Genomic DNA, 117,171 nt, shown 5'->3' with positions numbered 1-117,171 from the left:
TATTATTGGACACTAGTGGAAGATGTGACATTAGGGAGATCCAATAATGTGTTAAGAGCAGAGGCTGGCATCCAAAACCCGAACTGGTTAGGGCCAGGCCGTGGTAACCCAGAGACTGAACAGAAAGATATGCTCTCCCTATCTTTAGTGGCTGTAGGGTGTACTACTATAAACATGCTACTTCAGCAAAAAAGTAAAATGTAATATTCTGCCTTATAATTTACTATTAAATATCAGTGTTCTAAATCGCAAGGCAGACAGCTGGGGTCCTGAACTCATTACAGCACACCAAGAAATGCAGGCCTCAGGCAAAGTGTTTTTAATGTGGCAGTGAATATGCAACACTTTGGCCCAGCCTTCAAAGGAAAGGAAAAGTTAGGTGGAATTGAGTGGCTTTCTCCTTTCAGGAGGGATGCCTGTGAAGGATACATCCTATTAAGGAGGCCAAGAAAAGAAAACTACTATCTTCAGTTTTGGTCAACAGAGGAAAAAATGTAAGTCAATAATAAAAAGATCAAGCAGATAAAAAGCTTAACCCTTTGGTCAGAGCTCTCCTTAAAACCTGTGGATCAGATTGTACAGCATGTACTGTATTTACTTACCTTCTACTCCATATTTTGCCCTTGAAAGTTGTTGGTGGTGCTAATTGCTTTTACAAACAATGTTGATTATTTTTTTTTGTGCCCTGTCATTGTACCATGAAATATAACTGCTCTCAGCATAGGTTAAAAAAGAAAAAAGTGTTAAGCAAAAAAGGACAGAGTATGTCTTGTAAAAATAGTGAGTTTAGGAACATGATGGGTAGATACTTCAGATTAGGAAGGCATTGTGCCTCCTTCTGCCCTGCATTTGTAGCATGGCCCTATACTTTTACTGATGTCTTGAGATGGTTGTTACGTGCCATAATGCAAGATGTGGTCCAGCCTCTTGTTCTTCATAGTCATTATAGGACCCCTTATATTGAAACTTAAGAGCAAGGTAGAAGGGAGACAAGATGGAAGGAGGGATGGGGATCCCAGGCTATCATATCTGGGGAGGTTTAATGAGTTTTGGATAAGTTGAGTGGGAACTTGGGGGAATGGGACTGTGGCTATGATAGAAGGTTCTTGCTTTAGAAATTGAGGGAAGTGTTCAGGGATGTGTTAGAAGGGTCTGTGGTTCTTGTGGTGGAAATAGTAGTAACTGGAGATACTGGTTTGAAAAAGTCTCAAATGTCACATACTAGGGACACCTGAAACACTTGTGTGAGCTCCATACAGATGCCTGTGGCTTTGTTGCTTTTTCTAATCAATTAAAAAGGAACAGGAAATCTTGGCTTCTTGCTGTGTTTCAATTAGTCTCAGCTTCTTGCCATACTTCATTTAACAGCCGTCTGTCCTGCTCGTCAGAGGTGCCTGGCTGTGTGTGACTGCATGTGCTAGGCACGTGTTGTTGGCACAGTGTTACATCTCCTGGCCCCAGTCTCCCCAGTTTTTCAGTGTCCTGGTATCTATAATGTTCACTTGCATTATCAAGGTTTTAAGAACTGGATGTTTCTTGTTCTCCCTCCTTTCTCTGCTAGTAGCCCAATTATTTCACCGCTGTTCCTTGGACACTGATTTCACTTGGGAATTGTTGATAAAAAATATAGTCTCTCTATGGTCATGAGTTTGAATGCAATTTTACTAAATCGTCCCCAATTTCTATAAAACGGAAGCAGTCTTTTCCACTGTTGGTCCAAAGCCAACAGGGATGGCAGTTGCTGATGTATCAGAGCAAATTAGTAATGCCATGTGATGTTACGGTTTTTCCCTCCTAAAATTTGTTAAAACAGGACTTTTAAAACTTATCTGTGAGATGCAGCTGTGTCTAAGGTGGAGGGTGACAGCTGTTCAGCAGTGTGCAGTCACAGCGTATCTGAGTCCATGAGGTAGGTAGAATGCAGCTCCTGTTAATGGACCAATGTACCAAGCCTGTTCCGTGCCTTTCACAGCCATCTGATGCACGGGAGGCACTCTGTGAGAACTAGAGCATGTGCTGCAGGTTTGCATCTTGGAACCACTGCTCTTGGCAAACCTGATGGAAAAAGCCATCTCTCCAGGGGAAATGGAGCTAAGAAAAAGGGCACTGAACAGCCACAAGCTGAGCAGGGCTCAGGCAGTGTTTCCTGTAAGCTGCAGTTTACACAAGTCACCTATGTGGCTGCACAACAAAGGCATAGCAGGGCTGGGGGAAAGGGAGGAAAAACCTGTCAACTTCAGCATTCCTGATGAATCAAATGAGGACCAACAGTGAGACGTTACGGCTTGATGCTGCCCCTCCCACAGTTCTGCATACATTCCCATTTCCCCAAAGGATGGTTTTGTTGTGCCTTTCCTCCTGTCACTAAAACCATCCTCAGAAGGGAGCTCTAAACAAGAATGCACTCTGGGCCAATCCACAGGTTGGAGTGTGGCTGTGTTTCTTGGTTGTTTTTTTTTCTCCTCTACATTTATCACACAGCTCTCTTCTGTGCTTGTTTAGGCTTGGAAGCAGAGTCTGTCTCCTCTTACTTGTAATAGCTAAGGCATGGTGATTCTCCTGTGGGAAAACAGGCTGTTTCTCCTTGTGGGAAGATAGCTTGGATATAACCAATGTCTTAACCCACAGGCTTGGTGCCTCAGTTTCTGTTTGTATGCTTTATGTAGCTGGGCTGTGTTGTGCTGGTGTATCTGCTCTGGATCAAACTTTTCACCTCCAAAGCTATGCTAGGTGTGGCTCTGGCAGGAGAGAGTTGTTGTGGGGCCATTGTTAGAAACCTGTATGTGGACAAGTCTTGCTTTTCTCTAGTTTTGCGTGCAGGAGATTCATAATACTGACATGATGTCATAACCCTGAAGGTGAACTGAACTGGCAGGAATATCGTGCTGACAGTGCAGAACACCTCTGTTCCATGGGAACACTTGTGTGACGGAGGCCAGGCAGAGCCACTATGCATCACTTGTGCTTACAGTCATGGGAACCGTCCAGGGCTGCTCTGCCCTGCCTGGTGTGAGCTGGCAGGCGTGAGACCTGGAACATGTTAGCAAGTTATGTACTGTCTCCCTGTGGATTTGGGAAATCCCTCTGTGCTGTTTGATTCCCAGCAGAGGGCTAGAGAGCAAGACTGAAGTTTAGGAGCAATATAATGGATTTCTGCCTTGATGCACCTGGGGAGGTGAAACTGATGAGTCAGGCTGTGAACAATGTAGTTTACTGATCCCGGTTCTGCCTAGCTCTGCCTGCTGGGCCTGTATTATACTGTGTTGGATCCTGAATGTTAGATTGTTTGCAGAAAGGTGCCCAACTGAGATTCCAATGATGCTGTTGTGGCACTTCTGGAAAGCAGCACAATACAGACAGAAATTTAATCTTGGCTCCTTACACATGGTAAAATCTTTGCTAAGTTGAGACTATTAATGGCTGTGAGTCTGATGGTGGGTTTGAAGATGGTTTCACATCTGAAATTGGCTCGTTTCCCTGCAAAGCACCTAGGACACTTAAGAACTTCATTGAGGTTTTAATCTTCATTCTTTTTGCACAGTTTTTAAAATGGTGCCACAGTCAGACATTTAAAAAGTGCTCAAATGCCTAACCAGTTAAGCTGTATTTTCACTTCAGTACCTCCTGCATGTCCACCTCGGAGCAGATCAATAAAGCTGAGATTTTATATAAATAATCAGTAAAGCTGAAGATCTACCTTCAAGACAGAAATTGCTGACTCTTTGTTTTTGTTTTTTTTTTCTTCTCTAACACTTCAGATAAGCTCTGGATTTAGCTAGACATTCATAATCTCTTAAAAACTCAATGCTTTTATTCAAAAGCAGTACCTCTGCAAACAATGACTGAAAAGCTTTGCTCTATAGAGTCCCTCAAGCTTTTGCAGCCAGAGATTTTGCTTCTAGCAGCTGAGGAGTCCAAGATGACACTCCTAAATATAACGTAACTAGAAAGTGAAGTTTCTTTGAAAGAGCATTGTAACATTAGTTGATCCACAGCGTGGGCTTGTTCAGATTTCTGGTTTGGGAGAAGACTTGTCCAATAGATATGATAGGAATATCTGTTTGTTTGCTGCCTTCATCTTCTCTCAAGGCTCCTCTACAAAGTTGTGTGGATCATTTTGAGAGTTGCAGAAATAACATAACCCTGTTTCCTCACCACCTATTTCTTCAGGTCTAGGAATGCGTAAGTATCAACTCCCTTTTACTACACTGAGGACATCTGAAAAGATCTGTGTGCTTTCTCAGTGTTACTAGAGTTTCTGCTCTTTATCCATCTGCTTGCCTAAAATTTGTTGGAGCTGAGTGTCTCTGAGCTCTCTACAGATCTGTCAAATTTAGTTAAAGTTGTATGGATTCAAAAGTTACTTGGCAGGAGATGAAGGGATAGACCCTCCTCTTCCTCCCCCCCATATGCATGAACACACTGACTGCATAGGAAGCTGGCTAAAAATAACCTAGTTTGTTGCCGCAATGTGAATGCCTTTTAGAAAAAGGCAGGACTGCTTCAAAATTTACCTGGAAGGGGTACAACAGCTCAAATGTTTGGTTGGAGCTGCTGAACCAATACCTTGAGAATCCTCTTTCCAAACAAACACATCCCAGATAAATACAAGACACATATATGATACTGTGCCAGTGGCACTTGGTGACAGACTTGAGTTAGCTTTTAGATCTGCAAGTGAAGAACCATAACGCAGTTGAGCAGAGACAATGAAACCTGCTCAGATAGTGGGCAAATCCTGAGCAGTATCACATTGAGACCCATGCTCCCAGCTTGACTGCTAGTGGTACCTGACCAAATTAATGTTAGCATTCCTGTAGGTTACCATGTCCTCTGAGGTTGCTCTTGCTTTTTTGATAACAGACATTTCTGCCTACTTGAAATAAAGGAGATTCTGCCCTTGCTGGTGGATATTCCTTGAGTGGTATAAAGTCATCAGATAAATTATTAGCTGCAGATTACTCTGCTGCCTTTACTGTCCTGCCTGTCTCTCTGGATGACTTAATGCTTGAAAAGTGCTAATTTGTATCAACGCAAATATCACCCTGATTTGCATAGTAGCAAAACAACATTGTGCTGAGTTGGGAAACAGAAATGCATTCCTGTGTGGAATGAACAATTTTTTCGAAGGTCTGCAGATCTTTAGTATTAGCCACACATCAGAATTATGTATCTGATTACCATGAAGGGTGTGAGATACAGAGGTGTTTCATATCAAATCTGTAAGACCTGCCCAATATATCAGTTACATATCCAGTCAGCGCATAAAAGGAGGTCTTTTTCTTACGCTTGTGGAAAAGGCTGCTTATTGCATTTGCAAGTGTTACCTGTCCACTGAGGTCTGTTACCATGCTGGGGGACCAGGGATGCAGACGACCTGCATTCATGAGCTTTCCGTGACCTTTCTGAGTTTTCCCAGAATCGGGTATCGCACAGAGGTAACTTCATTTAAATCTTAAATGCCATGGGGAAACCTGTGTAGAAAGAGGAGGACCAGGCTGTAGCAAGTACAGTAGCTCATCACACTGGAGAGATGTGCTACAGAGATCTGTGCTAGTACATTCATCTAAACGCTGACATGACTCAGCTTGGGCCTGTTGGCCGGACAGTCTGCCAGAGAGCTCCTAGTAGATAGCAAGCAGCTGAAACACCCCCAGTCTGAAAGAACTAATCTGAGAGAGGTTTCTACCCCTCAGTGGGTTTCGAGAGGGTTAATGATGACCTTCAGTGAACTCAGATGTTTTAGGAATTTTTGGAAACTGAAAAAACGCTGAACTGTGTTTGAAAACCTTCATTAAAATAAAAAGTTTCACAGTTAACCTGCCAGTCTCATGTTCTTTTATTTGATCTATTTCCAAATTTCCAGCATTTGAAATGCTGGTTTGAAGTTTTCAGATGAAGCAGCAGTCAATGCCCAATGTCACAGCAACTTTACAGGGCCACAGAATAATAGACAGTTACTGTGACTTGTGAGTTTATAGCTTAGAGACACAGATGTGAACCGGCAAAGTCTTTATTTTAAAGTGTTACAAGGAGACTTTATAGGAAGCTTTTAATGACCAGACGAGGAGTTTTATTGGACAATAAGGGAGCAGGAGGTAAATGTTACTTGCATTCTTGCCACAAAAGAGAAGTTGTAATAGCCTAAAACCTCTCCCCATAATTGTTGAGTCAGCTTCTGCCATCTGAAACATTTAAACAACATATGGGTATTGGAAGCAAAAATGCCCAGGTCTTTAGTCTGTTTATCTACTAAACTAGGGCAGCAGAGATACTCTGCTATGTGTTAGCTGTTTTAATCTTGCGCTCACCCTCCCACATAGGCCTGACAGCATCAGAAGCCAGGAGCTACTCGAGTTTTTCTGGCATGTGATAGACTTGATTTGCTTTGTGTAGCTTCCTCATATTCAGCTGTTTATTCTCCACATGCTGAAAAAATGTCAAAAGTACACCACTACCAAATCATCTCTCTTCTCAGGGATCATTTTAAAGTGGTAATAAAAACTGAGATTAGAGATGTCTCTAGCTGGAATAGAGTGCTGCTTCCTAAATCTTTTTTTGGTGAAGTTTCTCCTGGGAGTTTTGATTTTAGAAGAGATTAAGTATTTAAGAGAGAGAGACCTGGAATATGATGTAGGGCAGTTAACCATGCAGCAGCAGCAGGGGAATGGCTGGTATGCATCCAGTTTCCAGGTCCACAACAGAGGGCTTTCAGTCCGCAAACCCTATACTGTGCTGGTGGAGTACAGTCGTTAATAAAAGGCAGCTCCTTTTTATAAATACAGCAGCAAGTGAAAGGCAATTGTATATTGATGAGACTGAGAGGACAAGCCCAAGAGGTTTACTTTCAGTTCAAGTTCACATGCTCATTAGCCAAGCTTGGAGTGATCTGTCCCTTTGCTGGAGGAGTGAAGGACTTCCCAGGACAGTGACTTTACACACCAACCAAGCATAAACAGATAGCTGTGTCCAAGTGCACTAGCTAAATCTCCAGCCATAAAGCGCACATTTAAGGTTTGCGCTGCAGAGTGGTTGTTACCTCAGGAGCTTTTGTCCATCTCTAGGAATATTGTCTACAGGTGCAGAAGGCACATTTATGTACTGCAGCGTTGCCGTAATTGTATGCCAAAACTCTAGGCTGCTAGGCTTGATGAAAGCTAGCACGTTGGAATCAGGGCTTTAAAAAGGCCTGAAAACAAGGAAAACACAAAAATTTGTATCTTTGAAGAAAGAATCTAGATCAGAGCCTAGAGGAAAACTGTTTTACTACGAGGAGGCCAAAACCAATCTCTAGTGGCTGGGGTTGGCCTGTCTCTGCATCTGTCTGCCCTGTGCCAGATAATACTGTAGTAATGGGCATAGCATGGACCAAAAACCTGCCAATTGCCCTTCTGAAAAAGTCTTTTATATTGACATTCCCCCTTCTGTTACCTAGCAATACAGAAGGAGTAAATGAGGAAAAGAAAAAAAAAAATGCTCCAGGAGATCAGCAGCTCTATGGAGAAAATGTTGCTGAGCTTGCCAGACAGCTTTAAAGCATGGTGGGCTTTTTTTTTGTGTGTGTGTGTGTTTTGCTTTAAATAACGAAGTTGCACTAAAGCAGCCAGAACTGCTGATGAACTTGGGCTATGGAACTCGCTTTACCACAGTGTGTGGCTGATCCTAGGGAAATTCTAACTCCTGGCTAGGTAGACTTGTGCTGCAACTCTTAAGCCAGCTGCTTCTCAGACCTGTTCAATACTGATTCAAGCCCCAGTGATCACTGGAAGGCAGAGTTATTAATTAAAGGTGTGCAGAGCATTCTGTGGGGCTGGAAGACATGTCACCACAGTGGTGGTTTTATTATATGAATTCATAACTAGCTTTGGATTTCCTTCCAGAGCCAGAGCATATTAGAATGTTAACAAGGAGGTGCCACTCCCTCAAATCAGGGAAAGGGGTTAAGTTAAGTGGTGGTGGGTGGTGGCTGGAACTGTGGATACCTATAAAACAAGCAGGTAATAGCTGAACTAGACATTCAGATTTCTGGTTCAGCCAATAAGGGCAACCAGCGATATTTAGGGCTTGCCACAAAAGGGCGTTTATTGAGCAGAGGTATCCAGAATAATTACTTTGAATTCCTGTGGATTCATATTCTCAGGAAGACCTATATCCATGGCATTATTCTGGAACAGCTACTCTACTTTATGTTCACTTTGCGTCTTATTCTGGAGCCGTTTCGACAGGCAGGCAGAAATCGTAGGGATTCTTGCTTGCTGCACTAGGATTGCACTGGGCATACCCCCACTACATCCTTCTGCTCAGAAACATCTTGGGGGGAACTAGAAACAAAACAGACTTCACGCTTCTTTAGATTTTGTACAAGGCTTCTTTTATTATAAATAAAACAGCATGAGAAGATTTATATAAATTCAACAGTGTCCTGCTATAAAAGCAGCGGTTTGAGTACAGTATTGTTAATCAAGGAAGACCTTACGTCTGGAGGGTTTTGGTGTTACTGCCCATCTCAGCTTCATTGCCAAGATTGATCTTCATACTACAGTTTTGCTACTGAGCTAACACACCACACACACACACACCCCCCCAATCCTAAAAAATAACAAGTAATAAATAAAGCTATTTACTATGTAGGATCCTATGAGAGCTAACCCCTCAATACCAGCAGCTAAGCTGTTACAGGTGGGTAAAGTCTCATTTCTTCACCACAAAGAAAACATTGCAAAGGCTTTGCATTAAAAACATCTGGTGAACAAGCACCAAACCTTGCTGCTTGAATATTGGATACAAGTTTTGGATCCTTTTGCTAAAATACATCTTTATATCCACATAAGACCTGTATACAGAGCAACTCAGAGGGGAAGAAGCCATATTCTGTGGCTGCCACATACTAAAGCGTAAACTCCCAACAGCTCCCCTTAGAAGACATTCAGCTCCTGAACAGCAATAATAAGCTTAGATCAAGACTTTTCCTAAAGGCAAACGGCTCGTGAGGCTATGCTGTAGATCAGTGGCTGCTATCAAGCCATCACTAATTTTATTGCTGTGACAGAGCCTATAATGAAACATTAAAACCACAAATGGAAGGTGGAGGGAGTGGTTGGAAACCAGCAAAAGGCAACAGGAGTTCATCTGTTAGTTAGCAAATAGCAAGAAAAGCACTGAGACACAAGAAAGAGGTCCAGGACAGGCTATTTACTCTTCCCTAGGATCTCTCATGGACATACAGACATTACCAAAGAGATGCTGTTTGTTACTCACATATCATATGCTGTTTGGTTTTAAAAGAACATTATTCTATTAAAAGAACCACAAAATCCCACTTCCACCCCCACGCTTTAAAGCTGCTTCCCGTGAATGCCCAGCCAGACTTCAATCAAGGCACAACTAAATGTGGGTGGCACTAGAAAGTCTTAGGACATTTTTACTGGCTGACAGCTGATGGAGCTGAACCGTTTTATAAACCTTTTTAATGAAATATGAGTGTGGCCTTTTACTGCTAGGTCTAGTACTCGGTGGGCAAAGATTCAATACAGAGAGACAACACAGTCCAAGGAATGACGTGCTTCACATCATGGCCTCCTAGTACCACTGTGGAGGTCTGATCCAGAGAAATGCAGTGTACCCACATCTCCTCTGATGGGACACGTATATACCTCTGGTATATATACTGGTATATGGCTTACAAAGATCTCTGCCTTGAGGCTTACTGGAGCACAGCTTACAATCACAGAGCACTTCTCCCCCCGAGACAGGTACGAGGGGGTTCCCTCACAGCCTAAATGCACAGAACAGACCTCTTAAAAGGTGCTCAGGGCAAAATGAGCATATTGCATGCAGGAAAACTGAACCAAGCGATTTGCTTTCAGGGAAATCAAATCCATAAATTCCTTGGTTCAGCTCCAACTTGGGTTCAACTAAACCCCATGGGAACACTTCAGGGTCAGTTTGGGCTTAAGAGAAAACAGGCACAGATACAGAAAATGAAGAAAAAAAGATTTAATCCACTTATCAGTTTAGGTTCCCTTTGAGTCTGAGCAGCAGTGCTTGGAGCTGTGTGAAGACGAGTTTAGGCATGTTTACAAGCCCGTAGGACTGGCGTTACAAAGCTTTGTTCTGACATTTTAACAGGGGAGTTACCTTATTTTGCTCAACAGCCCTTTCTTCTCATCCTCCCGCTGTTCAACCTTATATAGAAGTTATTTTTCAACCCTGAATGTCATTTCCTGAGCGACCTGGGTCACAAATTCGTTTCTGTTCTTTGGACAGTCTAAATTTAGACTCCTGACAGGAAATGGCAGAGAAATCTTTATTTCTTTCTGGCTGGGCTGGGAACACGTTTAGAAGAAACTCCAACCACAACTGCTTCAGCATGACCTGCCTGCCACCAGCCCATGCAAAGCTGGATCTGCCACAGGCACCGTACAGTGAACCTGGGCAGGTAAAAATGGTAGATTGCTTGGGTTTGCTAACAGCTTCCACAGCTTCCAATGTAGCCTCCAGGCTCCAGTATTCACCCACTCTCCCTGTACCTCTGCTTGTCACTACCTGCTTGTTGTGTCCCCTGAGATTGCTCCTGTTCTTTCCTGCTGGGGAAGGCTGGCTTGGTTGGACTAATGAAAGCCAAGGGCTTACAGGTTAGTGTTGTTAGCGTTAGCAATTAGTCCTGCCCTGTTGTTCTGCCAGCCCTGGCAGTCTCCCAGGGGCTCATCGCCAAGGGTGCTGAAGCAAGCACTGATGATCCGAGAGTCGTTGCTACTGGCATTACCCACCAGCCTCTTCTCTCCCATTTTGCTTCCTACCCCTTACATTCTGCTCAGATATATTACTTAACCACCCTATAGTATTGATAATAAAAGCCAAGGAGAACAGCAATTTGAGCAGGGAGTTCCCTGTCCTCACCTCTGCTTTCTTACAGAACACGTGTGGAAACGGGAGTTACAGCTTTCTCTGCCTTTGTGCATGGAACGTCCCTCGCTGGTGAAGGAACAGACAAGAGCAGGCATCAAGGAGGTAGTGAAATGGTTTTTACCAGGAAAAGGGAGGAAAGGACACGTCTGTGGAAAGTTTGCTTATCAACAAGCTCGATTATAAGCCTCATGCTCTATGTGTCCCCAGTAGTGATACAGAATTAAATCTTCTCTCTGATGCGTGTGATAGAGAGGACTGATAAAAAGGGACCTGTGGAGTGACGGTAACACCCCTGATGGGTCTTACCACCCAGAACTGTTTACCCTCTTGTAAACAGAATTCAGAGAAGCCCTAGTGTAAAACACAGCAGGAAACCCTAGTGTAAGAAAATGGTAAGACTTAAGGCCCCTTAGCACTGAAAGCCAGGATTCCAGGACCAGCACAAAGCAGATCTGCACTGAGGCCCTGGTTTGGATCCTGCATGAAGCACATGAAAGAGGGTGAGGAGCTACTGAGCCTTTTCCTCCAGCAAAGCCACCTCGCCAGGGCTGGGCAGCCCACTGGCACAGCACTGACATGCTGCTTCCTGAGGGAGTTCAGGCATCTCCCTTTCTGCACCGGGTTTTTTAGCACATGCCTTGAGATTCTCTCCTGGCTTGAAAGCCTGCAGAAGCGGTCATTTCCCCATGGCATTCCTGGCTCAGCAAATGACAGTCTGCTAGCAGCAGCGCATCAGAGCCTCATCAGAGCAGCGGTCTTTAAAAGGATTGAGGAGACCCTATATGGAGGCAAACAGGTAGCTTTTGCCTGGGTATCTGGGGGCAGAAAGGATGTGACACAAACTACAAGGCAGCTGCAGAGCCAGTGCTGCCAAGCTCTGCTGCATGTGCACCACTTTCATTCCCTCCCCTGAATTCAGAGCCATCCTGCTGGCCTCGGCCTCATTAAAAACATGCTGGGAGAGTCACACTCTCATTTGGAGGGTGATTGTTCCCTCCTGCTACCAGAGTGCTGAGATTGAATTTATTACAGGATAATTTTGGAGAACTGCTTCTTCTATGAAAGCAAAACCTGCAGCAGTTCTTTCTCTCTTGGCTGTTCACAGCCTTGCTGCCCTGAGGTAAAGAAAACAAACAAATAAACCAAAACGCCAGAATAATGGTGTTTCTCTCTTTTATCTAAGGTAAAAAAAGTTTCCTGTCCATTTATCCATGGAAAATGGCCAGGAATATAACCTGCTAGCCGTGTTACCATGAAGAAAACAGAAGACTCAAATGAAATGGTCTGAAGACAGAGACCCTGCTGCCTGCTCTGCTACATCCTCCCCAGGGAAAAATGTGCAGGGGTGTTTCTGAAGGACAGGACAAGCTCCAAGTCCTATTAAGAAGGTTTTTTTAAATAACCACAGTTCCCTTTTGATTAAAGAGCTGTGGTTGATTTAGGATCTCCATCTAGTCCAGATCTTGCGCATGGTCCTCCTCCTCCTCACATCAGCGTCCAGTCTTATGCCACACTTCCCACTGGTGGCAGAGCCCCTGCAAGCACGCAGGATCCTGTCTCCGATTCCTCCACCCTTTTCTTATCTCCCCCTTCCAAAGGAAATGAAGTATTTGGCTACCACCACCACTTCCACTGCAGGCAGCTGAATGAATTACTCACATCTGTTGCTTACCACCACTGTAGCATGACTGATGCACAATAGAAAAATATATTCTTAGCTGTGTAAAATCCAGGCAGCACACCAGTGGGGCAGAAACTTTTATACCATGTCTTCCAGTTTTTCCCTATCTTCCCCCCATCCCCTCTCCTTTGCTGCAGAAACCATGGCCCAGGGCTGGTTCAGCTGCAGACAAGAAGCTGGTACTGGCAAAGTCAGTTCTCTCCAGGAGGCTTTGGAAAGCTGCCGTCTGTACTTGTGCTTAGAGGAACAAGTGTTTTCCTGCTGGCTTTGGTTAAAGGGATTCCTTATGGATTCCATTGGTTTGTGCAAGGGGAATGTGCATTGTGTACTCATTTATCAGTGCAGACGTGTTCCTGAGCATCTCGTGGAACGTGTCCACTGTCTTCCTGTAAATGTCCCTGTGTAGCACAAAGGGACGGAAAAGGTTGAGAGGCTCAGCCCTCTGGAATATGATGGGGAAGCCCAGCTCTGCTGGTACCTTCCCATTGCCAATGAAGAAGTGATAGAGCTTCTTTTCATGCAAACATTTCTCCAGGAATTTCAGCATGTCCTGTAGACGGGCCTCCAGCTTCTCTGGGACCCAGTCCTGACTGGGACGTGCCTGCAGGAGATGCAGCATCACTGTCTTCAGGTGGTAGTTGGTAAGCCCGCTTGGACCTGTGAGGCTGCACTGCTTCCCATGGAGGAAGGAGAGGATCTGCAGGCAGCTGACATGGCAGGCGTTGACAGGCAGTGTTTTGGAGACCAGCTGGATGAACCTCCTCTCATACACTGCGAAGGTGAGAAACCAGTGAGTGCTGGAGGAGAGGTCTGTTGCCAGGCCACTTCGAGGGAAATGAGAGATGAAGTAAACATCAGAGTTCTCATACTGCACCACAGGCGTGAGATTGAAGGCAATCGATTTCCCTGATCTAAATTTTATCTTCAGGGCTCCTGGTGAGTCCAGGAGGCTGAAAGAAAGGTCAAATTCATACTTGTGGGAGATTCTGTTCCAGGCCTTGGTGACTGCAATCTGGAACCACTTCATGACTTGGTCAGCATCCAGATATTGTGTATTTTTGAAACACAAGAGGTCTTCCATCTCACTGCTGAGCCTGGTAGTATTGGCTTGGCTATGGAGGAGGCACAGCATATCTTCCCCTAGTTTAGTCTTGTCACAGATGCAACCTGTCACATCCTCATCTGCCCTGCATACCTTGATAGTGCCATAACCTTGCTCATCGGGGGGAAAAGAATCACCAGAGCACCAGGTCTGGGACTGAAAACAGTATGGCTCTGGCGGGGCAAAAGGCACTATCAGATCACAGACAAAAGGTTTACGCACCCTCCAATTTTCATACATGCTCCCCACACCCATGCAGTCCTCCACTTCCATGTCAGCATCTCGGTTGCAAACACTCCTCAAGGCCTCCAGCAAGTCATCTGCAAAGCCTTCCACCATCTCCCGCATCCTGGCCATGTCTCCAGTGGTACCCAAGATGCGCTTCTCATAGAAGCTGGCCAAGATGGCCTTGTCAGGGAAGGCCACTCCTTTAAATGCTTTCCCCAGGACAGCCATGTCATCCTCTTCTCCTCCTGTGTCCTGCCAATTCCCTTCCTGGAAATCCTGCCTCCAGAGCTCAATCAGCAGGAAGATGACCATGGAAAGGGCAGTCCACATATCCCATTGGACTTTTCCCTCTTTGCTTTCCTCTACTATCTCTTCAGCCTTTTCCAGAGCCTTATGTGTGGCTTCCTGCTCTGCAATTTCCCGCTCTAAGCGCAACTTCTCCAGCCGAAGGCTCTCCTCCCGCTCCTTCATCTTCTGGATGATTTCTTCTGCATTCTCAGGGATGGTGCCATTCTCTTTAGGGAAGAGGAGCGGGTGGTTGACGATAGCTGTAATCACCACTAGGCACACCCGGAAGATTCCCATGGGCATGGCAGTTCCTTCCCTGGAAGAGAAAGAGAGGTAGAATGACCCACAATGCAGAGCATACTCCCTCAAGAAGATAAAGAAACTCTCCACTTGAATAAAAGTTTTGGCATCCCTTCCAGCCTGAAAAAACTGCTTGAGACTTGAAGCTTCTAAGCGCATGCCTGTTTCTGCAAGTTATCAACCAAGCTTCCCAAAGAGACTTTTATCAGCAGATGGTGAGGATAAAAGAGTCCTCTTAGCAAATTAACTTTGAAGAACAGAACCGTGAAGGCACTTGCTACTGTTAACCCACTGTGATGCTGTTGGGGCAGTGTGGGAGGGCACATCCTTCCTCCCTCCTTTAAAGTTCTCAGGACAGAAAGGGAAAGAAGCAGGCAGGACCTCCCCAGGCATAAAAAAGTAGGACTGGGAATGAGCACTACTTTCTCTCAACGTAAAGGCTAATGTTGCAGATGTGGCAATGGCATAGGCAGGGCTGTCCTGGCCACCTTCCCTGTTAAGCATGTCTGGGGACCCACACAGCCTGCTTGGATCCTCACTGCCAGTGCTGGTTATGTGCACCTAGGTGGGAACAAGCCTGCACGGTTTTCTGCTTCTAACCAGGCATTACAGGCAAAGCTCTTCCTGCCTTTCAGCACCATCAGGATCAGGCTGTGGCAAACCTTCCTGGCCTCCGGGATGCCTCATGACTGCAATCCCTGGAAAAAGGGCAGAGACAGGAAGATTGCTAAACTGGAAAGGGTTTCATTTAGCCCACTGGTTTTAAAAGCATCAGGTTGTTTATTTTTGGTGCTTACTTCACTATTAATCTGTGGAAGACATTAGTAAACACTATAGCTTTGATCTAACTTGTGCCCCAAACACCTCCAGCAGCTGTGCTTGCAGCTAGCTCGCTCCTATTTGAAGTGACCTCAACGTGGCTGAGAAACACCCCAGGCCTTGGTGTCACGGTGCTTGAGTCCCACATGTCACCCCTTGCACAGGCCCGTGGCATCACCAAGACTGCTATGGTGTTTTGGAGTTGCTTCCTGTGGTTATTGCTCTGCTGCTCGGACCTCGCACATAAGGAAGCCTTCCATGCCATGGGGCTCATGATGAAAGAATTTAATTCCCAGCTTTCCAGGACACAGTCCCATTAGTGGGGCATCTGCTTGGCTTTCACAAGTCCTCCCAGTGGGCTTGGCCAGAGGGAGCTCAGGCTAAAACCTGGGATGTTTCCTCCCAGGTGGCATTTCTGTTTCGGGGGGGCTGGCATTGCTATCAAGATCCCAAGCGCCTGCTCAGGGCAAGACAATGACGTTGTCACCCACTGCTGTGACAGCAAGCTCACCAGTCCCTCTTTCCCCACCTGCCCCTCAGTCCTCTGACAGAGAGACCAGAAGGACAAGATGGAGAAGCAGGGGTATGTATTCTTCCAGCTGGGACATTTCAATGCAGCTGCTTTAATGCCTCAAGAGTGTGTTTCAGAAAGAAGGGTTTCTGTTACAGGAATAAAGCCCATCAATAAAATACCTAATCAGTCAGACCAGAATACTAATCTCATTCCTAACAAACCAATTCATCCTGCTGTGGGAATGAGACTGTTTTACAGAAAGCCAAGAGATGGTGAGGCACCATGTGTGCACCAGGAGCTGAGGGCTGTAATTCCCTCCCCTGCAACAGCTCCTTCCTGGCCTGAACACAGCGTGTTTTGGTGCCACGGCAATCCTGCTGTCCCAGCATCTGGGCAAGAAGAAGGACATCTCTGGCAATCTCATTTATGCCTCCACAGGGCATGCAATAAAAACAGATCCATCCCAGTGGGCCTTGTTATCATTACTGCACAACGAACTGCTGGTTTTCAATTGCAAGAACTTAGATTTCCTCAGTGTGAGCACTTACTGTACATGGGAACTATATCCTTCGGCATGCAGTTAATTCTGCTGACTAGAGGGCTGGGACTGGAATAACAAGAGAAGGGAACAGGATTGAGATGCGCTGTCCGAGCAGCACAGGACTCGGGATAATGCTACATGCCCCTCCCTGTGTAACTTTTACCAACTACCCATTTTAGATCCCATGTACATGCATTGATGAATGCCCTTACGCAGACATTGCTCTGGAGATGGTTTGCGAGCCTTTCTTGTCCTTTTCACATTTACATTAACTCTTTAATTCATTAGGCAATGAATTAAAGCTGAATTAATGCCCAAAACTGGGTGTCTCAGTTATTCTGTGAGGTCCATGCCTGGCTACATTTAAAAATAAACTGGGGTCGCCCTGCATTGCAAAGGGCTTTATCAGTTTGCCGGGGCAGGGCAGGAAGCACCGGCAAGTTCCTTTCCTTAGTGCTACGCTCTTGCAGACCACGTGTGCTTTCCACGCTTAAAAATAACATGGCCAGGGGCCAGGTGCCTCCTCTTGCAGTCTTGACCAGGACGACACCGCTGCTCTGCCCTGCTAGACCTCTATCCCTGTGGACGAAATGTTTTACTGTTAATAGATTACTTCTTAGATGCATAAGGCTGAAAGAAGTCAGCTTCCTTAGGATCTCCTTGTACCCTTCAAGACACTCTCTTGCCCAGCTGCCCATGGGCACACCACTGCCAGAGGCTACCTGCCCCAAAGCTTTGCTAGCAGAAGGGGTTAGGCCAGACATCCCCAAGTTCATCACCGGGTGGCTCAGCTGAATTCATTCCGGGTCACTCTGGCAGTCTAGGCTACCCCTGATTTTGCAGGAGTAGGTTAGGAAGCACGCACACAACCTCTTCCCCCAGCAAACCATACAGGCATCAACCTCTGGGAGAATCAGGATGAAAACTGGAAGTGGCATCTTCAGGTCACATCAATTCTCAAGACGCATGTCTGTTTTCAGCCTGAAAAGAGGAAGTTCTCCTGGTCAAAACTGCCCTTTTGCTACTGTAGCTGTTCACACCAGAAAATTAAGCCAAACGTTAACCTCAGTTAAGGATTAAGGTTAATGGTGCTCAGTGACCAAGGTCAGTGGAGCCTGGCCTTGACAGCAGCAGGGGTGACACAGGCTGAGTGTTCCCACATCTCATCGGCCACAAATTTCCTGGCTAATATGGGAAGACTAAATAATACAGGTGAAACCAGCAGCACTGCCTGCTACAGCAGTCCAGCTTTCCATAACAAAGGCTGCTCTTTTCCCTTGCTTTTAACTTCAGCCCAAGCAACTTAAGCCTGATAAAAATATTTACACCTGCTCCGGCTGAGACGGCTTTTGTGTGGAGAAGGAGAGAGTCCAAATGTTTCCAAGCTGCAGACAAAGCGAAACATCATTGTTTCATCCACACATCAAATTTAGCAGCATTTCAAGTATGGGGGGGAAAAAAGCATTCACGAGTTTTTAAACAGCAGGTCTTCAACCTTTTCAAAATGTATGGCCCTGCCAGTTTTGGCCATTTGAAGTACAGACAACATCCACACTTGGTAACAGGCTTACATCTAACCACCTTCTGCAGACCCTCTTGCAGCAGTCCCAGGGCTCCAAAGGCCCCCCTGAGGGAGGATGCCAATGGGGTCCTCACCACATCACGGTCAGGTCACCTCCCTGTTCCACGGGTGAGACAGCAGACACCCCACCTCTTGTGCTCCCATGGGCACAAAGGAGGGAAAGGAACAGTGACACTGAGGAAAGCTGCTTGGGGAGGGGAGGAGGGCCAGGGCCAGACACTACATGGAGCCCCACTACTGCAATGTAAAGCTCTGCCTCTGCCCAGCATGGGATGCTGCTTGTTCAAACCTGCCTCTGGCACCAGAATTAGTTTCCTTCTGGGCTCTTGTGTGGCGCTTACTGCTTTGGTGACTGTGTGCTGCACCGATTGTAAGGTTAACAACCACTCTGAACGACCCTGGGAAGTGAGGGGGCAGGCACCATCCCACTCTCCAGCTGGGGAACAAGGGCTCCGAGAGATAAAAGCAGCTGACTGCTCTGCTGCCCGATCAGAAACAACAATCAGCTCATGCTGCAACATTTGGTATTGTTCAAAGGCTTGGTATTGTTCAAAGTACCTGCAGCCCTCCACCCTCAGTTCCCAGGTGGGTTAGGTCATTCTTTCAAGCCTGAAGGATCCTGATCAGCCCCACAGCAGGTCCTGGATGAGGTGGAGAGCCCCAAGAGGGGAGGGGGAAAGATGACACTGTTATCACGCAGCTCAGGTTGGTGCCACGAAGCCACATGCAGGAGTCGTCCAGCTGTCACACTAGCTGATGTGAAATCTCTTTGCTGCACAATTCAGTAATGTTGGATTCACCTGCTTGCCTGGAGCACGGTTACAGGTAGAGTGTTGCAAGGAAGGGGAAGCACGGGGACTTTGAGAGCTGGCTGAAATCCCCCTGCATAGACATCATAAAAATCAAGGGGTGAGTATGCCCAGAGAGGCTTGCCCCAAAACTGCCGCTGGAAAAGACTCTTCTCCTCTGCCACATTTGGGCAGTGCCAGCCATGCCAAAGGCTGCAGAGGAAAAGGGCTGGATCTCTGAAAATGGCCCATCAAGTGTGACCTGACCCATCACCCATATGCAGACCCTTGGCACTGGTGCAAAGGCAGAGCTGCAGCTCCTCACCAGCACAAAGGCAGCCCCCTAAGCCACAACACTGGTGTTGAGTTCTTCAAGCCAGCATCTGCTGTGCCTGCATCTCTGCAGTAACTGTCTCAACGTCACCTGTGCCACCTGGGTTGCTGCACAAGTGGCCTTGAAGTAAATCATTTGCAGAGACAATTGCAAGAAAATATGAAAATAGCCATTGTACTGTTTCCTGAACATAGTCAGCTGTGAAGATGAATGCAGTGCATGCTACTGCAAGCAGATTTACTTAGTGATGTTTCATGTGGCGTGGGGATAGAGCTTGGCTCTACCTTCAGCTTCTGCCTTGATGACCGCCTCACCTGGGAGCATCACAGAGCCCATGTGGTGTTCATGCTGGCTGACCTGCGACAGCCGCTGCCCTTTGGCAGTGTGTCACCTCCCGCTTCCTACCAGCCACCAGTGCATAAGCAGCCAAGTCCCTCACAGAGCCGATGATGCTCAGAGCCGAAACAATGTCCCATCCTTTCCAGCTAAAATGCGCTCAGCTTCTGATGTCCCCAAGCCTCTCTCACACCCTCTTCCACAGCAGCTTCAGACCCTTTTGTCTCCTGCTGAATCTGGAAGAGGAAGAGATTTAAATGGCAGCTTGCAACTTGCCTCTGTAGGCTGCTCATGTGCTTAGTCTAAGCCCAGATAACTCTCCATCTTCTTTGAAGACATTTCCCTTTCATTAATGGTCCCTTTCTTCCCTCAAGAGTTCCTCATACAGCTGTATTTTTTCCACCTTTTTACTCCCTCAAATTTTGAATCGTGGGAAGCAAAATATGCTCTGGCTGGTGTTCAGCAATAAACCAGATAGAAGTGAGCTGAAGCTTTGATTCTTAAATTAGAAAACCCCAAGTCAAGTCACTGAATGTGGTTCAGTAATGCACTGGAACACGCCAAGACACCATTTACAACACACTCGATTGCTTCCTGCAATTTGGCTGATACAGAAGGCAGTGAATAGGTGGCTGCCCCATTGTGTTTTGCTTTGGTAGGCTGCAAGAAAAGAGGCAATCTGAAGAGATGATAGAAACTACAGCTGTCTGAGAGCTATTTTCATTGAAAGCTGCCAAGTTTTTGAAACTAGAATTTTCATAGGAACATATACGACTTCTGAGACTTTTTGCTAAGGAGGTCTGGAAGGGACTCTGCTGCATGTTTTGACCAGAGGGATTAATGGCCCAAAAGAGCCACTAACCTGCACTTGGGACTTTCTTACTGGGAAGTTGTGAGTGTCAAGCCCAGGGGTTTCAGGCCCAGCCCAGCTGTACTCCCTCTTGGCTGAGCTTCTGGGAGCGTCCCCTTGCTGTAACAGAAAACAAACTGCCTACAGGCCCTGGAGTATATAGTCTGAAAATGCTTCTGCTGAATTTATGAAGATCTAGGCAAGACAAAAAGTTTGCTGAAAGCCCTTTGTAATGCACTATGTCCTTCTCCAATTTGCAAATACCATTGCCACCTCTGCAGGTATTGAGAGGTATGCCTGGCCGCAGCAGAAAGAAATTATGTTACCTCTTGATGGGGACTACAAGATCTGAATTGTAAGAAACAGACATAATGAAAGAGAAATGGGGACTGCAGAGATGCCCGTCAGTATTATTGTTCCTGCCAAAAACTTGGAAAGATGCACTTTAGTCAACTGCATACCATGGTGCTGTTTTTCCACCATCTCCTCAGCAACACTTACAGAACAGCTGAAAGACCTTTTCTGGCTCAGGACAGATGTTGATGGCAGTTTTCCTTCCAGGTGCTACATTTAAAGTCTCAGGAGTAGACATATGCTGGATGGATGTTCACCAGAGAGCAATACCCTGGTGAAGATATCAGACTGGTATCTGCCATTAGTTGCTGGGGATTCGTTGTTTAAATTTTGCCTCTTGCACTGAGAAGAATGATAAAAACTTCAGGTTTTAATTTTATATGCACATATTTAAAAACCAGAGCACACGTCTATGCCTTTACAGTCTGATCTCTTAGTTAGGATGACAGAAACTTCTGTTGAAGGCTCTCCTCCGAATCTGGGAGGGAGTAACAGTACTGTAAGCTTTGGTCTCCTTCCCAGCCCCAGAGGTTGCTGCCCTCATCGCTTGGCTGCTTTCAGGTCAATTCTCTGCTCTTCAGGTTTGACCTGGGCTTTCACAGGACATGAGGAACTGGTTCACTCAAACCTGTTTTGTTCTTGAGACCATTTTTACTGAAGAATTATTTCCTGGGGTGGGCACAGGGGAGAAGTCCTGTTTTGGTGAAGAATTTCAGACCAGAAACAAGTGAGTTTTCCTCCCAGGTCAGCACCACATTTGTTGGAGCCTGCAGGTTATCCAGGACCCTGGTGTGATGGATGCTGCCAGCTCCTAGGAGACATCATGCTCAAGCACTGCATCTCCAAGCATGAGCTTCCATGTTCACCTGAGTCTGCAAGGTGGGGCTGGCGAGGCCCTGGACCCTCGGCAGGGCTGGAGGGCCCGTACAGCCGAGGTCAATGCTCCGGGCCCATGTACTGAAACACACCCCAGGGTGACTAAGGGTTTATCGCGCCAGTCTACCCTTCCCTCTCCACTACGTACGCGTTTGTGCATGTGGCCCTGCCCAGCTTTCACCTCGCACAGGCAGCAAGAGCCCAGACACTCAGATGAGGATCCCCCGCTGTTTTTTACCTTCCAGGACTAAGCCCCCACTGCTGCAGTGAGCACATGTCCCCAGACCTGTACAGAGCCACAAAACCCTCTCACTTTCTGCTCCACCGTCAGCTATGCCAGCATCCAGCACAGCCCACCTAGAGATCACACAGCATGGGGCAGCCAGGAGAGGCTCCTGCTCTCCCATCCCCTGAGCACAGAGCCAGCTGTAGCACACACAGCCCAGCCAGGAAAATTAGCAGCCACAAAAACGCTGCACAGAGCCTGAGCGGCACCAACTTGTGCTGTTCTTTCACCCTCTATGAAATAAGCTTGCCTACAGGATGCTGGTGTGATGAGCTACTGACTAGGGCAGAACAGTGCCAGCCACAGCAGCTACAATTCATGCTCTGACTTGTCTTTTGAGCATTAAATTAGGGCTACAGACAAAGTACCAAATTCCAGTTGCCAGCACAGTCACAGTTGGTTCAGCACAGACTGGCGGGATCGGGCTTTGGCTCTGGCTCTCTACCAAAGCCACCAGTGGAAAGGAGCAAACGCACCAACACACGAGGTGCAGAGGTCTGGATGTTGAGGCTGGTACCACAACCATCTTTAAACCCAGAACAAGCCAGCTGGCCTGTTCGGACTACAAAAGACAGGTACGGCAGGGCAACCGCCTTTCAGAACATGCCTGGAAGCTCCACCCCAGATCAGCTGCTTGGCCACAGGACAGCAGTTGGACAAGGCCACTCGCCTGATAACTATTGTTTTGCCGTGTGATTGAGAACATGCTAGCCTTTTGTAACATCCGTGGACATCCTGTCCCAGTCCTGCTGCAGTGCCAACAGGGTCAGTCGCACAGCCCGAGTCGGACATCCTGCCCAACAGGTCTGCTGCGGACTGTCGGAAGCAATATTTTCCTCCTGGGGTCACCAGATCAGGTATTTCCAAGGAAATGCTGATGCTCATCCTGTGTACAGGACCAGGCAGCCCTCCCTTCCCACGGATAGGCAGATTCAGGGTGGATAAGCATGTGAGCAGCACTGACGTTGCTCAGACAGAGGCAGATGCTACTGTGCAGCCCCAGACCCAAGCAAGGAGTGATTTCGCATCTCTCCAAGCAGAGGATTGCTTGACTTGCCCTGGGAAGGACAGGGAGTGTCTCTCATGTCTTCCAGTCATTCCCTATCTTTGCCATCAGGAAGCTTTTTCTCATGCTTCTGACTCCCTTGCTGCAGTTTGAACCCCTAACTTTCCAGTGACCACCGTGGGTAAAAGTAGGACAGATTCTTTTTTTTCTTCTTGCAGTAGCACTCAAGATGTTCAGGGGCCCTGCCCTTCTGCCTCACCTTTCACAGTACATAGAAGCATTTGTAAGATGTTGCCATAAAATCCCACGGCCCCCGTTCCCCCAAAGCCTAGACAGTACAAAGTCTTCTTTCTGGCTCAAAATTAGGTATTTGCCTTCTAGGGCTCTTTTCCAAAAGCCAAAGGAGACGTAGCACCTGTTAGATACTCAGTTTCATCAGGAAGTGGGGGATTTACCTGGTTATTTCTAAGTCACTATTTCTCAGTGCATACAGGTACCACACCATTAACCAGAAGGTGATTCTGGCCCCCGCTTCTGCCCTAGGAGTCAGCAGCCACCGCCAAAGGCAGCTATAATAACTACTAAATCAACACAGAACCACATCACGCTCCCAAAGGACTCACTGTAAGGATGGACCCAAGACAGCATACCCATGGAGACCAAGAGACAATGCTAACCATAGGAGCAGTGCGTTACTCAGCACCCTGCCCACTGCCTGAATGTGGGTTTTTTGCTTTTTGACTGTGCAAGCCAGCTCTGCTTTTGTCGGCAAGCAGCACGTGGGCAGCCTATGCGGTGCCTTGGGTTCCCCCTGCTACAGCCAAGAAGGGGTTTCACAAATTGGAACACAGTGTCTGGCTGCAGGGGAGGTAGTGAGGGGAAAGGTAGGAAGTGTGCATGTGGCTCCCACCCACGTACTGAGCTGTTGTGGTAGGATCCCAGCCAGGAACAGCTTCGCTTTTTAAGCCAAATAAATTTTGTCTGTTAATTGTGAGAAAACAATTGAGGTAGACCGAACTTTTGTGGTATGGATTTTTTTTTTTTGAGTTGTGTTTTCTCCTCCTTAAAAAAAATAAACAAACACACAGCAAGGGAAGAAAAAAAAAAAAAAAGTTGAAAGGTTGGCTTGCCAACCTCACCAGCTCCCTCCCCTACAAATCCAACGTGATGGGAACCTGGGCAATAGCTGGTCATTCCCTTGCACAATATTTCATCAGCACAGATGTCCACTAACCCCTTGCTGCTTTGCCAGGAGCCTGAGAGTGTCAACCACAACGTATGAAGCAACATCAGTGCACAGACGCTCTCTGGCCTCCGCTTGGTGCTCACGCTGGGACCCACTCTGGCTACCACCCTCAGCCATACAACCTCTCTGCACATGCAGGCAGCCACGGCTCATTGATCCAATGTGGCAGTCACCTCAGGGAAGGTGGTGAGAATACAGAAAGGGTTCAATTACCAAAATGTTTGTTTAAATCTGCCCCCCTTTTCCCCACTTAATTCTCAACAAGGTGGGGAAAAATCACACCAGTGTTGTTAAATCAGGCAGTGGTTACTCTGACCCTCCTCATCCTAAGGTAAGCTTATGCCCTACATCACAACACATCCAACTTCACTGTATATTGTACATTCATTGAAATGAATGCTTTGGTTTTCAAAAGGCTGGTGGAAACATTATTAGAAAGTTGATTTCCCAGCAAGGATACACTACTCCAGCCCGTCTAAAGAAGAGCACATGTGGATATTGGCACAGCTCAGACGTGGCTTGCAGATTGTTTTGGGCAATAGCTGGTCATTCCCTTGCACAATCTTTCATCAGCACAGATGGACACTAACCCCCTGCTGCTTTGCCCGGAGCCTGATAGTGTCAACAACAATGTATGATCATGATTATGTTTTACATGTGGAACTATGAAGTCCTGTTTCAGTCATGTAACAATGAGCACTTATGTATTACAGACAGTAGAAAGCACAGTAGTTGCCAGACCCTTCCACACTGAGATGCTGAACAATAACACAACAAAAATAAATTGTCATTGCAGGCTGGGAATTTGGTTGATCTGAGATCTTCTGCTCCATCACAGTCTTGACTCAGTGACAAAGACACACACCTGTATCAGGAGACCTGCAGACCCATGTATCTGCTTAAACAGAACTCAAAAACACTGGATGGGATTGGAGGTTTGTATGATTGGACTATTGTTTTGCTAACTAGTTACAGCTGGTTGTATTCAAACAGTTGGGGAGGAACAGTATTTAAAAGCTGGCTATTACAGGCAAAATGTCACCACAGAAATGAAAAGCAATGCTTTATTCCATTGCCTGAAATCCCAGATTTTTTTATAACACACAATATAGTTCCTAAAGTAAAAAAAAAAAAAAAAAACAAAAAACCAATAAACACAACAACAACAAAAAACCAAACAAAAACCCCCAACCAACCCCCCAAAAATATTGTGAAAGCCCCTGCAGGGACGGGTGTGGAAGGAGAGAGCAAGAAAGAGCACTTTTACTGCAATGCCCCGTTTCCTTGACTCTCACTAGGATGACTCCTTGATCTAAGTACAGGCACTCCGCATTGCATACCAGCATCTGTGGGAAGAATCAGGCCTTCCTAATTCATTACCTGGTGGCTCTAGAAAAAGAGCAGGAGAAACGCCACAAATGCTTGGGAAGCAGTAAGCCCAGTCTTGGCTCGCTAGTCATAAACCTAAAAACTGCCAAGACACGTACACATACAAGTATGCTGGCTGCGGCATACTGCTGGCTAACCCTGCTTTTCAAAATTAGTTTGAATAAAAAAAAGCCATAAAAGAAAACAAACTTCCCCCCTTCTGTACAATATTTCCATGAAGCTCATCCTTTCAGCACCCGTGGCCACCAACTAACTCAGAGCCATTTCCACCCAAGGGAATGACTCAGAGACCAGCCTACTGCCACATGCACCCATATTTAACAATCTTCATGTGCTCTTTGCTCAGTCCCCTCTGCTTACCAACAAAAGAAAACATGTTTAAGCTCTTTCTTTCCCTGAAGAGTCTGTAAACTGAATGCTGGGAAGAAAAATGCTGAAAAGATTCAAAGGGATAACACCAATGTAACATGCACGGCTGTAACAAAAGCACCAAACACACATGTTAAGGCTGTGAAGACACGTGGTTTTCATTTGGGATGTGTGGGGTGAACACATACACTTGCTTCCTTTATAACATAAGCACAACAAAGGCAGGCTTTGTTTGAAAGCCAAGGGACAGCCTCTCTGCACACTTAAAAGACTTAAGTTACAACGTAATGGGAACTGTGAGTCATAGCTGTGGGGCCCCTGCTCACAGGCACAAAAATCCCCGCTGCTGCAGCAGGTAAGGAGCCCAGCTTAGCAGTGAGCACAGACAGCTTCCAGCTCCGCACGGGAGACTGAAAGCGCCCAGGACCAGCAGCAAACGCAAGGCTGAGCTGAGAGCACATGCTGCGGATGACTTATAGCGCAAGCACGTCCCTTGCAGTCCACATTTCTTCCTGTAACCCCTTCAGAGCTTGAGATCACAACCCTGCAGTCGTTCCAAGAGCACGAAGCAGCTAAGGCTCAACAGAGAGGTGGGATGGACATCAGCCAAGCACCTTCAGAATTTTGACTTTGGCTGCAGAAGAGCATGGTCATGATACTTAGACCGAGCACAGCCAGCTCGCTAGGTAGGACCACAGTACAGCTCTATGTCCCTAAGGCACCGAGTATGCCAGATCATTTATATCACAGTAGGGGAGGGTCAGCCAATGGATCCCAACTACCCAAAATAGAGACACCCATCTCATCCTTGCCTCTCCTACCCTAGAAAAAAAAAACGGTAAGAGTCTGCAACCCATTCATGATAATTGAAATCTGTAGCGCAGAAGTGGCTGTGCTGCAGAAAATCCAAGTGTCTTCTCTCACACTTCCAGCAGTCCCAAGGTATTTGGTTGCTAAGTCTCCAGAAGCCTTTAGAAATCAAACTCTCGTCTGAAATCAGTGGCAGTCAGGTACCTGACCATGCAGGAGGCACAGCTTAGGATGTAACCATTTTGGGTGCAGATACACAAACACAAGCCCCTCTGAGAAGCACTATACTGTGAACATCAAGTGTCACAGCTGAAGCTGGAGCCAAGGAGATGTTCTCAATCTCTGATATGTATTAACATTCCACAACAGCTTAAAAAATAGGGCAAAAAAGAGGTCTGAAAAAGCAATACAGTCTCCCCCTTCTGCCTACACACATGGCCTACACTGCGCCTGGATAGTTTCTGGCAAGTCTTTCCCTACTATGTTCTGAAAAGCTTCCAGCACATCTCCAGCTCTGCCTCCCAAGGCTGTCTAGACTGCTGCTTAACTACCTGTACCTGCAGGAAAGTCTCCTTATCGCTGCATTGGCCTTCTCCAAAACAAGCTGTAAGCCCTCCTGGGACTCTGGCACATGCAGGCAGCATCCTGTCTTGGGGAACTACTTCCCTCCTGGCAGGCAGGTGGGAACTGCTTGCTCCCACGCCATCAGGTGCTCCCCAGGCATCACCAAATGCTCTGCAATTTGGAAGGACTGAAAGCAAGGCACTCTGAAGCAGATTTTCATTGTTTTCATTTGGGTTTGGCCACAAACTCTTACCTTTTCAACTAAGGCACCCCTTGAGACAACCCAGAGAAAGATGGAGCTGGTTACACAGGTGTCTTAGGTGACACCTTACAGCCAATGTCAGTTTTCTGCTCAGGCGCGAGAACCTTCTCTACGTGCTCTTCCCCATGGTTTTGAAAGTGAAGGAACAGCATGTTTCCCTTTGCCAAGCAACTGAAATAACCATATGAGTCGGAGACTGTGCCTAACACGGCTTAGATTCTGCAGCAGTTGGCCTCAATGGTCCTCATGCTTGCCAATACCATGCTTGGTTTTTCCAAGCCACATGCATGGCAATAGGGTGCATCAGATGTTTTCCCTATATATGCTGAAAAAGCGTTTCTGCCTTGAGGCAAATGTCACCGATATAAATAACATGCTAGATCAGCCAGAAAAACCTGCCTCTGGAAGAGGGATAATAATCAAAGATGGTGGGAAGAAAGGAAAAAGAGAAAGCTTCATTTACACACAGGAGGATGGCAACAGGCCAGCTCTAACAGCTTTGATGGGGCTGGCTGGAGAAGCATGCCGGGGAACTGTGAGCTGAGCTTTGCTAGAGCAGAGCAGCCGTTTGAACTGCCTGGGATGGGAAGAAGAGGACAGACACCAGCCAACACAGACCCAAACTAAAGAAGAAAAACAATCACATGGAGTGCATGAAGTAACAGGTACTGCGAGTTGTAGCATCACGTTGTGGCAGCCAGGACTGCTGTCCCGGTGGCTCCCGCCACCATCAGCTCCAGTTCTCTTCCCACCATTGCTACCCACAGAGCCTCCTGTCACACGCTCGCAGAGCAGCACTGCCAGACATCTGGGTTTCACCTGGCAGTGAACCTTTCAGCGGGTTTTCCAGGGGGTTTCACACAAACATGAGGGCTCTACACTTCGCTGGCTTGTAGAAGCCACTATTTCCCTTCAATCCAGCCGCCTCTGCTGTTCACTCCTGATCATCAGGAGGCTGTTCAGGCACTTCCAGGCCTTTGCTCTTCCTCTAACACCTGGAAGAGGGGTGGGGATCTAGTGCTTTCCCAGTCTGGGTAAAGTATCTCTGGCAAGTTTTCCTGCACAGCAGCAAACGCAGCAGTAGCTGCTGTCAGTGCAACTTTAACCTGTTGGCTCCCTTCTGCCATCGCTCCCTGACTACACCCCAACAGTACCAAGCAGTCAGATAAAAGCAATTTTATACCGAACACCAGGAGTGAGGCTTTTAACGCTGATCTTCTAAACCGAAGCCATTTCCAAACTAAACCTTCTGCTACTTTCGCTTTACAAGTGCTGTCTGACTCTTGCTGCTGGGCATGTTTACTAAAATATGAGCCACACCACCTTCCTTCCAGCATTTCTGCTGCAAGGCTTGAGATCTCCTAGTGAAAGCCCATCAAGAAGCTTTTTTAAATCACATCAAATCTGGAAAGAAGAATGACCCCTGGAGCACTTACCTGCTATACGACTTTGCAAGTGCTCATTAAACTTCACATTACTGCTATCACAGTGACGCAGCGAAGACGATGTTCAGTCACCCACCGCTGAAGCACAACCAGGAAGCCTGCAAAACACAAAGAGAACAAATGAGGAAGTTCAGGCAGAAGACGGGTACATAATGCAGGTATCTAAATTAGGGATTGATTAAAAGAGAGATTAACCAGAAATAATCAGCTTTGAAGCCATCAGGGGAGAGTTAAAATTCTCCCATGGGAAAGCGGATCTGTCGGCACTGTAGGCATGCCGGCAAGAGAGGGCCTCCCTGCTCTGACTCCATCCTCACCCACCAGCCCTCTCCTTTTAAAATGGATTAGGGTCAAATTAGCAGCTGCATAAAAGCAAGGGCTGGGACAGTTTTGTCTGGGGTTGGTTTCTTTCAGAAAAGGCATCCAGCTGCTGTAAGCAGCTTGCAAGGTAGAAATACTTGCTTGGAGAGCTGGGTTTAGAGAGCTAATGTGAGAAACAGAAAACACAGAAGAGGCAGGAAGTAAGTCTCCAGCACACAGGAAGATGTGAAACACTGAACCGCAAAAAGATAAACTACCATATTTTAGGAGAGAGAAGTTAAGAAGTTTAAGATGAAACAGGAAACAAAGCAAAGTCTTCCAACCAGGAGAGCGTGGGCCCGACAAGCTGGCTGCTGGCACACGAAGGGAGATGTTACCCAGCTGCATGCAAATGGTCTGGGGAGCAGGAAGCCACCACCCTCCTTACCAGCTGCTATCACCACTTCAAACCTTCCAACTGTCTTGGTCCAAAGCCTGATAAAATTACAAATAACGTGGGCTGAGCTGAGCTTTGGAGCTGGATCCTTTAAGGCTCAGCATCAGGCTGATGCATCATTGCTTTCCTGAACCCCTTCACTTTGGCAGCTGCTGGGGAGGAGATGGATCAGCCAGCCCTCTGTCCTCCCACGTACCTGCTCCGCCCAGACAGTGTGTACCGTTTCACTTCTCCATTTCAGTCTTCAACTGTGAGGCCAAACGGGCTCTGCTCTGACCTCCCAGCGCCTTGCAGCCTGCGGGGCTGCTCGTGCCCCTGCTCAGCCAGCACCATGACACTACCAAGAGCGGCACAGACTGCCGAGCACAGGAGCATGACACTCCAATCCTAAAAGTGCTAGATCCACACTGTAATATCCCAGTGGATGTTTGTTAGCCCTCGGTACTGGACCCATGATGGCTCAGGGCCAGTCAGGTACAGCAGGTGCCTGGAGGAGAGAAGGTATGATGTGCCACGCAGGAACTGCTGTACGGGACTTAAACTCTCTTTTGAGATTTAAAAATTATTTTAATGACTGACAGCATGTAAGTCAAGGTCTCCCTCTACTACATGTGTATAGACGCTGGACAGACCTTGACTGAACCTCAGGGGACGGTCTAAGGTCACTATGGGAAGGTCCCTCTCAGCAGTGGGTATGTCTGCCCTGCATCCTCACATGCTGGCATAAACCTCCCCTCCCTCCCTCGGAGGCAGCGCGAGCAACACAGCACGGTGCTTGCTGGGGGTCAGCCCTATGTGAGAGCCTCCTCTCTGCGCCAGAAGTCAAACCCGGCCCTGCTCCAGTGAAGCTCAGCACCTAGTCTGGCCTTCAGGTCACGGCAGTAAAACCCATTTATTTTGCTGAACTGCCAGTCTCAGCCAACTTTGCATGGCCCACGTGTGCAAGGAAGTCAAAACAAGCTTAAAAAAAACCCTCACCAACAACCCCCCCTGGCCTGTGGCAGCTGCACCCCTGAGCCAGCCCTCTGTCCCTCAAGCTGCTTGAAGCTTGGCTACCGAACTCCCTTCCTATTGCCCACACTGAGGGGTGAATGGGCAGGTTTTGCTTACACAGCTGAGCCCACATCCCTGCAAAATCTGGAATTCACGGTCAGGCACAGGATGATGCCGCCCAGTGCACACCCTGGCCATGCTCCCTCCCTCCAGCCTGAAAACCAGAGTCTCTACCTCTCTCCACCACCCAGCAATTACATGTGCTGATGGAAAGTATGCTGCCTGGCAGCAAACCTGCTTTCCCCCCCCCACTATAAATGAATTGTAATAACACTTGGAGAGAAAAAGTTGGGCCACCCAACAGCCCATTTTAAAAGGGATCTAAGGGAACAACTCAGTAGCTTTTTCTCAGCGCTCTATTCCATTGCACCATTGCTATAGACTGCAGTTCCGCAGACCGGAGCGTGCAGGACAGGACAGTACCGGACAGCAGGGAGACTAGTGCAGACTCTTCATGGAGTTCACATACTTTATCAGTGCTCCACAGCACAACTGCTTCTTAATGTTCACCTTGACAGAGGCTGAATTCCACTTAAATTTTGCCAGGACAGTTGTTTTAGAGGGGATGCAGATGCGTTAAGAGAAAACACCACAACCAGAGAAATAAACTGCCTTTTTAGCTGTGTACCCACTGCACTCGGGGAACTAATTTAAGCCATTGGGAAAAAAAAGAAGAAAAAAAAAAAAGTACACCAGAATACAACCCACTAAGCATGACTCCTGATACCACATTATCTGCGTTAATTTATTTGCAGGCATGCTCCCAGATACTGAAACAGTCAACAGGTAAACAGTCACAAAAGCCAGTCTAGAATTGTGCTTTCAAAAAACATACACTTTTTGCTTAAAAAGCAAACTCTGAGATTAGTTAGATCAGCTCGTGGAATACCAGTGTTAGGTTTCTGTGGCTCAGATTCCCTTCCCCTGTTAGTCATTGCCACATAAGAAGGATCACAAGCACTGGCATCCCTCTGAGACCTCGGTGCAGCAGAGGCACACGGGAGCCTTTACTGCCAGAAGAGCACCCACAAAACACGGGGCGGGGGGGCATGCAGGACATGCAGCTTTCATGGCCCTAGCAGTCAGAGGCGCAAAACAATTACTCAGGAAAAGCTGATCCCCCAGTAAGGGCTATTTAGTCTGACCTGGCAGGGAGGGAAGGGCAGAAAAAGTGAGGGGGGGGGGGGGGAGAAGAAAAAACAGAAAGGCTGTTCTTAGTGTACTGTAATGCTCTAAGCAACAAAAACAGGAAGACAGTTAGGTGGGGAGGGGCCACCACCATAGGTCTTGATAAACAGGTACAATGTCTTTGGCCTACACAAGTCACTTCTTCCTTACAGATGCTGCTGGTGCAAATACAGATCACGCTGTTCTCCACACCCAAGCCATACCACCCGCCCCCCCCCCCGAAAAAAAAAAAAAAAAAAAAAAAGTGTCATCTACAAGCTGGGAGTCAAGAAGCCCTCAGGGCTGATCCCAGTACTGACACTGGTGCTCCGACTTTTGGCAAATCAGTTCACCTCCCTCTGCATCTGTGGCAATCACATTTAGTACGTGCATTTCCCATGTGGGAGCAGTGCGAAGCATCTACTGTGCTGAAAAGAAGATTGAAGAGAAGACTTCCAGTTTCCATTCCTAACTTACATGTTCTATTTTCCTCAAAGACTGAAGAAACCCCTTTCATGTACATTAAGGAAAAACTGGTTTTAAAAAGTAGTTGCCTTTAAGGGTAGACAGAATCACTGTAGCCAGAGCTGCAGAAGAACGTTATCATCACCACCAAACCTAACCCAAAAACCTCACAAAAGAAGCCACACTATGCTGCTGCTGCTGTCCTGTCCATGCACTGCTTGCCTGGCAGCTCACACTGAACACGCCTGAAGGAGATGTGCTGGGCATGGTTTAGGCTCATAGCACTCATTAAAACCATGTTAATAGTAAAGTTTTCTGAGAGATGCTGCTGGCGCTCATCCTGTCTGACCACATAACAGCCACCAACAGCAACATGTCCTATTTTCCTGAAGGCTTTTTACATGGCAGTTCCCCAGAGAACTGCTTCAAATGGCCAAGTTGAAGATGCCAAGGCCAGTCAGGCTCCAGTTCCGTGTGTCAGTTTTATAGCCCAGAACTTCCAGCATCCCCATCCCGATTCACTCCGGTTTGAGATACAAATACCTACCGGCCATCTTCAAAAAGATGCTCACAGACATGGACAGCAGCTCTACTAAAAACGTCATCACTCCTCCTCTCTGTACCCATCAGAGACATACTGTCTCTCAGAAGAAAGGCAAAGAACTTTTGCAATAAGCTAAGCCCAAGCCCCTTCACACCGAACACAAGCAGCAAAGCTCGGTGCTGTTTCGCAGGAGCTGTACGTGCCGCAGCCCATCACCGCCCCCGCAGAAGGGGCGGCCAGGGGCTCTGCGCCCCGCAGGGCTCGGTCCCGCCGGGGTTCCCCACTGATGGGGGCTGCGGCCGCCCCCCGGCAGCTGACGGGCCCTGAGCGCCGGCTGCCCCCTGCCCCCGGCCCGGCTGCGGGCGGAGCAAAGCCGAGGGACCCGCAGGAACTTCGGTTCAGGGGCCCGGTCCGGCCCGCCGCCCGCAGGCCCACCGAGACGAGTCACTTACGCGCGGCGCGCACGGCGGTGCCGGAGTTCTCCGTAACGGAAGCCCGGCAGAAGTCGCACCGCCGCGACCTGTTGCGGGCAGACACCGGCCCCGCCGCACCCGGCCCCGCGGCTCCGCTCCCACAGCGCCGCGGCGGAGCCTCCCCGGGGCGGCGGGCCGCCCCCACCGTGCGCCCAGGCCCCCCCGCCCCGGACGAGACTTACTGGGCCGGGCCGGGGTCGCCGCTGCCCGCCGGAGGGCGGCGCGGGGCGGCGGGTCGGGGCGGCGGCTGCGCTCGGCGGGGTGCGGGCGGTCCGCCCAGCCCGGCCGCGGCGGGCTCCCCTGCGCTTTGTTTCCCTCCGCCTCCAAAGCTCCCGGGCCAGCCCTCGGAGCCGGGCCACCCTCCCGGCTCCCCCGTTAGCCTCCCCGACGGTTTTGTACCGAGGGCGCAGAGGAAATGCGCTCATTTTGCTCCTCGGATGTATTCTGACCTCCTGGTGGTCGTGCCTGAGAGTCAGGGAAGCAGCTGAAACGCGTCACCTCCCCTGCAGTTCTCACCAGGGCAGATCCCGGGGAGGCTGATCCGTTGTCCTGCTCGGGGCTGGCACGAGGAGAAACTGGTGAATTTCATGAATGCTCTGAAGTATTCAACATATATTGAAAACTGCTGTAAGTTGGCGCCCAAAGTTTCAGCAGAGTATTGGCTGTCAAACAGAGAGGCTGAAGGAACAGTATCTTCTCGGAAATGGCATCACTGGCTGAAAACGGGGTATCTTCTTGCCCTGCAAAGTAGTTTAAAACAGGGAGATGACTGATGTTTTGATGATTTTGTTTACTTCTATGATGCTTTATGAACAATCAGATTCACTGGATTGATCATGGGTGCCCAACCCACAGTCATGCTTTGCTGTGCTGGGGGCTATAGCTCAGAGAAGTGGCACCGTTTTCCTCGTAGGGGTAGGGAGGGCGAGGCACTGCAGGGTTAACTCAATAATAAAGGCCACAGTAAGGGATTTAAAAAAGTGTTCTCCAACGCTCCTCTCATTCTACAAAGGGCATCTTACAGAGCTAGCAAAGAAATAAGTTTGCTCAACAACTCACTTCCACAAAGATGCTTAAGGGCACCAGATCTGAGCAATAGGATAGTAACATCCCTCTGATTTAGGGGAGCTACAGATCCCTTTATTACACCCTTCCTCTTCCCACAGCATTGCAACAACTGGCTTACGTTACCACTGGTGTGGCATGTTGCATGTTCTCCACCACTGCTGCTTTGATTTTTTTTTGTTTGTTTGTTTTAAGCTCAGGTGGTGAACACGTGCTGCAGTGGGAGACAACTTGCACGTTATGCAGCGCTAAGGCTTTGCAATATCAAGAGGGGACCAGGCAAACGTGGCGGCACAGCTTTGCACCGAAGTGGCCCAGTGGTAACTGGGAATGTTAAGTCAGCCCGTTCTTTGGATTTCCTGTAATGCTTATTGAATTAGCAGTTTTAATGTTATTCAGAGGGTTTGCGTTCATAAATGCGTCTGCATGGGTATTATATCCCTGGTGCCTGAATCGAGTTTATTCAGGTTTATTGGCAACCTGGGTGTAGTTAGTGCATTCCTTTCTCATTATGCCATAATCTATGAAAATCATCTCTAGCAAGAGCAGTACTGGAATCTCCCCGCTTCTGCGCTGCAGGACTCGGCCTGTCTTGCTGCATTATTTATTTCCCTTGGGAACTTCACAGCAGCAGGAGGAGAGAAAACAGTTCCTTCTCCAAGATCACAGCTATTCATCACCTAAGCCAAAGGAAAATGTCTACTAAATATCACCTGCATAAAGCCTGGCAAGGTAGTAATTACTGATTCTGACCGTGTGTGTGTATATATATATATATATGTATATATACACGCTAGAAAGTACAAATCACTGTAAGTTACAGTGACTATAATTTACATTCATCTGCAAATTTTCCCTGGGATACAGGGAAAAGGCCTGAACATTTTCCAAAGGAAGGCTTACATCCCAACAGATTATATTACATATCCACTATCCCATTCAGGATCTACTTTCTGTGCTAACTCAGATGGTATAAAATTATGATAACAATACAATACATGTAAATGGAAAAGTCAAACCAAGACACATTTATTTGATTTGTATAAGGGTTTTTGATGCATTTCAGCAGTTTGAAAGAGGAGGAGGGAAAATTAGAAGCACATATCCTGACAACACCGGCACATGATTCATTGTTTGAGTATTACTGCACTGCAGATGGCTTAAGATCATTATCTTGCTAAAGGTAGTAATTTATTTGATAATGAGCCAAGCTCCGCTATCCTTACTCAGATGTTGGGCAGGACCTGAAGCTGTGATCAGTGGAGTAACCATGCCACAGTTCCTCACACAGAGACAGAACCTGTGGCTCTGTGACATGGCTGCTACCGCAGCAGGAATTGGATATAATAATATTATTTCTAAAATGGACTTTTGAGATCCCAGCAGCAGGAGCAGGGCAAGAGCAAGATTTGTGCTGAGAGTTAAATTCTAGGTATCTTTCTCAGCTGCTTTTGGACATGTTAGGAGGCAGAGGAATTATTTTATTCTTTCCACTAGTATCCCTAATCCATTACAAAAATAACAGTATTTTCTTAAACTATTACAAGCAGTAAATGAAAAACAAGACAAAACAAACCAAAACCCATCATCTTGCAAGATCTACAAAGAGAGAACAGGGGTACAATAGAGAAGCCATGGGTATGCAGCAGTGAAACAGGTTTGCACACAGCTTCCAGCTGTCACCTTCACAAGGAACTCAGGAGGGAGCTGCCAAGCTGGAGCACACAGAGGGATCACGTTAACACTTAACTCAGAGAAAGCGGGAATGATAATCTTGTTCCAGCCAGGCCTTGCTGGAGCCCTGCCTTTCATACTGCAAGTGTGTGCGTAAGCCTAAAGGAGACTGCGGCAGGACAGTATTGGAACAGGCACAGCTCAATGTGACCCAGCAGAGCAGGAGCAGACCACCGGGAGAAGGGAAAGGCAGACTCAGTTCCAGCCAGGAATATTTCACACCTTTAGCTACCCTGCAAGGAAATGCGCAGGGAGATGGGGTCACCTCCTCGCAGCTCACCGTATGGTGTCCTCATCTACCCTCTTACCCCTGATTATAAACGTCTTAAATCTCTGTGATTTCGGTGGCCTTTCCAGGGTATTAAGATGTCTTTTAATAGCTTCTTCCTCCCAGAGGACTCAAGCATCAAGTAGTGAAAAATGCCAGACAGATTTTCAGCTAGGGAAAGATTTGGTGGTTGAGAATTAAAAGGCTGAAGAATAAAATATGAGGGGAGCAGGAATCAGAGATTAGGGCCTGGATTCTGCTGCTGGAACTGAAAGGCTGTTGGAAGGCACGGGGGGAAGTTGTTGCTGCTAATGAACACATGATAACTCTGGACGTATTTGAAACTAATTTTTAAATACGCTCAAAGGTTCATGCTTGAATTTTTTTTTTTTTTTTTTTTTTTTTTAAAAAGCCATGGGTCAGAACTGGTAAGCAGGTGATGGAAACCTGAGTGCTGTGCAGGGCCAAGTGTGTTTGTGTTACCTTGTAGGATTTTCTTCATAGCCTCTCTGGAGATGATGGTGCTTGGCAGCCAGGATGGAAGGAGGTCACTTCTACCAGACTGTTCCTCCAAATATGTAGGAGGAAGAGTTCCTGCCATGTCACTCGCCAAAGCTGTAGGTCAGTTTGGTAGCATAAACCGTAATATTGGTGGTGCTCAGAGCCTGCAGTGGGCGGTGATGGGGATTCACAAAGCATTGCTTTCCTCCAGCAATCTTGGAGAATCCCCTTCTGGCTTGGAGAAGGGTAGAAGAGAGGAACTTTCTAAAGCGTGGCAGGCCAACATAATCCTAGTTGCAGAACTGGGAGAAAAAACTGAGACAGAAAACTGTTTTGCAGTTTCAAACCATGCTGGGGAATGGCAAGTTCATCTTAGTTCTGGGATTATTGACTTAATTTTAATTGCTTTCCATAATTGTAATCTACTTTAGTTTTTATGTAGAGCATGTAATTGTACATTATACCCAGACTGCTTGTCAGCTTTAGCTTCTGTCTCAGAACTAAATGAGCTCCTTTTTTGAGTGTTTCTATTAATCAAAACATCTCCATGATTTAACTTTTCATGAAAATGGTAATGTTTCCTCCTCTTGAGATCATTGGCTCAACTCCAGTGCCAAACATGATCAAAGGTTACTGCTATTTGAGATCTGCTGCGTGATCTTTATGAACAAAGTAGAAAACCTCAATCCAATTTAAACTGAACAACTGTTCACATTGTAAGACTATCATTTAGCTTGAAAATAACAGGAGGAGAGGACATTCAAAGGGAATATAGTAAAAATATCAGTTAGATAATTAAGCAATTGAGGACCGCATAGCGTTTCCTTGTCACTGGAGTAAAATAAGTTTTTTTAGTAAGCTCTTGTTCCTTTTAATAGTGCAAACCTGATGTAACTCTGAAAGGCAAACTGGTTTCCAGGGTATGACATCCCAGGATGTCAGCCCCCTGACAGCGTCTGTAGTGTCACTAGTGTTTGAGGACACGAGGTTGTGATGGATTTCCATATCGCTGGGGTAATTACAAGTCTTGCAGTTACATAAATAATATTTATGTAACGTGTTTGTAACGTGTATAAAACAATATTTTAACATGAGTAAATCGTTAGACAAGTTTTGCTTTCCTTAGTGGCAATCTCCCATTGATGATATTATCTCAGTCAATTGAGCAAAATGGTATGCAGATACAGGACCTCATCCATGAACACGTGTTCACCCCACCATTATGTCTCCATGTGTTAATTAGTATTTGTAACACGCGTCTAAGCCAGAAAAGCTTGTCAGGGTCGGAGGTGGCTGGCGCGCGGGGGGCAGTGTACCGAACGGCTGTGGTGGCGCAGTGCCACCTAGCGAGGGTCGTCCCTGCGCAGCGTGCTGGGGCTGGCAACGTACTTCACACCTACCCCACCCCCTCCCTTTGGCTCTGCTTTATCAATTTTTATCGTTACTTTCCTGTGTCTACAGGTTCATTTTCCACTTTTCAATAGACATGTAATGTCATGGTCCCTGCCCCAAATTGCTTACGTTCTCCTGGCTGATGTCAGGATGAGATTTTATTCCATTTATTTGTATCTCTGCGGTAGCCCATCAGTCCTTACACTCAGGAAGCGATGGCTTACCATTTTCATGCCACTACACTTTAAAACATGCATTAAATTAACTGCCTGAGGGTTGTGACCTCAAATAAATCAGTGAGCAAGCACTTCTTCCCTAGTAACCCTTTCTGTACCCACACAAACACACCCCACTGATGCAAAACTCTCTTTCATGCAGCTGGTGAAACAGGTGATTCTGCTTATTTACCATATAGTACAGGTGTCTCTTGAACAAAGTCAGATATTCAGCGAAATAAGTAACAATCTTTTCAATGAACTGAAACATTCTGGGTCTGGTTTGTGCCGGATTTATTTATTTTTATTTAAGGTGATTTTTTTCTTCTTCTTCTGTGGCTGTGGGAGATTTTTGCTCTTACTAGCAGAAAGGTTTTCCCAGAGCTGGAAACATTGGCTCAGCTTAAAAGGGAGTGTTATAAAGTGATCCCACTTCAAGAGCTCCACCTTGTCTAGAGGTTCACTCTATGATATGAGTGCATCGTTTACAGCCGTGACAGCACAACACTATTGCAGGATGGCAGATATGGTTATTTCTGCTTTACTGATGAATATAAAGTAGAGGAAATTTTAAGTGGGTGGTCCCAAGCTACAGGAAATTCTTGCTAAGGTTGGAAACACAGATGTCCTATTGAGTGTTGCACCAGCTCCTTGGTCACGAACCTGTTGAGGCATTCTGTAGGCTTGCTGCAGAATTATTTCAAAGTAAGTGTTTGAATCTTGTCACAGATGTCTGTTGTGGTCGCACTTAAAACTGTGTGCTATGAGTTGTGACGTTTTAAGGCATGGTGGCTAGCTTATCAAGAATACACCTCAGAATGAGTTATCACGGGCTCCTAACGCAGTCACCCTACGATGCTTGCGCTGCAGTTAGTGGTGCAGCTACCGTGATGGTGAACTTGTCAAATTTGAATGAATTTCACTCAAATGGCACTTGTTATGAAGACCAGCCTATACAGTCATCCTTAGAGGGTCTCACAAGGCTCAAATCACCAGAAGTTTGAAAAACATAGAACAGAATCATAGAATTGTCTGGGTTGGACCTTTAAAGCTCATCTAGTTCACCCCACGCCCTGCAATGAACGGGGGGATCTTCAAGTGGATCAGAAAGTTCCTGGGAATGCCTCAATAAACGGCTGTCATTTGAGGACACATTTTATGCTGTTACCCACAAGTGCAAGCATGAACCAAAAGCACAAAGGTAACTACCTCCCTTTGTAAGTTTCCACTCCTGATTTGTTGTTAAAGCCATAAGAAAGAGTATAATAAATATCAAGGTTATATTTGTTAAAGCCATAAGAAAGAGTATAATAAATATCAAGGTTATATATTTAAGATGTAAATGTTAAGGTTTTTTTATCATATTTTTTTTTTTAAATTCTAGACCATATCCCCTTCCTCCAGCAGTATTGTGCTAACAAAATTAAAATCCGACCTTGTTTTGTTTCTTTACACATACAGCTGTTTTCTTTTAAGGATCTAAAAGTTTGGTCCTCTTGAGAATCTGAAATCCTAGAATCAAGGGGTTTACCTTTTCCTGGTAATTTTACTCTGTAAGAAACATCAGTACAAAAGAAAACGAGGAAAAAGAAGAGTGCAAAACTTAGAGAAGGAACTTTATTGATTTTTTTATTAAAGTGTGCTTTGAAATTATTGAAACTATGTTTCAGTGTGTGAGATAATTTGCAAATTAAGTCATATATATAGAAAATACATTATAAAATGTATATTTTCCAGTTCTAATAGTAAAATCAGACCATTTGAAAGCATCCATTTGAAATTGCCTATTTTGCCACGTAATCAGTAAAACGAAGTGCTACAATTCAGGCTTCATTAAACCAGGAAGAGACGTTTTCCATCGTAATTATTAGTTTCAAGTGGTACTTTAAGGTCATAACCAACATCCATTCTGCTAGGGAGTGTATACATTGTACAATCCATTCCCTGCCCTAAAAAGCTATCAGATGAAACAATTTGTGACCTCATGCAGATAAAAACAACTGTTTCAAGGGGTGGCTGGGAGTGGAGTACACAGCAGCAAGTGCTGCTTGGCACAGCTCTGAAAGGGCAGAGCCACGGTCCCGCGTTCCCTTGTTCTGCAGCATGGTTTGTACGGGTTCATTCACAGGCACAGACAAGCTAGAGTGAATAGTCAGGTGCAATGCAACGGCAGCAGCCAGGCTCCAAATGTAGTTTGTGCCTCAAAACTGCATAAATAGCCCCTGCAGGGCTGTGATCTTATTTGCATCATGGAGGCGTGGTGGGATGGCTCCTACGACTGGAGTGATGGAATAGAAGGGTACAGGCTCATTGGGAAGCACATTGGGAAGCACTTGTAGGGGAGGCAAGGAGGGGATGTTGCTCTCTGTGTCAGTGACTGGCTGGAGACCCATGGAGCTCTGCCTGGGGACAGACGAGGAGCTGACTGAGAGCTTATGGGTCAGAGTTAAAGGGAGGGCAGGGACCAGTGCCGTTGTAGTGGGGTCTGCTACAGGCTGCCCAAGCAGGAAGGCTGGGCAGGTGAGGCCCTCTATAGACAGACAGGAGAAGCTTCACACTCAAAGGCCCTGGTCCTTGTGGGAGACTTCATCTACCCCAACATCTCTTGGAGGGACAACACAGCAGGGCATAAGCAATCCAGTAGGTTCCTGGATTGTATTGGTGATAACTTCCTTCTCCAAGTGATACAGGAGCCAACAAGGCGAGGTGCTATACTGGACCTGCCTCTCACCAACAAGGAGAGGCTCGTGGGGAATGTGAAGCTCAAGGGCAGCCTGGGCTCCAGTGACCATGAAATGGTGGAGTTCAAGGCCCTTAGGGCAGCGAGGGGGGTGCACAGCAGGCTCACTGCCCTGGGCTTCAGGAGAGCGGGCTTTGGCCTCTTCAGGGATCTCTTGGTAGCCTACCACGGGACAAAGCCCTGGAGGGACGAGGGGCCCAAGAAAATGACATCCCAACAAAGAGGAGGTCAGGCAAAAATGCCAGGAGGCCTGCATGGACGAGCAAGGAGCTCCTGGACAAAGCTAAACACAAAAGGAAGGCTGCAGGGCGCGGAGGCAAGGCCAGGTGTCCTGGGAGGAACACAGCAGGCTGCCCGAGCAGCGGGGGGGCGGGCGCGGGTGTGCGGGTCAAGCTCCCCTGGCCCGATCAAGAGGACACACGGCCCCCCCCCTCTTAAGCGGGGACACACGGCGCCGGCAGCACCAACCGCCCCCGCCCCCAACCGCCCCTACGGCCCCGCCCCGCCCCGCGCGCCCGCCCCGCCCCCGCCCCGCGCCGTTGCTACGATACGGAGCGGGGGGCCCCGCGCGGCCGCGGCCCGGGTCGCCACAGCAGCGTCGTCGGCGTCGTTGTCGGCAGCATGGCTGAGGTGAGCCCCCCGCCGCCGCCCGGCCCGCCCGGCGCTCGGGCAGGGCGAGCGCTGCGCCTCAGGATAAGCCCCACAGCATCGTGTACCTACAGACGGTGTTTCTGCGTTGAGTTACTTTTGTGAGCGGGGCTCCGCTGGAGCCTGTGTTGAAAGTAGGAGCTGTTGGGCAGCGTGGCCGTGGGCGGCCATCACGCCGAAATGTCGGGAGCACCTGCTGCTTTGAGATCGCAGGTGTGATCCCCCGTGTGCCCATACCGGGCCCAGACGTGAGCGAGATGGGAACTGAAGGTTTGGTACCCGGGAGGAGGGTGAAATACAGAGAGACCCGGGTCTGTTGCTGTGCGGCCAGGCCAGAGCGGGGTCGAAGGCGTCATGCAGCCCCCCAAGACCAGCCGCAGCAGCCCGCCCACCAGAGCTGGCCCTCAGCGTTGCCTTCGCTGTGTTCCCATCAAAGTTTGTGACACAGAAAAAAACCCCTCAGATCAGAGCCTTGGCAGGAAGGGGGCTTGGAGCCGGTGCCTCTGCCTCCATGCGTTGCATGGCCTGACCTTCAAGTCGTCAGGGCTTACTTTTACCCTTTTAATTTCAGGTTTTCCAGGTAGGGTGCACTTATGTACTTCCCACTCCCCCCCAAAAAAAAAACCCTAACAAACCAACCAACCCAATGAAACAAGTGTGTTGTTTTGCTCTCAGGTATATTTTTATTATTGTTATTATTTTGAAAATTCTCACCTCTAAACTGTTTATGTTCAAACGGTGCGTAGGAGCCTGAACCGTTTTTGCAATAGTAATCCGTTCGTTGGGGGGGAAATACGAGGGCAGATTTTTAAGGTTGTGGGAAGTGTGCATCTCATCGCCTCTGGTCTGCGAGGGGGGCTTGCCATACAGCCACAGCCAGTGCTAATAGGAGAGCTGTTTTCCTGTCCAAGTGAGTCCACCTCTGAGATGTGATTATGAGGCTATACCTAGACTTCAGATTGCAGTGTAAAGATGTTCTAGTCAGTTTTGAGCAAGCTTGAGTAATGGCAGCAATGTATCCATGACAGTATGGAAGTGTCCTGTGGGCTGATTTATCTTGCTGCTTAGCAGATGAAGCTAACTCCTGAGAAGCAGCCATACTGCCTCTTCTTGGTGTGATTGTGTTCTGTTGGAGGCTGTAATGGAGGCTTATTTTAAGCTCCTTTTGAAAAATATTGGTGGACTTTGGTGTCCAGCAACCCAACTGGCAAAATTTGGTGTCAGAACTGCACTAGATCAAAAATGTCCCGTTAAAGATTTAACGGTAGCATGCATTTCCTACAGAAGAAGGATTGGCTTGCTTTGGCATTACTGGAACTTTTGGACACGCTTATCTGCATGTGATTTGCTGGCACTGTCTGCATAGAAGGCATAAACTAATCAGACTTTATAGTGTAGAGAACTGGGGAAAATTGAGACTGAAATACTGGGCTTCTTGAGTAGTTGATATCTTTTTTAAACACTAGCACAATGGTGATGTTTTATAGACCTATCTTTAAAGTAGTTGTGGTACTCAATTACAGGAATTCTGACTGTTAAAGCACAAGTTATTTCAGTAAAATAGGGGGAGATCTGTTTGAAAAATAGCCTGCAATGTACATATCATATGATAGCAAGAGAACTGTTATTTCAGAAAACTTTGTCATGATTTCTTAGCAGCTTTTACACACTCAGTATATTGTTTTTTTTTTATATTCTGGGGTCATGAGTGAAATGTTGAATTCCTCCTGTTTGTTGATTATGTATCTCATTCCATTCAGGAAAAGTATGGCAAACTGTATCTAGAAGAAAGTGCATTTGAAGCACTGGAAAAAGGCTTCCAAGATGTCATCAATCTACTTAAGGCTGATAAAACTCTGGAAAAATATCGAATAGAATATGAGAAGCTCCATACTGTTATGAAGAAGTCCCATGAAAATGAGAAGCGTCTCATGGAGAAATGCAGGCAGCTGAATGCTGAGCTTCTGGTGAATTCGTCTAAAGTAGCTGTGCTCACAGAGCTTTCTAAAGAGGATCAGGGAACTATAGCATCAATGAAGACGGTAAAGTGTTGAGTATGATCTGAAATTGTTGATGAAAAACATGGTAATAAGAGGAGCATCTGCAACAACACTTCCTTTTATGTAGACAGCTAGCCAGAGGACTAAGTATAGAGCTGGCATCTCCAGTTCTTTAACCCCGGCTTTGCTACCAATCGCTTTGTTTCCTCAGGCTGGTATTTTTACAGGTCCTAGTCAAATTCTGTGTTTATTGCACTAAACCAATTCCATCAGCTTTCAACTACTCACTAATAGTTTTTATTTCAGTTTTCCTTCTGTAGAATAACCTGTTTTCAACTTAAAATACGGTTTTTGATTCGTTAGTATTTTTGAAGGGCTGCTTGGATGTTAAGTATTGCCAGAACATAAAAAAATCTACTTGCTGAAATATGGATTGAGACCAACTGATACAAATAAATGTTTCACAGTGTTTTTGAAAGGGAGTCCTATATAGCATTTCAATGTGATTTTACCAGTTTACTCTGATGTGTTCTTTGTTCTTATTGATTTAAACTCTGTCAAATCAAAGTGCTTGACTCACTAAAAACAGTCAATGTTTTTAGCCTTACAGCAAGGTTTGACTACCAGAAACCTGAAGGTGCCAGATGATCAGAAGACTGTATTTTGAACTTCTTTTCTTTCTGATGGTTTAAAAACTTAGGCTGTGGTACCTACACAAGCTTTAGTTCAGCATTTAGTTGAGAAACCTCCGTGCCTTACAATAGTGTTTTGTCCCAGTAAAATAAATTCAGTGTAATAATTCAGAGTGATCCATGAGCACTACAGAAATAGAAATTCTTTGCCGTGAAGTTTCTTGTCCTTAGAATTATGAAGAAAATACACTCAGAGGAAATATTACCCTAAGTAGCAGTGCTGTCATCCTATGGCTGCAGCTTGCAAGCTCATGTTACCGCTCAAAGCATTCTTAAGTGTAGAAAATCTTGTTTTTCACTGCTGCAAATCAAAACCTGCTAGATGGGTGTCACAAACTGCGATGATCCTTATAATTTTCTGCTATTACACGGCAATACTCGGAGGGTAAACAGTAGCAGAGGCAATCTTTCAAGATGTTCCCAAGCTGAGGAGACATTGTCTTAGTAATGTCATAAAACTGAGGAGTGGAAGAGTAGGAAAAATAAGAGTCTTTCCAATTTCAGCAACTAATTTGAAGGCAAGATATGGCTTGGCAATACCACCTACTGTTGAACCGGCTAAGAGATTTTGTAGTGAAAAAGCTGGTTGAGAAAATGACCCTATTGGAAATAACATGCAATGCACAACACGTGACATTTCAATTCTAGTGGTGTTCTGTGAGCCAGGTAAACAGCACTGATACTTTTTCAGTTTGGTTTTGAGAATTAGTCTTTCCCTTAAATGTTCAGGAATTATTTGAATATTGTTTAAAATATTTCTGTCATGTTTTGGGGTTTTGTTCGGTATACGCTTCGTATTTCATGTTATCCTCCTTTCTGAAGGGAAGTTCCATTACAGCTGTAGTATTTCACTACGATTTTGCTAACATTCAAGAAGTGTGTTAGGCAAGTGTTGAGGAAAGTTCAAGTGCTAAAATAGCAAAGATTATATTCTTCAGCACTAAATTAAATAATCTGTTCCACTGTTTCATTATTTATAAAAGATAGGAGAATCCTGGTGGGGCTGTTCTGTAAAAACGGTGTGGTTGCTTCAAATTAAGGCCATAAATCTTGGTGACTCAATGGGTCATAAGGGTAGCAAGTGTGCAGCTTTCCTCTTATAGGTCATTGTTTCATATACAAATAAAAGTTGTAGAAGCAAAAATTTTCCTCCATGTGAAGCTTGGTTGTAATCAGTAGGATTTGTTTAGGGGCAGAGGCTAACTACACAGATGAGTGGTTCAAGAACCCAGGTCAATAATAATCAATAGCTGTTAACTGTCTGGTGGTTGTTCAGTGCTCTGCTTTGTAGTTTTAATAAACCGTATGTAATAGTATGCTATTTACAGTCCTATCAAAGCAGCAAAGGCCCAAGCTGAACATGAAGGGGATACAATTCTTTTTTTCATTGATAGGGATACTGATACACGAGGCTGCGCTGGAAGAATGCTAGAAGGGGAATTTACAGGAACTTGTATTCCCCTGCTTGGAATTAACAAGTTTTCAGTTTCTAGGGGTATCAATGCAATATACTAAGAAAGCATTTCAGTAATTCTCCATTTCTGAGCAGTGAAACTGATGTGATCTTCTGGGGTATTTAATGAAAATAAAGTAAGGCAGTCACACTTTATGAATTCTGCTTCACAATTTCCAGAATTCCAGATTTTTTTTTAATTATTCTAACTGCAAACATCTAGTGTACCTCTGTCTTTATACAACAGACTGCAATGCATGTTACCTACCTAACCACACACTGCAGTTACCCAGTGATACTGACAGACTGCATTTTTTCAGTTCCCCTCCTCACTGAATAATAACGTGCATATTTTTCCAGTGAAGGCTTCCACCATCAAGAATTTTATTCTCTTTACTTTTGAAGTTAAAGGAAGCAATCTGTTGATCTGCTGTTCAAAGGGCACAACCAAGAAACAACTGCAACGAAGCCCAGTTTTGCTGATGCTGAAGACTGTAGCAAATTCTTATTTAGATTTTGCTTCTTGATGGGGCCATCATCTGTGCCTGCCAACTTTGTTGATAGAAATTAGTTTTATCAATACAAATTCAATACAACTGGTTTTACACATCAAACGCAAGATAAAGTTCAAAAAGCACAGCTTAGGGTGACCTGAAATCACTGCTCATCTGAATGGCCTCATTGACTTCAGGGGATCACTTTTGCGAATACTCACCAGAACAAAATACTCGCTGAAGCCAGTAAGACCTCTCAGAGGGCATATTGATTTTATTCGCCAGTTCCATCCCCCTGAACTTCAATCATAATGATTCAATTCACCAATTTAATCACAGTCTAATCAGCCAGCAGAAAGCTTTAAGTAATCAGCTTTAATCTTATTTTCCATTTGCATTTTTCTAGAGAAAGGCTGGTTGCCTCTTACTGGTTGGCAAATCTGAAACATGTTTATTTACAGCTATATTTTTTGCTTTTTTTGCCAGTCAAGGTGACACACTGTCTTCATGTCATCATTTCAGCCTAGTGTGCACTTATTTAAATTTCATAACTGAACATTTTAATGTAAGACAATAATGAATGAAAAATTTATTATTTACTAGATGATACTTAATGCTTTATGTGTGATCATTGCTGCATTTGAATGGAAATTAAAACTCAAAATATATAAAATGTAAAAATTAACTTAATATTTAAAACGTCTAAAATATGCTTTATACATAAGTGAAAAGCACAATTTCAAACTAAATTTTGAACTAAGTAGTTTATTAAGTAATGAAAATAGTGTTTGTATGTAGTGAATTTAATTGATTATAATCTCTTTCAGAATTTCTGAACAAGTAAAGCCCACTGTTTAAGTCTTTATTAATAAGTTGGGGGAAAAAATGAAGAGCAAACATTCCTGATCTTTAAGTTCCAGATGGTTTCTCAAATTTGGATAGGCGGACTAGTTGAATAAATAAAATGAAAATGTATACCCTCTCTAGTTTCAAGAGGCTACAGATGTTATATTTTGTGTTATTTTTTTAGTGAATTTTGGTAGCCTGTTACTTCTGCTAATTCAATAGGTTGATTTTTTTAATTTAGGCAGTAAGCAGCTTGAGTACTACATTTATTTGATTTTAAAGAGTTCAATAAATATATTAACAATATACCATAATATAGGTGTAATTTTGAGTTTAATGTTAAACAGATTTTCTTTAGAACTAGAGATGTTAATTTCAGTAAAGAACTGCTGTAAACAATTTGATATAACTTATTTGATATTCTTCATTGTGGACCAATTTTTAATTGTTTTTTCCATGCTCCCATTTTCATATGATGCAAGTGGGAGTTGAAAGGGACATTATGGCTTGAAGTAATGATGGTTCTGTCTGACTCTGCTTGGGGAGACCCTAGAACTAATGCAGAGCTGCACAGCCACACTTGGAGTCTAAATTTGTACAAGTCCATCAAGTCCAGTACTCCACCAGGAGCCAGCTGAGAAAAGAGCATGAGAGAGAGGACATCATGCTGTGATTTGCAGCCCAGGGACTTCTAGTGTCAAAATAAGTGCTTCGTTATTTACTGAATCTTGGGGAACTTTCCTTCCAGTCCAGTCGCTTTCTGAATTTATGCATTTTTTTTTAGGACAGGATTCCAGAATTGGTAGAAGCTTGGTTTGAACCTGGCAAGGAATAAACCTGCTGTGTGCTTCTTAATAATCTGATTCAATGGAGAGAGATCTAGAGGAAGTTAAAAATACAAGTGAACCCTCCTCCCCTATCTTGTTTGTGGATATCAAACCCTGGGTTTGTGAGAGGCACATGAGTCAAGCAGACAAGTAGTTCCATGTGTTGAAATTCGGCTTGAGAATTGTGGCTCTTCTAAATACATAGTTAAAATCAAAATACACTAGATCCTCCCAGATGAAAATGAACAAAGAAGGATAAAAGCCCAGAGTAACATCTTTTTTTCTCATCCAAATCAAATGGGATGTTCATTGTCGTAATAAGCTAATAAGTTCATAAGTGAGATATTTAAGTAGACGGTATCTTTGTGGGCACTGATTTTTCAGTAAATTTTTAGATATTAGTGCGACTTACACAACCAAAACCTCACAGAATGAGATTTGATAACGTTCAGATCTGTGTGTAGAAGAAAATGTATTAGAGCTTTTGTGGTGTAAATTGACATAGCCTGAATGGCTCAGAATGTGTGCTGTGCTCTTGTCCAAAAGAAAAGACAATTGGTGAAGATTCGCAACAAACTTTTGTGAATGTAAACATGAAAAGGCATGAAAATCTATTTTCTTAATTAACCAAAATGCAAGATGATTTTTAATTTGTTGTTAATTTTCAACCCAATTTAATTTATGTAATTGTTTTCCATTTTGTTCCTAGGAGATTGAAAAGTCCTGGAAAATGGTGGATGCAGCCTATGAAAAGGAAAAGAAAATGAAGGAAACAATTAATTCACTGCAAGAGGAAACCGCGCGCCTAAATAATTTAGTGAAACAAGGATCTGGACCATCTCTGAGAGAGGAGTACCAGTAAGTATTCCCCAGGGAGGGGGAAAGCCTGATTGGTTATCTATCATTCTACATCTTGTTTAGCTATTTAGATAGTACAAAACCACTGGAAAACAGAAAAAGAGGTCTTTTCTGCCTTTTACTTTTCTCATGAGTACACATTTATTGGTCTATGTGTTTATGCAGTGAGCAAGTACAGAATCAGGCTCTGAGCAAGTTCATTCAGTATTGGATTAAGCTGAGAGATCAAATAAAAATCAATATTATGCACTTTCTCAGTATCTGTCATATTGTTTTATCTGACTAGCACTTCAACGTACTCTGAGAATAGGATCCTGTCAACACTTTTACATCTGATGGGAGCAGGGTCAAGTAGATAAGTCAAGGAAGCAGGAGACTTCATTTCTCTTTGCAGCTTTGTTATAAGGCATTATCACTGTCTGTATTCTTGTTTATATTTTATATTTATACATTTTCAAGACTGTGTGTTTTTTTTACTGAACACTTATGCATAGAGGGACCCAGTCTCAGATGGAGCCTCTAGCTGCTATAGTGTGCAAATAATAATGATCCTCAGGAGTTGCTCAAAATGCCTCCAAAAGCAAGTGTTTATTGTGTCAGGTCCTCTGGCTGTGCTTATGCTGTAATATTAAGTGTGAACTCCAAGATGAGATTAAGTATATTGACCCTATGACCTGTGCACTTTCTGTCGAGATTGCCGATGGTTGGCCCAGCTAGTTCTGGCTTGAAATTTCCACATTGTTTAAGTTATTTATTTATATTATGCATTCAGGATATGTATGGGGAATGCTCGTCTCCCTGTGCACTGTATATCCGGGCTGCATAAACGAGGCTTGGGTCTGTGAGCAAGGCCTTTAGTGTGCTCAAGTGTCTCTCCTCCATGGAATGTGCCAGCACATAAACCACCTGGATGCATGAGAAATCTATTCTACTGTTTGTCCCTAAAATGTTCTGGACCTGTTAACAGGTTTCCCTGGATCTAAAAGCTTGGTCATTAAGCCTTTCCCTAGTATAACTCTCCCTGAAGGCAGCTAGCTCTCTGGTGGCTGCTTTTTGCATTTTCCTGCAAGAGCCCGGAGCCATTACTTTGCCAAGACCTCACTCCTGTGTTTCCAGATGCTGCCCAGACTGCTGAGACCTGCCTGCTTACAATTTCTTCATAAGTTCCTTCTGTATTGCACTCCAGTTCCATGCTTAAATACTCTGTGCAGCGACAAAGCAATGGGACCAGACAACTCCTTTGTCCTTCGGCCCTATGGGGCTGAAAACCCGACAGTCTTTTAGAACTATAAGGCTGGTTTTTAAGGTTGACCTTGAATCCACACCGCTTGGACTTTCTTTCAGATTGTGAATGTGTCCAAACAGGGACTCTGCTTTATTCTTTCATTAGGTGATTATATGACATAACCTGGTTAGGTGCCCAGTCAGGTAAGCTGCAGAGAGACTGGTTACAACAATGTAACATTTTTGGTCCCCGAGTAATTTTACAGGACAGAAAAGGAATTTTGTTCACTGTTACCTTTTGGGGAAACTGAAGGCTTCTTGAGACCCATGAGGATGTGATATAACAAGAAGGAGTGATTTATTGGACTAGGTTAACTTTTAAAGCTGCCTATGTTGATGCAGACTACAGTCATACTAGATAGAGCATATAATTCAATTGCCCAGCAGAGCCTTAATCCAAGAGGAGTTTAAAATGAAACAAATGACTTTTAAACTCCTGTTTCTCACAAAAGATCTTGCTCTGGCATAGGAGGAACAACAGAAATGGCCTGTGACACTGCTTGACTATTATTTCCTTGCTTCCAGTATCCGGGATTTGCTAAAACGTAAAGAAGGGGTAACAAAGGAGCGAGACCAACTGTTGTCAGAGGTTGCGAAGTTACGTCAAAGTCTAGCTCAAGTCACAGAGCAGCTGCAGGATACAGAGAAGGCAAAAAATGAGGCAGATCAATCCATTACACAGGTCTGTACAGATCACCAGGTAGTGATTTTAAGTTTTGTCCTGAACCATTTTCCACACTTGCAATTTATCTCCTTTAACTAGTATGCTACTACCTGTACTTTCACATCTCAAACATTTTCGGGAGTGCTCAGAAAGGAGTCTGTTGTGAATGATTTTTCTCTACTTCTAGGCTATGTCCTTTGCAAAGTGTATTGTCTCATACCAGCTGCTTCCATAGCTTCCCCATACCCTGAATGAAGTCAAGGTTCTTTTGCTTGAATAGTAGTTATCTTTCATACTGGAGATGTGTGGGTTTTTTCTGCATTGTACATCCTTATTCCTCCAAAGAACCACTTAGAACATAGACCTGGAATGCGTATGCTAGGTCCCTTGCTGTTGGCACTGGTTGTCATATGATGCCATACCGTCATTTTTAAGAATGTATCAAATTCTGACTTAAAAGCTAATTAGGCTACTTTCTGCCCTACCTCTTATGGGAAACTTTTCCAGAACCTCACTTTTCTAATGTCTAAAGACCTCTGACTTTCTTTTTCACACTGATTCCTGCCTACTGTTTTTCAGCTTAAATAATTTTTCACCTCACCAGTGTCTGTAGAGAGCAGCCATATTCAATCCCAGCTTTACTTTTTTTGTCTCCTAAGTTAGGTTCTCTGCTTTTATGACCATCTGAGTAGACAGTTCTTCTTTACTGATCAATATGTAGAGCTTCCTTTAAATGTGTATGGCAGCTAGAGATACAGAAGACTGAGGATCGATAGGATACCCACTGAATGGAGAGAAAGTAGAACAGGATGGAAGATGGGATACTGAACTCTGATACATCAAAATCTAAAAACATAATAATGAGGAATAAAGAATTTAAAGCAAAATATAAATAGGGGCTGGAGCAGGATAACAGGAGAAAGGAAAAGCAGAAAAGAACACAAAGAACAGAAAAGAACTAGAAGTAGCATTTAGCTTACAGTTTTTTATTAATCACGAATAGGAAAGTAATGATCAGCCTGGGTTTCATGCATAGAACTTGTTTCTGTTTCTAAAGCAGATGGATGGGAATGTATTACAAGAGAATATAAATCCTTGCTTTTCTGACAGTATTGTGGGCATGGGAGAAAAGAGAGAGGATTGAAACTCCCGCCAAAACTTACTGAATCTTCTGATACTAACTTCCTCAGCCCTTAAATTTATGGGATTGTTACAGCATTTGGAACTTGTAACCACCTCCTGTCCTCCCAGTACGAAATTATTCTCCACTTCAGACTGTTTAAATGAAAATGGCTTTTTGAAAAGCCTGTTGAAGACCCTGACAGTTCTGGCAACTTTTCATCTGTGGGCTCAAAGGGAGAGGAATGTTTAAGTGAAGAACATCTTTCAATTGCTGGTCCCTGGCTGAACTGAATATTTCCATGTGGATCAACCCCCTGTGTCTCCTCTCTGCAGATTCTGCTCCATCACATTTTTGGGGAGGGAGAGAGCCAAAGTCACAAGACAGTCTATTAAATATGAAAGCACCTCTTTCAGCTTTCTCACAGAGGAGCTTCGAGAGCAGAAGGATTGAGAGCAGTTGTGAAAATGAATGCTGGTCTGACATCTCTCTTTTTCCTTTAATATCAGTGCAATAATTGTTTCTGCTGGTGAGAGAGAAAAAACAAAATGAAAATCCTCACAATGCGACACCAAGCCCTAATTAGTTTTAATGCTGCATTCAGAAAGTACCACTTTACAAACAACTTAAAACTGAAAATACATTTGTGCCACTGCTTTTATGTCTGCATCAGACCCCTCTGTGTGGGTGAGCTGACTGGTGCTTAAGAAATTCTTGTCATCAATAAATAAGTTCCCTCATGCAGGATTTTTTGTTCAACCACTTGAGAACATACTTCTGAGAAGATCTGGCATAATCCATGTAGTAGTGGGTCCGGTAGTACAGAAGCTGCTGTTTTCAGCATGAGGCATAGTAGAAGGAGAGGTAAGAGGCCTTGTTTTCCTGAATAAAAGGCAGCAGATCTTAAAACTTTTGTCTTCTCTATTATTATAGCTTCAGCAAGAAATCCTGCTGCATCAGAATAAGGCATCACAAGAAGCTCAAAAGAAGGAAGAAATGGAGAAGCAGCTGAAAAATCTTCTAGTTGAAACGGATAACAAACAAGCTGAGATCAAGAATTTACAAGAATATATACAGAGGAGCCAAGAGGAACAACTGAAATTGGAACAGCATCTAAAAGAGCAGAAGGTAGGATGCAATGGCACACTACATTTATCAGGTCTAAGATTAGGGTCAGATATCAAAATAAGAAAATGGATTTTCCTGGTGAGAGAGGGAGGGGAGGGAGATTATTTTTAAATGTTAATAAATATTTATTTCTATATAAATACTACTTTACTAATAAATAAATATGTAAAGCTTGCTGGCAGGTTTCATCTAGTGGATTGCAATGATATTGTTAGAGGTCATCTTGGAAAGATCATAGCAAATGAGACAAAGTCTGTGGAGAGCGTGGATGATCTAGTGGTAGTAACAGGAGATTGCCAGGTTGGACTTCTGACATATATTGCCAGTTTTACCACTGATCGACGGTAGTGGCATTGGTAAAGTCATTTTACCCCCGACCCTTTCTTTCTTTTCTGTCACAATAATTTTTATCTACCTCTCAAGCTTGTGGAAGAGTTTCTGTGAAAGGGAAGAGAACTGTCTTTGTAAACCTTTTTGATTGATTTTCCCCATTCTGTTTCTAAAAACTTTATCTGGAAGTGTCCTAACGTAGCATTCTGCAAGTGTTTGAATTTTCGGGTTTTCAGTTCATTTCCCCTGACTTTGAGAAACTCTCAGAGAAGCAATTTCAGTAAATGGCAGGGAAGATCTCATCACTGTAAGACAGTCCTACCTTAAAGGAAACTTGTTTGGGAGTTGTCTTGTAAATTTATGATTTTGATGTCATTTTCTTCCCTTCAGGTCCCTGAAGTTGTGAAGGTAGAGGTCTGTGACAATTTTTTGTCAACATAGAGTCTTAGTAAAATCATTCACATAAAGAGATACAGGGAAGACTTGATTATTTCTCTGAATATCACTGATTTGATGCAGCTTTTGAGGGGAGCTCCGTGATCTGCCAGGACAGTCACATTGTTTTTAAATAGGGTATCTACAATTCCTGGTTCTGTTCTATTCTTCCTTCTCCTATCTGTAGTCCCTTTCAACCTTTCTAAGTGCAGACTTTAAGGATATTCAATTGTCCAAATGGTCCTGGAAACCAGTAGTTCACATAAAGTGCTGTGCCTACACCAATTAGCCAGACTACTGCACTGTCTGTGTTGCCTGCGCTGTCGTGAAGGTGTCTGTGGATGCCCTGTATTGTCTTTTGCAAAAATTCTGTCCAAAACACAGGCTGTCCAACTGTGCAAGAGTCAGGGTGGAGATACGCAAGAGAAGGTGACACAGCCATTGCAGCATCATTGGGTTATTGTTTCTCAACTGAATTGTAGTTGGCTGTGATGCCTGCTCTTATGCTACCGAAATTTCAAGTAAAATATCCTTGCTTGCATGACAGTGTTGATGGTTTGATACAGCTACTATAGGCTGCATCCTCCTTAAGTCAAAGTCTCGATAAAGAGTTACCTTAAACACAATGTTATCCTGACATTTGCAACACAAGAATCAGTATTTCTTGTTTTCACATTGTCTTTGCTTCTGCATGCATTCAGAAGAGGGAGATTCCACTTCTCTTCCTTTAATGTTTGTTAAGGGCATAGTACATATTGACTTCATTGGTTTATCACACATTAATGCTTCAAGTGAAAAATATGATGGTTGTTCTTTCCTCACTTATGGAGTAGTATTTGTTAGGGGAAGTCCCATCAAGTGAAAGAAAAGACTGGCAGCTGCAGTACTGAAGTCTATGTTCTCCACAGAAACCATGAAACTGCTGTTCTGGGCTTTTGACTGAAGACAAATTAGAGAAGAAAATGGTTGTGTCCTGGTTTCAGCCAGCCATGTAACAGAGAAATGTTATCAGCGTATTAATGTAGGATTTGCTTTTTAAGAAACAGAGCTCCCGTGCCCTCTGCTGATTGAAGCAATTTGAATCTCATACTCATTTTCCATAATGATATGTAGCAAGTTGTGTTACCGTGATGCTTGCCAAATGCCTAACAAGGAGTAAAATATTTATCTATCACCTGCAAGAGAGACCTGCTAAGCTCCCAGAAAAAAAATGACACTGGCTGTGTTATTCATTAGAAATTATCATTTCCCCTAGTCAATATGAACATGTATCATATTTCATGTTAGTAATTTCATCACCAATGAAGAGTGGTTTTTAAGCAGACTACAATCTGTAGCAACTTTTATCTCCTGGGGAGATGGAAGGTTCTGTCTTCATGTATATGTAGATATTGTAATGAGATTAAAAAGAATTAATAGGATTTTTCTTTAATCTGACAGATCTTGAATGAAAGAGCTAGTAAGGAGCTTAAGCAATTTCAGATGAGAAATAATAAGCTCATGCAAGAGAGCAAGCAGCAAAGTGTGATGCTTGAAGAGGTGAAGCAGGACATCCAGCAGAAGACAGCAGAACTGAAAGTAAGTGCCAGGAGGTGCAGGCAGCCTATCAGCCATATCACTCTGATGGCAGCCTTACTATGTGGAATGGGGATGACTTCAGTTCTTATACTTCCCTATAAGTAGTTTTGGAGGAAATTGAGGATTTTTTAGGAAAAGATCTGGCTGTCACTAGATGCCATTCTTTCAATGGCAGTACCATGGTGCAGTCTCCAACCCTATCACCTGACGTTGTAGCACCTGTTGTGCTGAATGAGCTGTGTTTCATAAGACACAAACTAAAATGCTCAACATATTGTGTTCATAAAGGATGCATAAAGGTACTTTTGACAGGTGTAAGGTGGTTTTTTTGGTTGTGAGATCTTCAGGTAAGAGCAACGACTTCCTTTCTTATTGTGATTAAAATAATCTGAATGTTGCCAAAACCCACTGAAAAATGTTAAGGTTATAATGACAGTGTCCTGGATAGCTTCCACTGAAGGGAGCTACTTCCAACACTAAAATTTCCCCCTCCCAGTATCAGTTGGGGAAGTTAAATATAAATAACTAAGATGGTGTTTACTTTCTGATCTAAATGGGTTTCTTGCCTGACTTTACATTGTCTTAACAGCTGTTTTGTACCACTCAGAAGCAGGTGAGTTTTTGGGGAAGGATTAAATGATTCCTGCTATTGCTTTTTAGGATACTTTGAGAGCATTTGTGATAAAGTACAGATGTTATTACTCTGTCTGTGGTATCTTGCATTTTGTATCATCATTGGGGTTTAAACACTAAACGTTATGAAATTCAGGTAGAAAATCATTATCTTATCAAAGTTTAGTCAAGTATAACCAATCCACCTAAATAAAAAGGTTGCTTGCCAATAGAGGTTGGTTTTTTTTTAATGGGAACTGTTAGTTGGAATGATAAAAGTTAACCAGTGACAGATTAAAAGCTCAGTTCATAACTTACGTAGTAGATGATTCTGATATGGATCCTTAACGGGCTATGTGGTAGGAGCTTGTTTTCTGCTGTATTTTGTTAGTCAGTCTGGAGGATGTTTTTCTTACCTATTTGAAAAACAAATTACTGACTTTTTCCAGGTTATCTGGTTGTATCATTACTTCTAGTAATACCATAATTGTTTAAAGCTTTACAAACACTGCATTCAAATGTGACTTACATTTGGGGTTCTGAAGTGTCAAAAGTAGCATTTTGATTCTATGATCTTATTCTAACTTCAAGAAGAGTTGATGGAACTTGTGGAGTCATGCACACAAACTTCTGGGAACAAAAAAATAGAAGTTACTGCTCAGTTAGTAACTAAGCTAATTGTTAAAGTTTCTAAGATCCCCAGTCATGATCTGAGATGCCCCTTTTGTAGGCACTGCACTTAGAGTTTCATCCTGCATTGTGCTGAGTGCCTCCACTATGGTGTTGGGCAACCCAAACTATGGAAGTACTCATAAATTTCTTCAAGGTTATTGTCAGTAAGAACTGAGGAGATTCACATCTTTGCAAAGGGTACTCACATAGCAGGATTCACCATCTCACAGAATCAGTATCTGAGGCTGTAGTCTGTAAAACCTAACAGTGGTACTGAATTATATGAGGAAGCTATATTTCCATCTTAAAAGGAAAGAGACTAATTTCTGTTGTGATTATTAATTGGTTTTCATGGTAACCAATTATACAGTGTTTTGATTGATAATTCTATCATCTGATTGTATAGCAAATGAGATGAACTCTACATTTATTTTTATTTTTTAAAAGCCATAGGTTATAAAAGAGATGGGAGTAACAGATACCTGCTATTAAGGACATGCAATCAGACCAGACCCTAGCTATCTTTCTCATCACAGTCACTGTTCTTAATATTTCAAAGGAAATTAGAGCTGCCTGTGTTTAATCTGCGGGGCTAATTGGGTAGTGCTGTGTGAGGTTTGCAGCTGGGGATTTTTCAGCCCTAAAGAATAAGATTTGATTATAATTTTCCTTGCCCTAACTGGCTTTGTTTAAATTGTTTTTAATATTGTTCAATTAGCTAATTATCTTCTCTCAGGTGGCCCACTGCACTTACACCTTTGCTTCTTGAACTTAAAGGAATAACTATGTACTAAGTACAGAGGCATTTTCTTTCTGTGGATACTTTCTCTCCCCTTTTCCTGTTGCTTTTCTGTAGGCCAGAGGTGATGAAGTGACTCAGGCGCACCTTGAAATTTCAAAGCTGAGCAAAGTACGAGATGTTCTCCAGGATAAGCTGTGTTTTGCAGAGAAACAAAAAGTTGATGCAGGACATGAGAGAAACACCCTAAAAAATCAAATAATTGGACTGGAGAGGGGTAGGTGCCTAACTGATGTGTGGATCTGTCTTCTGATTCATAATTTATTAATTCAGTATACATCTTCCTATTAGGATCATTCTCCTTTAGTGTGTAGTATAAGCCTGTATAAAAGACAGTTGGACTCTACAGCAGGATTTTAAAATCCCTTGTAGACTTACAGAATTTTCATAATGTAGTATATGTGGGGTGAAAATACAACAGGCATAACTGAAGTTTGTGGTGTGCCAATTTGTGCCATGTCACATAGTCATCCTCAATCCACTTTTATTGCTTCTGCACTGACCTGTGAGAAAAGCAATCTCAGAGGTTATTGAAATCAGACATGGTTAGGACACACTTTTATTTCTGCTCTTATTATTGTCTCTGCTGAATAGTTACAGCCTGGAAATGAATATGTGCAAGTAAACTGCTAAACTTAGTTCTGATATGTTTAGGACTTCAGTTGGTCAGTGTGGATACTAGAGCTGTCCAAGTATTGACTTTGACTTGCTAGCAGATCTGGAAAACTAAGAATGAACTTTCAACATTTTTGCCAAATGGAAATTTTGGAAGAGAATGCCTTGGGTCTAATGAAATATTTTGTTTACCTTTAAATAAACAACTTTTTGGGTATTTTTGAGCATTTAAAACTACTTTCTGTTTTTAACTTTAAAATACATATAGGTTTAAAAGTCAAATATGTTTTGAAATAAAAATAGACACATTTAAAAAAAAATGTTTATTATTTTTTTCCCCTCCTAAAATAATACTATGAAGGTGGCAAAATATTTGAGTTTATGAGACTTTACTTTTTGAGGCAGAAAAAAACCCCTTTACTATAAACTTCATCTAGGTCAAATTGATATATGCTGGTATAAATGCCTTTCCCTGCTCTCACTTGTTTCTAGCTTGTCTCCTGAAGAGACTGAATGTATGAGATATGAATCCTTACATGTAACTATATTTATGGGAAGTCATGTCTGCTTTTCGCTCTGTGAGGGTGGAGGACCTTTCCCACAGGTGCTTTACTAGTACTTCTTAAGGTCATGCTCTGTACTAGAAAGAAGGGAGGAACTTAAGCAATTCAGATCCGTACTGGAATGCCTGAGGAGGGCTACTACTAACATGTATTTTTGCAGTATTTGACAGATCTTAGCACTCCAATGTACTGCATTTCCTGAGTTGCAGAGTTAGCGTAGCAGGTTTTAATTAACTTTAAAATATAGTGCAAATGCATGTCTCCAATTTTTAATATCTTTTTAGCAGTATGGGTCCAGTGTTCATCTTGACCCATAGAAAATAGTTTTAACTCCACTGAAGCCAGTAGAATCTCACTGCTTCAAAGGAGAACTGGATTTCACATAGAGGAATTAGGGTAATTGTGGAAGTCCCTGTTTTTGAAAGTGCCTCAATTTTTGATGCTCATGTTCAAGCTTCTTCACAGGCTCTGAGTTTCACTGTGCTTAGCTATTTCTGAAAATACAACTTCTTTGTGGTATCTTGGTTTGAACATCCAAATATAATAAGCCCTCATACCATTAATTACCGTGCCTGAGTTCTTCTAAGTTCTTCTGAGTACCAAAATAAGTATTAACATCTTTATCTGATACCTGAGGTTGCAAAACCTGGTCACAGATGATTGAACTGTTCACGTAATGTTAAGGCTTTTTAAGAAGTCCACTAAGTTGTTTCTGCATTTTTAATAGCTGTACAGTTTGAATCAAGGATTTATTCACTTTTCTCCTTTTCTCTAGAGTTGGAGGCTGCCAAAAAGCAGGCGGAGATCGACAAGAAAGCTATAGATGCTCTTGTGAAGGAAAAGGATCTCCTAAACCAGGTGAGCTTGCATTAGTAATAATGAAAAATGAATCTCACAGCTTGGGAATGAAATGTCTAGTTTAAACACTCACAGCAACACAGGAATGTTGTAGAATAAGTAATGTTAAGTAAAGCATTCAGATTTCCTTAAGCAGATGCTCACACTGCTGCTTTTCTGTGTATTGAAATAGCATTAGTACCCATAGCCACATGAAAGTTTCTAAGTTTTAATGTACAAACAAACCATCAGGGAGTTAAAAAATACTACAGGTGTTTACTTTTATTGCAGACCTGTTACTTGATATCCAAAGAGTTTGTTACATCTATACTTTTACACTCTCTAGCATACAAAGTTTAATACTAATATCAGCAAACTGAGTCGTTGCTAGTAAAAGAACAAACCAAAATGTTGGTGCACCAATGTAGCAGCGTGGCAGGCTGTGCTAATAGTAATCCTTGCTTTTAGGTCTATTTCTCATACCAATCATTTTCTGTCAGGCCAAGGTTCTTGTACTGCAGGATAGCAGCTCATGTTTACGGGCATTCCTGAAGTGTAATCTAGTAAATTCAATGCTAAAAGATGATTTCTGAGGTGCTTTACTTGGTATAGATTCACTGTTCTATATCTTGACTCCAGCAGAGGCTTAGATTTGGCAGGTGACAAATACCTGTTATGTACAGGGAAAGAAAGTTCAAAGTGGGATGAGGCAGCTGATTTTGTAAAGATGATACCTCGCTGTTTTCTTTTTAATCTTATGCATAATTTTAAATGAAGCTTGGTTGATTTCCAGTTTGAAATTGCTATTTGGGACATGAGAAGGAAGCATATTTGGTTATTTGTTTTTATTATTTATTTTACTGGCTATTGGCATGCTTTACAATCTAAATGCCTTAAAGCTGGTAAGGTTTTTCCAGTTTTTGGTTAATTCCACTTGTAAACAATCCTATCCATTATTTTGTAATGCAGATACTAGTATTTTAACTTCAAATCACAAAAAAACACTATTTAGCAACTCTGTTAGAGATTTAGTTTTGTTTTAAATCAGATGTGAGGCTCAAGTATTTCAACTGAACAAATTAGATAAGGAGTAATAACACTGGGAAGTCCATAATCCACCTAGACAATGGCACGTTTTTGTCATAGTGGTGGCAGTGTTGCCTTTTCAGCTCAAGAGTCATTATTTTATGTTCCCTGTAGCACTTGGTCAAGGCTAACAGTGCCACTCAGAAACAGATAAGTTTGGTGAAGATCCATGAGCAGTCAAAGAAGAGCTTGGAAGAAGAAATTGAAAAATATAAGAGTGAAGCTCAGAAACAACGGAAGATTATTTACCAATTAGAGAAGGACAGAGATAGTTTCATCAATGAAACCAGTGAGCTCAAAGAGAAGGTAGGAACAGTTCTTTGTACAAGTGGTTCTTTCCTGTCTTACTCAAAATGTAGAGATATATTCATTTCCTAATGTGCCAGTGAGAGGAAGCTTGGCTCAGTGGTCTTCACACAGTTTACAAAGGTCTCTGGGGGAACCTCATCAATGGGTGTGTATTCTGTGAGAGACTTGGAGTACAGCCATGTATTTCTCTTATTCAGTGGTCATTTGGGAAATTGAACTAGGGCTGGAGTTCAGACCAAGACCTCTGACTTCTTATATCCGAGTTCCACAATTGAAACTGATACGCAACTAGAAATTACTCTTTGATTGTTCTGCCTTACCTGCAAAGGACCTTATCTTGCATACTAGTGTTGTCCTCAGATTGAGGCCAGTGAGAGCTGACAGTGCTTGACATCTTTGTATGAGACTCAGCATTTTGAAGGATTTGTCCCAGTAAGTGAAAGCATCTGAACAAGTTCAGGCTAGTCTGCAAAACAGAAGTTTTCCAGGAACAGCTGCTGAGAAACACTGCATAAAATTTGTGTTGCCCACTACCCATTACTATGTACAACTTTATTCCTGAGTATACTGTCAGGAATAATGGTTGTAACATATTCCATTAATTGCTGAAGATCACATTGAAGGGCCCTCCAAGAAGCTCATTGATTTACTGGGATTAGCTTTCAAGCTATTTCAACTCACAAGTTATTTGCTATCTTTTCACTTTAAAATTATCCTTTCCAACTTCGTGTGACCAGGGTTTTTTAAATCATTTTCAAATGGTATATGTTCCCTTGTCTAGAATACCTTTTGTCATTTCCATGAAATAATATTCCACAAAAGTGAGATTTGTCTTTGTTGCAAAGTCATATTTTGCATCTTTCCCTCACAGTGCATTTCTAACGGTATGAATATGAGTTAAGAACATTGTAAACTAGGGCCGGGGAGTAATTCATAACACTCAGAACTACAAGGCTTTTGCTTTCAATTCTGATCAGGGTTGCTCACAATATTATGAGGGTGAAAATGATAAATGTTTGCTTGTTGACTTCCCCCCCCTCCCCCATCACTTTGGGTGCAAATTTTCTGTCGTTTCTTATAAGGCAGAGCCTGAGTAAATGGGTTATTGCGGCAAATGAAGAGACAGGACGCAGCTTGATGCAAGCAAATGTCAATTTATTGTACAGAAGCACGCGTTTTTATACACTTTCAGAAGCTGCGCGTTTTAAACAGATTGGTTCTTGAAGCTAAGCATTGCATACTAGGCAATCCCTGATTGGTGGTTAACTACCAGCAATTAACCGCAAGGTGTTACCTTTCCTTGGCGCCATCCGTCTCCCACTCCCCTGTGCTCTGTAAACACGCCTCATCGTGTTAATAGTCTAGACAAGCTCGAGCACATTCCCCTCAGCTAACTGATTGCCGCGCATGGTCCTAGTTTCCAGCCCGCTCCTGCAGGTTATGACACCTGAGCTGTTTGTATCATGACACCTACGTTGTGATTACAAGTTTCTGAAGGACTTGCGTGCCTCTGTAGTTCACTAAAGGGGCAATTCCTGACTCAGCTTGCAGGTGAGGAGCAGGCGGAGCAGTTCTGAGTACAGGAGTATGTGAGACAATAGTCTTGTCCCTGCAGAGGTTCCCTACATGAAATTACATGTTGTTTGGAAGGATAAGATGGGGCAAAACACAGGGTAGAAGGAGGACATAAGATCAGGATTATTATAGCCAATAAGTAATATTTGGGTTAGCTGTCTGACCCGTGCAGGCTCAAGAAGCTGTGGCAAAACCACAGGAGCCATTTCACAACTGGTGGGGAATGAGCTGTTGATGGGCAGTAATCATATGGCCAGTCAATGCTCTTCTGTTGCTATCTAGCTGGCTCTGAAGGAGCTTGCTGCACACCCCCGAACTGTGTAAGAGCTGGTAAAGAGCCAAATCCATCTAAGTCCAAAGACTTCTTGGAACTCCTGCAAGGCAGACAGAACTACGCTGGCTCTGAAAGCTATCTGGTTACTTACAGCAGCAGAGAATCTATAGAGCAGCAGAATTCCTCTTTCAAAATCATCATTCAGTACTGAGTAACTGATGAACAGAGTCAGCAAAGTTATATCCACAACAGTAGAATACTTCAGTGGTGACAATTTGTGCTAGACTTGCTCTTCTAATTATTGGCATGGTTGACCGCTCATTTCTACCATTTTTAAGCCGGTGTCACTTGTTGAATAGTCTTACTTCTAGGTTAGCCAGTGCAAATAAGAAAAAAAATCTGGCTCTTTGTTGCGTAGCCTGTATTACTCAGTCATAATTTTTGTAGAATATGTATTTCTTGAATTTATATTCTTAGATTATGAAATTTTAGTTTCCCTGTGGAAAGTTTAAGCTGCTGAAAAGGGAACAGTGAAGTATTACCCTCCAGTCTCACCTGAAGTGTTCCCTGATTGCACCTTATGAGAGGTCACAAAACCAGTCTCTAATACATTGTTTTTTCAAAAAAAGCCATTTGCAATGTAAAGTTCACAGTTCAACAACACATTTGGGGGCAGGGGGGGAATTTCTTTTATACATTTGCATACTTTTTTGGAAAACTTAATGCTCAACAGGCATATCATTAAGACCATGACAGCACTTACTGGAATGGCTAAATAAAAGTAAGCAAATAAGGACACACCATTACTGAGATTTTGAGTAGGTTTGCTGATCTGAGCAGGTAACCAACAGCAGATGATAGTGAAGTATACAGTTAAAAAAACCTGTGAAGGGTACAGAAGAAAACTATGAATATCTTAATACTTTCTGCTTAGCTTTGGACCCTCATTGCTAAATCTGAGAGGTGTAGTGTGCTATCAACTGAATCAGATTTGAGGATGCTCATCCTCCCACAGGGCTCTGCTGGGAAACATTGCATGTATCCTTTCTGTATTTATAAGGGAGAATTATTTGGGTTTAATCATTCCTGAAAAAGCAGAGTCAGCATCCAGCCTGTGAGCACAACTCAGACAACTTGGTCCACAAGCTTATTGCACTGATGTTGTTTCAAAACCAAGTAAAAGACTTACAAATGCAGTGACCTATTTTCAAATCTTACTGCAGCCTATGCTCACCGTAGTGTGGGTAGAAAACATATCTTATTGATTTCTTCTCCCTGCTGTTGGTATTGGCAGGTTGTTTTAACAGAAAAGGAAGAGGTGGGAGCAGGTTATAAACTTGAGACTGTGTTTTTGTATTGCACTGTAAGCAGTCCCTGGGATCCTCTGCAGTCAGCTACAAATGTGCTGGAATCGTATTCCTGCTGCTGTAATAAAATTTTCTATATTTAGCCATTCCCTATCTTCAAAGTTGGTTGGAGGTACCAGGTAGAATGATCAATTAATTAAGCTCCTGCCCAAACAGTGAAACCTCAAGGCTTTACAGCTAAGCAAGGGACAACACTGTCAACTGCAAACTTTGCAGTTATTGACTGTTTGATGTAAACATTTTTTATTCTTCTGTTTAGACATATGAACATAAATCTTAGCTTAAACTGCTACCTTCAAAAACAGAGTCAGGAGAACTGGGTATGAAATGCAGTTGTGAATTGACTTTTCTCCTGGATTTTGTCCATGTGATTCCTCAGCTTTTTCTTTAAGGCTTGGTCTTTTTCCCAGCTTTAAGGGTGGCATTATTTTCTCCCCCAGGCAGTGAACTGGAAAAATTATATTCTTGATGTGTGTACTCCTTAATTTTCTTTTTATTTCTTATAATCTTCCTTCTTTGTAATGCTGGATTCTGTTTGAATACTGCTTGTTTGTACAGCAGGAGGAGGGCTCTTGCATTTAAAAAAAATAATTAGGAAGCCCATCATAATGATTAACAACTATTTGTATTATTGTTCCTTTAACATAGTAATTCCTATGTATTGTTCTGGTGGTAATTGTTCAATAAAGTTGTCTGTAAAGTTTTGTTTATTGATAATGCATGTGATCATATCATCCTACAGTGTACAATACTCCATTCTCTTTAGGTAATCTTCACATCATTATTTCTAATCCTTCCTAGAAGCAGCTAATTGTGATTACCTACTTATTTAGATCAAGTGTAAGTTACATTAACTGACTTTATTATTGTTATAATTATATATCAACACTGTGATCATGTGTTCGTTAGAAAAACGTTGGCTTATTGGAATGTAGAAGTGCATGCAGGGCTGCTTGGGAAAACATGTGTTTTTATTCATCTTATCATACAGCTGACATTCAAAACAACATACAAAATCTGACTTTGCTCTATAAATAACCTAAGGCTATTCTTGATGAAAGCCATTTGTGTTGATCTTGTTGAATCTGCTCAGTTGTAGTATTTTCAATAGCTCCTTAAATTAAATATGTGCACATCTATAAATTTGAGCCTTGAATAAAACCTAGGTATCAGATTAAAATAAAATATTGTCCCACATAAGCAATCCAGAAGGGTTAAACTTGTACTGGGACTGAAGTGATTTTTTTAGCTGTAGTTAAAACTTCTTATCACAGGGATTTGAACTTGTTATCTTAGAAAATCATGAACTCTGCCCCATCCTTACAATCTTGTGATGATGGTTTAATCATGTTCACTTCCTTCTTTCTGCTTTAGATCCTGCAGCACATGAAAGATATTGAAATACGGGAAATGCAGATCCGTGACTGTAAGAAGAAGATAGAAGAGTCTGCGGTTGAATTAAAACAGGAACAAAGCCGCTGTGAAGCTGTGAGAATAGAGAAGAACCTATACAGTAAAAATCTGGTTGAAGCTAAGGTAGTAATACATTTTTCCTTGTGTTTCTCTCTCTGCTCATTTTTTTTTCTGATGTAATTTTTATTTATTTAAAGGAAAACTCATTGTATAAATGGCAGAAGTGGTTTCTTAATTCCTGTGTGTTTTGAGGAAATAAATATCTTAGGTCTCTGACATTTTATCTGGAAGGTTTCTATTTGGACTGGAAACATGAGTCCTCAGACATCGTGGCAATATCTGTGCTTCAAACCATGCATAAAATCATGGTACGCTGGAGCTACAGAATCATAAAACCCTATAATGGAAGAAATTTTTTTCCTTTCCATCTTGGCTCCAGTCTGTTTTATTCATTTAGGGTTTGTCTGCATGTATGGGAAAGAGGGAAGAGGGGGAATAAGATTCCCTCCTTAGCCCTGAATACGTTTGTACTTTATTGTGAATCATGAATTAGAAAGCAGAGGGAATACTTTTCCATTTGAAGCGGGATTTTCTGACGGAACTTAATGCTTCCATCTCACTTGTTCCTTTCAGGGAGTGTAGTTTTCCTCAGATAATGGTTCTCTCCATTTATATTTCTTCTTTGGAGATCTCACAGTGCTGGAGGAAGAGGACAGATCACTTAAGGATACATTCTGTTATTGTGATGTAAATGTCTAGAATACTACACAAATCCTATCGTAATTGGCAGAGATTGGGACCTTGTATAGCTGTGATTTCCAGCCTTGGGTTATTTCAAAATAAAAATTTATAACATAAACATACATAGTAGATTACAAATTCATACTCTGGTTTGAATAAGTAGATGTTTTATTTGAGAAGCAGATGGGAATTAACTGTCTTAAGTTCATATCCAGCTGTGTGCTGAACTTGATTAGGAATGAACTATTTTGGCATTTATATGAGACACTTCACTTGACCTTTGTTTGCCTGTCATCATTGGATGTGGTGTTGGGGTTCTTGGTGCTCAAAAAAAATCTCTCAAAAGAAATAAGGGTGAAAAATTGCAACACTGATGACTTTATTTTTTTTTTTAAAGGTACAACATAAATTTGTGTACTTAAAAAGAACTGGCACTTATGTGTGACATATGTATGGCACTTACAAATTGAGGCAATGAACTTATCAGCCTTTTCAGGTTTTGAATATTATGTGGTGGTATACACAATGCTGCTTACAGTTCCAGTTGTTAGAGGCTGGTGTTTAGGTTTTAATAGCTTGCTTGGCTTACCATAAAATGTTTTTAGCAAGTCCTGTGTGAGTAGGTAGCTGACCCCAAAAGATCTTTTGGCCAAGGTTATGTGTAGCCGTGAAAAAATAGCCATTCAAAGTTCAGTAACATGTCAGCCAGCCATGAAAGAAAAAGAAAATGTGGTTGTGTTAAAAATTATGGTAAATTCTTTTTTCTTTGGGGAAGTAAACCAAATTTGCACAAGGTTGTTTAGGTAAAGCTAGTTGTAAGTATTTTTGGATTGCTTAATGTGAAAAGATACCCTGTTGCCCACCTTGCTAGTGGTCTCCAGAGTACTATAGTGTTCAGCTCAGTAAAATCTTTTGGAAAAGATATGCTGGCAGGCTGTTAATATGAGATAAATATCTGATTATTTAATCCTTGGGGTTTCTTTTAGTGTTATGAGCTCATTTGTTTAAGCAAGTTGATTAGGAGAGCTGTTTGCAAAAATTATGTGTTCTTACTGTTCTTCATTAAATGAAGAATTAGGAATGTATTTGGGTATGTCTGTGAGGTGGCAGCCTCTGGCAGAGGAATAATAATTGCTTCTAAAGCTACTTTCATTAGATCCAGAAGAGCACGTCTGTCTAAGCATTGAATTTAATAGCCTCCATTTCATGTCGCAACTGTGCTGTCACTGCAATGAGTTGAAACAGTTCTTTAATTTTGTACATGCAGGCATCTCTGTGCTGTGAGTAGAAATACTCCTAGTGATCTGATCTCTGCAGTGCTACCTGGATTTTTGTTCTCTTTTTTGAGCATAAAATGTATGATAAATATTCTCATACCAGGGACTTCTCAATCTGTGAGCATACTTTTTCCCCCCTTGCACCTGTATGCAAGCTAGTGCATAGGCAAAATGGAGACGAGCATTTCCCATACTCCTTTGCAGGCATATGGGTATCTTACCTAAGGATATGTTCATTTGCACAAAACGAGCTTCTCTCCAAATATTTGTGCCCAACTGCATACAACCTTTTTGAAAAACACATTACTAGAAGCATGAAAACAGATGGGTAGGATCAGAATGTTATTAATTTACATTGACTGCTAGTTCTTGTTGTGTGTCTAGCACTTTAGATGGCTTATTATACTTACAATTGCTGGTCATTATTTTTGTCAATGCTTCAAAGGCTTTTTTACTACAGTGTCATACTGGCATAAACAAAAAAATGTCATTTAATGAAACTGTTTTTTTCTGTTGGATTAAAAAGTAGTGTCTTGTGGTATGTACAACAGGTCTCCTCTCGAGCACTGTGGCTACATCTTTCCAACATTAAAAGAGTCTGAACTCTGAATCACAAACCTGCTCTTTTTTGCTCCCTCTCTGTGATTGCACTTCCTGTCCTATTAGGATGAGGTGGCAGAAATGAAGAAGCAACTGAAAACTGTGACACATCAGGTGGATGAGCTGAAAGAGACGATTGCAGACAAAGAAGCAGCCCTTGTGAGAGCACGTCTAGAACATCAGCGAATAGAGAGGATGGAAGAATCATTGAAAGTAAGAGCCTTTACATGTATGCCTTCTTACAAAGGAAGGTTTCCATAATTTCACAAACTGCATTGTTCCTGGTCTGTGGTGGTTTTGCTGTATTTTAGTAAACTATTCTGTAATTGAAGCACAATATGCCAGTATGCTTTAGAGGTATTAGTTACTCAAATCTTCTGTGTATAAGACAAATCTAAATTTTGCCTGTAATTACAGTCGAAAGGTCCTGGATTGTCTGTTAGAAGCTTTAAATCTCCTGGTGACTGAACATATGTACTAGAAAGTTCCATTTTGCTTGCAGAAATGTGGATTTTCGGGATAGCCTGATTCTAGCAAACTTTTTAAATGTAGACCCTTATAATTCAAGTTTTTCTTTTAAAAATCTTTTTTTCTTTCTGCTGTTTATAAGCGCAAACCCCATTATATTACACTTCACAATCTTGTATTTCTGTGTGACTAGCAAGCATTAGTCTTCTGGGAGTTAAGCAGTACCTTTTAGTAGGTCCCTCTGCACAGAAAGTTATTTTAATATTGTGGTATAAAGCAGCAAGAATCTGTTCTAAATCTAAGGAAATCTGAGCTTGAAGCTCTGCTGCTTCTTCTCAGCACTGGCTACAGCCCATCGTTAGATAAGCTATTAATGTGTGGTGATACCTCAAACTAGTCTGCTGCACTCTTGAAAGATTTAAGGCGTTAGTGTCCACAGCAGCTTATTTTTTCTCTTCGCTAAGCACTAGAAAAAAACAAACCCAGGAAACAAACAACACCTCCCCAAAACAGAAGTCCCCTGCCACTTCCCACAATGTTTTCTTCTGTCAGTTTATTGCTATGCTGCAATGACTCCTTGAGTTTTTAGCCTCTCTCAGCACATTACAGTTATGACAAGATGTCAATAGAGCTTTGTAGAAAGGTGATGAATTGGTGTTCTTGTACCTGATCTGTCTCAGAGTTGTCCTATCAGTGATGGAGAAGTCAAACAGTGTCTCATTTCCTGTGTGCAGCTTTCTGCCTTAACTAGTCTCCAATTCTGTCTCATCACCTCAGAACTGTCCGCCATCCATTTGAGAAACATATGATTGCTACATGGTTTATCCACTCAATTATTCACTAGCAAGTATGTCCATACACTGACATCACATTACTGACTAGCTTCAGGGCATTGTGGTCTTCCACCTGAGTGTCTTTGCTGCATACTAAAGCAGAATAGAATTCAGAGAGGGAACTGACTGACACAGGCACAAAAGAACCCAATTATTTGTGTAGCAAGCTGGGTTCAGTTTGTCTTGTTTGTGCTGATGTGAAGGAAACAAGCAAGCTGTTCCTGGGAACTCAGTTTAAAGAACGTGCTAAGTCATGGAGGACTGGGATTCATAGGAGCGAGATTATACAGACATTGGATTTATGCTTGCCTCAGCTGGCATAAAGGTCTTAAAAATGTGTACTCATGGTAAATGAAATAGAGGATGCCTGATCCAGGCTTCATTAACAGCCAGTACAATGCCATCTTTTGGTTTCAGTTGGCTTTCATACAAGCTTGTGGATCGGACTGGTTTAACAAAGCATCTGGATGTTGAAAAATATGTCTGAAAGCTGTAAGAACTATGGCCCTCCAGGTTTGAGGTGCTGTCAAGTGCTTTTGTATATTTTTTGTAGATGTTCAAGCATGCCTTTTTTTTTTTTTTTGTAGTGTTTTCTAGAAATCTGGATGTAAAACCTCTGACTTCTTATTTCAGCATTCTGTCTAGCCTGTTATACCTTTTATAAAATTTGTATTTTGCTCCCACCTCTAGGTCAAAAAAACCACCCCTCCTCACTTATGCTAATATTTCAAAATCTAAACAAGAATCTGTTTTGAATGTTTAAGATATCAGCATAGGTCCCAGATAAATTATTCATTCTTGCAGATTGTTCTTCAGTTCTTACAAACTCTCTGAACCAACTTCAGATAAGCTGTGCTGATTTACAGCAATTTCAGGCCTGACCATTTTTCTGCTTGCACAGTGACTGTGTTCATTAATTTCCTTTTCTCTTTTCTAATGTACACAGGCCCTCATACTGTAGTTTTTAGTGTATTTAATCTAATTCAAAGTCCTGTTAGCTTGTGGGGCCTTTGTGTGGCTTAGAGTATTTATGTTCTATACAGTACAAGGCGGTTCAGATTTATTTTAACTTAGTGTGTTCCAGTGAGGAGATTTGTTTATATGAATGTTTGCTGTCAACATCTAATGCCACTTCTTGTTTATAACTCATATTTTTTCTGACAAAAGGAGAACATAGAATTTTGATATATTAAAAAAATATTATCCAGCAATGCTGAACACATGAGCAGTTTTACATTTGTAGACAGCTTTAGCACAGTGTTGATTGCATTTCAATATGAAGTGGCTTGCATTTTTATTCAGCTGATGGATTCTGATGAACATCTAACACTGAGTAAGAGCAATATGAGTGTTGCACATATGGGAAAATGAGAATTTTATTAAAGAAAATAAGAATGGAACAAGCTATTTTATTATGATGATGGAACTGTTTCTGTCTTAAATCAATGTTTCTTCAGGTGCAGCCTTCATCGCAGCCTCATTCTTTCAGCATTGTGTGATGCTGTTTCCCAAAAGGCAGCTTGAACACCATCCTTTATAAGGGTCAGGGCTGTGGCAAATTTTGAGTCAAGGCTTGAAAGTTTTCATATCTATGAAAATGGACTGTAGTCAGCTAGTTCTATTTTGGCTCTAACTAATTGCTTAGCAGTGATAGAAATACCTAATAATCCAAGAAGACCTTATTAGTTTTTATCTACATACATGGCTTGAGTTATAGAGTTCATCACAGGAGGGTAGCATTATTCGGCACATTCCAGCGTTTGTTCGTTAGTAGTGTGCAATCACTGTAACAGTGTATTACTTTTCCTGTACTTAAGGACAGCCCCTCTTTTCCCAGTCTTCCTCATCTACACATCTACTAAAAAAAGTGCTAAAGCTCTTTAATTTTACTGTTCCATGCCTGGTTGCCATCTTCACCACCAATTCTGTTATTCTGAAGCCATATTTGATGTCCCAAGTTGATGCTGATTTGTATTACAAAGGATATTTTGTTACCCTTTCCAGCAAGGCTGAACTATCCCTTCTCACATCCCAGACTGACTTTGAACAACTCAATTGAAAAGCTTTCCAAATGTGACCTATTTAAGTTAAAAAAAATGGTTTTTAAATGAGGTGTCTCTGAATTACAACCATTGTTGTAGATAAAAATTCATTCAAATTTCTATTTTGTATAACACAATGATACTAAAATACTGTCCACACCATTTCTTTATGGGTCTTCATGCTTGCTTGTCTTAGTGGTGTGTTCTCAAAAACTAAGAAAAGGTGTACATTTCAGGAAACAAACAAAAAAGTATGATACTTCATTAGAATCCTAACTATTAATCCCAGGTTTATGTGATGGGAAGTTGTTACCAAGTGCAGTTTACCTGTATTCTCTGATTCCCAATAGGCTGAACTGCTTAAGATGAAAGAACAGGCTTTGGAAACCAAACAATTTATAGAAAGTCAGGAGGAAAAAGAGAAAAACCTCCTAAAAATCATTGGTGAAGCTGATGCTGAGAGGCTGAAGCAGAAGAAGGAATATGACCAGGTAGAAATCTCTTGGCTTTTCAAACACACTGCGTTCTGTTCCCTCATTGTTCAGTGTTATCAGCTACTGTAAATGTGGTACTACTAAAGCTTTATAGTGCCATTGAAACGCGAATGTTCAGATGCTACAGTGAACAGAATACATAGTTTATATTGTTCGTGTGACTGAACCGTTATAGGGGAAACTTCAGCCCTTGTCATAATTCTTTCACTAATAACAGTGAAACCTCTTAATACACATGATTTTGACTGATGCAAATACTTCGGGAGTGTACTGTAACTGAGATTATTGCTTTGCCCTGCATGCTCAGGTTATCAGCGAGAGAAACATCCTAGGGTCCCAGCTTGCTCGGTGCAATGATAAAGTGGCTTTGCTCTATGAAAAGACAAAAATCCAGCAGTCCATCTTAAACAAGGGTGAAATCCAGTACCGACAGAGAATGGAAGACATCCGACTTCTCAAGCTGGAGATCAAAAGACTTCGGTGTGAGAAGGGAGTACTTGGCAAGAGTGTGTCTGAAGTTGAGGAGCTCAGGTAGAAAAGCTGATTAAATATATTTCCATAGTGACTGCATCCCTGATTCTGTGTTTGAGATGGAAAATGTTTTATGCATGGTGAAGATTTGTATCAACAAACATTATACCTTGGAAAAGGGGATTGTTTGCTTTGACCTCAAACACATACTGGGTTAAATTCACAAAACAATTTATCAGCAATTAAGAAAAAATAAAATATAGGAAGGAGGAAAGAAGGAAGAAAGGCATCTTGGCCAAAGCTGAAATAGTTTCTCTGTTTCCCCTTGTACTGTCAGTTACTGCCTACAGAATAAACTTGACAGACAGCTGCAGAAAAGGTGTTCATAGTTCAGTGAACTGCTTAGTGGTACCCGAGGCCCAAATTAGTGGAACTGCTTTTTATGAAGCAATCCACAGAGGACAGAGGAACACTTGATATATTTATAACAAACCTCTGCACATTTTCAGTGCTCTTTCCTTCCAGATTTGTATGCAGACTTGCTCTCTGGGAAAGATTTAGTTAAATTTTCATTGAAGGTTTTGTTTCTTTAAAACAGAAGTTTAATAGCCCCAGCCTAATTTATTTTTTTCCTCTGGTTTAATGCTTCCTTTTTTTTTTTTTTTTTTTAAATGCTTCCATATTTGAGATGTATTCTTTGCTGATAGGAAACTATTGTCATTTTCTATAGAATCTGTCTTGGTTTGTAAGGAGAGGCGGCTATGTTTTTTTTGCAGATAACCATCATAGTAATTCTATGTAGATACTGCAGGTTTTGGGTGAGATCTTTAGCTTTACTGTATCAGTCTAATTCCGTGGCTTTCACCAGAGCAAATTATCTTCAGTCTGTGGTCAGTCCCGTTGACCTCAGTGGAATTATGCCAGTTTGATTTCATGTAAGAGAAAAGAGAGCTGGGCATAAAACATTAGCAATTGCAGTTTTCATCGACTGATTGCAGACAGGAATAGGATTTGAACTTGCTGCCCAAATGCATTCAGCTGAAAGTCTGTTACTGTATTGAAACTCAGTAACGGTATTGAAGTATAGTGCGATGCATGCCATGATGGGTGGATCAATTCTTGCTAACTGCAGAAGCAATCACATACTTTAATGAAGTCCAAAACCATCATGAAAACTGCCTGTCGAAAGACCCCATTTATCATTTGTGCTGCTAATTAGCTTTCTTGATTTGCCAATTGGAGAAGTGGGATTTTTTTGTCTTCCATAACCTTGTCCAACCTCGCCGTTCCAAAAACGCCTTTTTCTCTCTAGTGAACTAAATTAAGCTTAGCGGGAAAAGATTCAGTGGTGGAATAGGCACATGGTGATCTTCCACCCCCTTTTGAACTTGTAGAAGCTACAGGATCCACCCACTAAAGCGGTAAGGGTCAGACCACTGCAAAATGTGCCCTTTTTTCCTGCCCCTCATCCTCTACCCCCACTGTAATAGCCTAGTTGTCAAAACACCCTGGGAGTGCTCAGCAAATTTTAAATCCAGCAACAATTCACCCCTGAAATTTCCTGAGGAAAGGTAATAACAATAAAAGAAATGAAACTTGGGTTCTAGAGTGCGTTTTACTTTCTGGATTGTGTGAGCCATGTAGATTTAAAACCTTTCAAACAGAAGCTGTTAGATTCAATACAGCAGTAATTGGATATGACCCTATAACTGATTTGTAGGTCACTTGAGATGAATTAACTGTCCTTCTGGCCTTAATGTATGTGAGATATGGACAGTGAGATCCAGTAGGTTGTGTGGAGCAGATTCCCACAGAACTCCAGAGCTGATGAAAAGTCCCTTTTTTGAGCCATTCTTACTAAAGTGAGCAAAGAGGTCTAGTTGTGTTATCTTCTGGTTCCATCTGTTTAGTGGTATCAGTCTTCACTCTTAATCACAAGAGTCACTTTTCTAGTGTGGTAGTGGATGAGGGAATGTTTTCTAAATGTCTGTATTAGTGCCTTGGTCATATTGATGTGGTTTTGGTGTGGTTTTTTTCTTTTTAAAGACAGAAAGTTCATCACATGCAGAAGGAACTATTAAGGGAACAGGCTCGGTGCAAAGTTTTGGAAAAAGAACTGGAGAATCCCTTGAATGTTCACAGATGGAGAAAATTAGAGGTGATGTGTCAGCATTTCAAGTTCCCAAAGCCCATACTACCAAATCAGTGACACAGCACAAAGCCTATTTCCATTTACTGTTATGCAAATTATGTGGAGGGGCAGGCAGACTGAAATTTCCATAGTACCGGTGGAACGGTTAACTGCTGAATGGCTTCCTTGCACAATGCAATCAGTGTTATTTTTGTGTCACTTTCTCAACGAAAAATTGCAGAGGGATTTGTAAAGAGCCAGTCAAATGCTAAAGGGAATAAGAATGCATCAGGTGAATTTAGAAGGGGTGATTCCTTAACATGGATGATGAGAAAGAAGATGATAGGGGAAAGACACAATCCTACCCTTACCAGTTAGGGGATGTAGATGGGATGAAAGCCCAGAGTTAGAAAGGGTCATAGATCAGGTAGACTTGGGGATGGATAGATGTGAAGTCAGAAGGTAAATTACATCTGTGAGAAAAGGAAGAGGCCTCCACATAAACAGTGCTGGCTCCCCAAAGATAGCCAATCCAGGTAATGTGAGTTCAACTGTTAACGTAAACAGCAAATCTAAATTTTCACAGTATTGAATCTGCCAAATGAAGGGGGGAAAAAAATCCATCAAGGACAAACAAAATACATGAACATCAATTGGTATCACTGGATATTTTTGAAGTAAGTCAGAGCCAGCTGAGATTTCTCTGTTACATGGATCTCTGATCTGATGCCAGCCTGGGTTGTTTAGCTGCTCTAATAATGAGTAGTAACATGCTGGTCCCTACAGAAGCAGAGCTGAGGATTTTGGCTGTGCTTACTAGCACAGCAGTTAATTTCTGATCCTTCCGTACTGAGCTTAAAGCTGAATGGTGTGCTTAGCTTTTCTCATGGAAGGGAGATAAAATGCAGGATGGTGAACTAGGTTAAAGACATCTAGGTACAATCTCCAGCAGCACCTTGTAACAAAGGAAAATCAGGCCAGTCAAAACATCCAGTGTTGGGCAAATGAATATAAGAAGAGACTGATAATGGGAAATCACATCATTCCATTCTAGGTCACTGGTTTGTATTTGGAACACAGGAAGGCCAGCAGATGGGAAGATCCATATGAAATAATCCTGGTGGGGGTTTTGGTTCAATTCCTAATGAACACACACTCTCATATCACTACACTTGTCACAAGTTGGCACCACATTTGAGCAGCGCTATAAAAAAAATCAAGGACTGAGTGGGTCATGAGGACTGAACTACTTTTTAGCCTGATTTCTCAGGAAATGATGTTGTGTTGTGAGCACTGCATGCCTATCTGTGTTAGTGTCCCAGTTACACTTGAATTGATTAGTCAATTTAGATAAAATCGGACGAAAGATTGAGCCACGAGATACCACGTTTCTTATAAGCTCAAACAAATATACAGAGAGCAGGACTTTATTGGAGCCTTTACTGCAATGTGAGTTTAATTCTTATGAGACACTGCATAAGAGAGGAGAAACCTCGTGGGAGAGAGGTGTGAATCCCTGAGTGGAGAAAAGCTTCAGTCAGAGTTTGTTTGCCCTTCATTAAAGGATCAAACAAGAAGATAAATAGTTGTGGGAAAGTAAGCTTTGCTGGCTGTTCCTCACATAATTGTTTTTTGCTCCTTAAAAGCCTCCTCCACATGCAAGCTGTGACAAAAGAATGAACAGGGAAGGAGAGAGAGACATCTGTTAGCTCCTGGTCTTTACCTTCGATGTGGACAGAGGGCAGCAGTATAGTGCCTACACTCCATTTTCTTTTTAAGCACTTCATTCCATTGAAGAATGAGATTCCACATATATGGGCACTTTAACACCTCATAATAATTCACTACTGTAACCCCATAATTTGTTCCTCTTTTCAACCTGTTTCAAGATTACATTGCAGTTACTCTTTCGTTTGTTCAAGAGAAAATTTTTCCTGGTCTTAAAACTCAGTTGTCACTGTTTGAAGTTCTTAAAATAGTGGGAGGTACTTGCAGTCCTCTTCATTTGTTAGTGGGCGGTTTCAGTTTCTGCTAAAAATGATATACTAACCTCCTTTTCCTTCCCTGTCACATGGTTCTACCAGTCTCTGTTGGTTTGGGAGTTAAGCTCTGAAGGACTCCTGTTTTTATTAGTTGTTTTGAGGTGGATTCATGAGGGGTGATAGTGTTAAACATGAGCATGCTCCAACTGATCTTCAAGAGGCAGATTCCAGTTTCAGGACTGCTTGTATATGTGCCATTTAAAAAACCCCAGCATGCCATTTTATATTTGTCACTTTTGAACACTTAGAATTATGGTTTTCATTTGCAAGTAAGAAACACTAACTTGTTATAATGTATAATTTTTGAGACTGTTTTGCTCTTGTCTAGGCCAGTGACCCAAGTACCTATGAAATGATTCAGAAAATACAGAGACTACAGAAGCAGCTTATCAGCAAGACAGGTGAAGTGATAGAGAAAGAACTGCTCCTTCAGGTACTGCAGCATCATTATTTTGTGGTATTTTCTTAACCTATTTGAATTACTCTGCATTCTCTGCCTACTCAGATGCGCTTCCTGAATATTTAGATGCCTTTGAAGTTCTTCTGCATGCCCTTTAGATAGCTTTAGGTGGCAGCACTGGCTCACTGAAAGAGAAAAAATAGCATCTGATTAGTTGATTTTTACTATTCTGGTTATAGACTTTTGGAAAGGCCTTTTTGTCCCTTTAAACATGCCTGTTATGACCAGGACATGAGAGAAAATCCTTGTTTAATTCCATTTGTGCTTTGCTTGGCTTTTGGCAGAAGGAATCCTACAGGGTTTGTGTGATTTAGACATGCTGCTTTCTGGGCCATGTTTGACTTCAAGGTCTTTGTGCTGAACTTTGCTGAAAAATAATTTTTGTGATAGTTTATCTTTTTGAATTTTTTTAAACTCAATGATTATCAATGAGATTTATGTTGTAAAACCAAGGAGAGACCATATTCCTGTAGTACAAACATCGCTAATAAATGTAATAAAAAAAAAGCTGTCTTTGGGCTTCAACCATAGGTGTAAAACAGGGAAATTTGTCTCCTCTCTGGTGACTGTAAGGCTACCTTCAGTTTGCCAGCTTGAGGTATGATTTTAACATCTTGGTCTTAAATACTCTGTTTTGTTGCCTATGTTGGGTATTGTTCAATGGAGAGCAGAACATGACCTGAATCTCATTCTGTCTTGAGAAGAAGCTCAGCATGTGTAATCAAGGCAATGTTTGTCTCTCCTTTATTGTTTTTGTAGGAAAAAATGATCTGCAATTTCATTTGAAGGTAATGTATGGTGTATTATGCCTTTGCTTGGAAAAACGTAATCTTTGTTACATAGCACTGAGATGCTGTCAGTGAAATAGTTTGTTAGCTTAAATGAAATGTAGCAAAAATAGCTTAAAATTTACTCTGCTTTCTCCATACACAAACCCAATTCTGTTAGTTTTACATTGTCTCTATTGCATATCTTGCCTTATCCTTAGTGTGCTCCCATTTAGCTGTTATCCTTATTTAGAAGTGAAGAACTGAGATCCAGAGGTATTAAGTAGCCTTCCCAAGAAAATCTTTGAAATAATAGGTATTTGAGCCTATGTTACTATACTAGCCATTGGCACAATCTTTCTGGCTATACAGTAGTCCTTCTGTGGCAGCTCTACTTTTTTTTTTTATTTTTAAATTTATTGCTTTCCTAGATTTAAGCCAGAGTTTGGCTATAAAAAAAATATAATTATTATAGCTAGAATTGTTAATGAGATCCTTTGAGTCCTTAATTCAGGCACCAATATCCTGTGCAACAATACCGAAATTAAGGTCTCCCTCAGAGAGGCTGATGGTAAAGAAAAGGCCCAGAATACCATACTCCACGTTCTGTTCAGGGCTTTACTGTCAATATTTCTGAGCCATTTTCTGTTTCGCCACAGTGTTTTTGAGTCCTCCACAGTGACTGAAATAGGGATCTTTCATAGCAGGGTGTGGGTAAGGAGAGGTAACCAGAGATGAAGGACATCCCCTACCTCCTATCTTCAAAGAGCTGTGTATCCTTCTGGATAGATCATTGGTATAGGGCTTGCAAGTTAACTGCGCTAGCTGACCTTCTTCTGCTAAGTGTCTGGATAACCTTGTACAAGTAATTTTATTAGTCTTTGGGCTGGTTTTCCTTAGTGTGATGATAATATCTGTTTTGTAAAGTGATACTCTGATACTCACTAAACCAAAATGCTCACTAATAACTTATGAAACTCATGCAGTCATGTTCCAGACTCCTCTGGTGAAAGAGTGAGCCTGAGGAACATCTCTAGCAGAAGGTAATTAATAGAGAGCAGTAATGTTAACTTTCCAGAGGGAGTTGAGCTGCATGCACCAGGAGGGTTGCTTCACCAGACCCGTTTCTGGGCAGTGTAGCCTTATTCAACAGAAGGTGTAGGGTTTGATCCTGACTGAAACTTAGAAATATGGAAAAAAGCAGAAATTTAGCTCCCACTTCTGGAATTTTTAATTTTTGTACCCTCACTGTAATTCATCTTGCTTAGTGAGTTTGCTGTCTGATCAATGTAAGAGCCAGTGTATAAGGCAGTGCTCGCCCATAAAGTCTGATCATTCCTTTTTTTCTTTTTTAAAATCCTGGTAAATCCCCTCATGCTGATAAGTATTCGACATATTTTATGTGTCTTTCCTGGAAGTCAGCTCAGTCCAGTCCAGGCTCTGCTTATTTGCAGGAGTGGGGAAAATTGCTGACAACTTGGCCTGTGCCTAGTTGTGCAACATCTCCCATACCTGGAGTCAGAGACTGAAGGAGCTGAGGTATACAAACTTGTTAGGTTAGAGAACTACTGCTTTCCTCGTGCTGTGTTTGCTTGCATAAGTCACACCTCCTCACTCCCAGTTGTCTTCATCCACATCTTGCCCTGTCATAAGGGCATAGCCTTTGTGTTTATTTGCTTTATAACAATCTTAATCTTTTGCTTGCCATACCTCACTGTTTTTACATGTGTGTGGCCATCATGCTGGCAAATAGGATATTTGTTAAAAGTGAAGCTTGTGTCTGCCTGTGATTTCAGTGTGTGCATATTATGTAACTTAAATTCCCTCACATCAAAGTGTAGTAATAAAATTGAGTGCAAAAACACTGCGCGGACTGGGTATTGAGTATTAAAACCACCTTTGAATTTTAGAAATAACCCACGTCTGGAAATGGTTGAGCCCAGTGTCAGCAACCTGCAGCTTGTTTTGTAGGGTGTTCACCTTGCTGCATCCTCATGCAGAGTCATAATGTTTGTATAAGGAAAAAAGAATTCTATTTGTATTGTGTGCACTGTAGTTCTCCTGACTGTTACTTTTTTTCTTTTTATTTGTAAATGGTCTTTTAAATAAAAGCTGGTTTATGCAGGGAACAATGTTTCAGAGTGAGCTGGATATACAAATGGATATTTTTGCTAAGAAAGAATCACCATGTATAGATTCCTGTAGAATAGCATCTGCTTGCTCTACTTGCCCCTGATGTATGTTTGATAATATCCTTTTTATTAACTTTTCCATTATTTCTCACCTGTTAGTTCTTTAAAAATGATGGAGCTGTAAAAGCATGCTACATTCCGTGCTATGTGATTAAAAGAATGATTTGTTATGTTTCAGTGAGAAAATTTCGATTGCTGACAGCACAGGAAGAACCCAGCTTGACTCCAGAATCCCGTACAAAAATATCTTTTAACCTGTCAGCAGGGCACATTTTTTATATCAGATGTTTAGTGAGAGGTATTGAATATGCAACATGTTGCATGTTGGTTTTTTTAGAATGACTTTTCAGAGTTGAATACTTTAATAAAGCTGTAGGAAGATGTCCCATATTATAGAAATTATTAAACTGTTTCCTTGTTTCTTACTTATCTGTGCCCTGTAGCCACAGCATCCTGGGTTATAATCTGTCAGCTCCCATACACTGAATAAGGGTGGACATCCTGAGACTTTGAAAAGTCACCGCAAAGCAGGTGGTCATACTTTCTCCTTTAACTCAAGCATTCTCACAGTTGCGAGCTGCTGTGCTGATGAAACACGCGGTCTTAAAAAACATATCCAAACCCAAGGTCTTGAATACTTATGGCCAATAAAAATCCAGTGGCATTTTTGCCAAACATAGGAGATGTTATTCAGGGTTAGCCAACTTCCATGTTTGAGTCATTACCTTCCTTCTGAATTTGTTCAGTCAAGATGCAGCAGTTTTTGATTTTCTAAACCATGGAGTAATACTGCACGGCTTTGGAGGAATACATTGTGTGTTAACCAAGGGATTTAAATGAAGACTGAAGGTCTTTGAGCACATGTGGTATGAACTAAATGTGTTGTATGGCCATAAGGTATAATTGCTAATAAACAAAGTGCTCTGCTGAACAAATCCTGACTGAAAAAACACCCCACATACTTGCTCACTTTGCATGTGGGGCACATCCCTCGTGTGACTGAAGCTCTGCTGCATACTGAACAGCAATGTGGTCAGCTCGCAGTGTGGTGTATTACCTTGTTAGGATTATGATTAGTGTGGATTTAGGAACTTAACCCATTAAAAGTGAATTATGCACTGCTTTATTTGTTTCAGATTTAGTTCTTCCTCTTCAGAGTGAGCTCCTCTAATTTGATTTTATGTCTGACTGAGCAGAATTTTATTCAGCTGCATGTCTTGGAATGGATAGCAGCGGGAAGATTCACATTACGTGTCAGTAACCTCTGTTGTCAGTTATCTCAGGAGGTTGTTCATAAATGTAACAGAGATGTGCAACCACGATTATTTTTGGAGGGAGGCAAAGACAAGTGCGTCTCATTTAAGCCTTGCATGTAGTAGTGAAAGTATTGTTTCCCTGTATATATGTATTTTTAATCATTATTGTTTTAAGTTGTCAACAAAGACCAGGACTGGGCAGTTGGGATGTGATGCTTCCAGACTGTTATGTCTTGTGCTCATAGTTTCAAAGAGTGCAAGGGCAAAAGGCATGATTAACTCATATCTGACTCAGAGATTACAGCCAGATAACACCCACGTGTCCTTGTATCGAGCCAAGTTTTCAGCTAAGTTTCAATCCCCTCAAAGAACTGATGGTCCCGCTGACAGAGGGTAGGAGGAGTAGAGGGGATGCTGCTGTCTGCAGCATAAATCAGCAGAGTTTCGTTTCAGGTATTGTGAGATGCAGGGAGGAGTGAAAGACTTGCTCTGTGACCTTGTGCAGGTTACTTAGCTTTTGCATGCCTCGCATCAAGTAAAAAGGGAATAAATCACCTCTACTTTTATAGTGGTGTGTGAATGAATATATTAGAGACATGACTCAATTCAGTAGTAACAATAGCTAGCTAAACACTCAAAATAGGCAGATGTTTTATTTCATTTGTGCTGACTTGGTAGTAGAGCTGTTTCTATCCATTTTGAGGTGCTTGTTGCTATAGTATCTGAACATATACGTAGCCATCGTTATTTCTCATAGCTGGTACTATAGTTTCAGAAAGAAATCTACTTTAGAACAGTGTGTTACCCTGTGGGTTTATGCAGGCTGGCAGCTACTGAGATCAAAGCTTTCTCCCAAATAACAGAGAAGCTTTGGGATTTGCTTCCATGTATTTGTTATACAAAATTTTTCTGCCCATTTATTACCTAAAATACTATTTTTTCCAATCTTGTATCATTTTCATCAGCCCAGTCCATGAGAGCCTAGTCCTGAATATAATTTCTTTCTTGGCAGTTTCATGAAGCATGCTTCTGCTGGGTTCTTCATTGCTCTTGCAGTGCTCGTGTAGCTTTCATTATACAGCACGTAACACAGAAAAGTGTGCTCAAATGCTGAGTAAGAGATTTTCTCATCAGACAGCCTGCTAGGGAAAACAGGAGAATACTCTCCTATTACCTGTCTTTATTTTAGTGTTCTTAAGGCTCAGTTCAATTTTATTTTAGGTATTTTCTGTACATCTTCAAAATGGCTGAGATTTACTTTACCTTCTCAAATTTGGCTTTTATATATTTTCAGTGCCAAGTATAGATTCGACTTGGATTTGAGAGTATAACCTGCTTACGTGTTACATGTAGGGTAGATAGTGTGGGTTGAAGATACTTTTTTTTTTTTGGCAGAATTTTCTATTTTCATAATAATAACTGCAATTCACTCCAGGAAACTAACGACTGTAGAATCCCTGAGAGTCTCTTTTGACCTGCCCATTATTGTTTCTCTGTCATCTTTCCTTTAGAGAGATTTTAACAGAGGTAGTTTGGGAGAGTGCTTTGTATGCACTGAAACTTACAGGTGAACTGCAAAATGCACTGCCAAAATACAGTCCTTTCTTTACTGCTCCTTTATCATTTATATATAAAGTCAGCCTTTTGAAGGGATTTTACCATCTGAAAATGAAAAGGGAAATTTTCTTTTTGGCTTTTTATACTTTAGTAGGACTTGGCTCTTTTCTGTCTCTATTTCCTGGAGGATTTGACTTCCTCTGGAAACACTGGATTAACACCCTATCTTGCAGCTCAAGCTAGTGGTTCTCTCGGCCCTCAATTAAAGGGGTGAGTATATTGAGCTTTAGGCCTTTTCTACACTTAAAAGTACCGTTCCCACTGGCAAAAAAGTAACTTTTCTGATTTAGCTTATACCAGCTCTTGAATGGCAGAAGATTTTCTTGCCAGTATAATTGCATAACTGGTAGCTGCCATAGCCATGGCAGCACAAAGAAATTGCATCACTAACTGAGAAAGCTAAGCTGGCAAAACTTCTTACCATTGATCAAATGCTTCTTGACATGGAAAATAAAAAGCAGAAAAATGCTTTCTTGTCCTTACAAAAACCTAAGGGTTGTTACGTATCTTAAGAAAGAGGAGAGAGAAAACAGTACCTGGTGGAGTGGGGTTTTTGAGTTTATGATTCCAATTCTAAGTTGGTGGGCAGAATTTCAACAGATTTATATCAGAATATAGAAGTGAGAAATACAGTAAGGACTCAGACCTAACATTTACTTTTTGGCTTTCAGCTGGGTATGAATCATAAGAAAATGGTAACTTCCCCAGTGCTGTGCAGAATTAGGCACTAGTGTGTCAGAGGCACACTGTAAGAATTGCCATGATTTTACAGTTGGACTCTGAAGAGAATCTATGTTCTTTTTTCAAATAAAAAAAATATGTATTTCCATGAACTCTGGCTGTAACCCAGTTCTAACTAGTGATGAACAAGCAGTATCTAATTATCAGCACAAAATTTTGGTGCACAACAGTCTGCTGAGGCAGTGCCATCAAATTAATGTCAATCCAGTGCCTTGAATCTGATTTGAACTGGAGTCTCCAATGCAGTACAAAGTGACATATGGAGGTACTTTATGCATTGAGTTATCTTTCAGTACTACTTTTTCAGGTTCTTTCCTTCTTGTGCCATCCTTTTATTTTCCCTTTGTTGTTCTTGAAATGCTCATTGCTGAAGTAGGGCTCTGATTGGGGATTTTAACTTTGTAAGTGGAAGTGTTTTGTATTTTAGTATTGGTGTGAAGTTAAAGAATTAGTGTCTTTCAGTGATTTAATAACCTGGCATGATGATTTCTCCATACAATTAGAATTTCTCTAGTGCCCTTTGTTCTGACACTGGTACTATTTTTCAAATTAATTTAATTATTTGTTTTTTAAAAAAAACTGATTGTGTATCCAGTAGGGTTCTATGAGTTGTGTAGAACCACTCACACTGAACAAATTGTGTTAATTCTCAGTGCAATTTACCAGGACTTGTATGCAAACCTGTGATGATGTAGTAAGTAATCACATCTCATGAACAGGAAAGATGAGTCACCTGTGTGAAGGTCTATTGATGGTCTACATATCTGCCTGAAAGTTTTGTGTAAGCTGTAAGAATTCAATAAGGATTTGAGAGATGTGGAGTTCTTGCCCTAGCCCTCCTTGGAAAGGAGTTGATTTCTATTTCTGTATATTTTGAATATGCTTCTTGGTACATTAGTTTATTTTAGCCCTTCTAATCTCAGTCCATTTAGAATTAGAAGATGTTCTAGGCAATAGAAACTTACAGCTTGATAAACTGCTCTTAAAACCACACTGACATTTACGTTCTTTCCCTCCTCCCACATATGTTGTAGTTCAAATGGAAGAGAATAGTTTTCCCAGGAAAATAGCCTTCTTTTTTTGTTTGTATTTTTTTTTTTTGTTTAGAGTATGTTTTGTTTAAGCAGCGTTATGAAAAACCAAGTAGGAAAAGCGCTGATCACTTTAATATTAGCAGGTGAAGATAATTGGCTGCTCTTTAAAGAAAATAATTTTCCAATAAAATAGTGCAAATATTTCTGGCACTGGGAAATAGGAAGCAAAGCAGATTACTTAGCAATCAAACAAAACACTTTTGGTGAAAAATTTTCTTAATGGAAAAGTTTAGTTTTTTCTGAATCTTTGTGGAACTACATTGCCTTCATAAACAAAACAGTTTTCCCATGATAAATGGTTTTGGAGAGAAGCAAGGTGTAAATTTATATGGGAAATTAGAAAAAAAAACAGATCAAAGTATTTTCTGGGGATCTGCACCATTTTTAGCTGCTCTAATGGTGTTTTAGTCAGAAATGTTCTGTTGCCATTTACAAAGATGAGAAAGTTGTGGGTGGAGTAAAAATCCTTTAGAGTATATAGGTACATGTACATGTACGTGAATGTGTAACGAGTTTTTAAAGTTTTCTAGGAGAACTGATACATTTACTGGAGTTTGAGCTTGAAAGAGAACTCTAGTGGGCCATCAGATGCCATCCCTCCATCTGATGCAAGATTGATTTAATTATACAAATACCGTCTACAAAAATAGATGAATGTCAAGTACAAATTTGTTTCCTGTGTTCTAATACATGTGCTCTTGGTCCATGAATTTTAGCATGCATGAAGAGATTGTTGGCTTGAAGTATACTGTAGTTTATGGTTGTTACTTTTTCTCCCATGCTTTTAACCTGCTGCTGTAGTCTAGCCCTGGTGTTTCTGAAAAAAAGCAAGGAGCAGAGGTATTGGTTTACTCAGCGTTGTGGTCCTGGGAGCTTGAGGGGGCTGAGTTTAATTTCTGTGTAACTTTGAGGAGTTTTAGTGAACTTCGGCAATTCACATAGCAACTCTTTGTGTCCAGACCTCTTGTAGAATGAGAAGAGGATCACTGCTCTGGGTGAAAGCAGTACTTCAGTATAAGTACATGTATTGGGTCTGGCTGAGCCCCACAGCAGCCCTCACAGTGCTTTGCTTCTATTGGTAGCTTGAAAGGTGATGGGAACACACCAGGGTTTTGATTACTCTGCGTAGTTCTGGCGTAGCATTGGGGCTGTCTCTCCAACCTTCCCCACTCCTCTCGCCAGCAGGCTGGGGGTGGGCAAGATCTTGAGAGGTAACACAGTCAGGACAGCTGACCCAAAGTGACCAACAGGATCTTCCATACCGTATGACCTCTGCTCAGATATAAAAGCTAAGAGAAAAGAGGAGGAAGGGGGAGGCATTCGTTATTTACAACTTTTGTCTTCCAGAGCAACTGCTGTGCGTATTGAAGCCCTGCTTCCCGGGAAGTGGCTGAACATTGCCTGCTGATGGGAAGTAGGGAATAACATCTTTTGTTTTCCTTCACTTCCACGCACGTGACTTTAGCTATTGCTTCATTAAACTGCCTTTATCTTGACCCACAAGTTTTTCTTCCATCTTGTTTTCTCCCCCACTGTTCTGCTGAGGAGGGCAGTGACAGAGTGGCTTGGTGGGCACCTGGCATCCAGCCAAGGTCAACCCACCACAGGACATTAAAGTTTTAACAGCATTCAGATACTGAATGGAGGAGGCCATGTGAGTACCCAAGATGTATCACTGTTATCTGTAATCTGAGTCAGAAAAGCAGAAACAGTGATCACCAAAGTATTTTATTCAAATGTGTTACATCTGGTTTGAACGGAGAAATCCTGAGCATGGATACCTTGTGTCATTAGATTTAAAATATTTTGTAAAATGACCCATTCCTAAAGTTCTTAGTCAAAACTGTCGTTAGCTTCAATGATAGTTTGCTAGAATAATGCTTGAGTGAAAAGTTCAGGAATTGTTCCAGTAAATAACAAATAACTGAAAACAAACTTGTTTACTCCTCATTCCTGTATTCAGCATGTATCTGGGAAGGAAATAAATCTGCTGCGCACCCCAGGGTAAAGTATATTAATCAACCAGTTATCTTGTTAAGGGAAAATAAATGACTTGCTGCGCTAACTGAATACATTGGAATGCACAAACTTTGCAGTGCTGTTAGCAATCCGCTACTGACTGTCAGCCATCCAGAAGCTGCTAGAGAAGTTAAAATACTGGAGGACTGCAACAGCAGTGTAGCAATACATTCACAAGCCCATATTATATAGTGTGGCCCAGAGCCAGCTGCAAATCTTTATTATTCAGGTGTACCCTTTGGCAGGCTTTCTTCCATTGAGGCGAGGGTGTTCTGCTTTTCCCTCATCAGCAAGATGTGGACAATCTACAGCATCCCGTTCAGTGATGGATTATTATTTTGTATGATAATTGCAACAACAACAAAACCCAATAAAAAGAGACGTTCCACAGGGACAGACTAGATTTTATCTATTTCAGATCACTTATTTTCATTCTTATAGGAGTGTGGATGGTGGCGTTGTTGAGAAAACACATGCAGAAAGATGCAGCAGGCTAAGGCTGTTTGGAGGCAGTCCAGGGCAGGCAGGCAGAGTCACTGTGGTGTGTGGTTTTTTTTAAAAAAAGATAGCTTACAATTGGACACATAAGGGCACAAACAGGGGTAGAAAGAACCTTGTTCCTCCATTCTTCACTCTGAGACAGCCATACATGAGCTACCGAGTGCACCAGAGCCATGAACCCCATGTAAGGAGAGTTTCTGCCAAGCAGGTACATCAGTCAGCCAGTTGCTCCGCATCCTCTAGGCTCAGAGCTCTAAGTCTTCCCATACCTGTCTTAGTATATATAGCTGTAATCTTAAACAGGGGATGGCACACTTGGGCACAGCAGTTGTCTTTACATGAACATTAAAATTCAGTCATTCCCCTTCCTTTACTGCTGTTGCTGTTTCTTTGAGTTTTAAGAAGCAGGCAAGGGGAGCTGAAACAGAACTCATTAAAAGATAGCAGAGGGTCAGCTCTAATTACAGTGAGTCTGAAGGAAGCCATATATTAAAACATTCATGATTTCAGAATTGCCATGTGTGTTTCTTAGATGTACTGCTATTTCTTCATAGGCTCCAGAGTGTAACAAGAGGCCAGTCTTTCTTCCCTGAGGTACTTGATATATGCAGGGAAACTCTGCTACCCTGTCAGAAAGAAGTATGTAGGCTTTACTGCCTTGTTAGACAGGTATTTGTAGGTGTAAGTGGAAGTTTGACTTAGAGACAGCTGTTCAGAGGTAGCAATTCCGGAATGCCAAAGGACTTGAAGCTAAATGCTCTCATCTTTCAGGGAAATCTAAGGATCTAAGTCAAGCAGGTGATTAAAGAGATGTAGGTGCCTAACTTACAGATAGGTATTTCTAGAAGCATCTCTGCAGTTTCTCTAACCCTTTGAGGTCATCTGTCAGGTCAGTCACAAGTGAGAGCAGAAGCTGGGTCTGCTGGGAATCCCCATGCCAAGCATCCACCTGCAGGAACAGCTAATCATTAACAGCAGAGCTGTGATAATTCTCCTTTGATTCATCTCATATTTAAAAAATCTAAATGGCTATTGAATAGTTAAAATACACAGTGTTAAACTGATGTTAAAATACAGAGATTTTAAGTCATATAGTCTATTTGAAGAAGAGACTTTTTTTGGGGGGGGGGCTTGAAACCCTCTATGTAGTAAATACTAGCCAGTAAAATGTTTGCTGTTGTTTGCTTTGTAGATGTATTCACTTAGAATATTTGGATTCCTTGTTGATAAGATTTGTATTAACCTCTGAATCTCCTCCAGGACACTTTAAGACAAGCTGCTTAGTAGACTGTGAAACAAAGGTTTGTTTAGAGCTCTCTTCAGCCCAACTGTTGAGCTGCAGGCACCATGGAAATAATCTGGAACATTTGCATCAATCCATGCCATGTCAAGGGTAATTCTCACCTTCAAGGAACAGCTCACTTCTCTTTTGTGTGTATATGTGTGCATGTGTATTTCTGTTCACTCATATAGAAGAACAGGGGATAGTTAATTGATTGCTTTCTGCAATGTAAAGTATAAACACTGTGATTAAATGAGCTACTCTGATTAATGATTTTATAAACTCTTGTGCAATGACAATAGTAAAAAGGGAATTGCAGCTGTTACTTCAGCAAGAGGCATCCATGCCATTTTCTTCTCATAGATTGTTATCCTTGTGTCTCAGAGTTCAGAACTTGAAAGGAGGATATGTAGCCTATTTGTTTGTCCATTGGAAAAAAACCCCAAAACTGTTTTTCCACACACTTCATAAGAAAATACAGTAGTACCAGTACCTAGCAATAATAATAAAAATGATAGTAAGTTGCAATTGCACTTTAGCTGGAAATACTTGTACTTTGTTGTTCCTGGAAGGTGATAATAAAGCAACGTTCAGCTTTTTGTGTTACAAAAAGAGTCAAGGGTGAAGACCTTAGCAGATGCTCCAAGGTGTTTTTTCCTCTCTCATTAAGCTGTTTTGAAAATGCCAGTCAATTTGGTGCAGTTTGCTCTGTGCCAAAGGAAATGGATTTGCTCTTGAGAAGCATTATCATCAGCTGGAGGGATATGTCATAAGACAGGTTTAATTTAATTCCATCTAGAGTGGTGCAAATATCGCTAAGGGTGGGGAGATTATCCCATGCCTTCCTTCAGGTTGGTGGTAGCATTTTAACAAGAAAATCCAAAGTGTCTCATACAGTGTTAGTGTTGCCACATTGTGAAAGGGCTTCAGTGCCCTGTTTCAAACCTGAATTAATTTAGTCCCCAAATCCCCTCACGTTGGATGGTTAAAGGAGGGTCTAGATGATGATGAAAACACAAGCTGTTCTAGAGAACTGCATGTTTGCAAAGGTGTTTGCTGATGGGCGTGGGATAGACAAGAAAGGGTAGGGACTTTTGGAAAGTATTTATTGAGAAAGTTTACACTGCACATTTCTCAGTGCTGGAGGCAACTTCTATTGTTGTAAAATTCATGAAGGTTACCATATGCTAATTTTTTCTGCACCTCATAAAACTTATGATCATAGCTGTCCTGAGCCAACAGCTACTGTTAGGTGTACACATACACACAAATAAACCTGCAGCTTATACAGGTAAAATGACTATACAGGATGTGTATGTCTATGAATGTATATAATCCAGATTTCAGTGTCCTGTTTAACACTTCTGAAAAGTGTTCACAGCCCCTTAAGGATGCTCTGCTGCTGCTGCATGGCATTGTAAACAGAATGGCTCTGGAGTTGAGCATAGTGCTGACATAATGCTGATAAACAAGAAAACCCTCTGTGACACATCAACGGACTTGTTTTCCTCACCAAAGCCATGAGGAACTGTAGTGTGTGCTTACAGAGTTACTGTGTTACTTTCTCCACCTTACTAATTAAAATAAGGATTTTTAGCTAGTTTTGGGGTTTTGCCACTATATGCTGTGTTGCGCACTTTTGCTCTACATCTTCATCCTGTTGGGTTTTTTCTTTACCTCAGTTGCTGCAGACAGGAGTTAACATACATGAAATTTACTCTAAGTCAAAGGCTTTGGGATTTTTTGTTTGTAGGTTTATTTAATAATTTGTGTGATAGCAAGCTTTTGGTGCGCAGTAGGATTTTTATGGTTCTGGTGGAGAAAGCTGTTGGTGTGCTGCTATGCCAGGTAAATTTGTTGAATTATCTGCTTTGAGAAAGAAGCTGGTAAAAATGAGGAAGCTGGAACTTCATGGCCTATTTTTGCTGTGGATAGATCTTCATTAAATGTAGTCATCCATTGTCTCTCGTTCAGCATGGTAGCCGGGGCTAACTAACAAGGTGGATCATTTCAGGAATTTCCTGGTGTCATGGTGAGGGAGATGACATAAAATGGAGTCACATCTTTAGAGCTAATACTAAGCGAGTTGTTCTGTCCCACCATTGGTAATTGCCTCCCACTCCTTGTCAAAGGAGTGAAATGCCTTAGTGTCAGTTTGGGAGTGTTTCTGATGGTGCTGATGGTCCCTCTGGCAGGGAAAAATGAGCAGATTGGGCTGTGCTGGTCAGCAGAAGGTTTCTTTTGAGGTAGGATTGTGCTGGCAAAAGTGATTCTTCTTGCTGTAGACTGAGCCAGCTCATGACCACTGGGTCCTGAAGAATCAATTGAAATTTGCCAAACACCAGCCAGTCCTCTGCAGAAGAAAGTTGTTTTTTTTCTCAAGTCGCTGTAGAACAAGCAGGCCAGGAGAACTCTGGATTCTGGCTGAGACAGCAGCAAGGTAAATTTAGGGGAAAGCACCACTCGCCTCCCTGACCCCCCCAATTAATGGATGAGAGACTTAAGGATGCAGAAACTTATTGTCATGGTCAGGCCTAAAGGCAGATCTGTGGGCTCCTTGGAGCTCCCCTGGCAAACAAATCCAAGACAGGAAGGGCTTTTCTAAAAATAGTGCAGAGTTTTATTTACACAATTTTTACAGCAGGTATTCACAGAGGTGTTGAAATTCTCTTTGGAATTCCTGAAATTTGACAGTAACCCTCAATTTGAGTCTCCCAGGGTGCCCTGCATACACAAAATGAATGTGCCCTCATCTCTCCACCATCAGCTTTACTTACTTGTATGTCATAAACCAATGAAGCTGGTTGATATTATGGGCTCAGTCCTGCAGTCAAACACTTGCTGAATTCTATGGGAATTTTGCCATGGGAAGGATCACATAAAAATCTTTGGTACTGGCCTAGGTCTGATATGAAGACGTGTACATTACTCGTGCTGGTGAAGGCTTAACAGCATGGAATTACAGAGAGATCTGATGGATCTTCCTTCACCTCCTCAAGAACAGTAGTACCTCACAGTGTCTTTGACTTTAATTTCTTTTCATCTCAAGAACGCATAACTCCAGCAAGATGTATGTTGTGATTGCAGCCTGGCACGTGGATGGAGGGGAGTGTGAGGGGCGGCAGTTTGGGATAAGCTGAAGAAACCCATCTTACACATCTGCGGTGGATTTATTCCCGCCCAATGGGTGTAGGATTTCGGGTAGCTTTTTCTCCAACATGATCTGCGCAGCCAGAAACAGAAATATATGTTTACTGACTTCTGCTTTGGTCAAAATAATGTTAACTGACTTCCAATAGGCACCAAACAGATCATCTTACCTTCTTGTTTTTGAATTACTGCTGTACTGCTGATCAGTGTTGCTGACTTAGGATTTTCTTGTTGGTGTCAGAATACCTTCTCTCCATATGGCCCCATTGGGATCTCAGACATTTTAAGGAATACACATGCATTTTACTTGTTTCCAAAACAAAAAAGCAACATAGATCATCTTCTGGGGCTATTAATTTATGCACTACAACTGAAAGCTATTTTGAATACAACTCATGCATCAGACAGCCCTACAGGTCTTTCTACACATTCTGTGCTGTATCTGATAGCTGGCTATTTATAAGATATCTGCATGTAATACACATTGCCCAGCTTGTCTGTCCTTTGAATATAGCTAGGGTATTGTAGAAGCCAAAATTTTTCTTTATTAATTTGTGCTGGGTTTTTTTCCCCCTGGGCATTCCTGATTTCTTATATGAAGAGATAAAAGTACCTGCTGTAAGCGATTCATTTTTGGTTTTAGTATCACATATACCTTGTGAGTGACTTAGATTTACTCTGGCAGTTGCTTTTTTAAAATTAATTGAAATTAATTGATTTTCTTTTTTCTTCTTTTTTTTTTTTTTCCTTCATCCTGGGTTGAAATGTATAAAATTAGAGAAATACCAACCTGTGAATTCAAACTGATAAGGAAAGAAGTATCCAGGTTTTTCTTTTAATGTTTCACTGACATATGGTGCTTCTAACCTAGTGACAAATTAATTGACTAGATGTAAAAGAGATGGACAGCGCTTAGCAAGGAAGGACAGGATATACATTATAAGACAGCTGGTTCTGCCTCTGTTGGATTATGGAGACAATATACATTGGACAGCTAACGAGTCTCTGTTGCATAAGATAGATTCTCCTTATAATAGAATTGCATGCTTTGTCTCTAAATGAGGATATTATACACACCATTGCACAATGTTTGGAGAGCTTGGTTGGCCCGTGTAGAGGGTTAGAAGAGAAATAAATTGGAAAACAATTGCACATAAGACCTTCAATCTATCAACTGCTCCATATTTATCCAAATTACCATTACACTCTTCCAAAATACAAATTTGTGATACATTCAGGGGTGGAATGTTAATACTGACCAGCCAGATTTTGACAAGGCAGATTTTTCTTTCGCTGTTGTTTTTAACTTGCATAAAATCTTGCTTCCTCAGAAAGAAAAGGTGGTAGTGGAAACCACTTGTAGTGACTTAACTAAGAATAAACTCTCAATTTAATTTTTGCCACTATGCAAACTTCAGTCTGAGTCTCGGGAGGTTTTGATTTTTCCAGAGGTAAACTGTGAACAGCTCCATTTATAAGGAGCTCTTCCTCAGTAATATTCCGAGTTTAAGGGCAATGCTTGCAAAAGTAATTTATGATTTGAGAGGCTTCCATTTTTGGGTCCCAACTTGTGACCATTATAGTGCACGGGTTTTGGAAAATGCTGAGGTCTAAAAACTCTGGATTCTGTATGCTCTTGAAGATTGGACACCTGGAATTTTAGATACTCAAAATAACAACCCATTTTTGAAAATCCAGGCTCAACCGCTGAGCAAGGCCAAACGTAGCAATTGTAGGTGATGTGACGGTACTGTTTCCCACATCAACAGAAGGTTTCTGTGGTAAGAGTTGCAGACAGAGCTTATAAAAAAGACAACACAAAGGGGTTTTCTCAAAGCAAGTGTAAATAATCACCTGTCCTACATCCTACTTGGCATTTTTGTCTTTTCAGTTATATCTTTTGTCTGCTAGTTTGACTTCCAGTCAAATAACCATCCTTTTTAATTCCAGCTCTCCAGGTACCAGACAAGGGTGGGATCTTCCTAAGTAATGTTAAATAATAATAATAATCTTAGTCTGACAGAGTAGATACTAAAAATACTGTAATATGCAAAGCTATGAAGGTGGTTTTGTTCAAAGCTGTATTCCTCAGACTGAAAACAAGTACCTCCTCAAAACACAGCTGAAAGCAGCATTTTGGTACAGAAAGCTGTAAGTGGGTCCGTGGTGTGGTTTTTGTTTGGCCATGGTTATATCCGATTTTCACAAGCACACTGTTCCAACTTGAAGGAAGAGAAGACACGTGACCAAGAGAAATTACTTGGTGGTAATTGTGCTCATCATAGTTGTTGCCATTTATACTTTCTGTCCCTTTCCCAGGACCCCTGCAGTTAAACTGAAATATGTGTGTGTGTGTAGATGCGTTTTGCAGGATTTTCTTTGGAAGAAGTTATTCTTTCATACAGTCCTTCCCTGACATCTCTATAGCCTGCTCACATCCTGTTGGGTGAAGCTATGATCCTTAATGTAAGGCAGTGTGGCTCATAAGAAGAAAGACTGCAATAAGCACAGTTACTAGTAATTAATTTCCCACCCCTGGATACTCTTCCAGTGACTTTTATATTCTGTGTGGTGAGGCGTGCTCACTGATGACAGTGTTTAAGAGTATTTCATTCGTGGTTGGAAGTAGCTGGATGTTTCTCTTAATGAGCTCTCCCACTGCTATCACAACAACTTTAAATACCTTATGGCTAGTGGGCAAAGACTGACGCACAGGCAGATTTGTTTCTGCAAATATCTTCCTGACTGAGTTGCATTTTTCAGTGAGGTTGATTTCATCACAGGTTGTGCTGCTGCTATAGCAGTTTTATAAGAGCTCTTCCTCTTGGCTTTTTCTTAGGAAAAGGAGAGACTGTATGTGGAACTGAAGCACATCTTGGCCCGGCAGCCTGGTCCTGAAGTCGCAGAGCAGTTGCAGCATTACCAGCACACTCTCCGAGAGAAGACTAAACAGCTGAAAGTAAGAGATGTCCTCTGTGTCTGGCTGAGGGGCTGCCAGGCTTGCAGATTGACTTCAGGAAGATTTTTGATGAACAGTGTGTGTGCCTTAGTATATTAGTTCAGGAAAATAAGGTTTATGCTGCATCTCTCCAAGGGGGAACCAATAGATGTAGAACTTTTTTTCCACATTATGCTAGTTTGTTTCATTAAAATAGAGGAAAAGTGTTATTAGAATATGAGTGTGCAGCACAATGCTGTAAATGCTTTTTGGGCATTCTGGGAACCTATTGGTTTTCCATTAAGCTTATTCTTCTTCCCTTTTCTTGATCTTTAACTTCTTAAAGTTAAGATCTTTAATAAGCTAATCAAACCAATTTTGTTTTCTTTTTAACAAACTAGTGGGGTTATATTGAGAATCCAGTCTTAAATTCTTATTACTTATCTTGCAATGCATTCACCTCTATTAGACTTTCAACTTTTATATGGTTGACAGGAGTAACTTGTCCTAACCCCTTGTCACTAGAAGGGAGGATTTCCTGGTTCTGAAGGAATCTTATAGGAAACTTTAAAAGGATGATATTAAAAAGTGATTCTTTGATAGAATAAGATGATCTTCTTTTGTTCTTGCCTGCACGAAAGATCAGTCTCCTCAGGAGTTCATCTGCTTCTGCAGCTCCTCTCTTTGTTGAAGTCATCATCTCCTGTTCACAGCATCATAGTCACGTCTATACTAACCATGAGGAAAAAAATGCAGGAGCAGATGGGCCCTTAGGAAACAAAGAGACTGTTATGCAAATCTTAGCTTTTAGAAAAACAATGTAGAAAATGTAAAATAGAAGCCAAAGTTTAGCTAAGCTGAATGTGATTTGAAGTTTTCCATACGGTTCCCATTTGTCCTTAATGCAGTCAGTTGCTGCTGTGTATTTCAGGCACAGTATACTGTAGTGTACTGGCAGGCGCGCCATTCTGTGGTGCCGGGTCAAGCTATTCTTCTTCTTAAAGAAGAAGAACACACTGTGCGTGTTACTACTTTCTTTAAGGTTTGCTGATTCACAAGAAAGTGGCATTGTATTCATATTTACACTGCCTGTTACTACTTTGCCAGTGTGGATTGAATTACTTCACGTAACAAAGTGGATCCCTGTGAATAAACTTCATTATTATTAAATAAATCTCTGCTTTATTATTTTTTAAGACCTTCATTTAGGGTTTTCACCCAGATTTGTGTCCCAGAACATTAAGAGCCAATGTATGTATTAATACCATTCCCATAATGCTTGGGGCATATTTTTCATGTTTTATTGTGGTTAAATGGCATAGTCTTAATTTTGTAGATTGTCCTTAGGTAAGCAGAGGTGATCAAATGAAACATCCTGATAGAAAATGAGATGTGGTGGAGAATGGCGATGTCTTATATTGTTAAACGTAAAGGAAAAATTGCTTGTAAAAATACTAAATCACGTGTAAGTGAAACTAACATCTCCTGTTTCTCCTTTTTGTCTTATGTTTGTTAGGTTTTGTCCTCAGAACGGAATATGTATCAATCACAGAGCCAAGAATACAAACATGAAATTGAAAGACTTGCCAAGGAACTTCTGGATGTGAAAAAGAAGTATCTGGCTCAGAAACACAAGGAACAACATTACCTAAAGGGTGATGTTGTACTTCAGGCCAAGTATGGGAAAATAACAGTCTGTTTACACAACTTTCTGCATAAACTACATTTTTTTCAGACTCTTCTTTACACTTCTGATCAGCCATGGCCAAATTTGACAGAGGTGATAGGGTATTGTTGCCTAATTTTCCTGAAAGTTATCCATCATATTACTTCAGTCTGGTCTAGATTTACCATGATCTATGCCAGGACAAGAACATCCAGCAGAGATATTGCTGACATCTTCTGCAGTCCAGTTAAATTATTCATACCAATGAGATGGTGCCTAGAGGACACAGATTAGTGTTTGGTCTCTCACATCGAAATTCACATAGAGAATCACAGAATAGTTTGGGTTGGAAGGGACCTGTAAAGGTCATCTACTCCACCCCCCCTGCAATAATCAGGAACATCTTGCACTAGACCAGGTTGCTCAGAGCCCCATCCAACCTTGAATGTTTCCAGGGATGGGGCATCTATCACCGATCGGGTAACCTCTTCCAGTGTTTCACCACTCTGATTGTAAAAAATTTCCTCCTTCTATCTAGTCTAAATCTACCCTCTTTTAGTTTAAAACCATTACTGTCCTGTCACAACAAGCCCTGCTAAAATGTTTGTCCACATCTTTTGTTATAAGCCCCCTTTAGGTAATGAAAGGCTGCAATAAGGTCTCCCCAGAGCCTTCTCTTCTCCAGGCTGAACAGCCCCAACTTTCTCAGTCCTTCTTCATAAGAGAGGTGTTCCAGCCCTCTCATCGTTTTTGTGGCCCTCCTCTGGACCTGCTCCAACAAGTCCATGTCCTTCTTGTGATGAGGACTCCAGAGCTGGATGCAGTAGTGCAGGTGGGGTCTCACCAGAGCAGACTAGAGGGGGAGAGTCACCTCCCCCAACCTGCTGGTCACGCTTCTTTTGATGCAGCCCAGGATATGGTTGGATTTCTGGGCTGTGAGTGCACATTGCTGGGCCATGTCCAGCTTTTCAACCACCAGTACCCCTAAGTCCTTCTCCTCAGGGCTGCTTTCAGTCCATTCATCCCCCAGCCTTTATTGGTACTGGGCATTGCCCCAACCCAGGTGCAGGACCTTGCACTTGGCCTTGTTGAACCTCATGAGGTTCATGTGGGCCCACTTCTTGAGCTTGTCTAGGTCCCTCTGGATGGCATCCCATCCCTCAGGCATGTCAACCACACAGCTCAGCTTGGTGTTGTCTGTAACTTGCTGAGAGTGCACGCAATCCCGCTGTCTGTGTCATTGATGAAGATATTAAACAGTACTGGTCCCAATATGGACCCCTGAGGAGCACCACTCATCACTGATCTGAACATTGAGCTGTTGACCACTATCCTCTGGATGCACCCATCCATCAAACAGTCCCTGTCTCTCCAATTTAGAGAGAAGGATGTTACGGGGGACTGTGTCAAAGTCCTTACGGAAGTCCAGAGAGATGACATCTGTAGCTCTTTCCTTGTTCAGTGATGTAGGCACTCCATCATAGAAAGCCACTAGATTGGTCAGGCAAGACTTGCCCTTGGTGAAGCCATACTGCCTTTCTTGAATCACCTCCCTGTCCTCCATGTGCCTTAGCATAGCTTCTAGGAAGATCTGTTCTATGATCTTCACAGGCACAGAGGTAGAGGCTGACAGGATGGTAGTTCCCAGGGTCCTCCTTTGTACTCTTTTTAAGAAAGGGTGCAATGTTTTCCTTTATTCCAGTCACCAGGGACTTCATCTGACTGCCATGGCTTTTCAAATATTATGAGAGATCCTCCAACACTATGAGGACCTCAATGCATTTTACAAATTATAATTACAGTGAAACAGCATCTGACATTGTTGTCCCCACCTTTCTGCAAGTGGCAACTATGTAATCCTGGTGTAAGAATGATGCCATTGTTGTTTCCAAAATGTGGTAGTTGTGACTGATGACTGTCACCTTCTGGAGGCAGATATTGCAGGGAAGAGCATTCCCCATACACTTCTTGTTCCCTTTCTACATCCAGATGGAGGAAAGCGAGCAATGCTCAGTCTGGCTTTGTCAGATGTCTTTATCTTTTGATGAAGCCTAAGAGCTTTCCTGTAGGTAGTTGTCTATCCTTAACCCGTAGCAGTTTGATGGCATCTCCCTGCTACTCTCAGTCCACAACTGAGCATCCAGCTGCTCCTCTTGATTAAAAGAAAACAACTAGGATCTCAGTTGCCCAATTTCTGGCCCGTTAACGTGACCTAATTTGCAGAGTCTGAGAGATGAGACTATTCTGATAATGGATCTCCAAACTAGGACACCAAAACTATGAGTCACTTCTGAAAATGGAGTTACTGAATTTTACTTTTAAGGAGAAGATTTTTAGATTTCTGTGGTCAGATGACACAATCTGTTCCTGAGTTTTTCTGTGTATACCTTTTGTCTTTTGACTCCTTTCCATCCTCAGCCTGTCCCTTCCTCACACACTAAAGCCAATGATTTGCTACATTGCTGTATATAATTCAAAGCTGCCTGTATCTATTTCTTCCTTAATTGTATTTCAGCCAGCGAACAGTTTTGATGACTAAATTAGCAAAACAGTCAGTGATAAAGAGTGACTTTTGTCCACCTGAAATTGCATAATGTTACCTTAATGTTTGGAATTAGCAACAATTGTGCAGTGCTAATGGTCTTCCTGGAGCTTTAGGATCAATATGTGAGGCTACCATAATGCCTGATAATCCATTTCCAGCAGCTAAGTATCCTCTTCACAATAGTTTTAATGTTTCCATTTCAGACCCTGGCATCATGTTTCTTTTTTTTTCATCAGATGAGAAGAAATTCACCCATGTTTTGTTGTTATATTGGACCTAGAATTAATTCCTGTCATAACTGTTGAAAAAATCCAAGTTGCTAGCATCATAACTGCTTTAACGAGAATATTGTGCAAAGGGATGGTGACTGAACTTGGGTTTGTTAATCATACACGGTGAATGGAATTTTGTGTTGCAGGTCAATTAGTGCTGTACTCAGTACACTGTTTATAGGTTCGGGATGGGTATCTGCTGTTAGTGCAGCTTGTCAAGTGGTGGTTGTGGGCAGGCATGGCTGTAGCTGGATGAGCACCGTACCTTTGTGACATCTGTGTTTTGGAGCTAAGTTCAGATGCTGCTAGCGGCGCTTCTGCAGGATGATAGCATCTCATTACTCCCACCTCAGGCTCAGACTCTACCAGCACTGTGCTGCCAGCCCTGACTTGCACTTCTCTTGTCTTTGTGGCAGTCAAGCGGTGGCCACCTGCTGGGCTCTGCTCTCCTTTGTCCCTCATTGTTTTGTTCCCCAGTCAAACCTGTTAGACTACATCCTGCTTTGAAGGATATGCCCACTCCAAGACATAACTGGGCATATCAGTTCTGGATAACTGCAGCTTCTGTGATCTCTAGGCTGTACTTTGCGTTGCCCAGCAGCGGTGCGAAGGAAACAACCTTGTGCAGCCTTCCTTCTCCAAACTGCCAATTGTGCATGACATGTCTTGCTTTCTGCAACAGAGTGAGTGTGTTGTGCAGCCAGATCCTTCCCCAAGGAGATTCCACCCCTGACATACAGCCATTCCACATCATTGCTGCCTTGGGCAGGGCTGGGCAGGCACTGATGGTGTGTAGATGCTGGCCAAAGAACCAGGGCCCATTTGATTTGTACAATCTCAGGTTGCTCTAAATCTCAGATGACACAAAACCTCTGACTTGATCTCTATCATGCTGGCTAATGTTAACATCATGTCTGAAATAAATGTGGCTGGTTTTGCTAATAAAAAGAGGATCCTGTTAGGACAATAGCATTAATAGTATTATTGACTACCCTGGTATGAAAGAGAATTGATACTCTCAGACAACCTCACACAAAGGTATAATCTAAAGCTTTTATTGATTTGCACAAGACAGTTCTGGTTTGTGATTTAAAGTCTTGATACTGAACCAATGCAGCTTTCCATGGGATGCTGAAGGAATATAATGAGTGACAACAAGAATTTAGCTTTGTTTTGTTTCAAGCTGAAAATCCAATGTTTAAGATTTTGGTTGTGAATTTGAAATCCTCTTTTTCTGCTCTCTGATTCTGAATGTTGTCTTTCCCAGATATCTTAGGCTTTCTTTTTCTTACTCTTCCCATTCTTTCCTGCTTCTTGCACCCTTTCTGCTTCACTACTTTTTCTTGTTGCTTCTAGCACTCAGGTTCCAGTTTGATCTTGATAAGAATCAGTGAGAAAGATGGAGCTTAAATCCACACCAGAGACCTGATCCTGCAGTCCTATATATGTAAATAACTGCGCTGAGGGATGTCAGTAGTAACTGGGAGCTTTTGCACGTGGCTGCTTGCACATTAATTCTGCATAATATATTACAGTATTCAGCTGCATAGAATTTTCCATACTGATGAGTACATCTGTTGGCTGTCTCCATGGGAGCATGAAGAAAGAATGAGCATGGACTCTGCATCATTTTCTCTCTCCGGAGTTGGAAGCCCAATACTGAGATAGGATGAGCCATCTAAATATAGCATGTTAGTTTTTAGTGCTGTCAGCTGGCACATCCATGAGTGCTACATTGATACAATTGAGAAGAGGTGTAAGTGGGTTTTATGGTTAAGTTCATCTGTGCCATCTTTTGCCTATTCTTCCATGTCCATACAGGTTAAATTTGGAAGAGGAAGCATAACTAGTCACCTTACAGGGTTTCTCTGAACTACCTCCTCTCCTGACACAGTTATTAAGGGACAGAGAGAAAAGCGTTAATTCTAGGAAGTGAGGCTTTTTTCCTTACTGGGGACTGAGAAAGGGTTCTAAAATGGCAAGGCTAGATTTTGCAAAAGCATGGTTGCACTGATGTTTGTGTCTCAGTCTCAATGACTGTAAAATAAAAGTAATGGCAGTGACCTTCTTTGTAAAGGCTTGAGACATATGCTGTTACGATAACCAAGTGTACCTTTATGAATTACTGGTTTAATTTTAAATATCTCGGGAACTTTCTCTGAAAGCTCCAGGTGTATCACAGTGAGTATGAAATACTGCCCTTCATATTTGTTCTGCTGTGCTTACCTCTCCAACCTCCTAAGAGTGGAACCAGCTAACCCTTGTTCCCTTCTCTTAAGGCCATGAAATTTTAGCCTTCCTTGATCCTCAGATGGAGCAACTTCCTGGGGCTATCAGTGCACCCACAGCACACTGTTAGTTTTCTGCAAATATCACAAGCAGGGTAATTATCACTAGAACTTTGTTAAAATGTGAAGACAGGTAACACTATTTATTCATTGAAATTTGACAAAGAAAAAATATCTCCCCATTGTGCCTTTGATGAATGTAGCTGTTTGAAAACAAGCATATACTTGCTAGAAGGGGACGGTGATTAGAATCTGAAGTCATGGAACTCATGTACAAACTTGCTCTAATGAGATGCTCTGACCATTTTGGGGAGTAGCACAAAGAGAACTCATTTATTTCTAATTTTTAATAATTCAAAAAAAACCATCAGTAGGCTTGTAATTAGATCCAAACAGACACCTAGTCTTGGCAGTTTAGCCTAACAGGCTTTAATCAACAATTTTTCAATGGTCTCTAGATACATGGTTGCATCAAAGAACTTTGGAGGACACAGATTTCCTTACTTTGTAAACATCATTGGACTGCAGAATTAAATATTTTTTTTCCTTTTCTTTGTTTCTATTTAAAGGGAGAAGGAGGAGCGACTCCTGACTGCTGTGGAGCCTGTGTTTCCACGCCACCGGTCTGATGTTCGTCTCTTCAGTGTAGAGGGCTTTCCTTTCAAAGGACTCTTTCCCAAAATTACAGCATAAGAATGGACTCATCACATTCACATTCACATTCCCAGTTTATTACTAAACTCTGTCCTGGGTTGTTTTAGAAACTGTAAGTTTAAAAGAAATTTAGAATCAACTTTCCCTCTGTAATCACTGTCTTTCTTTTGGAAAATAAAGGGATTTTATAGTAGAATTGATGTAGTTTTGGTTTATGAGCTGTGGACCCAGTCTGCCTATATGATTCCAGCAGAAGCCTGCCCTGGTGTAACTGAATAGTGAAGACCATGCAGGTATTTCTTCTTCAGCACTGTGTCTTTATTTAGCACTGTAACACCACAAAATGCCTTAATGTGATGTAGTTATTTCCCCTTTATCTACCTTTGTTGTAAGCACTCGCTCCACTTATCTTCTGACTCAAAGCACCTGAAAGAAATGGGAAAACAGAAAAGAAGAAAAATTAATAGGCTGATGTTTCAAGCCCTACTGAGCAAATGCAAAATTAACAAGTCTTTACTTAGATGTACACATGTAGCAGTTCTTTGTGCAGGTAGTGTCTAATAGGGTTTATGCAGTGTTTGCTGCAGTTGTTAGTAAGATCAAGGAAGTTTGTGGCCACGATGTACATTATTAAGAATGCAATTCTGTTTACTCTGGTAGACGACAAGTGACATAATTATGTCTCTTCAACTGGGGAGACTGTACACACTGACTGGGACATGCTGTTCTCCCGCATAAATCCTTCCAAGCAATTCAAACTTGGACTCAAAACATGGCAAACTTTACTCTTTAATTTCTAGACACTTGGGCATTTTTGTAACTTTCAGAAATTGTTTTTGTAATACAGCAGGAGCCCTCCAACCTTTTCAGCCAAAAGAGATTTAATTACCATTCATTAACAAGTAAAATAACAAAGTCACGGCATGAGGTGCTGAAGTATAGAAAACTTTCAAGCTGTAAAATAAAATGTTTTGAAACTGATTTGTACATGGAAGCTTTTTCCCAGCCTGGGGGATAAAAATACTTGTCCAAAGAGATATGCTGATAAATATTTCACATGCACAAAAAAACCTTTTGCAAAGATTTTGTTCTTTCCTTTGGTGGAATACATAATTAAATATTAAAGCTTCTGTGGGAAACTTTTAATGGAAGTGTTTAATTCAAAGGAATCAAGTTAAATACGACAGGGATCTACTTTGCTTTTACATTGGGGACCGGAACACTTAGTCATCAGATCCATTGTATTTTTCTTTTGTTCCCAAAATAGCTATTACTGCTTTTTCACTGTCAAGTGCATTATGCTAAAGTTATCATTTTAGAGCAGTCATGCTGTCTGAATTGTGTCTTTTGTGTACCTGACATGTCCTTATCGTTAGAATAATTGAGAAAACTGACATGGGCACTTGAGTTTGATGGGATCCCAGGTAGGTTTTACTGAAGCTTTTAAAAGCCAGTATTTGCTAAAATCCTCAGTATCCAGCCTGGAGCAGGACTCTGCTATGCTTACTGATACTGGGAAGTAATTTGTACTGAAATAAATCATCAGTGTCACATTTATTAATTCACATGAATAAGAGGCATAGTTAGACTCCCAGAATACCATCGCACTGTAGAGAAGCAACTTATTTATGACACTCTGAGCTGTACAGTGTCCCCCTAACTTATCCAGAGGTAATCCAAGTCTGTGTACATCCTCCTCTCTGTTTGGTATCAGGGTTTAGGAGACAAGGTGACACAACGGTCAGAGCAAAGGAAGGGGAGCCAAGTGGATGGAATCTGTTCCTAATGGCATAAATTTCTATGAATACACTAATAAAACAGATTATTTTCCATATTTAGATGTATTTAATAGTAGCTCGTATTGCACAGATTGGACTATTTTTAGGGTAAGAAGCTCCATCCCTAAATGATTCCTGACCTGAATTTTCCAGTCTCTAAAAGGGGTGGGATAGTATTTGTCTAATGACTCGCAAAGGTGAATTCACTTACATTTAAAACGTGATTAGTCTTCTAGATTGAAAAAACAGAGGAGTGCAAACAAATGTGATTTTCTCATACAACTTGGTCTTCCGGTCTGAACGGCTGGGAAGTGAACGCAGTAAATTCCTCCTGCAAAATATAGGAGCTTTTACTGTGTTCATCCACAATTTCAGGCATCCAGATGTGAATGTGTTGGCTACTATCTCCAGTTTTATTGCATTATTTACTTACTACCATGGAAACTAAATTCACAGGTTAATTGGGAAAAGAAGAAAAGAAAAAAGGGCAAGAAAATATAGTTGTCAAATTATTGCCAGTAACTTTCAGCATAATCAGGAATAGAATAACTGCAGCCAGCTTAATTTATAGTGCTAGAGAGTGAAAACCATTTCTGAGTTCACATAATAGAATGGATTAAAGTACACCAAATCCCTTCCCCCCGGTCTATAAAAGTCAGGGAGCTTGAAAAATTGCTCTGGATGTCTGTGAACCCAGCTGATGCTGAGGTGCTTTTAGTGTTCAAGGATTTGGCTTGCACAGCAGGGAAAGGCAGAGCGTTAATGAGAGTATCATTTGTTCAGTAGCTTCTGCATTGTGAGCAGCAGCTCTGAAGTGCTTCTCGAAGTTTTGTTGCAGAAAAATGTTAATTGAATTCCAGTCTGTGCAAGATGTAAGCCTAGAAGTAGCAAGCATATCTTTAACTTCTTGTTCCTGTAAAGACATGTGAAAAGATGGAGGTGAAGGGCTATGATCCATGGCACTTAAGTTAGAGGAAATCCTTCTTCACTTTAATTGGTTTGGATTGGAGCTGTAGTAGCTTGCACAGTAAATCTCTCCTGGAGTCTTTTTCAGTAAGCAAAAGATGTAATATTGGTCATTTTCAGAGCACTGGCAATATGCAGATAACATTTTAAGTAGCTTCACATCTAACTTAAGCTCTGATCTTGTCTGGCAGGTCTGTTTGCAGCGTATTGTATAAGCATGACACAAAACACCATACACCAAACTACCAAGCTCAAAGGAAGGAGCGCAACTCTTCTGAGATCACCTGTCAGCTACCAAAGACATGGCACAGGAATCCAGCCCTAAATTCATACTAACTTCATGAATTCAGAGCAGCAGGAGCACACACTACACTCCTATTAACATGTCCTGCTGCACCCTTTGAGCCAACAGCAGCGGAAAACAGGTCCCAGCTCAGGCTTGGTTGTGTTGAGAGCTGCAGGCACCAGGGCAGGCCAGGGAGGCAGAAGCAAAGCCCAGGTGCTTGGCACCCACAGGCTTTCAGCAGCACCACAAAGCAGAAGCTTTGCTGCGAGCAAAGCAGGTGGTGCTGGGCCCTGGAGCACTAATGGGCCTTAATGGTGCTGATCAGCTCCACCTGGGCTCAGGGGCACCGTTTAACAAGCTCAGCCCTGCAGAGGAGCTTCCTGGCCTTTGGGGAGCAGCTGGCCCTTGCTGCACCCTGACAGCAGGACAGCTTTAGTACCACTTTCCCAGTACTGTTCCCAGAGCAAGCTGCTTTGGGATGGAGAGGAACGGACTGCACAGGAAACAGTGCTGTGGGTGTTGAAAGCCCAGGCGAGCAAGAGGAAAGGTTTCCCCCCACCCAGATCCTGCAGAGGAGGTGTTCAGCTGGGGGTCCCAGAGCACTGCCTGCAGGTGGGTTGCCAGTAACCATGTGAGTCCACAGTGCCAGGTCTCGGGTTGCTTTTTTCCTATCCTTGCGTTAGGGTAAAACTGTTGTGCCCTAAAGAAGTTTCGAGGAAGAGTGGAGAGAAATAGCTCCTCGACTTACTCTCTGTCACCCATGTGAAGTTACTAGAGGGTAAAGTTAGCAGCAGAGTCAGAAGGAGGCTGGGCAGCAAAACCAGTGCCTGCCATCACTGAAGTGTTAATGACTTTTCCTGAAATTTGTCCCATCCTTACTATCTTTACCAAAATTAGAGTAACTAAATCATGTACATTTGAATTTAGGCACTTCAGCAATTGAGCATTATTTTCCTAGCAGGTGGTTTTGCTGTTGTGCCATCTCCTCTAGCAGAGTGTATTTTTAGTGTGTTTCTAAAAGCAGGAGTTTGTTTTTGATGCTCTTTCTGTTCCCTACTTGGGTGCTTTTCAAGCAGCCTCACACAGATCAGCTACTTAACGCTGTGCAGCGTACAGTAAAATGTCAGGAGCTTATCCTGTGGTTTTGCTTGAGGAGCCTCATTTTCCACGGAGGAGGTGAAGCTCTGCCCGTGTCACCCTCACACGGGTGTGAGGAGGCAGGGCAGGACCCGCAGGACATGCTGCAGGTGGCTGAGGTCAAAGCAGCTGCCTGCTCCTCTGCTCGGCCTTACCCTTCAGCTTCCTCCTCCCCTGGAATGGAGGCCTATGTAGGTTTATTGAACCCATATACTTTTTAATCCCTCTGCTGACCTCAGTGGGTTTATATACCTTGCCGCAGGTGTACAGAGCCACTCGGACAAGTCAGTATGAGTAGGGTGGTGGGATGCAGCTCTGGGGCTGGAACAGGCTCCAAAACTGCTGAGATCCTCCCCTGCCCTTTGCTGTGTCTCGGCTGGCGAGTGCAGGGTGCTGAGCTCTCTCCTGGGGTCTGCTCTGCCTTCACCAGCTGGTCCTTGCAGGCAGCTGCAGGCATGAGGCAGTCTGGAGGTGAAGGTGCAGCCTTGCCCTCAGTGCACCCCGATGTGAAGAGGCTGAGTGGGGGTCTCCGTATACTCAGCAGCTGTTGTAATGTAGCCCCGCCCCCCCCTGCCCCTTCCCCCCTGCCCAGGGTAAGAACAACGCTGCGGCTGCCTGGTGATGCAGCTCGGGAGGTGGGTGTCCCTGCTGTGCGCTAGCCGGGCAGTGAGTGGTCACAAGCAGGATGCCCAGGAGGGGCAGAGGCATTGGTTTTTAGGGTAAATGGGGTGTTATTGAAGAGGAGGAATTGAATTCCTTAGGTTGTTGCGTCTAATCACAGGGCTGGGGTCCACGCCATTAGTGTTGGCCTTCTGCAGGCTGGCTGCTGTTGGCCAAAGCTTTGGTGGTGTTGAGGGGTGCTTCCACAGGGATGGTTTTAACCTGGTTTTCAAAAGGAATTGGTGTTCTCGGCGTGTTTGTGTACCTGATAGCTCTTGCTGTTGTTGCTGCTGGGGTTCCTGGTTTCTCTGCTGCCTTGCTACCTGGCACAGTGCTCATCTCTCCTGCAGTGCTCCTCTGAGAGAGCAACAATGAGCCCAAATTTGTAAGTCATGGGCAAACTGTAGAACTGTTTCTTAACCAGGATGTATTTATGGTTTATTTCTCTTTGGGATCCTTCTTGTCTTATATCCTGAGTGCTTTCAAGGAGATCCCATGGTTTACAAGGAGGTACTGCATCCTTCAGGGATGATGAAAGGCTGGCCAGGCTGACCTTGCTGTGGCTGGGCAGAGCTTTCTCCTAACTGTGAATTTCCTGGTTGCACATTCTGTGCTGTCGTTAATGGCAGTCTTGCTCCCTTTCTGTGAATCCCAGGTGGGGTTTTTTTTTGGTTTTTAGCTCTTCAGCTTACCTAATATCCAGAGAGGATAAAAGGGTGCAAAGGTTGTTTTGGAGGATGTTATTTTTACAGGCTGGATCTTGGCAGATCTGAGTTTCCCTCCAAGGTGGCCAGGAGCCTTTCTTTCTGGTGGTGGGAACTTTAATCTGCTCAGGTGTGAAGTGGATATAACAACTATGCTTTCAGCCAGTCTTGACTACTTAAACTTCACAGTCCCTCACAGCAAGAACCATTTCTCAGGGCTCTTTCTTGGCAGAAGACTAAGCAGCAATTTAAAGCCATTTTAATCTGAAATGAGAATCTCTACATGGGGTTTGAATGCACTTCAAGTGAAGTATGTATTTGCAACTTCTGTTGATCCCTCTTAATTTTCTGAGTCCCTGCATAAAAAAAGGTATGCTTGTAGAGTGGCAAAACACACTGACAGCTCAGCACCATTGAGAGCTGTAGGGTGCTAAAAGCAAAAATAGTAAGGGAGTGGTGTGTTTGGGATCAGCACTGGAATGCAGGTGATTAACAGAAAATGTAAAGAAACTGGTCAACATGTGCTTCTGATTCCCCTCCCCAGGAACATCCTGAAACTTTATTTGAAGCACAGAGTATTTCTGGATAAAACACACATAATGTTTAAAAAATAAAATAAAAGAAATTCAAGTGCTGTGCCCAGTTCCTGTGGGAAAGCACAGTTTTCTAGGACTGCTTTGACATTCATGTGATCTCAAGTGATCATGCCAGAAGCTACCCTGTAGCAGCTGAGCTGCAGGAATCGACCACAGGTACGTTCTTAGCTGGCCCCAATTGCAGAGTAAAATGCATTTGCCTAAACCCTCTTTGTCACTTCCAATGAAAAGGTGCCTGAAGCAGCAGTTTAAATAAGCCTGTTTTACCCTGCAATCAGGGCAGACTATGAGCAAATACATGCTCAGTTACTGTATCTCACCTGAAGGGTGGCAGCTCACAAATTTGTGAGCATCCCCAGAACTGCTCGATTTTGCTCTGCAAAAGCTGTGCCTCTTTGCAGCCCCCTTTGCTGAAGGATGCAGAGGCGTGTGGCTGACGGGCAGGGTGAACTCTGGGGGCTGGCTGGGTAATAAATGTTCTCTCTTCCAAATCCCTGTTTGAGCTACCTCATCCCCTGCAATTTCTGTGTTATCGTTCAGATGTATTCCCTCTTGGCAGGTTAGGAAAACTCATCACTGGAGTTTTGTTTTAACTGAATGCACACAGGTCTTCCAAAATTACCAAGTCCCTTGCTTGATTCAGCTGCTGTAGAGGAAAAAGACAGGCAGACCTGAAATGTCTCAGACCAGCCTTCTTTAACAGCCTTGCATTGCTTTTTTTGCTTAGTGGTGAGCTATTTGCTAAGTCCTGATGCTTGCACCAGTCCGGAATGTGGAGCAGCTTCAACAGGCAGCTTTTCTTGCCAAAGTTACTCTCAAAATTCCTTAAAGCAACCTTCATTGTGGTTTGGTTTTCGAGTGGATCCTGTTGTCACTGTTGCAGAAATGATTGCTTTAATTGGTATGTGGCACAGCAGACAGGTTAGAGCTATGTGTATTAACTGGAAGAAGTGAGCAATTAAGTGAACTTTGGTTACAGAAGTCAACAGATCTCTGCTTGAGTACATTAGCTGAGGGTTTAGCGTATTTCCATTTGCATCTAATCAGGCACAATTCCCTCTTTTAGTATGATGTGTACTTACTGGATCTGAATTTGATGTTATTTTTTTTTTCCTCTGACTTTTACCAGTGATATTGAATGTTGATGGCACGCAAACCATTCCTGGGCCAATTGCTGTCCCATGGTCAGTAATATGGGACGTGCAGCCTAATGCTCCGAGTTGGGGTTTGTAATCAGAAATGAGGTGCTTCTGTTTAACAAGTATGGGTGCTCTGGTGGTGGTGGGGTTTCCGGTGGGTTTAGCTGTTGGTAGAACCCATGCTGGGTCCTGCAGTGGAGGGGTGTTGAAGGAGGGCGGATATTCAAGACTGCTTCTTTAGTACTGGGCCAATATTTGAATACACACTCCCACCTCTGCAGTTCCCACCCAGCTCTCGTGGTGCGGGGAGCTGTCAGAAGGATGTGATTCTCAGCCCTCGGAGATCTCACACTTCTGATGACAAACCTGATTTTCACCTGTCTAAAATGGGGCAGATGACTGTCCCCACAAGGCACCAGCTGCCCCCCATGTGCCCAGTTCTGTTGGGGTGCGTGAGGGCTAGACAGAGCAGGGGATGAGCTCTGTCCTCTTTCCCCAGATGTGCAACTTCTCCCTGTGGCTCTGGGCAGCAGCCGAGCTGGTGCAGGGATGCTCGTGCCTGGGGCTGTGCGTTCTGCTCCTCTTGCATGGGGATACATGCCTGTGGCTTCCAGAGCTGTCAGTCATGCACCCTTCACAAGGACTAAAATTCAAATTGGGCGATATCAAGGGGAATTACGCACAAAGATCTCTTGTCTGATCAGGAGCTTCACCTTGTGCTCTTGAGGGATGCATCTTGTAATTTACTTCAGGCTGAGGGATAACTGATTTTTTTTTTTCTTCTTCTTTCTTATCTACTTTAGTGGAAGTTGGTGGCATACTGCCCAAGCCCTCTGATGCTTGGTGCTTTGCCCCTGCCTATTTCCTTTGGTGACAGTGTGCAGATTTCTGCTGGGCTTTGATAAAGTTTTGCAGCTGGGCCCTTGCTTTCTTCATTCTCTTTTATTCTACGTGCTGGCAGTTGTGGTTTCCTCAGCACCATCCTGTGTTCTATGGCTGCACCTGCTTTGCCCTTGGCTGCCTCCAGCCCTTAAGCTGATGCACCCAAAGAGCCTGGGGTCTACCTGGGGGAAAAGTGGCGATGCTCGCTGCTGTACCACGGGGCCTGGCCTCTGCTTTTGTCCAGGCAACTGCACCTCCTGGGTTGAAGCTGAATCTGAGGAAAGAAGAGAAGCAGGAATTGGTGGCCATGTGCTGCCTTTGGTGGTCTATGGGTACCAAGGGCAAGAGAAGTCACGGAGGGGTGTGTGTGTGTGTGTGGTTTCTTTTTTCTGGAGCTGAGGATGGGAACCCAAGGCTTCTAGTGCCAAATCTTGAGCTAAATTCACCTGAGCACAGCACAGAGGAGTACTGGGGCTTGTGTTACAGCCCTGCCTCCTGGCATCAGACCAAACAGCTTTCTCCTGCTCTCCTGACGCTGTGACCTGCCTGATTCCCTCCCATCACCTCTGCCCACAGCCTGGTGCACGCATGGACACATCCTCCCAGGTGAGCTGGGCAGGGCTGCCAGCCCTCACTGCAGGGCACCCCTCTCCTCCTTCCCCCAGCTCCCCGGAGAGGCTGGGTGTGTTGAGCAGCCAGGGGGGTTTAGTTAAACGTGCCACAAAGTGCAAGTGGGAAAGGGTTCCCCCAGGGCTGGGGTCACGCAGGGTGGCTGGCCTCAGGACACTGCCTGATGGGAGAGCTGGCAATCCTACGGGGAAAAATCAACCCTTCCATGGGTTTTATTGGACTCTCGGAAAAATGGTAAGACTGGGTTTGCTGAATGGTTTCCAGTGGGGAATGCTGCCACTTAAAGCACAGTCCATATATTTATGTGCTGTGGACAAAATGTTTCTCAGGGAGCAGGCAAGTGTTAGGAGCAGAAATCCTTGGGGTGGATGAGAAGCTGTTGTCCCTAATTTGAGTGTGTGGTACCTTCATCAGTCTCCCCTCCAAGAACCTGCAAGGCAAAAGCGTGTTACCGTGTAAAGCTTCCAGACCATGGCCCTGGGCACATGCTGAGGCTGAAGAAAGGAACCGGGGATAAAAGTGTCGGGTTAATTGCCTGCTTGGAGAATGGCTCTTGCCTAGGATCACAACCGTGACGTGGCCACCAAGTTGTTCACCTGGACGTTGCAAAGTACTTGAGCTCTGCTGAGCTTATCTGCCCCTCGGGGTACCTGGGGATACTTGCCCACCATGCTGTCCTCTGGTTCAGTGGTGGTGTGGTAGGTGGTGGATTTCACAGAACACATCTGGCTCCAGACATGGTGATGTCTGTAACAGTATTTCATCTTTCTCTTAGCACGTTCCAGATGAATACTACAGGGAACAGGGCCAATGCCAACCACATTATAACAACGCTGCTTGAGAGAAATACCTGCATAGTGTCTCAGGCAGCTGGAAGCACAAGGTGATTTCTTCCCAGTCAAGTCAATGGCGGAGTCCCTCAGAGAAGTGTATAAGGTGTGCAGGACCTTTGTGTCAGATTCCAAGCTCCTCCCAATTCTTAACTGCTGCTTGGCACAGCAGTGATGGGGACAGACATTCCAGCCCTGGCACACAGATGGGGCAGTGGAGCAGAGATGGGGAGGGCAGCTGGGAGGTGCTTTGCAGCCAGGACCTGAGCCAGGTCCCCCATACCAAGCATCCTGGCCTCAGGCATTTTTCCTCTTTGATTTGCTCATGAAAAGAACCCAGTTCCAACTCTGAGCCTTGGGCAATTCCTTGCTGGATTAGGATATTACAAGCATAGCTGCAAATCTACCAAGAAGTTTTTCAAGTCGCTGCTTTCCCTGTGGAGTCAGCACAGCAAAATCCATGTCTAGGTGAGATGGCTTCATCCCTTTTTTGAATTTTTTCATGTAATACCCTTGTCAAAGACTTACAGGCAGCTGCAGCTCAAATCATCCTGCATTTTTCTTGTGATTGCTTTGCCTGATACTGTGGTGAGTATTCGTATCAAGTTGGTGCATGATAGATGGTTAGATTTATGCTGTATGTAGTGATCTGGGGGTATAAATGTATTTAAGTGACTTATTCAGCTTAAACACCAGCACTGTCTGCTGCTCCCTCGTCAGCATTACAGGCAGAGAGAGATAAAATAGCAGTGGTAATTGTGGTGATGGAGTGTTGCTGGCAAATAATATGAGCACAAAGACCATTTTCAGAGACAGATGGAGTATAACTCTGCTGTAATTTCTCTTGAATTATTTTTAGAACAGGACAGACTGAAAGCCCCTTGAGGAGAAGGGCAGCATGGAGGGTGGGAAGGGCTGGGAGCCTAAGCCAACATTAGGACTTCCAAAGAGTTTGATGCTTGTTAAAAAAACAAAGGCAGAGAAAGAAGAAATGTAAAAGTGAAAGACATGGTGATCAGAGAAGCACAAGTTGTTTTCCAGGTAAACTGCTCCCAGAACTGGACAAGAGTTTAGCGAGAGCTGCGGTGCTAAGCACAGCTGGCTGGATCACGGGGTTGTAACCACAGGTCAGGGCTGGCGCTGTACGTAATCACTGTGGGGCATTTACAGCCCATTTATGCCATCTCCCTCCTTTAAACTTAATGTACTGTCCAGATCAGGTGCCAAAGTGCCTTTTCCCCCAGGTTCCTGGGCTTCCCTGCTCTGCTTGCAGAGTTCAGCGCTGGCAGAAGCTGCCCATCCTCCAAAAGGACTTCTCCTCCGTGCCCATTTTGCCTCCAGGCCAAAGAGCTCTGCAAACTGGCGGTGCCGGGAAAGGGCCTCACTTGCCGCAGTGGGTGTGAAGCTGCCCTGGTCCCCATGGGATGGGAAGATCTCTCGGATCCCCCTCTTTGGGTGCATGTCGGTCACATCTCGCTCCACAGAAGCACTAATAACTCAGCTTGTGGTTTTGTGCTGGCCCAGGGCCAAGCCCTGCAGTACTGAAATCCACTGAAGGTTTTGAATTATTTTGTGGGGGAGTTCAGGGTTTTGTTCTTCAAGCTATGCCCGTTGCCTTGTCTGGGGAGCACCACACGGGAGAAGTTTCTGTGTGGTTTTGGCAGGAAGGTGTTCTTATGGCCCACTGTGTTTGCCGGTGTTGAGAGGGTGGAGGGAGTGCATGGTGCCAGGCTGTGCAGAAGCAACAATGGAAAACAACAAAAAAACAGCCAAAGCCTGAATCCAAATGGTGTCAATTGGGGAAATTAAAATAATGAACAAGAAGGACAGGTGTGGTCAGTTTTTCTGGCACAGAGAGTGAGCATGGAGAGGGAACGTGTTTCCTCTGTGATATGTGGTATCTTTTGACAAGAGGATGACATTTTGGCTTGCTCAGTGGGTAGGGGATAGAGATAGACTAATGAAGAGCCAGAAGAATTTGGAATGCAAAGCCAGGGACTCCTGGGCGACCCATGAGGAACATTTGCATAATCTTAACAACTTCCTTTGTCCCAAATCCCCAAAGTTTCCTTCCTGACAACTTCACAAACTCTTCCTCTGAACACTGCTGTAATAATGTTCTGCTCTCCCTGCCCCCTGCAGCCTCTCTTTGCACTTCCATAGCGCCTCGCCATCGTGTTTCTGTAAGGCGTTCTGTTGCTCTGCTCACTTGCTGCTTCTCCAGGGCCACTGGAGAAAAGGCAGGATTGTGCCGGTGACACAGCTCGGTGCCAGCTGTTTATCCCGCCACGTGTGCCTCAGGAGGACAGGCTCCTGGACATGACAATGGTGTTAGCATTGCCTTGGTGTAAGCTGGGGTCTGCTGGGATGCTGCTAGAGTTGCTGCTCCTCTCTGGAGCCACTGGCGGTGGCCTTGGCAGGGTTCTGCCTGTGTGATGGATGCTGTCACCATTATACCAGGTCCTGAGCTGCTCAGCTGCAACCACAGGGGCGAGGACTGACCTTTGTTTGCTGGAGGCTGTTGCCATTTCTGGGTGGACAGGCACCTGGTGCCATATGACTGTTCCGGCATTATTCGCAGGCTTATTGCACTTTGTAAAACTGCCCTTAGGTAGGAAAAGCTATGTCTGTACCTGTGCGGTAACGGAATTTGACAGCAGCATTGGCCAGGGTGTGCTATAAGAACAAGTGGTGGCAGGTGTAGCCCTGTAAGTCCTCCCCTGGGCAGGAGGAGGAGCAGAGTACCCTTGCTCAGGGTGTGACATGCCTGTTGTGGGCTGAGTTTTGTTCAAAAGCGGGGTCTGGTCTTCTTGCAGCCACCCTGTGCTGCTCCTTTCCTGGTGTCCCACCTCAAGTGTCCCGGGCTGATGCCTGCAAACATAGAGCCTGCAGCCCTGCTCACATAATGCCAGAGTCTTTCCATCTTTGCTAACCACAGGCCTTGTAATAACTCTTACAGGGCTGTTATTAAAGGTTTGGTGCAAGCTGCCAGTCCCTGAGGAACTGGTTAAGAGCATTTCCAGTACAAAACTGGGTTCCTCTTTTATAGTGCAATGTGTGAGTGTAATGATCCTAATCTGCACAGGAAAAATGATCTGTGATCTCTGCTGGGGGAGAAGAAGAAGGGAGGAAAAAAGTATGCAGCAGGTCTAGTGCAAAGAGGGGGGCATCTTCTTTTTGTGCTGGGGCTGCAAAGCCTTATCTGATTTGCGATGTACCATCCAAATGTAGAGCCAAGAGGTAGCCTCACTTGGCAAGGACCTTATGGTCTCAAAATTTTAAAATTATGCTCAGGAGAGCACAGGCTAAAAGGAACGTACAAAGGGTCATGGGCAGTGCCCGAGCCACCAGGGCAGACTTTCTGTGGCCGCGAACAAGTCTGAAGTATCCAGATGAGCTGCAAGTACTCAGCCTTTTGAGTTGGATGAGAAGAGGATCTCTAAGATCTTCTCTCTAAGAGCACCAGGCTCTGACCGAGGGCTCCAACTTTCAGGATTTCCATGGACACTAGATACTTCCATCCTGTATGGCCCTTTGTCGCTGTGTCCTGGTTCCCTCTCTGTGCCAGGAGGCCTCTGGTCCTGCAGAGGAGTCGTGTGGGTGATGGGACCTTCCTGGATCTGCTCTGCTATCTCAGGGCAGATTCATTGCTTTGGAGGCCTCTGCAGGTAGAAACAAGTTGGCTCTTTTGCACCACTTGTCTTTATTACTGATATGCAAACACTGGGATTCTCTCCTAGAGGGTCCTCTCTCCTTCATTCAAGATAGGTCCTACATGTAACCAGATATTATGGGATGGGAAATAACAGAGAACTTGATCCTTGAAGGAAACAGCATCACTGTCTATCGTTGGAGAGATATTAGGAGTTGTCCTAAACTGCCCTGCATGAGAGCTGCTGTGACAGGGCAGGCTTCTCCCTAGCTCTGGGGTGTGTATCTCCCTGGTTCTTGTGTGTGGGTGAGCGATGACAACTGGGGACTTCAAGGCACCCAGGACCACTGTACACTCAAATGAGAAATGACTGCACCATGTTGCTGCTGACAGGACTCTTCCTCCCCAGCTGCTTGGGCAGGGGCACAGAACACACTTGCTCTAAATGTCACTATTTATTAATTTAACCAAAACTGGTGTTAAGAGCGCAAGGGAAACAGCACAGCTGTGACAATGTGCTGCTGCTCAGTGCTGCTGCTTGTTCGGTATGGGAAAGCTGCTCTGAATTAGAGCTGAAGGTATATTTTCTACTCTTCTTCCTAATTTTATTTTATTTTGTTACATTTTTGCAATTATCCCCTCTGGGGCTATAAAATTTGTTTAATATCAAATTCATTTTTAAAGGCAAAGTCATTACTGTTTTGGAACTATGGGCAGGTTTTTCTTATTTTTTTAATACAGCAGCCATAAGCAGTTTTAAAGCACTGCTTTACTGTATAAAACGATCTTCCCTTATGATTTGACAGTGATACTGCAGCCTGATTTATTGTGGAGGACTGCAGCAAATGGCACAAATGCTTAAAAGATAATAATGTTGGTGATGGACGTATGGGTAGCTTACAGCACGTATTTAAAAGGCAGGATAGCAAGGCTAGTGTTATTCTGCTGTCAAGATTTCCTGGTGTTTGTGGGGTATGCTGGTAACACCATCAGCCTGGAGGGGTTGTGGTCTTCCAGCCTTGATTTGGGTGCTTGACCCAAGGTCAGCCTAGCACCGGGTTTAAAGCAGATGGGCAAAATATTTGTATCTTGTCTCAGTAATGGACTGTGTACAGAGGGGCTGTGGGCACGGTCCCCCACCTCCTTCTTCTTTGCTTCCCATTGCTGTGCCATCTCCCATGCAGCAAGGATGTCCCAGAGATGCTGTATGAGTGAGGGGTCCCCACCTGTTCTCAGGCTACGTGTAGGACCGTGGCTGCCTGGTGCCAGGCTTTCTGCGAGGTGCCTGTACCAAATGTGATGAATTTTAGCAGCAGGAGCTCAGCACATTCCTTTTCTGATACGTAACTGGAATTTGGCTTAGGGAGGAGGGACTTTATCTCTGCCTTAAAACTGATGAGAACAACCCAACAGCTAGTAAGAAGGCTTGCTTGAAGCCCAGTGAAAAGTGTTCAGAAACCAAATCCTGAAGTCCAAAATGAAGCGGCAGGCCTGGCTGGTCAACAGAGATTTGGGTCAGGAGGCTTTCCACCTGATTTATTCCCTTGCCCATGGTGCTTGTTGCCAGATAATCACCTCTGTAGCCTTCTCCAGGGCTCTTGTGCCCTTTTGCAGCCCCAGGCAGTTGTGTGTATGCTGT

The 117,171-nt window shown here is 43.0% G+C and overlaps 2 protein-coding genes across 6 annotated transcripts; one reads left to right on the top strand and one right to left on the bottom strand.

The window, feature by feature from the left end:
• Positions 1-9,981: 9,981 nt before the first annotated feature.
• On the bottom strand, positions 9,982-33,968 carry ITPRIP (inositol 1,4,5-trisphosphate receptor interacting protein). Of its 5 annotated transcripts, none has more exons than XM_056351189.1 (3): positions 33,737-33,968; positions 28,870-28,976; positions 9,982-14,523 (listed from the first exon to the last, which is right to left on the bottom strand). In XM_056351189.1, the coding sequence occupies exon 3, from the start codon at positions 14,508-14,510 to the stop codon at positions 12,861-12,863; it is 1,650 nt and encodes a 549-aa protein (XP_056207164.1). In that variant the 5' UTR covers positions 14,511-14,523; positions 28,870-28,976; positions 33,737-33,968; the 3' UTR covers positions 9,982-12,860. The 5 variants fall into 5 exon arrangements, with proteins under 5 accessions (XP_056207164.1, XP_056207162.1, XP_056207165.1 ...); XM_056351187.1 differs by lacking the exon at positions 33,737-33,968 and adding an exon at positions 33,520-33,714; XM_056351190.1 differs by lacking the exon at positions 33,737-33,968 and adding an exon at positions 32,868-33,073.
• A 7,844-nt stretch (positions 33,969-41,812) lies between these two features.
• CFAP58 (cilia and flagella associated protein 58) lies at positions 41,813-102,468 on the top strand. Its single transcript, XM_056352806.1, has 18 exons — positions 41,813-41,882; positions 43,661-43,942; positions 48,922-49,070; positions 50,880-51,036; positions 53,072-53,266; positions 55,472-55,609; positions 57,750-57,909; positions 59,646-59,728; positions 60,908-61,099; positions 65,693-65,854; positions 68,416-68,562; positions 72,043-72,183; positions 72,494-72,717; positions 74,704-74,815; positions 77,159-77,263; positions 94,749-94,868; positions 96,364-96,524; positions 102,188-102,468. Exons 1-18 carry the CDS (start codon positions 41,874-41,876, stop codon positions 102,309-102,311), a joined length of 2,661 nt encoding a protein of 886 aa, XP_056208781.1. The 5' UTR covers positions 41,813-41,873; the 3' UTR covers positions 102,312-102,468.
• Positions 102,469-117,171: the final 14,703 nt, after the last annotated feature.

Source organism: Falco biarmicus, chromosome 9 (genome assembly GCF_023638135.1).
Source record: "Falco biarmicus isolate bFalBia1 chromosome 9, bFalBia1.pri, whole genome shotgun sequence".
Classification (NCBI taxonomy): Eukaryota; Metazoa; Chordata; class Aves; order Falconiformes; family Falconidae; genus Falco; species Falco biarmicus.
Note: the sequence above shows the minus strand (reverse complement) of the source record. Positions and strands in the feature narration are given on the sequence as shown.

What these genes read in the sequence shown, in the direction of transcription:
- ITPRIP (XM_056351189.1), bottom strand. Translation starts at nt 14,510, where the DNA reads ATGCCCATGGGAATCTTCCGGGTGTGCCTAGTGGTGATTACAGCTATC.
- CFAP58 (XM_056352806.1), top strand. An exon ending in AAAAGGATCTCCTAAACCAG is followed by an intron (nt 59,729 to 60,907) that starts GTGAGCTTGCAT and finishes TGTTCCCTGTAG; the next exon opens with CACTTGGTCAAGGCTAACAG. An exon ending in AGAAGACTAAACAGCTGAAA is followed by an intron (nt 94,869 to 96,363) that starts GTAAGAGATGTC and finishes TATGTTTGTTAG; the next exon opens with GTTTTGTCCTCAGAACGGAA.